The sequence below is a fragment of the Cnephaeus nilssonii genome (assembly GCF_951640355.1).
Source record: "Cnephaeus nilssonii genome assembly, chromosome: 12".
In the NCBI taxonomy this organism is placed as follows: Eukaryota; Metazoa; Chordata; class Mammalia; order Chiroptera; family Vespertilionidae; genus Cnephaeus; species Cnephaeus nilssonii.
The window spans coordinates 62379172-62496714 of record NC_137083.1 but is presented as its reverse complement, the minus strand read 5'-3'; the positions used below and the strand labels follow the sequence as shown (position 1 = coordinate 62496714).

The following is a 117543-nucleotide window of genomic DNA, read 5'->3' as shown; positions in this document are numbered from 1 at the left end:
TGAGAGAGAAACATCGATCAGCTGCCTCCTGCACACCCCCCACAGGGGATGTGCCCGCAACCAAGGTACATGCCCCTGACCTGAATCGAACCTGGGACCTTTCATTCTGCAAGCCGACGCTCTATCCACTGAGCCAAACCCGTTATGGCTGGAGCTGCATTTTAATGCTTCTGCTTATAGGATACGTGGCTTCAGCCCACCAGAGATAAGGCACTGGGGCTGGACCCCCTGCATAAAGTGCAGAACATCAAAGATCTACCTTCTCCATGGAAAGAAAACTAAAAACTACACACACCAGTCCAAAGAAGCCGAGAAAAGGAAAAGAAACCCTGAGAAATTGAAGTCCCAAGTCTGAGCAAATGCTTGTATTGCATCTGGATTTACATTATCTGCATGATGCTGATTCTCAAGCAGAGAAGTTAAACAGGAATCTGGTTTTGGACCCTTGAAATCCCTAGGAATATCACACAGCCCCACAGAAGCAAGAAAGAGCTCTGTAAGAATGTTTTCAGAGGCCAGAACATATGGGGGACTCTCTCTCTCTCTCTCTCTCTCTCTCTCTCTCTCTCTCTCACACACACACACACACACACACACACACCCCTACCTGCTGTAGAAGAGCTCACAATAAAATATTATAAACTAGACAAGAAAGTAATCAACCATAAGAAAGGGAAAGATAAAACATTAAGAAATGAAAGGCATATCATTGAAATTAAAGACTCAATGATGTATTAAACAGTAGACTAGACCCCATTGTAAAGAGAATTAATGAATTGGAAGATAGAGCTGATGAAATCATTCACAATTTGGAGGGAAGGTGATGAGATAGGAAATATGAAAGAATAGTTAAAAGACATGAGGGAAAAATGAGATATATATTTATATACATGACATATCACAACCCTATCTATCTATATAAAAGCCTAATATGCACAAAGTGTCTCCTCAGGAGTTTGATTGCTCTCTATGACGTGCACTGACCACCAGGGGGTGGAGCGGAACAAAGGGAGGCCCTGGCTGACAGCCAGCAGCCGCTAGGGACCCTACCTGTGCACAAATTTCGTGCACTGGGCCTCTAGCATAAAATAGGGGCTCCTGAAAGGGACAGAAAGAATGGGGGGAATGTAATATCCCAAAAGATAATGGTTAAGAATTTTCCAGCTCTGGCTGGCTTGGCTCAGTGGATAGAGCATCGGCCTGCAGACGGAGGGGTCCCAGGTTCGATTCCGGTCAAGGGCATGTACCTTGGTTGCGGGCACATCCCTAGCAGGGAGTGTGCAGGAGGCAGCTGATCGATGTTTCTCTCTCATCAATGTTTCTGGCTCTCTATCCCTGTCCCTTCCCCTCTGTAAAAAAAATCAATAAAAAAATATATTAAAAAAATTTTTTCCAAATGGAAGAAAAACATAGGTCTCAGGTTGAAGAGTCCTGAGCTTATAAACACATTGTGGCAAAAGTGCAGAACACTGAGAAAAAGAAAAAAATCTTAAAAGTAACAAGAAAAAAAAGGCCTGTTTGCCTAGAAAGATAATAGTTATATTGGCTGACTTCTTATTCGCAACAAAGTATTATAGAAAAAAATAAAATATCTTCAAAAGATCAAGAAAAACCTGACAACCTCAAAGTCTATGTCCACTAAGTTTCCACTTACATGGTGTGAAGTACGGAAGTTTGAAGACAGTGGCTGAGAATGTTTACCACTTGAAAACTTTCACTGAAATGCCACCAAAGGATATACTTTACAAGAAGGAAGGAGTGGAGTGTAAGAAAGAATGGTGAGCAGAGAAATTTATGTTAGTGAATCTAATCAAGCACTGGAAGCCACTGTTAAGAGTATAAATTGGTCAAACAGCTTTTTAGACTTTAGCAATAACCAGTAACGTTTAACTCGTGAAGTTAAGCACATATTCTATGACCTAGAAATTCTACCTCTAGGTACCTACCTTAGAGAAGTGCTTACATATATGCCAAGGAGGCATGCATAACACTGTTCATGGCATCATTGTTTATAACCCAGAAAACTGGAAACATTCTAAATGCCCCTGAGCAGAAAGATGAATAAATAAATTGTAGTATCAGTATATTCAAACAATGAAATAGTATTCAGAAGTTAAAATTCATGAATAAATGTAAAACATTTTTGAGGAAAAAGGAAGTTTGCAGAATAGTGTATGCAGTATAATACCATTTAGATAGATTTTAAACGCAAGTCAATATTCTGTAGTGTTTGTGAATACATACATAGAGAATAAAACTGTAAAACTATAACTAGAAGGGCTATCTCTAAATGAACAGAAATTGGATTTCAGTGGATATTTATTGTTATTCTCTGTATTTTTCTGCATGTTTAAAAGATTTACATTTTTCCCCCTTATAATGAAGGGATCTAGGCATTTAGAAATAAGGGTAAAGGGGGATAAATGGCCGCATCAATCCTGAGAGGATGAGCTTTGGGATGGATTAGGAGGAAGGCTGAGTCCTGAGTCCAGGGATTACAAGGATTAATTTAGATCATCTCCCTCAGCTGATCACCTGACACCCCCACCTCTGCTGGCACTTGGGAGCTGCATCCTTGGGCCCTGGTCCACTCCCCCCCCCTCCCCCATAGCTGCTGAGCCCTTCCCTCCTGCCCCCTAATCTCCACCCCCTGCCCCACCCCAGTGCTGGTCTGGCCAGGATTTGCCCATATTTGGGTCCTGAGAATAGATTGGTTCAGATCTCCCTGAATGCCCTCCTAATCGAGGGTGAAAGCTGACCTGCCGCCCAAGAGCCAGGGAGAAACTAGTCTTAATACCCAGGGTCAGAGCTCCCTGAGGAGCGCTTGGACCCCTGGGTGTCCTAGTTGACACTGTCCTCCCTTGACCTTCCCTCCATCGGCCACAAGCTCAGCAGTGAACATCAGCTGCTCACTGACCCCACTGGCTGAGCCAGAAGGAGGAGCTGCACTAAGGCAGACCTCATAGCCACTGGGCTTCCAGCATTAGGCTGTCAGTCACTAGAGCTCTATGCCGCCCACCCTCCCCATGGCAGCCCCTTCCTCCATCCCTGACGATTGTCCTGCTCCCCAAGTCTGGGCAGGTCTGATCTGCAGCAGACCCTCCGGAAGGGTCTGGGTGGGCTTGTTCAACAGCCTTTCCCCAACGGGATCACTTTGACCACAGGAGATAGAGTGGAATCCTGATCTCTGGGGAGCAAATGAAACCTCCATCATCTCTCAGAGCACTCGGCTAGGGGGATGAGAGAGAGAGGGGAGGGAAGGAAAGAAGAGGGAGGGGAGGAGAAAAAGAGGGGAGGGGAGGTGAGGGGAAGAAGAGGGGAGGGGAGGGGGACTCTTATAGGGCAACATTATCATTACTGAGCAACATTTAACTCCCTGCCCTAACCGGTTTGGCTCAGTGAATAGAGTGTCAGCCTGCGGACTCAAGGATCCCAGGTTCGATTCCGGTCAGGGGCATGTACCTTGGTTGCGGGCACATCCCCAGTAGGGGGTGTGCAGGAGGCAGCTGAATCAATGTTTCTCTCTCATCGATGTTTCTAACTCTCTATTCCTCTCCCTTCCTCTCTGTAAAAAATCAATACAATATCCTATACAATAAAACCCTAATATGCAAATCAACTGAACGGTGGAACAACCAGTCGCTTTGATGCACACTGACCACCAGGGTGCAGACGCTCTATGCAGGAGCTGCCCCCTGGTGGTCAGTGCGCTCCCACAGGGGGAGTGCCCCTCAGCCAGAAGCAGGGCTCACAGCTGGCGAGCACAGTGGCGGTGGCGGAAGCCTCTCCTGCCTCTGGTGCAGGTGAGTGGTAAGGAGCGAGGGGTCCCGGACTGTGAGAGGGATCCCGGCAGGCGGACATCCTCTGAGGGTCCCGGACTGCAAGAGGGTGCAGGCCCAGCTGAGGCCCGCCCCCCCCCACCAGTGCAGGAATTTCATGCACCAAGCCTCTAGTATTTAAATAAAATATTTAAAAACAAACAAACAGCCGAAACCGGTTTGGCTCAGTGGATGGAGCATCGGTCTGCGGACTGAGGGGTCCCAGGTTCGATTCCGGTCAAGGGCACATCCCCGGTGGGGGGTGTGCAGGGGGCAGCTGGTTGATGTTTCTCTCTCATTGATGTTTCTAGCTCTCTATCCCTCTCCCTTCCTCTCTGTAAAAAATCAATAAAATATATTAAAAAAAACAACAAACAAACAAAAAACATTTAACTCCCTAAGGGTGAAGTCATACTAGGAAGTCTTAGGAATCTCCAATACTTTTCTGGATGCGCTGGGACGCCCCTGTTCCTAAGTGTGTGCCGCTCTGTCCCTGCTGAGACCCGCAGAGATGCGAGCACTGCCTTGGGCGCCTGGGAGACAGACAGTCCTTGGACGAATAATTCAATCACTGAAACAAGCCCTTTGGGCTTCCACATCGCCTGCAAGAGGGAAAGTCAGCAGTTCCCACTCGAGACGGCTACAGGGGGTGGGGGGCGTGGGGATCGGGGCTCGTGGCCCACGGGGTTTGGGGCCAGGCGGGGAGGCCGGGCGGTGGAGAGAGGAGGTCTTCGGGCAGCGCGGGCTGGGGGGACGCGGAGCGGTCCCCGGTTGGACTGGCAGGGGCTCCGGGAAAGCAGAGACAGGGCCCGGCTTTTCGCGTTCGTGGGCCTTGGCTTCCTTCCTCCACGCACCTCTGGGGCGCGAGAAGCCACGGCGGGGGCTCGGGCGGCAGCCGGGGCTCCGCGGACAGCGGCGGCGGTGCCAGCCCTGCGTGCAGGAGTGAGTGTCTGCGCGCTCGGAGGGGCAGGCCGGGAGGTGGGTCCCCCTCGTCCTTTCCTCCCGGTCACTGAGCGCACCGAGAGGGCCGGGCCCCGACCGGGCGCAGAGGGGTCCCCGCGCGCAGCCGCCTCCGGGCCGGACCCGCGCCAGACCAAGGCGCCGTGGGGCTCCCTCGGGCGCAGCCTCACGCCCGATTAGCGGCGGTCCGCCCGCCCCTCCCCGGCGCGGCCACGGGCGTCTCGGGGACAAGCTCCCCCGCCCTCCCCGGGGCCCCGCGCCGCCCGGGGTCCCAAGCCGCGGTGCAGGGAGGGCTTCCCGGCGGCGGCGGCGGCGGGCGGGGCGGCGTCAGGTGCCCGCCCAGGCCCCGCCCCTCGCCCCGCCCCCGGCCCCGGCCCCGCCCCTGCGCCCGGCCGCCGGGTCCCGGCCGCGCTGCTGCAGCGTCTGCTCCCGGGGCCGGCGGCGGCGCGAGCGGCCATGGAGGCGGCTGCCGGGGCCGGCGCGGGCGCCGCGAGCTGGAGCTGCCCGGGCCCAGGTCAGAGCCGCCCCTTCCTCACTCTCCACCGCCTTCCTCCTCCTCTGCTCCCTGCGGACCCAGGGTCCTCCCCGCTCCGCTCCCTCCGAAGTCTTCCTCCTCCATCCCACCCCCACCTGGCGCGGTCTCCATCTTCCCTGGCTGGCTCTTCCGCCACCGCCACGCCTGCCCCGGCCCCCTCTCCCGCGCCCTCTCCGTCTCGTCAGGGCAGCCGCTGGGGTTTCCAGCCCTGGTGGCTCCCGACCCTGCACCCCTCCGGCCCGAAGGCTCGCGAGCGCGGAAGAAACGGGGGGGGGGGGGGGGAGCAGCTCTGGCCTCGACCCCTGCCCACAGCCCCGCCCCAGCACCTGCCTCCCTGCACGCACCACCTCACCCTTTCAGCCGCTCTTTTGCTGGTTCCTGTCCTCTCTCCCATCCCTGTCTCTCTCCTCCAGTCCCCTTTGGGCTAAAGAGACACACACCCTTTACGTCTGTGCAAGGGAGAGGAGGCTGGGACTGGGGGTGCTGAGGAGGGTGCAGGGCGGGGTCCCCGCTGGCGCAGCCGGAGGGGCGGCTGGGGCCGAGTAAACCGAGCACTTCCTCCAGAATTCAAAGCCCGGGGCTCCAAAGGGCTGAAGGCACGTCCCCTGCTCGGCCCTGCACCCCAGCCCCAGCCGCCCCTGGCATCAGACAGCCCCCCCTCTGTCCCTGCTGGCAGGTTCCACAGTGACCACTGTCGGCTCCTACGAGGTGTCTGAGGGATGTGAGAGGAAGAAAGGCCAACGCTGGGGCTCCCTGGAGCGGCGGGGGATGCAAGCTATGGAGGGTGAGTTTTCCCAGAAAGCTTTATGTCTCGTCCCCTCGCCCGAGTTCTCGCCCCTCTTCCTCCCTCCCTCCCTCTGACCCCAGAACTCTGAGCCAGGTCAGAGCTCTTTCCTCGGTTCCCCTTAGCCCCCTCCTGCCCTCCTCGGGGCTCCGGCTTGGAGGGAGGTTCCAGGTGCATCCCTGTGGGTCCCCACCTAACCAGGCTGTGCGTCCCGAGGGAGCTGCCAGGCAGGCGGGCAGGCCTCAGTTGGACAGAGCTTTTCAGCAGGGGTTTGTTCTTGCTGCCTCTCAACCCAGATCCCAAGCTGTCTCTCATTTTGAAAAGCTGGGAAGGGAGCATGTGAATTCTTTTTCTTGTGCCACCACCACGAACTTCATGTGCCATGATCTCCAGGATCGCTTACTGCCTGAAAGAGATCGCCTGGGAGGGGGCAGGTGGGAAGGCCAGCCTCCTGACACTCATGTGTTCCCACACACCCCAACCCCAGGCCCCGGGAGGGATGCTGGTCCCTTTTCCAGGACTTCTGTGCACACTCAGTGTGGGCAACCCTGCTTCCCCAGGGGGACCGGTGACTCAGGGGACCCCAGGGGAACCTTAGGCTGCTGTTATTGAAGAAAATAAGATCAGGGATTCAGGTTTTACAACGAAACAAACCATCACAATCCGGATAAGATTTTTGCTATTTAGAGGAACTGCATTGCAGCAAAGGAGAGGGTGCTCACCAACCGGAGGCTAGGGAGCAAGCACACCCCAGTTTCCAATGCGTGGAAGGCTCTCTCTTACGCACAAGCACACCCTGAAAACTGCGCTGTGGTCACGGGGGGTGGCGGGGGAGGGGCCCCCTTACCCTCAGGAAACGGAGAGGAAGGACCCCCCCACTTCCCCCCCCCCCCCCCCCGCAAACACTCTGCAGGGGAAAGGAAGGTGGACCTTGTAGACAATTTCAAAAAGAGCACATTTGAAAGGCCCCCATGTTTGTCCAGTAAAACATTCAGAATCACTTCATTTAAGTGGTTTCTTCCTCTGCTGCTGACAGGCAATGCCTTTTTATTATGGAAAGGCTAATTTCTCACAAGCCACCAGGATAATTTTTAACTTCCTACAAACCCCAAACTATAACTCTTGCCCTGTTTGGCCTGAGATATGCCCAGGGTCTGAATCCCTTCTTGACTACTTGTCCCACTACCCAGGGACCAGGACCGGAAGACGCAGGTATCCTTATGCAAGCTTCACGTGGCTGAGCCAGCACCGGCTGCTCAGTTGGCCCAAAGGCAGTAATGGGAGGCCCCCAGGTGCAATAGGGGTCCAGAAAGGGCCTGGAAGGGGGGTGGGCTACCTCCAAACTTGACGCTCACAACTGAAGACTCATGAGTGCAGGTCCTGCCCAGGGGGGTCCTTGGGGGACACCAGGTGGCACTATTATAACATCTCTGCCCTGAGCCAGTGAGTTTGAGCGCCCGCCCTAGAAGGACCCTTGAAAGGAAGTTGTCTCTGACTCCCAGGTGGGATGGGTGTCTTCCCTAGGGGAAGTGTTACTCCCAGCGCTCTATGAGGAGGAAGAGGAGGAGGAGGAAGAGGTGGAAGAAGAGGAAGAGCAAGTGCAGAAAGGTGGCGGTATGGGCTCCCTGTCGTTGGGCAAGCACCGGGGCCTGAGCCTCACGGAGACGGAGCTTGAGGAGTTGAGGGCTCAGGTGCTGCAGCTGGTGGCAGAGCTGGAAGAGACCCGGGAGCTGGCAGGGCAGCACGAGGACGACTCCCTGGAGCTGCAGGGTGAGTGTCTGACAGAGGGCCTGGCCCATAGGCTCTGTGCTCACTGGATCCCAGGCCCGATGCAGGATCCCAGGCCCGATGCTGGATCCCAGGCCCGATGCAGGATCCCAAGCCCAATGCAGGATCTCAGGCCTGATGCTGGATCCCAGGCCCGATGCTGGATCCCAGGCCTGATGCTGGATCCCAGGCCCGATGCTGGATCCCAGGCCCGATGCAGGATCCCAGGCCTGATGCAGGATCCCAGGCCCGATGCAGGATCCCAGGCCCGATGCAGGATCCCAGGCCTGATGCAGGATCCCAGGCCCGATGCAGGATCCCAGGCCCGATGCAGGATCCCAGGCCTGATGCAGGATCCCAGGCCTGATGCAGGATCCCAGGCCCGATGCAGGATCCCAGGCCTGATGCAGGATCCCAGGCCCGATGCAGGATCCCAGGCCTGATGCTGGCCCCTGTCTCATTGCAGGGCTCCTGGAGGATGAACGGCTGGCCAGTGCCCAGCAGGCAGAGGTGTTCACCAAGCAGATCCAGCAGCTCCAAGGTAATTCCCAGAACTCAGGCTGGAGAGGTGGAGGTCTTCCAGGGACTTGTGTCCAGAGGGTTTGAGTGAAGCATAGCAGACAAACATAACCTAATTCAGCACTTTCTCCTTTTTTTCTCTCTACTAATCTCATCCTTTCTTCTCATCTCTTCATTCCCCTCTTTACCCAATTTTCTTTGTGTTTTTTTTTTTTTTTTTAATTTTTAAAATTGATTTCAGAGAGGAAGGGAGAGGGAGAGATGGAAACATCAATGATGAGAGAGGATCATCGATTGGCTGGCTCCTGCACGCCCCCTACTGGAGACTGAGTCTGCAACTCAGGCATGTGCCGTGACAGGGAATTGAACCAGTGACCTCCTGGTTCCTGGTTTGATGCTCAACCACTGAGCCACACCCGGCTGGGCAATTTTCTTTCTTTTTGCATCTCTGCATGGCACTTCTGTCTTCCTTTTCTCGCCCTCCCATTTCACCCTTTCTCCCTGTGGTTAACTCTCTCCTTTTTCTCTCCTTCAGCCTCCTCCCTTCACACCTTCATCTCTTTTCCCTGGTTCTCCTGGTCAGTGCCAGGGGTAGGTGATCAGGACTGAATTCCGAACCAGATTGCTTTTTCCTGGCCCTCAAAGGGCACCCTGGGAAAAGCAGTGAGCCAATGAGATGTGACTGGAGGGGACTCTATACATCTCTTTCTTTTAAGTGAAGCGGATGAGAACACTTCTTTTGCTCCCTAGGACCAAGCTGTGACCCCAAAATCCCTTTCTTCTAACACCCACATTGCCTTTGTCTCTGGGAAGCAGCAAGGCAGGCGTCCCACATTCCACTGTACCACCAAATAAAGAGGCAGCTTTTGTTATTTCTGTGAGCTTCCGGAAGGTTTAGGGGAGCTGCCCTAGAAAACAGCAGGGACTCTCCCAGGAGAAGGGAGATCAAGCCAAAAGAAGAGTATAAATGGAGAAAAAAGGAAGTCCAGGAAGCAGGCCTGGAGAGGACAAAGACAAGGTGGAAGAGGGGGAGGAAAGAAGATGTAAGCAAAGGTAGATGCGGGAGAAGTGGACAGTTCATGGGGGAGGAGAGAAATGGAGATGTGTTGCACAGGGCAAAGAGTGTGAGCAATGGTCTCAGAGCACCTAGATTCTTGGGCTCAGCTCTGCCACAAAACAAGCTTGGTGCTCTTGGGCAAGTTATTTATTTATTTATTTAAATATATTTTATTGATTTTTTACAGAGAGGAAGGGAGAGGGATAGAGAGTTAGAAACATCGATGAGAGAGAAACATCGATCAGCTGCCTCCTGCACACCTCCTACTGGGGTTGTGCCTGCAACCAAGGTACATGCCCTTGATTGGAATCGAACCTGGGACCTTTCAGTCCACAGGCCGAGGCTCTATCCACTGAGCCAAACTGGTTAGGGTGGGGAAGTCATTTTATCTGACACTTGGTTCTTTATTTGTAAAATGGAGCTAATTTATTTGTTTATCAACCATTTATGGAGTGCCCATAGACTTGGAGGACCAGCTATGAACAAGACAGAGTAGATCCCTGCCCTAATGAAGAGTGCATTCTATAAGGAGAGGCAGAAAATAAACAACACATGTTCAAGTGGCAATATGCTGTGAATACAGTGTAACAATATGATAGAGATGGGGTGAAGAGGGAGTTTATTTTTGATAGGGTAGTTAGAAAAATCCTCTTTGAGAAGGTAACATTTGAACTAAGACCTGAATAATGAGAAGGATCTGAGGGAAAAGCAGTTGGGCAGAAGGAATAGCAACTGCAAAAGCTCAGAGGCAAGAATGAGCTTCATGTGTTTGGAGGACAGTACAAAGGCTATTGTGGCTGTAACAAAGTGCATGTGGAGGACCCTGGTAAGAGAGTTCTGAGAGGCAGGCAGAGGCCAGCTTACAAAGGGCCTTGTAGGCCAGCTGAGAGGTTTGGCTTTTATCCTAAGTATAACAGAAAGGTGTGGGAGGCTCTTAGCCAGGGCTGGGGTGATATACTGCTTTACATTAAAAAAAAAAAAAGAAAAAAAACACACTTTAGACTTTAGACCTGGCTGGTGTGGTTCAGTTGTTTGAGCATTGTCCCAGTGCACCTAAAGGTTGCAGGTTTGATGCCCAGTTAGGGCATATGCCCAGGTTGCCGTTTGAATCCTTTGTCAGGGTGTGTGGGAGAGGCAACCGATGGATGTTTCTCTCTCATATTGATGTTTTTCTCTCTCTCCCCCTCTCCTTTCCTCTCTCTCTAAAAATCAATAAAAGATTAAAAAAATGAACATTACCTTTAAAAAAAAGAACACTTTGGCCACTGTGTGGAAATTGGATGGAGGGAACAGAGTCAAAACAGTGAGTCTGGTCAGCAAGTTATTGCAATAGTCCAGTCAGGAAGTGGTGATTACTGCGATTAGAGTAATAGAAATGAAGATGATTCACAATAGATTTTGAAGGTCAAGCCCTCAGGATTTGTGATGAGTTGGAAGGGGGATAAGAGATGACTGTCTTAAACTGGTTGGTTGGTGGTGTTATTTATTGGGATGGGAAGACGTGGGGGTTAGGGGGAGCATTTAAGACATGTTTTCTACATGTTGAGTTTGAAATGGGTAATGACTGCGAGTGTACCCCTCCACGTCCCTCGTGGTTCAGGGTTCAGGTTCAGGGTTCGGGCTCTGGAGGAGGCCGCACGCAAATGAAAGAGACTAGACAAGAAAATATTAATTTGGAAATATTGGGGGCCAGGCGGGAGCCCAGCTCAAGAGGAAGGACTCCGCTTTGCTCTGGCCTTGCTATCCCTTTTATTCAGGTTTTGGGATACACCCATAGCCCTTAGGCAGGCAATTCCAATAATAGCTCGATGACAGCCCATCAGCAAGGATTTACATGAGACTAAAAGGTGGAAGTTGCTTCAGCTCCCTTTGTCTCAACTAAACAGTGGGAGTATGGCTCTGACCCTTTCCAGAGCCTCAAGGTTGACCAGCCTTCCGGGTTCCTTGTCCACCTCTTTCTGCTGGTGAAGGCAATGGGCAGCTTCCAACAAAGACATCCAAGTAAATATGTTGAATTGGATATGTGAATCTAGAGCCAGGAGAGAACTCAGAGATATACCTTTGGGAGTCATTAGCATATAGATGACATTCAAATCTATGGCAGAGCACCATGAAATCACAGGCGATACTGGAAGAGAAGAAAAGGGTCCAATCCCAGGGTTACTCCAGTATTTAAAGGTCCAGTATAGAAGGAGACATGAACAAGAAGAGATGGAGGTAGGAGGAGCTACTGGAACCTTTCATGCCCTGGAAGCCAAGAGCAGAAAGTGCTTCAAGGAGATGATAACGGTCAAAAAGTTGCTTAGTCAAGTAAGATGGCCATTTGATTTGGCCAGATGGAGGGCTCTGAGATATTTGAGCGAAGATAGAACCTGATTGGGTTGGGACTGAAGAGGGAAGGGGAGGTGAGTGCAGATAATTCCAGCAGTCATGTTTTGAAGAGAGGCAGAGAAATAAAGGAGAAATAAAATCAAAGGAGAGTGTTTGGGGATTTTTAAATTTTATTTCTTAGCTAGGACACACTAGGTCATGTTTTTATGAGGAAGGAAATGATCCAGTACAGCATGAAAAGGCCTTTGCTTAGGTAAGGGACATACATTCCTTTCAAATAAGGAAGTCAGAATCTCAGTAGAGGGGCAGGTAGGCAACAACGTGGGAAAATGAAGTTCTAGAGCAATTTTGCTCAGGAGGGCTGTTTCTAGTGTTAGATCTCATCCCAGCGGGGAAGCGGGTGGGAGGCCGAGGCTGTAGGTCTGGTGACGGCGCCCCCCGTCTCCGCCCGCGGGAACCAACAGACCGTCCTTGCGCACGCGCGTTGCCCGTTTCCGCCGAGAGGGGGCGCGCGCGGGCTCAGAGGTAGCTGGTGTTGGGAGGCCGTTCGGCCGCCACAGCCCCTCGGGGGCCGGGACCGGCCGGAGTCGGGAGGCCCCCCAGGGAGACCGCTTAAAGGGGGGCCGACGAGATGGAGGCCATAACCAGTAAGTGACAACCGACATCTCTGTCCCGCAGCCCGGACTCCCCGACCCTTGGCCTCGCCCCCAACAGCCCCAGCCCCCCTGCCAGCCGGCGCCAGCTCTTCCAACCGCTGTGGCCTTCCTTCTCCGGCCTGGGCCCGCCCCAGCCAGAGTCCGCCCCGCCCAGCTCCTGGATAAGTCCCTCCCTCGGGCCTGCAAGCCCCGCCCCTCGGGCTGCAGCGGGTCCTGCCCCTGGTGTCCCCAATGAAGAGCTTTTTTAGGCGTGGGGGGCCCTTCCTCGGTTCCTCCTGCACTTGAGCATGTCATTTTTGTGGGGCTAGACTCCAGAAGAGAACCCAAGGGGGGATTTGAACCCAAGCATCAAGGGCACAGTAGGGAAGTGGAGGTTGGTCAGCCCCCGCAGAAGTCCCCCCAGGCCGTAGGGCCTTTATCCTAATGGCCAGTTGACATGTATGTCTCCCCCACTAGATTCTAAGCTTCTGGATAAGCTCCTCCCTCTGGCCTGCAAGCCCCGCCCCTGTGCTGTTCAGCAGTGGACAGAGCAATTTGAAATTCCTTTCAAATTGGAAGGAAGTCAGAGAATCTCAGTGAAGAGGTGCTTGGGTGTGGCACAGAGGTGATAACCAATTAAGACTTGTGTAGACCAAGAAGAGGAGACGGCTAGGGAAGGAAAGACTGGCAAAAGATGTGCCTAGAGCTGCACATGTGCGCTTGGGAGAGTAAGAATAGGGCAGGAGACCGTCCCTCCTGCCCCTGAGACACCCTGCCCAGTCAGCATTTATATCTGCAGTATGTCTCCAGTTTTTCTTCTAGTACTCAATAAACGTTTGTTCAATAGATGACCCTCTGCCTCATTTATGCACAAATACAGCATATACTTATCAAGCTGCATTACGCCAGGTACTATGACAAATCCTGGAGCTATAATGATGAGCAAAACAGACATGTTCCCTGCCTTCACGAAGCTTATAGTCAAGGAAGTAGGAGAGCAAGGTTTTACACACACACACACACACACACACACACACACACACACACTGCAAAACTACAAGGTGCTTTGAGAGCATCTAATAGAGGACTTGCTTAGTATTTTTGAGGAGATGGGGGAGAGGCTAGGGAAAGTTGAAATCTGAATGGTGAATAGAATGAGCAGAGGACAGGGCAAGGGATAAATAAGGACAGTGTAACTTGCAGTGTTTGTGGAAAGGTCCTGACCCTCCCAACCTAATCTTCATTAATTCCGAAATCCTGGCTCCCAAATTTGAATTTTTTAGATGTCAGTGCTTTTTACTCTCTCTCCACATTTAGGTTCTCCTAATCCCAGATTGTCCACGTTCAAAAACCCTGAGATGTTCCACAGATACTGAGAGCTCTGACACATTTCTTTTGTAAATTAAAAGCTATTATAAAATAGAGGCCTGTTGTGAAAATTCAAACAGCACCAATTTATACAATGTGGAAAGTGAAAGTCCCCCCTATCTCGTACTTCAGAAGGAACTGCTCTTTTTAAAAAAATATATATTTTATTGATTTTTTACAGAGAGGAAGAGAGAGATAGAGAGTTAGAAACATCGATGAGAGAGAAACATCCATCAGCTGTCTCCTGCACACCCCCTACTGGGGATGTGCCCGCAACCAAGGTACATGCCCTTGACCGGAATCGAACCTGGGACCTTTCAGTCCGCAGGCTGACGCTCTATCCACTGAGCCAAACCGGTTTTGGCCAGGAACTGCTCTTTATGGCTGGCACGCAGATCCTTCCAGACCTCTTTCTATGTCTTTGTATATTTGTATTCTGTATTGTACATACAATTGTTTTTTGCAAAAATAAGATAGTACAATATATTTTATAGCTGATTTTTCTTTCTAGTTAGTATGTATGGAAACCTTTTCATGTCTTTTCTATAAATCTGCCATTTTCTTTTTAATGGCTGTGATATTCTATTTAACCATCACTAACTTAAACAATCTCTTATCAATCGACATGTAGGTTATTTTCCCCATGTTTGGTTACCATGTGATGAACCTACATTTGAATTTCAGCTGTGAACTCTAAATAGATATTATTTTAGGGCCAGTACTTACCACGGGAAGTTCATGGGCATTCTGAAGCTCTAATTTCTAAGCTCCCAGACTGAATTCATGAGAATAGTCTGTGTAAAAATTTTTTTTAGCCAGGGAATTTTTTTTAAATTTTCTTGTATTCTTTTTTTTAAATATATTTTATTGATTTTTTACAGAGAGGAAGAGAGAGGGATAGAGAGTTAGAAACATCGATGAGAGAGAAACATCGATCAGCTGCCTCTTGCACACCCCCTACTGGGGATGTGTCCGCAACCAAGGTACATGCCCTTGACCAGAATCGAACCTGGGACCCTTGAGTCCGCAGGCTGACGCTCTATCCACTGAGCCAAACCGGTTTTGGCTAGCCAGGGAATTTTTAATGTGTGTGTGTGTGTGTGTGTGTGTGTGTGTGTGTGTGTTTCAGAGAGGAAGGGAGAAGAGGGAGAGAGAGATAGAAACATCAGCATAGTGGAAATAAATGCCTCTGTGCATTTACTGAGCCCGTTTCCCCACTGGGGAATTGAGCCCGCATCCCAGGCATGTGCCCTGACTGGTAATGCAACTGTGACCTCCTGGTTCATAGGTCAGTGCTCAACCACTGAGCCACACTGGCTGGGCTAGCCAGGGAGTTTTTAAAAAGACTCGGGACATAAGAAAAATATTATAAGTTAGGTTTGGCCTTTAATTCTTAGGCAATTCCTTAGAAACACTAATAATACTTTCTTTTTTTTTCATCCTTACCCGAGGAGTGAGGATATTTTTTTCAATTGAGTTTTAGAGAGACTGGATGGGAGAGGGGAGGAGGAGGAGGAGGAGAGAGAGAGAAACATTGATATGAGAGACACACATCAATTAGTTTCTTCCCACACTCACCCCCAATGACCGGTGCAGGGATCGTACATGCCCTTGACTGGGAATCGAACCCTCGGCGCTCTGGTACACAGGCCGATGCTCTAACCACTCTCAGTGGGCACTAATAACACCTTTTGTTTTCAATAACCTAAGTTGTTGCTTTTGGTGCCAAGCCTCAAAAATCTACTTTTCTACTACCTTACTACATAGATTCACTCTCTGCTCCCTTCTTAGGTTTTCTCTTTCTTTCATACCAGATGAAACTATACTTCTCTGATGGGGTAGACACTAGGTTGTCAGGGATTTCCAGATAAGAAATTGCCTCCCTTTACCTTTGTGCCTCTAGAACATGGTAGATTAATTCACTTATCCTCTTGACCATCCTAACCTTTGGGCTTTGCAGGTGAGTTGCGGAATCTACGGGAGGAGATTTCCCTGTTAGAGCGTGAGAAAGAATGTGAACTTAAGGAAATAGAACGGGAGTTGCATTTGGCCCAGGCGGAGATCCGGAATCTGCGACAAGCCGCAGATGATTCTGCGACTGAACATGAGAGTGACATAGCATCCCTGCAGGGGGACCTCTGCCGGATGCAAACTGAACTTGATGACTTGGAGCGTATTCGGAATGAGTATGAGCTGGAGATCACCTCCCTCCGTGCAGAAATGGAAATGAAGAACTCTGACTCATCCAATAGTTATACTCTCTCAGATTTCTCTGAGCTGCAAGGTATGAGAGTGCAAGCCCTTCTCCTGGTCTGTCCGTAAAGTCAAGCAAAGGGAGATAGTGTGCCAGAAGATGGTGGAAGGTGGTCTTAGATAATGAATTGGGAACCTCTAGAAAAAACCTCCAGGTTGAATTCAAGACTATAAGGGAGAAAAACTCACCCAGAGTCACACAACCAGTCCATCGTGGTGAGAGAAATAGCACCATGGAGATGTGCCCGGAGAACTCTTTCTCAGAGAGCCATCTGGTGTTTGTCGATTTGACTCTGCTGAAGCCCTTCCTGGGGAAGACAGTTCTAGGTGAAAGTACCGGGGCCGCCACCCTGGGAAACGCTTCCTGCTGCTCTGGCATCGTGGCGCTTTGCCTGGACTGCTTTCTGGGGGGTCCTCCAGTCCTGCTCCCAGACCCTGAGATGCTAATTGTTAGGCTCCTTAGCCCTCCCCAAAGTAGAAGCTTTGGGGACAAAAAATCAGAGCACAAGACAGCTGGAGAGGAAGGGAGGTTATTTCTAAAAATACACGAGGTACTCAAAAGCTCAGAGTTTAAAAGGTTTCAGACAGTGAGTCTCCCAGCTAGTTGCTAGGATGCATGACATCAGAGAGTTTGCCTTTATTCTGAGGCTAGATTGATGATCTGGGTATAAGGGAGGCCTTATATTAGGCCAGGTCAAGCAGAGGCAAATCAACAAGGAATCAAAGAAGTACTAGGTTTCCCAGCTGTAACAAGCCTCTCAGAAGAGCCTTTGGATTGGTGATGCTAGGAGAGGCCGACAGCCCAGCGGGAAGGCTGGGGCTGGACTTACACAGACTTCAGTTCAGCATCTCAGCTCCACTGAGTAACAGAGTGAATTTAGTCTCACAGTTATCTCTCTGAACCTCTGTTTCCATTTATATAAAAATTGGTAAATAAAAAGAGGAGCTATTCAGTCATCAGCTAGGTGAAATGTTGAAACAGGAAAAGGACTTGAGGGAAAATGTAGATAAATATGAATAAAGTATAGGGTTTAGTTAATATACCAACCTTGATTTCATAGTCATGACAAATGGACCCATTGTCAGATATGAACAGTAGGGAAACTAGATGAGAACTCTTCCAGAGAATTCTGCATTCTTTGCAACTTTTCTATAAATCTAAAACTATTCTAAAATGACAGGTTTATTTAGAAAAGAAAATTTACAGGGCTATTCTGGGGACTAAATGAAATGCCTAGCATGTTGGAAGCACTCACACACTAACTAAAACCAAGGCTGAAACCATCAAGTCTATTGTTTAACACACGGTTGATTTTCATTAAAGATTAGTTTCCTTCCTCCTTCCTTCTGTGGTAATCTGCAGTATTTCGAGGACTTTGCTACATAGATCAGGACTTCTGATTGGAATAAACATTAGAAGTAAATTTCAGGGTGTTGGAGCTGATGATAGTTAAGACACTTCTTTAAATATCAGTAGAATTAATATTCTAAGAGAAGTAATTCTTTTTTTTTTTTTTTTTAATCCTCACCTAAGGATATTTTCCCACTGATTTTTAGAGAGAGAGGGAAAGAGAGAAATGTCGATGTGAGAGAAACATCAGTTGGTTGCCTCCTGCAAATCTGGGAAGATGAGAAGAAAGGCAGCTCAGAGAGCCTTTGCAGGGTGGGATTTTCTGGGCCCTGTCTTCGAAGCCTCCGCACGTGGTATCTCCTCTGTCTCTAGAAAAAGAGGAGCTAATCAGCCCTCTGCTACCAGGTTTCCAGGCAGGAAAATGGGCTGGTCATCAGGGCTTCCTCCCTAGGACCTCACCTCTCTCTCATCTTGTCCTCTGCAGAGGAGTTGCAGCAATTGCGGGAACGCTACCGCTTCCTGAATGAGGAGTACCGGGTCCTGCAGGAGAGCAACAGCAGCCTCACAGGGCAGCTTGCAGATCTGGAGAGTGAGAGGTACAGCCAGGAGGCTAGTGGGACCCCGTAGGGCTGGGCTTTTCCCTGAGTAGAACTGTTGTTGAAGGCAGATGCCAGGCTCACGCACGTCCCTCTCCTCCGGGAGATCTGGTCTTTCCCGTGGTGTCCAAAGGACATGGACACCGCCTAGAAGAGGCATGGGGACCAGACTCAGTGTCTAGGACTAGAGTTGATTGACTTCACAAGTTTAGTTTTCTTCTATTCTGGGCATTAGGGGCTGGTTTGCTGTGCCCTAGAGTAGCTCAGAAGTGATTCCTTTGTTGTCCACATGGACTAGATTCAGTCTGATGTCCTCTATCTTGGAGCTGACTTGACATCAGAGCCAGCCTCAAGCCCAGCTGGACTGGGACGCTTAGGGTCTCCCAGAGCCAAACAGCGCTTTGCAGATTGAGGTGCTGGGGGCATTGTGCCCTTCTGAGTGTGTTTTTTTTTTTGAGAGATAAATCACAATAAGAGGCTCCTTACCATTTTTTGCCTAAAACGAAGACATCAGGACCAAGCACAATTGGCAGGTGATTCTAGGCAGAATTCTCTCCCAAACATGGCTCTGGGGTTCTGGATTGCAGGACACGAAGAGCAACAGAAAAGTGGCTGGAGTCCCAAACGCTAAGGAGTTTGATGTCAACAGAGTGTCAGACTGTAGAAATGGATTTCCTAGAACCTCATCCGGAAACCCATTCGTTGCGACAGAAGCTGCTGGGAGCTGAGGAACAGATATGTGACATGCAGAGCAAGGTAGGGGAATGCAGGCCCTTTTTGTTGTCCCTCTTGTACCTTCTCCTGGCCTGTGTGAGAAACATCTCCTTAGACACAGGTCAGAGCTGACGAAGGAGGCGTGCACTATGGCAGTAGAGAGTACTCTGGGGTCTTGCTTGTTTGCCTGATGTGCCCTTGGAGTGCACTTGTAGTAAGCCACCTTCCTGTTTTGTTTCTCACAGTGTAAGGAATTGTGCTGTGAGTTGCAAGAGCTACATCATCATCGCCAGACCAGCGAGGAGGAGCAGAGGCGGCTGCAGAGGGAGCTCAAGTGCGCACAGAATGAGGTGCTTCGGTTTCAGACTTCCCAACACGCCGCTCAGGTAAACACTGCCAGGAAGGGAGTTTGGGGAGGGCAGAAGGGCCTCCATGGAGTCGCCGCTTCCTTCCAGGGAGGATGAATGCAGAGTAAGGCTGTGCTCTGCTGACTCTTGCCCTGCCAGCAGGGGTAGAGTCTATCCGAGACCGATTGGAGAAGTCAGCTAGCCTTGCATTCTAGAAATGGTAGCCATCACTGAGTGTCTGCCTCAGAGAAGAAACCAGACCAGAGACCTGCGGGAGCTCCTCAAGATGACTGCATCGGGAAAAGCGCCAGGCTGGTCTGGAGAGGGGCCTGCTGTTTCTTGAGAATAACAGTTCCACCCGCATCCTTCCCACCACAGAACGAGGAGCTGAAGACCAGACTCTGTGCCCTGCAGCACAAGTACGATGCTAGCCAGGATGAGCAGACTGAGCTCTTGAAGGTGCAACTCCAACTTCAGGCTGAGCTCCGGCAGCTCAAAGTCATGAAACCCACAGCCATAGAAAGCCAAAGTGAGAAGGTAACAGCAACCAGAGGTGAGGGGCAACTTAGGTGCTAAGAGGTTTTGGGGAAGGTGGATATGAGTAGAGAGTTAAAATAACTTCAGCTGCCACCTGTGCAGCACCACAGGTGAACTCAGCCGCCCTCAGTACTGCGTTAGATGAGAGGACAACCAGTGAGTGGAGGGTAGGGAGGAGTCTGAGAGTGACTCGGGCAGAAGAGTGAGTGGGTTGAGGGTCCCGGAGGTACTGCCCAAAGGCCCCTCCACCGTAGGAGTTACTGTGCCGGCTGCATAAGCTGCAGCTCCAGTACGAGAACCTCTCGAGTGAGAAGGATAACCTGATGGACATGCAGCAACAGCTGCGGGAGGACCTGCGGTACCAGGAGGCCGAGGTGCAGCGCCTCAGAGACATCGAGGGCTATTTCCAAGAGAGCAATGAGAAGGTAAAGGAAGCTCCAGGTGAGGGAGAAGGTGGCCAGGCCGGGCTGCTATGCGAGGATAGTGCAGAGGAGGAGCGGGATGGCAGGAGGTCTATGGAGGAGCTGTTGGTGAGGGAGGTAAAGCGTTGCTTAGTAGAAAAGTGCTCTCAGAGCGCCATGGTGCTCTCAGCTTCCTTTGATTTTGAATCAGGAAATCAGCCTATAAAAATGAACCCCTTTACTTTCACCATGCCCCCAATGGAAGCCCAGAGGTCTCTGTGTAGGGCCTGTTAGGGGCTTGTCCATCTCAGGAGCCTCAGTGGGATGAAACTGGGACTGGAGAGGACAGGTAGCACTCCCTCCGTCACTGCCTGAGAGGAGAGAGGGCAGCAGCTGCTCCGGGTGATGGCGGGCTGCCTCCCTGCCTCAGAACGCAGAGATGCAGTCCCAGCTTGAGGCGATGAAGCAGCTGTACCAGAACAGCCAGGAGGAGCTGGAGCGGCAGAAGCACATGTACGATCGGCTGGAGCAGGACTTCCTGCTCTGCCAGCAGGAGCTGATCCAGCTCAGGACCACCCAGGCCATCTCAGAGGACAAGAGAGAATGTGCTAATAAGGTAATGATGAAGGAGGTGGAAGCTCCTGGGCACTGCCTCTGGAGAAGGGAGGTTAGGGCAAAAGAGGAAGTCATCCTGCCACCCAAGGGCGTGGGCTCTTGTGCCTTCACAGCTGAGCACAGCGAGGCAGGGAATAGAGGCAGAGCCCCAGGCTGTTAACTTTTAAAACAGTTTTCCTTGACCTGAGCCAGAGCTTAGTACGATCAGTATATCTGGATCCAGTCTGAACACTGGAATGCTGGCACATAATTCCATGTGTAGTGATATCTTGTTATTTGTGGAGAACATACACATAGGCCCGTATCTGTCACTTTTATTGTTAGAACTAGAAAGAGAGGGTCTGATTTTCTGAGGCAGATTGCAAATGCTCTTGTCAGATGGCATGGTCTTGTGCCCAGAACACTGATTGGGCATTAAAAGGGCCGAGGCTTCAGAGTAGTTAAGTCCTCTAAACTCGACTCTTCCTCGCTTTAAATTGAACAGAATACTACTCTTACCCACTTCCTTTCAGTAACAAATCCTGGAGTGATAAATAAAGCCTTCCTTACTCATTCTCTCTTTTTATCATAGTGTGTAAAATGCAAGTCATTACCAGTTGAGCACTTTCAGGATCACTGATGGGAAATGGAAGGGTGTTGAAGCATGATAGAGAACAGGCCCAAGATTCTCAAAAAGTAGTGGAACAAGTCACATTCAGCCAAAATACTCGTTAGCTTCTGCCATCGCCAGCAGCAGGCTGTGTCCCCAGGGAAAGGCCTTCAGGGGACACAGAATTGGGCAGGTTATTTGAGTTGGCCCAACAGTCCACCGGCCTTTCTACTCCCAGGCTCACAGCCCCCCTTACCCCATTCCCACTACACTTAGGAGTAAGGGCATCTGTGCCTCCCCCCTAATGACAGAGGAACAGTGACTGGCACACCAGGCCAGCTTTTTCTCTGGTTATAGAACAGCATTGAGATTAGTCCCATATTAGAAGATTTAGATTTCTGGAATCATAGGATGATTTAGTTTTCTTAACCCAAATTCAGCAATAGCACATACTTTTCTAAAGATTTTAAAAGATGATTACAAAAACAATAATGGGGGGGGGACTAGGGAGAAATTAATTCTTTATTGGTAAGAAGCATACTTAGGAATAAAAACAGATTTAGGATAAAGAGAGTCATAGGGAGTAGAGTTCCCAGCAGGGTGGGAAAATGGCATATACCAGAGGAAAGGGCCAGAGGAAAGGAAGGCAGCGGGGAAAGAAAAGGGAGGGGTGTTGATAACACTCCCACTCAGAATGTTCTCAGAAGAGACTAATAGAAAAACTTAAAGCACAGCCAAACAGCCATCCCTAGCAGCCTGCTGGCGTTCCCCACTCGGCATCTAAAACTTGGCGCAGTGCGGCTTGGGATGATCAGTTCAGGGAGGGCGACCCTGGTGAATCACAGGAGGCGGGAGGACACAGAAATGCTCTGCTGGCCACACAGGCAGAGAACTACCTTACAGAGGAACCCCCTCCCCGCCCGCCCGCCCACAGTGTGACGCACTGCTGTCCAGACTGACAGAATTGCAGGAAAAGTACAAGGCCAGCCAGAAGGAGATGGGGCAGCTGCAAATGGAGCAGTGCGAGCTCCTGGAGGACCAGCGGAGGTTGCAGGAGGAGCAGGGCCAGCTGCAAGAAGATCTGCACAGGCTCACGTTCCCGGTACCCAAAGCTGGCCTCCTCCAGAAGGTAAAGGCAGCCGGCGAATGGCTGCTAACTACGGAGAAGTGGCTTTGAGACGCTTCCCAGGTGTGACTATACTTGAGAAAAAGAAAACGTGGGGATTAAGACTTTTCTTTCCTTAACCAACCCCTCCTTACTTTCTCACCAATTTCAACCAAAAAATTCAATATAGCTGATTAGGGTTTTACTTTTTTTTAATCCTCACCTGAGGATATGTTGTTTTTTTATTGATTGAAAAGAGAGAGAGAGAAGAAAAAGCCATTGGCTGCCTCCTATATGCACCCAAACTGAGGATTGAACCCGCAAGCTGGGTATGTGTCCTGACCGAGAATCAAACCTGCCACTTTCCAGTGTCAGGGATGATGCACCAACCAACTGAGTCACACCGGCCAGGGCTTGGGTTTTATATCTTAAAATACATCTTATGCTCTGGGATCTGTCCTGCATTTTATATTTAGATATTTAATCTAGCTGGAGAAAATATACTTGAAAGTACTTGGTAAGCTACAAAATACATCCAAACACAAGAGATCAGTGCTACTCAACTGGCAGATCACAGGACTGCCCGTCCCAGATGGACTGCAGAGCCAATCCAGGGATTCCTGAGGGGAGGGAGGGTCTCCAGCAGGGAGGAGGCAGAGGGCTTTCCCTGGGACCACCACAGTCCCTGCCCCTTCCTTCCACTCTACCTCGCAGAGTTACGAGCTACTTACAAAGTTACAAGACCTGTATGAGCTACAGCTGCTCTACCAAGGCATGCAGGAAGAGCAGAAACAACTGATACACAATCAAGAAAGCGTATTAAAAGAACAATTAGAGCTGCACAAAGAGCTGCATCTTTTCAAAGAGTCTCATTTCCAGGAAGTGTTGGAGAATCCAGAAGGTTCCAAATCACTTAAGTCCTCAAAATATGTCCACGACAAGGTAACCATAGCAAGAGGCAGGGAGGCGGTTCTGGGGACAGCAGGGGAAGGGGCCGCACAGCAGGGTCAGTGTTAGGAAGGCCTGTTGGGCCAGGAGTCAGGATGAGACTGGAGCCCTGACCTGCCCCAGCCATGACTGCCCATGGGCTGGCTCCTGGAGATGGGGCTTCAGATCCGGCCTGAGGACCCACCACGTGCATGCCCAGCCGCAGTCCTGGGAGCACTTAGGACCGGGACGACCCGGAAGTCTGTAATTGCCTGATAATTTGACTCGACCCATTTAGCGTCTCGTTTTCCAGATGTATAATACCATTGTAGTGTTTGGATTGCTTGGGACTGACTGAAGGTGTCATCCTTTTCTCATGAGATGGTTGATAATTGAGAAGTACACTTTTCAGTGATAAGATCTATAACCTTTTGGTGTTCTACATAAGGCCAGTATGGGGCCATTCCTTTCCAAAGGAAGCGTCCCAGCATGAAGAGTTCTTGATACTGACCATACTGCTTTCATCGCAACATTGGCAAGAATAGCAGCCAGGTCAGGGGGGTTAGACACCAGCAAGGGGCCATGCCTCTGAGGGCTCACCGGTGGACATCTCCATTTAAGTCTTTCAGGTTTGGGGGGTGAATTTGGCCTGAGGGCTCAGTGAGAGCAAGGAAGAGCAGGTAGACTGTTTCAGTTTGGGCGAAATGAATTAATTCGGATATTAGCCAGGACAGGGAGACCCAGGGAATAGCAGGAGTCCAAACTGAGATTTGATCAGATTCCGGGGGCATCGGATTTCAGCCTAGATAACACAGGGACCAGGGACCAGGTATGAAATGTTTCCTTGATCGATCAGATCTTGTCTTGGGCATCTGTAGCCAAGAAGCCAGACTCAGAGGGTCTGGGGAACATTCCCAGAGTCCAGATTCAGAATTGGGGCAGGAGGTCAGGGACTCGTAGTGAGACCTTGATTCCCTCTTCTGAGGAATGCTCATATTCCAGGCCAAGGCTGGGTTTAGAGCTAGAGGCAGGGTACTGCGTCTAAAGGCCGGGCTAATGGCACACCTGACTGGGAAGAGGGCACGTGTTCTCGAGACCCACTCAGCACTGCTCCAAGGAGAGGGATGAGTGCAGAAACAACAGAATTGGGAACCCGGAAACATTGGAGTATCTTCCCTGGGGAGATTTTCCCATGAGCAAGAAACTGACCCACGCCAGTACCCGTAGGCTAAGTTGATGGCCTAGGCTGTCCTGGGGCTGGAGTGAAGGTGTGCAGTTCTCTAAAGTGTGCTCAGACCTCTGCGCCAGGAGGGGTGCAGCTCGGACTGCAGTGTCCGAGTAACGATGCTGTCTCCCACCCACTCCCGGCAGTCCAAGATGATCGCCTCCCACATGCAGACTCTGCAGGACCTGTACGAGGCCAGCCAGACCGAGCAGGAGCTACAGCAGCAGGAGCATGGCCGGCTCCTAGAGGAGCGGAAGAGGCTGCAGGCTGACTTGCAGCTCTGCCTGGAAGAAATGCAGTTGCTCCAAGCCCGGTCCCCTTCCATAAAAACTAGCCTTGAGTCCTACAGGAAGAGTTACGGTAGCAGCATTGACTGCAGCGAGAGCTTCGGGAGCAACCAGCCCAGTGAGGAGAACTTCCTCAAGAGCTATGACAGCGGCACCAGCACCACCGAGACCTGCCTGAAGAGTTACCGCACCAGCAGCAGCAGCAGCGTCGTCACCATTAAGAACGGCGGCGGTAGCTCGGACACCTGCTACAAGAGCTATGCCAGCAGCACTGACGGTGAACCTGCTGAGCCTGAAGATGTAGAGGTAAAAGGAGCCAGCTCACGCACAGACAGGAGAGAAGGTTCTGACCTTGTTAAGGAAGGGCCTAGCAGAGTGGGCGGAGGGCAGGTGCTCCCCAGGGTGCCGTCATTCCTCCCCGCCCTCCACAGAGCTTCGATGACATGGTTGCTGAGGTGCTGGTCAAGCTGCAGGGAGTGCAGGCCATGTACCAGCTCAGCCAGGAGGAGCACATCCGGCTGCAGGAGCGGATGGGGACGCTCCTGGACCAGCAGAAGGAGCTGAAGGAAGAGCTGGACGCCTGTGAAAAGGAGTTCAAGGAGTGCTGCGAGTGCCTTGGGAAGCCTGCTGCCGCCCCCTGTGACAAGAATGAGGTAACGGCTCTCAGGGAGGCAGGGGTTCTTGGAGGAGTCCCTAGAGCCGAGGCGGTCGGAGCCATTTCAGAGAGGCTGAGGAGAGAGGGACGTATAGTTAGCGCCTTCCTGGTCAGACGGACACAGCGGGCACTGAGGCCCAGGAGGCCGGCAGTCTGGACATTTCTCAGGTGCCCACCGTGCTGGACTTTCCGATCTTCAAGACTGAGTTTTTTCCCCTCTGCCACTTCTGTTCTCTTGTTTGCACTATTCCCCAGAGCACTTCTGTCCAGTTGTATTTTTCACCTGCCAATTTTCTTTAGTTAGTTTGCATGGGTTTGACTTGTCTCTTCAACTAGATTGTAAGCACCTCAAGGACAGGGCCCTGCCTCCTCCTGGATCTGTCATAATGCCAAGAAGAGTGCTCTGCATCCCCTGGCAACGGGACAGAAAGCGTCGTCTCTGAGCAAGAGCAGCCCACAGTCCAGCAGGGTCCCTGTGTGTGCAGGGGAGAGGGTCAGAGAGCAGACCCGTGGGCCTAGGTTGGCTAGTGTAGATGCCTACCAAGGAGACCCTGATGTGCTGCCGGAAGTCAGGGAAGAGAGACCAGAGGTTAGGGAGCAGGATTGGGAATTGCCGCTCTTTCCATGGCGAAGTGCAGGTGCCCAGGTGCACTCTCAGGTGTCCAACACGGTTCCTTCGGTGATTGTACCAGTAGAGATACAGTTTGGGTGAAGTAGGAGTTCCCATCAAAAGACATGATGGAATGAAGTCCAAGGTTCAGAAGGGGTAGCCCTATAGTTATTCTTCAGACAGGTCACAGTAAAAATACCATTTAAGTCATCTTTTGGTCATATTAGATGTAAACCACCAGGTGCCTCAAGTGAGGGAAGAGTTCTTTGTAAAACTGCTTGAGAGGCTCATTTCCCACAGTTTGAGGTTTTCTCTCGGTTTTAATAACTTGTCCAGTGTCATTAAGTGGGACTGAGATGTGAACCCAGGCAGCCTGGTTCCAGAGTCCACACTCTCAGTCATTATGTTCTGTTGCTAACTCCCCACGTGCTCTAGCAGGGACATTTCTGAGGCAGTGACCCCAGGCAGGGCCCAGGTGGACTGCGTAGGCCAGGCTGTGGGTAACGGGCTCCACTACCCGCAGATCAGAGAGCTGCAGGCCAAGCTGCGGGAGCTGCAGCTGCAGTACCAGGCCAGCATGGACGAGCAGGGCCGGCTTTTGGCCGAGCAGGAGCAGTTGGAGGGGCAGCTGCAGTGCTGCCAGGAAGAGCTTCGCCAGCTCAAAGAGAAGAGGTCCTCTGTCACCAACGGGAAGAATGCCAACAAGAATGTGAATAAGAATGCCAATGGGGTTAAAAATAAAAAGGTGTCCAAGGCGAGCCTGGGGAGTTCTGAGAGCAGGCAGGTGAGTAGTAACCCATGTGGCCAGAAGCAGAAAGGTAGATAAGGTCCTGGGAAGAAAAATCATCTCCCACCATTCTGACCAAGTGAAGTGTTTGTAGAGAAGTTTCTGGGGTCTCTAAGGTGTTTAGAGCAGATCCATCTCGGTTCCAGTTTGGTGTACTCCCTTTTCCTGTGAAGTTAAGGGGAGAGCAGAGTGCAGACCACTCATGCGGAGTTACAGCCGGCCCCAAAGGACCACAGCTGCTTCCGTGAACCCAGCCCAACTTCCTGGGGCCCCTGTGCTTCCTGGGTCACATGCCCAAGGGAAGGACCAAATGGATGAGAAGAGAGGAATTTATTCAAAGTAGTTACAACCACAAGTGGAAGAGGAGTGGGTAACATAGGAGTCACTGTGCAGGGGCAGGAAGAGCAGGCGAGGTGAGAGCTCAAGAAGCTTTAGCTCTCGCTGCTGTCCAATGGCCGATGGCCAGGTAGACGGACCGGTCTAGAGAGGCTGGGGGTGACTGCCCTCCACGCTCTGATCAGTCCCCGATCACCGTGCTGCCCACGCACCGTGAGGACATGGGGCGATGTGTTCTGAAGATAGTTCAGCATTGTGCTGAGGGTAGGGATCTTGGCAGGTAACAGCATCCCCCATCCTGCCCCACCTCCACCCGCAGAATGTGGACGTAGTGCTGTACTACAAGGCCAGCAACCCCGATCCAGACGACCTACCCAATCTACCCGATCTACCGAAAGAGGAGAAGAAGATGGAGGAAAACAGGGAGGAAACTGAGGAGGAACCAAAGGAGGAGGCCCGGGATGAGCTAGTTTCTGAGCCCCCTGCTCCCGTAGAAATGAAGGCCACAGAAGATGTGGAGGAGGGATTTGAAGAGTCTCAAGACCAGGAGGGTAAGGAAGAAGACAACCGAGATGAGGAGGACAACAACCCTCGCCCTGAAACATCCGAGGAAAACCCCCTCAAAATTTCTGAGAGCAGAAAGGTAACCACAGCCAAAGGCTGGATCGTGTGGGAAATGGGTCCTTGGGCTCAGATGCCCGTGTTCAGGGTGATCCAGCCTAGGATGGAATTGTACAGGAGTAGAGGCCAGTGAGCTCTGTCTGAGGCAGGGCACTCCGGGAAAGCGGAGATGGAGACGGGATTGGAGAGAGTGGTCTCTCTGTGGGAAATGGCAGCTTAAACTAATTTGCTGTGGAACTGTATTGCAAAGACCACCTTTGCTGGGAACCAGGGTGGGGTTACTGGAATTCCATCTCTTCATTTATGTGGTAGCATGTTACTTATGTCAGGAGGGTGCTCCCCCTGCCTTAGTGCATTAGTGCACTAGGGACGCTGACAGTACAAGGCCTTCTGTCAGCAGGACCAGGCATTCAGTCCCCATTTCCCATGGTGCCCTTTAAGTTTGACCTTTGCTGTTGCCGTTAGGAGAGGGTGGAGGGCTGGTGTCACCCACTGGGCTCTGTATATTACAAGGCATGAGCGTGGGCGCCTGGAGTGATCAGAAGTGACAGAATATTTCACTCTGGAGACCAAACAGTTCCCTAACCCTTTAGTTGCTGGATTTTAAGAGGTTGGAGTGGGAGTATCCTGAGTCCTTTACCAACAAAATATAAAAGTATTTCTGTATGTTAATAACCAGTTCATCTGTACAGGTATGTACCAGCTGAACTCCTGCCCTGGTTGAGGTTAACTGGGGGCTCTGGCTCCCTGAAGAGATTGAGTACTTCCTGAATAAGTCCAGGTTCTTTCTGTCGCTCTAAACAGAGGGGAAGAAAATAAGTCTCTTGTGGTGGGGTGCCATAAGGCTCTCTGGGATTTTCTGGCAGGCCAGCCTGCAGCACGGCTGAGGACCCAGCATGCAGTCCTTGTTACCGGGTCAGCCCATTACTTAGGATGGGAAGTGGGAGAACCGCAGCCTCTATCCCGGTGTTGGGGCCTAATTTCTTTGAATTCATGGCATTCCACCAGGTGCTGGTTTAGAGCCTCAGAGACTTCCTGGCCTTGGGTGCCATATTTCTCAATGCCAGACCTGATATTTTCTAAGTCAAGCACTTCCTGTGGAGGTGGCCCTTTGGCCCAGGGGCTCCTGTCTCCTTTGCAGGCAGCTCTGTTGGCATGTGTGTTATCGCCTGCAAACACAGTTTGTCTCTGGAAGATTGTTGCAGGCAAAGAACTGACCCTTCTCCATGGTTGACTGTTTTAATGCATTTTGTCTCACAACCACAGCATTACACTCCTAGGGGATCCTAGGGACCAGAGCCCAGAACACTTAGAGAGTTGGTGGCAAACAGCCAGAACAGGGGCTGACAAAGGGACAGGTGGCCTGGCAAGAGACGGGCTCTTCCTAGGGTGGCAAAGTATACATCCTTCTCATCTGGAGAGCCCAGCTTCCTCCTTGGAGCTTCACTTTTCCACAGTTAACCGACCCACAGGCAAGGTCTGGGCGCAGAGCACCCACTTGACTGGTTTGAGAGGGAAATGAAGCCGGAAAGCTGGACTCACCACCTGGTTGACACCTATCCGTGTTGAACCTTCTGGAGGCTGCCAGTGGGAAGAACCAGGCCGGATAGCAGAGAAGAAACCTGCTGCTCTCGCTGACCAGTTATTTAATCTCTTGATCTCTCTCTCTTTTCCCTTTGTTTTCTCATCTTCGTTATCTGTTGAATTCATGTGTTTATGTCTTTTTACGCCACCTTTCTTTCACCTCCTGTCTCTCCTCGCGCTTCTTTCTCATTTGATATGTTGCAGCCATCCCCTGCCCCCAACCCCCCCATCTTCTCCTTGCCTCTTGTAGGCCTGGTGATCATATCGGCTTTGCTCTGGTGCTGGTGGGCCGAGACGTCGTCCTAACGCAGGTACTGGTATTGTGTCTTCTTCCGAGGGATCGAGGGAGGGTGCCCTGGCCTCCCCTCTTTTCCTTTTCTCTCAGCTGCTTGCTTCTTGCTTTTGGAAATCTGTGACTTCTTGGAGCATGTCTTTATAACACATAGGGAGTTGGAATGCCCACTCTGGACATGGTTTGAGCTTCTGTCTTCTGGCTGGGAAAAGTTTTGATGATCCCAGCACTGTTGCTGCTTCCAAAGCTGCCCAACTACTTGTGATGAGCTGATGTCTGTCTGTAAGGCTGGCCTGGTGCTCTTTGTTTAGCCCCAGAGCCAAGCACTCACTGTTGTAAGTGCCCAGGCTGGCAAAATAAGGACTCACCACCGCCCCTGTTGGGTGAGAGAGGAGGTCTAAAGAGCTGTGACTCCCGTAGGGTCATGTGTATTTGGGGAGCCTCAATTCATCCTTCAACCTTGGTAAAAATGGAACTGAAACCCCTACCATATTATATACTTTCTACTGAGAAGTTCTCTGGTTTGGGGCTTTTGGTCTTCAGAAAAGTGAGAATAGGAATGCCAGGGATTTTTTCTAGTTCTCTCTTCGGGGGCCAATTCTCAGCTGGGCTTCCTGGAGAGAATGTGGTACTATATTGGTGAAAAGTTTCCACCAACCAGAGATGCCAGTGTCTCAGGAACCAAGGCTGGTATATTCTGGGCACCTCCCAGTTGGCCAGTCCATGTAATCTGGTACCAACAGGGTACCAAATTCAGGAGGCAGGATGTGGCCTTATGGCCCAAGGTAAAACCCTAGGGTTCCCCCTGCCTTCGAGAACCATAAACTCTTCTCAGCCTGTTTTAGCTCCTTTCTTATGCTCCCCCTGCCCTCTCTCACCCTCCTTCTCACTTCCCAGTTAGTGGAGTATAGTTGGCTTAATGCACAGGTTCAGAGTGGCAGCTGAAGCATTTGCTGATAGCTTTTATCACCATTTCCTTTTTTCTCTTTCCTCCCCACCCCCTCACTTTTCCCCCTCTTCAGCTCTTCTCCTTTTAGGCATTACACTTACACCCCATAGACAGTCTTCAACTTCTTTAGTGACAGGTCTCTCCCTGTACCCGTTCCGTCCCTGTCTGCCCCTTTTTCTAAGTCCCTATGGGATGAGGCCCAGATTATTCAGCTACAACCTTTCTCCAGCTCAAACTCAGCCGGGCCCAAGCAGAGTGAGAGGAAGGAACTCCTGGTTTAGGGTCCTCTCAGGGGAGCTGGTCATGCCCAGAGCCTGCTGCACCAAATACGCAGCTCCCCAACCAGGAATCGAGGTAGCATAGGTAGAAACTGCCTGACAAGGTGGTCAGAGAACTTGGCTGCGTCTGTCTCTGCTTCTTACAGCTTGGTCCCTGGGGGCAAAATGCATAATCTGAATGTCTATTTCTTCAAATATAAGCAAAAGATAAAACCTCTGCCTTCCCCACTGAGGATCAGATGAGTTCATATATGTAAAAGTACTTTACAAATGATAAAACACCACATAAATAAAAAGAACAGACACTTATATAAGGCATACTCTGTGCTACGGCTGTCCTAATCACTTTATCTATAGTTACTCATTTAAATCTTACAACAACCCTATTATTAATTTGGTATGTGATAAAACTAAGGCACAGAGAGGCTTAGTAATAGAGCCAGGAAATTGTGAATCAGATTCTAAGGACTTAACATATAAAATTAACAGATAAAATTCCAATCCTGATTTCCCTTATCTCATTTTCAGCCATTTTCCTTGGTTGCTTCCAGGTAATTAGGAAGATACCATACTTCTCTTTATGCAGCCTCCCATCACAATGTTAATCTCATTCATGTATTATAAAACCCTTTGCATGTTGCATATGCTAAGTGACCCCTCCCCATTCTCTACCTGTAGTTGCTTTTGTGGATTCAAGACAGAAATTTTCATTTATCCCCATTAGAGATAATCCACTGATCTATCCTTTGAGGTGTTTTCTTTTTAATCTCAACTCTGGTTTCAAAATATTTCCTTTCCCTACCAGCTTGTCATCCTCAGGGGTGACAAGCCCTCCCTCATAGTCTCATCCACGTCACAGGTGAGGGCCGAGCATCTCGAATGTCATCTCACCAGGCTTTTATCCAGCTCATTGGTCACATAACAAATGGTCACACAACAAACCGTGCTGTCATCCTACTCACTCCCTCATGTTCTCTCCAAAGATATCATGGAAAACCTTGTCAAGCACCTTAAGTCCAAAACATGATTTTCTTGATCTGTGAATTTTTTTTATTTTTTAAATTGAATTTATTGGGGTGACATTGGTTAATAAAATTACACAGGCTTCAGGGGTACGATTCATCTGTGGGTCTGTGAATTTAGTGACCCAGTCTGAAAGGAAAGCCTGACATGACTTACCCCTTTGTGATACTCGAGCCAGCCCTTTACTCAGCCAGCCTGGACTCTTGCCTGTGCCTGGTATAAAGGATGCCAGTTCACATGCATGGGTTCAGCACTTTCCACCCTTAAGAACCCCAGACTGGCATTTGTAGCAATGCACATTAGGATATAAGCATCTGAGCATGTCAGTATTTTTCCTAGCTCCCTTTTCAGTTATTTTCTTACATGAATTATTCTGTATACCCAACTCCAACATTGTTTTGCTTCTCACTTCATATCTTATGTTCTTTTTAGTAACTGTTTTTACAAGTATAGGAGGTTTTCTTTGCTCTTTATAGCAGGCTTAAAATCCTCCTTTTAGGTTCATTATTCTCTGAGCAAATGCATTCTTAGCATTGATGGGCTATATTCGCCTTTCCCTAAAACTGTATTTCTGTTATGCCATAGCTTACGACTTAAAACTCAAATTCTGTCTTTCAAGTAATACAGTAAAAAGGTAATAAAATTAGGAACTACTTCCTCAAGTATGTATTTTCTTGTTCAGGATGTCATGTTCCCTGAATGAATCAGCAGGATTTGCTGTAGTCAGCAGGGCCTGGCAGCCTCCCAGAGCCAGTGACCGGCTTCCTTGAATTTCCTTGAGCCACCATCATTCTCCGCAAAGGTTTTTGGCTGCCCAGGGCCTCATATTGGCCTGAACTCCGTGGTGTACTTTCTTTATTTCCTCTCAGTCTTAGTATCCTCTTGACTCTGGGTTCATTCTCCAGGAATTAATGAGGTGCAGCTGCTTTTCTTAAAGGCCCACATTTACCCTCAGATTTTTGCCATGGTAGCCAACCTTCCCCATTACAACCATTTGGATACTCTGAAGTCTGGCTCCTGAACTTGCTTCTACACACAGGAACTGGTATTCTCATCCCATGGGGCATGCAAACAGGCAGTCACCTTAGGTGGGGCACATAGGGTCACTCCAGGTACTAGTGGTGCCAGGACTCAGACCACATTGTCTCCAGCAGTTATCCAGGAGGTAAGAAGGAGTGGGCCATGATGGTCCTGAGGTGTCTCCAGCACCGGTAGGCAGGGGATGTCTGGCTTAGGGGAGGGTTCAGAAGGCTGGGCACTCATCATTTGCCTTTGGTCCCCACAGAACATGTTTGGGATGTGGAAGCCTATGGTGTTCTTGGCTCTTGCAGCTGTGGCTCTGTATGTGTTACCCAACATGCGACACCAGGAGGCAGAGTTCTGCCTCATGGAGTGATGGCAGACCTGACCTGGGCCAGCCGCGGGGGCAGATCCCCAATGGCTACTACCCTCAGCTTTGGGCAGGACACACTGTGCCGGAGCCCCACCCATCCACATGTCCCAGTGTCCCCATCTTCTTAGCCTCAGTCACCCAGGCTGGAAAGGCTTCTGGGGAGCTGCTGGCGCCTATCTCCTGCCTCGTGTAAGATCCTGAGTTCCTTGTAATTAAATATCAACCTAACTACGTGAGATTGTGTGGCTTCTGATTTGTTCAATACCTCACAACACAACCAGAACAGAGCCGTTTCCTTAAACCAGGCACCTCACATAAGGGTCTGACTCCTAAATATGATTTCTCACCCCAGAAATGACCCCAGAAATGAAGCTGTCTCCTGTGCTGCCAGCCAAATCACAGATGGATTGGTCTGTACATATTAACACACTCTCAGGGAGCTCATCTGAGCACAGAGAAATGGAATGAACTGGGTACTTTGTGTGAGGGGGGCCCAATGACCCGCCCTTAGGTGCTGTGTCCACACCTAGCTATTCGAGAAGAATGCCCTGAGAAGATCTGCGAGTGAGCCTTCGTGGCTTAGTCCTATGACTTCTCAAGGGGTTTGCTCTTAGAGGAAACTTGATTAACCACTCGGGGGCCTGGCGATAAACAGGCCACACACACAAAAGCTTTACTGAAAAGTTTAATGAAGGGACAATGTACAGAAGGCAAAGTTGAAAACCAACTTTGGAGCAGTAAAGTCCCCAGACACCAGCAACAGTGGAAACTGGCTACCATCCCAGGCCTGAAAAGGGGCCCCAGACACGTGGAGGCCAGAGGGAGATGTGGTCCTTGTCAGAGCCACAGATAAAGGGGCAGTTTATGTGTCCCCACCTTCTTCCCACCCCAGGTTCCTGTTGGTACCTCTCATTGGCTGAGCCCTACTGGGAGCCAGAGGCAGAGGTGCCCATGTGATGTCATCTTTCTAGGTCAGCCTCCTGGAGTTCAAAGCAGGGCAAAGGATGGAGAATGGGTCTGAGTGGGGACAAGCAGAATGTGAGGGTAATTTATGAGTGTCCTTGTTTAACATTCATCCCGGTGGAATGCTTTGTGATTGGTTGTTCTCATCATGAAGTTTCCATATGAAAACCCTCAAGTATATTCATAAGACCCCCATGACTACTGGTTTCCTGAGACCCCTCTCTCTACTTCCTTTCCACCTGATGCCAGAAGAGTCATTCACTGAACTATCCAAAGCAACCTATAAAGCAAGTCTGGTGGTGGACACTGCTAAGCACTAAGTGAATTCAGCAGCAAGGCCACTTAGAATAGATTTTTAGATTGTGTGCAGCCCAGAGGAGTGACAAGGCTGAACTGGGTGGGAGTCCATCCCAGCAGCCCTGGGGCCAGTGCTGAAAACAAGACCAGCCCTTCGAACAGGGCTGCACCTAGGCAGATTGACGGCAGTGCCACACGTCCCTTTTGCCCCCCTCTGAATGACTTTAAAGATAGCGCTGATTTAGGGTGGCCTAGCTTCTAGCTACTCCAAGTGTGGCCCGCAGATCACCATTGTAAGCTTGTTGGAAAGGCAGCATCTCAGGCCCCCTTCAGACGTGCAACATAGAACCTGCATTTAAACAAGATCCCCAGTTGGTCAGCAGGCCCAATAAACTGTCAGAAGCACTGCCTCCGTTATATTGGACGGTGTGTGCTCCGTTGGAACCTAATTGAAGTTCCCTCACAACTCACTGGTGCCATGGTCCCTGGCTCCTGGTTGTTTAGTGTAGTGAAACCCTGCTATTTATCGACTTTAGTCACCAGTTGGCTAGAGAACTTATATGGTGGAAAGGACTAGAAGGTTACCTACCACCGTGGATCACTGATTTAACTTGGAATTAATCAGAAGTCAAGATGGAGGTCATGGTCTGGTAGGCAATCGGCCTCAGTCAGGACTTTATTGGTCCTTCCCAGGCCGAATCTAGAGCCTGGGCAATGACAGGAAAATGATCCTGCTTTTCCCCAGCCTTTTTGCTTAGAGCTCTTCCTTTAGGACACTTGCCCCGTTAGCTCATTTTATTTTAAAATATATTTTTATTGATTTCAGAGAGGAAGGAAGAGGGAGAGAGGGATAGAAACATCAATGATGACAGAGAATAATTGACTAACTGCCTCCTGCATGCCCCCCACGGGGGATCGAGCATGTGCCCTGACCAGAAATCAAACCGTGACATCCTGGTTCATAGGTCAATGCTCAACCATTGAGCCACAACGGTCGGGCCCATTGGCTCATTTTAGAAAGCCATTCTCTTCATCTTTTTGAGCTCTGACTCCTGGTCTTGTTGATATACTTCACCAGAGTAAAGAGGCCTCTCTGTGTTGAATGTATTAGTCACTTGAACTAGCTTTACGTCTACAGGGTGTCTCTTAGAAGCCAGGGCAACAGGCACCCAGGCTGAGGTACAGATAGAACCAAGGACTCAAACCACCTTCAAGGACCTCCAGTTCCCCCCTCTACAGCCCTCTGCATAACTGCTTCCTTTCTGCTCTCTCCCTGCACAACAGCCCCCTCTGCTTTCCCGTCCTGGGTCACGTGGTACAGTATACCATCTACTACTCCTGTCAAGGATCAGCTGCTATTGGGGGTCAGGGTGGGTGGTTCCAAAGATCAGAAGTACTCTGGTTCTGATGCTGGCAGGTGGAGTGTTAGGATGTAGAGAAGGGAAGAAGGAAGCATGGTGGAGATCCTGGCTGTGGACTCTACCGGGGATAGAGACAGAGCTGGGAAGAAGACCTAGCTCCCCAGAACCCATAGGCTTTCCAAGATCCCAGCACAGGAAGCAAACTAACTTATTTTCTGATCACCTACTAGCTGCCAGGCACCATGCTCATCATTTTACATTACCTCCTTTCATCTTCACACATAAAAAATCCCTATGAGACCACTATTAACTCTATTTTATTTTTTAAAAATATTTTTATTGATTTCATAAAGGAAGGAAGAGGAAGAGAGAAAGAAGCATCAGTGATGAGAGAGAATCATGGATCGGTTGCCTCCTATACAAGCCCACACGGGATCGAGTCTGCAACCCAGGCATGTGCCCTGACAGGGAATCGGATCATGACCTCCTGCCTCATAGGTCAACGTTCAACCCCTGAGCCATGCCAGCTGGGCTATTAACTCCATTTTAGAGATGAGAAAACTGAGGCCCAAAAGAGTGACATCACCTGCCCAAGGTTACAGAGCCTATAGCTCTTTCCATATTACCACATTGTCCCTGGCACCTGGGTCAGGGCCACAATCAGTATCACTGACTGATCAAAGGGCCTGCTGTGAGCCTGGCCAGCCTGCTGTTTCACAGGTGACTGTGAAAATGTCCCTGGCTCCAGAAAAACATGGCCCCTTGGGCCTGCTCATTCAGACTCTGCGCAGACCTAGTTAAATATGGCCACTGTCAGTGGCGGAGGAGCCGCGTCCCTTGATGGGAGAACTAGGGCCAGGTGGAAAGCCAGGCAACCTGTTCCCCAGAGACAGGTCAGCAGGTGGTGAGTCAGGGGGCTATAAACGGCCTGTGGCCCCAGCCACCACTGCCCCAAATACTCAGCTGATGAAACCCCCTGTAAGCCCCTCTATGAGCCCCCACCTGGCTCAGGGAGGGACACATTGGCCCTCAGGGAGGCCACTCCACTTGGCAGGCCCCAGGACCAGCATTGTGCACGGTCTGTTCCAGCCTCATGGCCGGGCCTGGGGCCTGGGCTCATGGGCTATATTGAGGGCTGAGTCACCAGCCTGCCCCTGGGTCAGGCTGCTGTGACTTGACTGGCTGGCTGGGGCCTGAGTCAGGCCCCGATTTATCCTGGAGAGCAACAGGCTCAGGTTTCAGGGGGGTAAGGAGGGTTCCGGGAACCATCCTTGGCACTAGGCACCTTGCTCTGTTGGACCACTCACTCTGGGGTCTCACAAGGACCTCTCTAGGAGGGAGGGAGTGAGCAGCAGGAGAGAGACTTCCTTCTCCACTCGGCGGCTTCCCTCTGAACATGCCACCCCAACAGAGGCCCTCACCTGACTGAGGGACCTCAGGTGACACCCACAAAACAGGTCCACGAGCCACGAGGATGTGTACAGGGGCTGTTGGCTCCAAGCAAACCCACTTTACCCTGTTCCCTCCTCCCAGCAGCTCAGAGAGAGGCACCCATCCTTTCTCAGATCCGTTCCCGTTTCTTCATCAAGGCTTCAGAGACGACATCACTGAGCCCTCCGCCGGCACCTCGGTGGGGTGTCAGAAGTGCCCTTACACACACACACACACACACACACACACACACACACACACTCAGTCCCTTGTGAGACCTAGCTATGTGTCATGTGTCCCCAGAGCTGGGCATCTCTCCACGGGAGAACTCAGCCTCTCAAGTAGACAGACAGACAGCTCTGATGCTTGGTGGCTGGTTTGGCCATGGGACAAAGGTGGTATGGGGTAGGGACAGTGCTGGGGATAGGGAGGGGGTGCCAATAGGAGAGCGGAATTCCTGAGCACCTCGTCACAGGCAGCCGACAGAACATGAGCCTGAGCCTCGGGCCCAAGCTATTTATACCTCGCCTGTCACTATCAGGGCCCCCACAGCTCCCCCCTCCCAAGCCCCACACAGCAGGCCCCTTCTCTCCTCCTCCCCCTCCCTACCTAATGAGAAGGGAAAGAAATCATTCATGGACCCCTTTCTCAATAAGCACTGCCCCCAACCCCCTGCACTTCTTCTGAGCTCCATAACTAACGGGGATTGCCCTCATTCTGTCCTTCAGAGGGAAGACAGCCTTCAAAGCTTCCCATATCCCCTTCCTTTTCACGAGTCTGGGGGGAGAAGAGGAATAAAGTAGACTGATTCACCTATAAGGTCCCAGAACCTTCCCAAATTTCAGTCATCACATAGCTTGAGCTGGAGGCTGTCTGGCCCAAACTTATTTGGTCTTGAAGAATAAGAAAGCTGAGGAAGTCTGGCCCAAAGGGGGTACCAGGGGTACATGTATGTTACAGCATTATGGAATATATGTTCTCTTCAAAATTTTTATTTATTGATTAATTTTTAGAGAGAGAGAGGAAGGGAGAGAGAAACATTGATTTTTGTTGTTCCACTTGGAATAATAAATTGGTTGATTCTTGTATGTTCCCTGACCACGATCAAACCACAACCTTGGTGTATCAGGGTGCTCTCTGCCAACTGAGCTACCTGGCCAGGGCCACATGTGCTGTTTTATGTAAGTCCACTCTACAGCTCTGTCGTCCAGGCCAGCTCCTCTGTTTCAGTGCCTCGATTTCCTTGCGGTCACCATTCCCTAGCCTCCAGCCGCCCTCTGCTTGCTCTGGGCCCAGTCCTGCCTAGGCTTCCTGGCTGGCTTCCCCGGGCTCTCCCTGCCCACCAGCCTCTGTCACGTTTCCCCTGGCTGCTCTGGGCAGTGCTCTCCCTGTTTCTGTCTGGCGAGCCCGCCCTTCACTGGAAGGATCTGCCCTGTAGCCCAAATGGGCACATTGCCCAGGGGGCTCCCTGCTACTGTGGGGCAGAGTCTCTCCCTTCCCTCTCATCACCTTGGTTGAGTCAGGCTTGAAGGTGGGGGGGGGGGAGGGGGGGGCGGGAGAAGCACATTGTGACTCACTGGGTTCTCTTTTCCTGAGCTCAGCTTCATTCTGAGGGGATGAGGCCAAATGGGCTGGTGACAGGGACACTGAGTCAGGGGCAGCCTCCCTCTTTCTCCTGGGACCCCGGATTTGGACTTCAAACGAGGCTTTTCTACCTGTAAAGTGGAGCACCCCCAAAGCCTTCTCCCTAAGTGCCCCGCAGTGTCCCTACTTCCTCTCAGTTTCTCTCTACCCAGCACCCACATTTCCCTTCCCCGTCCCTGTCCGCAGGTGGACAACACCCTGGCCTAGGAGCCAGGCTCCCTGTCAACGGCCCTGCCGCCAACTCATCCAGAAAAGTCGGTCCACCCCACATGAGTGTGTTCTGCACCAACCACTGGCCTCAGTTTCCCCATTTTTGTCTTCAGTCCCGCGGGACGTGGAGGGGGCATATTTCATCTCTGATTGGCAATCCTTAGTTTTGGGGTGTTGGGTGCCCACCCCCCTACATTCGGGCGCAGCGCCCCGGGACCAGCCCCGCCGCCCCTCCTTGGCAGGGGGCGGGAGGCCCCCTCGGGCTGCGCGGGCCGCGTGGGGGCGGGGAGGAGGAGGCGGGGCGGGCGGCCCGTGCAGCCCCCACCCGCGGGCCGGGCGGCATTCCTGGGAGGCCGGCGCTCTGACGTGGACCCGGGGGCCGCGAGCGCGGCGGGGGGAGCGCGGCCCGGGGGCTTCTTAAACCCCCCGCCCCGGCCCGGCCGGCACTTCCCGAGCAGCACCGCTCCGCCCCCGGAGGGAGAGAGAGCGAGAGGAGCGCGGCCCAGGAGCCCCGAGTCCCGCCGAGTCCGCCAGCCAGGGCGCGAGAGAAGTTGAGAGCCGCGCGGCGCCGACCTGCGAGTCCCGCGGTGCCCCGACAGCGCCCCGACAGCGCCCCGACAGCGCCCGGACAGCGCCCCAGCCCCAGCCCCAGCCCCAGCCGCAGCCCGGCCCGTGCCCCGCAGCCAGCGCAGCCCCAGCCAGCCCCGCCGGCATGATGAACAACAGTGGCTACTCCGAGGCCGCGGGCCTCGGCCTGGGCGACGAGGCGGACGACATGCCGTCCACGGAGAAGGACCTGGCGGAGGACGCGCCGTGGAAGAAAATCCAGCAGAACACGTTCACCCGCTGGTGCAACGAGCACCTCAAGTGCGTGGGCAAGCGCGTGACCGACCTGCAGCGCGACCTCAGCGACGGGCTGCGCCTCATCGCGCTGCTCGAGGTGCTCAGCCAGAAGCGCATGTACCGCAAGTTCCACCCGCGCCCCAACTTCCGCCAGATGAAGCTGGAGAACGTGTCCGTGGCCCTCGAGTTCCTCGAGCGAGAGCACATTAAGCTCGTGTCCATCGGTCAGTGTGGGTGGGGAGCGGGGAGGGCCCGGGACCGGGGCCGCAGGTGCCGGTGGGCACAGGGAGCTGAGGGGCGGAGGGCGGCCCCCTGGCACCTGGAGGGGACCCGGCTCTCCCCCACCGACCCGCCACTCGGGCGCTGCCTTCGCGCCCCTCTCTGCACAGCGGCCTGGGGAGGGCGATGCTGGGGTGATGGGGGTCCACTACAGGCTCCCAGGACCCGCCGCCACTCATCGTCCCCCTTTCTGCGATCGGGCAGCTCAGCCATGCCTTAGAGGACAGGGCCAGAACCCGTTATGATTACTGGGGGCGCCTCCCCCCAAACAAAGCGGCGGCTTCCCGGCCTTCTGGCAGCTCTCCGGGAGGAGCGGGCCAAGGCAGGTCCTGAGCTCTGCGGATCCTCCGTTCCGAGGCGGAGGGAGGACCGGTGGCCCGCGTGTGCTCGGCAGCTGGGTTCAGGCCCAGGAGCCGGGCAGGCAGGGCCCAGCCTCAGAAACCTAAAAAGGCACTGAGCGAGCGCGGGAGCTTAACCCCCGCCCGGCCCCCGGCTCAGCCAGCTGGGGAGGGGGCTCGCAGGTCCGGCCGCCCCGGCCCCTGCCCACCGCCCAAGCCGGGATTGGCTGCAGCTAACGGTCTGCGCCCAGGGAGGGAGGGGAAGGCCTCTAGAAGGAAGTCATTGAGTGTAACCAGATTTGGAAGGTGTGTCTGCGCCGGGTGGGGGTGGGGAGACACTCTCAGCTCGGGAGCCCGGAGGCCAAGGTTGGGTCCTGCCGGACCGGAGGTTGCCCCTCCCCTCGCAGCCCTGCACTTTTCCTGCCGCCGGGGCCTGGGGGAGACCGCCACCCTGTGGTGTCTCCTAAGAGTCCTGCTGTGATTTACAGGAACGCGTCCCTGGGGCTTCCACTCCGGGGCCCCAGGAGCGGAGTTTCACTGGGGGTCAGGTGCCTGCCCGGCCAGGCTGCCCGCAGACTGCTCAGATAATTGAGTGTCTGTCTACCCCCACGCCCCTCGGGGCCTCTATAGGCCTCCTGAATTAGCAGCTGAGGTCAATCCGGGGCCCTTTGCCCTGTCCAGTCCCCTCTCTGGGCCTTACCTCCTCCTGCCCCAACACTGCCCCCCTACCCCACCCGCTCTGGCCTGGAAATAGCCCTGCCTCCGTGACACAGCAGATGTCTCTGAGCTTTCCAGAAGGACAAGCCTGAGGACAGGGGTGGGGGAGGGGCCCGGTGTGTGTGAGAGTGGTGGGGGTGGAGGGTCAGAGAGGAGTCAGCCTGGGGCCGGCATCCCCCTGCGCTCTGGGATTCGACAGACGAGCTGCCCCAGGTGGGGTCTCCAGGGAAGAGCCTGGAGCCTTACCACGACTTTATAGGAAACTGCAGTCCTCCCCTCCCCTCCCCTCCCCTCCCTGCTGCGGGCCGCCCGCCCCACTCCAGGCCTCATCCTTCCGGAGAGCACCTCTCCCCTCCCCCATGGCGGTGCCTGGCTCAGCCCCTCGGCCCCACCGTGGAGGGGCCGGCTCGGAGTGGAGGGGAAAGAAGCAAAAACTGGTTTGGGGGCGGGAGGGAAGCGCCTGGGTTCCCACTGAGAGGAAGGGAACCGTTCCCCGTTTGGGCCAAGAGGTTCACTCGCGCTGATGAGATAAGCTGTCAGCAATTCAGCTGCTGGGGCTGAGGCTGAGGGTGGAGGGGAGGGGGCCCAGGCGGCAGGGGCTGCCCAAACCTGAATGTAAAGAGGTTCCCCGCCAGGGGCCAGGGGCGGCATCCTGCTTCCTCTGTTCCCTCTGTTCCCTCTCATGGTGGTCAGGAGCTGTCCTGGGGGCCTCCTCTGGGCATTGTCTCAAGACTGAAATTGATCAGCCTCTGGGCACCTGGGAGGAGGGTCAAAGAGACTCCCCACTTCCCTTTCTGACAGTGGGGTGGGAGCTGAAAAGTCCACCTGAAGGAGGGGTTATTCAGCAAGGACTGAAAGAGATGTGTGCCCATCTTACCCACTCCCTCTCCCCCTCCCCCTATCTCTGCCCCCCCCCCCCCCCCAGCCCCTCGGAACAAAGAGACCTGGGAGGCAGCTCTGTCCTGCAGCTGTTCCCCAGTTGCTATTCCTTCTCCCTCAGCCAACAGCCAAGGGAGGGGCTGGAGGGGGCAGCAGCTGCCCCGGCACCTCCCTCGGCCGGCCCTCTCTCCTCCCCCTCTGTTTGGGGCCTGGGGTGGTTTCAGGGACTGGCTGTGGGGCTCCTCCTCCCCCTTTGGGGGTGTCCGTAGGCAGGCATACAAGTGGTGGCTCCGTGGGGTGCAAGGGAGGAAGCCTGGCTTGAGCTGAGCTCCCCTCCTCTGCCTGGCCTCTGAGGAGGAGCGGGAAAGGAGGGTCATTTTTCCCAGAGTGGGACCCACCCCTCTCCTGCCTCACGGCTCAGTGGACCACTTGCTGTCTGGCCCACCGCCAGTTGCTGGGGAGAAACCTCTTCCTGCAGCAAATATGAATGATCTTCCCCCAACATACCCCCCTCCAACCCCTCCCCCGCCCCCCGCAGCCTCCAGGCCTCCCTCCCAGGGATCTGGCTCCAGTCTGCCAGAAGCACTTCTGTAAGCACCGACTTGGGAGGCTGTCGGCCAGTGGGAGGCTGTGGGGCACTGGGTGTCAAGACCGAGAGAGTGCCATGGCCTGTGTGTTGGGGAAGGGAGTGCACTGAAGCACCAGGAGGCCGGGAGGGAGTGTGTCATGGAATCTGAAAGCTGCCAGGCCATTGTGCTGCAGTGGAGCCAGGGGGAGAGGGAGCGGGCGGGCTGCTGCTGGGGAAGGAAGGATGAATCAGTGAAAGGGTGGGGGAGCCCAGGGGCCCAGAGCCCTTGCCAGAAGGACAGAGAGGCTGAGATTCTTCCACTGGGGGCAGGTGGGGGTGGGGTGGGTTGGGGATGCTGGGGTTCCCCAGGCCCTTGATCTCTTAATTAAAGCTGTCCCCCCAAATCTAGAGAGGGGCAGGAAAAGATGTGTAAGGGACGCCTCCAGCCCCACCCTTTCCCACCTCTCAGGGCAGGGCCAGTAAACAAGGCTGAGTCTCCCGCCCCCTCCCAACCTCCTAAAGCAGTGCTCAGGGAAACCGACGGATTTCAGGCTGGGATCATCTTTTACAGTTAAGCTTCCAAAGACCTATACTCCAGTCCAAACCCTCCTCACCCCTCCCCCCCACCCCCCTGCTCCTGGATATCTCTTCTGGCTGGTAAAGAGGAACTAGGCCTCCCAAATCTTGGGGAACCAGTTCTGATCCATCTTCCTCCTCAAAGGAGGGGATGGGTGGAGAGTGTCAGCTTCTCATACCTGCTTCCACGTGTGTGTGTGTGGGGGGGGGGGGGGGGGCATTTCCCCGGGCTCCTGTGAAGTCCTACTGGCCCCAGCATTTGATAACACGATTTCAAGCCTTAACAGAGTATGCACTGTACCCCTTCCCTCCTCCCAGAACTTGGTTCCAGAAGCCGTTTATGGTCTTCAGAGGACAGCTTGGTTGGAACCAAGTGGATCCTACTTTCCAACTTCAGTTTTTTCAATATTCATCCATTCATCCAGCATTTATTGAGACCCTACTATGTTTGAGACTCTGAGTATAGAGAGACAAAATACAGTGTCCAGAGTGAAAGACGCCAGACAGACAAAGAGTGCATACTGTGTGATTCCATTTGTATAATACTCTAGGAAATGCAAACTAGTCTGTAGCCACCAAGGGCAGATCAGTTGTTGCCTGGGAAGGGGGAACAAGGAAGGGCAGGGGGAGGGATCACAAAGGAAACTGGGGAGGTGTGTCTATTACCTTACAGCGATGGCTTTCCGGGTATATACCTATTGTCAAAGCTTATCCAGTTGTACTCTCTAATGTGTGCAATTTGTGGTATGTCAAGCATACCTCTAAAAACGGTCTAAAAAATGAAACAAAACAGTGTCTGCCCCACAAAGACTTACATGCCAGATCATTGCATGGATGTCTGCAGCCTGATATGAGACCCACTCAAGTGATAGAGGCGAGATTACCTGCTGTGGGGACACATTGGGGAGCAGCCTCATTTTGAAGGGAAAAGGGGAGGGGCAATAAAGGATAAAGGGGTGGGCTTCTGGAGGGTGAGAATTTGGTAGGAGGCAGGGCACTGTGGGGGCAGAGGGGTCTGGGCAGTGGAGGGTAGAGCCCTCCTGAGCCAAACTTGTCCCCTCCGCTCTGCAGATAGCAAGGCCATCGTGGATGGGAACCTGAAGCTGATCCTGGGGCTGATCTGGACGCTGATCCTGCACTACTCCATCTCCATGCCCATGTGGGAGGATGAGGATGATGAAGATGCCCGAAAGCAGACACCCAAACAGCGTTTGCTCGGCTGGATCCAGAACAAGGTGCCTCAGCTGCCCATCACCAACTTCAATCGCGACTGGCAGGACGGCAAAGCTCTGGGCGCCCTGGTGGACAACTGTGCTCCTGGTGAGTGGGCCCCAGGACACACATGGATCCTTTAGCCTGGAAGGAGAGCTGGGACGCGCTGGTGGTACTGAGGCCTGGGGTGCTCAGCATGCATATCTCAGGGCTGGGGATCAGGACCACTGTGGGGCTTGCCCCTTCTCTGGCTGAGAATCTGCTGGAGTCAGGCCTTTCCTGATGGCTATGCCAGATTCTGCAGTGGCAGGAAAAGGTTTCAACCCCTCCTTTTATAGACACGGACACTGAGGTCCAGAGAGGGCAAGTGACTTGTCCAGGATCACACAGCTTGTCTGTGGCAGAACTGATCTAGAGCCTAGAGCCTCGGCGTCCTACTTGCCACATGGCACCATTTCTGCCGAGCTGGGACTTGTAGCAAGAAGCCCAGGAGTTCATCCCAGAGAAGGCTCTTCTTTGTGAGATCCTGGGACAGCTTGGAGAAGGGGCTGAGGCTCGAGTGGCACTGCCCAGTGGCAGGTGACCCAGCCCTGGCCTGGTCAGGTGGGGGCAGCCAGGGCCCGTGAGAAGACTGAGGCACCACAGCTGGAGCCCTGCCCCACGTGCAGCTCCCTTTCTGAGCTTCATCTCCTGAGAAGATAGGTCTTCTCCCCGAGGAAGCCATGGTCCCTTGGGGGAAGCCCCCCCCCCCCCCAGCTTGGGGTCAGCTGGGGAGCAGGGGGTGGAGGCTGGGGCACCGGCAGCCTGGGAGGCATTCCCAGCTGCTGAGCCATTGCCCACAGTTGGTGCGGCTGCCAGCAGTGAGCTCAACTGTTCCGGGCAGGCACGGATTCCAGCCTCTGAGTTGGCCCCTCCCCGCCAGTGAGCATCACCTCCCCTCCTCTAGGTCTAGCCTAGACCAGCACCCCCTAACCCCTGTGCCCCTTCACAGGACTGGCAGGGCTGGCAGGACGGCAAAGGAATGATCTGGGCATTGCTTTTGTTAGAAAAGCTGGGTTCTGGGTGAACATAGAGGAGAACTCATCCTCTCCCAGCAGGCTCTTCCATGCCTCAATTTCCCCAAGTGAGCAGTTAGGAAGGAGTGGAGGGAGTCTTATGCCTTAAGGCTGATGTGGGAAGTGCATGGAGACCTAGGACTTCAGGGCAGCTGTGAGGGGACCTTTTAGGGCATGGGTCAGAGGCGTATGTGGGACAGTGACTCTGACCACCTCTGTCCACCCCTGAGGCAGAATGAGGTGGAGGGGCCTGGGAAAGGTGCCCTTACAGGGGTTTGGTGTTCAGGGTCTGCACTGGAGCCTGGGCAGGCAGGAGGCTGGCTGGCAGGGCTGGTGCCAGGCTGCATCAGCCAGGATAGAAAGGCCTCATTGTTGGTGCTGGGAGAGACTGCCTGCCTCTAAACAGCGATGGGCATCCCAGCCGATGGGCCATAACGTGGGGGGTCAGCAGGAACCTGCCTGGTGGGAGGGGGTGTGAATCTACAGCCCGTGAGGGTGTTGATGAGCACATGTTGTGCCTCTGGCTGACCACTTCCCCTTCATCATTGTCGCTCTCCACCATCTCTGCAGGCCTCTGCCCTGACTGGGCGGCCTGGGACCCCAACCAGCCTGTGGAGAACGCCCGGGAGGCCATGCAGCAGGCGGACGACTGGCTCGGGGTGCCCCAGGTACACTCGCAGTTTGGGTCTGGGAAGAGGAGGGGGACAGGAGGACCAAGGGTGCAGGTTGGGTGTGCAAGGATAGCTGGCCAGGATGTGGGTGAGAACCAGGTTGCCAGGTAAGGAGGGCACCCTGTAACCCATTCCTTCCTGTGGCAGGTGATTGCCCCTGAGGAGATTGTGGACCCCAACGTGGATGAGCATTCTGTCATGACCTACCTGTCCCAGTTCCCCAAGGCCAAGCTCAAACCTGGCGCCCCCGTTCGCTCCAAGCAGCCGAACCCCAAGAAGGCCATCGCCTACGGGCCTGGTATGTGTTGAGCCCCCAGCAGCCCTCCCTGGTCAGCTGGGTGCCTGCTAGGGTGGCTCTCCCTAAGCAATCTGCCTCTGCCTTCCCCCCTCAGGCATCGAGCCCCAGGGCAACACGGTGCTGCAGCCCGCCCACTTCACGGTGCAGACGGTGGATGCCGGCCTGGGCGAGGTGCTGGTCTACATTGAGGATCCCGAGGGCCACACTGAGGAGGTATGGAGAGGCCACCGGGAGAAAGGGACTAGTGTGACATTGGAACCAGAGTCCACAGGCCAGCGACAGGAATGGCCTGGAGGTGGCTGCCAGAGCCACCCGCTGTGCTGGAGAGGGGCAGCTCCACCATGGGGGCCACCAGGCACTAGGGGGCCAGGGGGGGCTACAGCCACTGTGACTTCCAACCTGCTCCCTTCCCAATAGGCCAAGGTGCTTCCCAACAATGACAAGGACCGCACCTACGCTGTCTCCTATGTGCCCAAGGTCGCTGGGTTGCACAAGGTATCTCCCCCGCCCACCCCTCCCGGCCCTCCCCTCGCTCCGCATTCCATTCCTATCCTGGGCCCCCCCTCTCAGCTCACAGCCCACCCAAAGGCACCAGCTGCCCTCCTCCCACCCTCCTTGGCTCTGCTTTTCCCCTTCACCCCCTCTCAGATCTGCTCTTCCCTAGAAGCTAACCTTTGACCCCTGACCCCTAGGTGACCGTGCTCTTTGCTGGCCAGAATATTGAACGCAGCCCCTTTGAGGTGAATGTGGGCATGGCCTTGGGGGATGCCAATAAGGTGTCAGCCCGTGGCCCTGGCCTGGAGCCTGTGGGCAATGTAGCCAACAAGCCCACCTACTTTGACATCTACACTGCGGGTAAGGACTGGCCTTGGGCGGGGGGGTCAGGAGGGCCCCTGCCTGTGGGTGTGGATGAGGGACTGGGGCAGGGTGCCAGCCAGGAGGTAGATGGTCTCAGGGTGAGGGGCCTCAGGCAGCTATGCGTGTTCAGTGTGGGGCTGACAGCCTTTGTCCGTGGCAGGGGCTGGCACCGGTGATGTTGCCGTGGTGATCGTGGACCCGCAGGGCCGGCGAGACACAGTGGAGGTGGCCCTGGAGGACAAGGGCGACAGCACGTTCCGCTGCACATACAGGCCTGTGATGGAGGGGCCTCACATGGTGCATGTGGCCTTCGCTGGGGCCCCCATCACCCGCAGTCCTTTCCCCGTCCACGTGGCAGAAGGTAAAGGCCCTCACCTGCCCCCACAATCACCTCACTGAGGCCGGGACATAGAATTGTCACCAAGTTCTCGGTCTGAGGATTTATGGGAAATGGAGCGCTAAATGCAGGGCTGGGTGGGGAGCTGGCTGAAGGCTTCAGAAGGGCAGGAGGAGCAGCCAGGGTTGGGGCCTCGGAGAGATCGCACCCTGATCACCTCCCCGGTCCCTCTCCCCGAGGAGGGTCAGGAGACCGCAGTGAAAGATTAAGGGTGAAGCAACAGGGCCACATGGTAGGGGCAAATGTACACCAGGCCCTCAGGTGGCGACTCCCCCTCTTGGTTCTCTCCCTGCCACTCAGAGCCCTTGCCACTGCTCACCCCCGCCGTGCCCATCATCTACCAGGCCCTGAGAGTGGCGTGGGTTAGTACTCCAGCGGAGGCGGGGCCAGGCCTGGCCATGCTGACTGGCCTTGCCTGTGCTATGTGGCATGGCCAGGTGATATGGAACCCCCCTTCCGTGGCATTCTGGACAGGCCCAGGTTCCACGCTATTGCCTGTGTTCTGTGGCAGATCTCTTTGCCACTTGCCTGATGATTCCTGTGATAGGACCTATCTTGGCACAGGTTCCATGCCATTTTATGTGTTCCGTGGCGGGCTGAGATCACCATTCTTGAGCTTCTGTGTTCAGTAGCAAGGCCTGGTTCATTGCCACGGCGAGTTCTGTGGCAGGCCGATTCCCATGCCTTGCTGTGATCTGTGGCAGGCTTCCCGTTATGTGGAATGAATTATCTCTGGTTCCGTGGAGTTGCTGAGTGTTTTGTGGAATGACTTTGTTTCTAAAGCTGCTCTGGTGGCTCCAGGCGGATGGCCTTGGAGTAGGTGAAGGGTCCTTCCCTACCTCTCTCTGCCCCACTCTCTGCCCAGGCTCTGCCATGCCTTTGTCCCGAGCAGCACTGACTGCGAGCCAGCAGGAACGGTTTCTTATAATGGGCCTGGTGGGGGCCTGTGGCTGCTCCTTGCCCAGCGTGGCTCCTAGCAGCCCCAATTGTGTTGGGGACACCAGGGAGCACTGGGGAAGGCTTGCATGGGGCACAGGGGAAGGCTTGTGAGGGCGTCAGGAGGACTGTAAAGTGAGGGGTGAGTGGTGAGGGGCTGAGTCTCTGTCCAGGACCCCTCAGCACCCCAACCTCCCCACTCCTTCTCCCTAGCTTGTAACCCCAATGCCTGCCGTGCCTCTGGGCGGGGTCTGCAGCCCAAGGGCGTGCGTGTGAAAGAGGTGGCTGACTTCAAGGTGTTCACCAAGGGCGCCGGCAGTGGAGAGCTCAAAGTCACAGTCAAGGGGCCAAGTGAGTGCCAGGGCCCAGGGCTGGAGGCGTGGGGGCGACAGGGATGGAGGTGGTGGGCTTGGGGGAGCAGGGAGGAATGTGGCCAGTGGCTCTTACTCCCTGAGAGCTTTGAGAGTCAGTACCACACGCCCCTGGAGAGACTTCAAAGAGAACCTGACCTGAGACACTGGGAGACCTTAAGCACACGGGCTCCTCTCTGCCTCAGTTTCCCAGTCTGCCAGCTGGGAATGGTCCTCTCCGCTGTAGATGCCACTGTGGGCTGTGATGCACAGGGATGACATGTGGTTCCTGGCCGACACGGGGCTTTGCCCACGTAGCAATGCCTTCAAGCTGGGCCTGGTCCCAAGGGCTCCTCAAGGGGGTGAGGAACTGGAACTCACACACCCCTGATTCCCGCTTTCCTCCTGACCTCAGAGGGCACAGAGGAGCCCGTGAAGGTGCGGGAGGCTGGAGATGGTGTGTTCGAGTGCGAGTACTACCCTGTGGTGCCTGGGAAGTATGTGGTGACCATTACATGGGGCGGCTATGCCATCCCCCGCAGGTAAGCACCATGCACCCCTGCCTTCCTGTCTGGGTCCTCACAGATGGAGGAGGGAGCCGGCTGCCTGGGGCTCTGAGCGGGCAGAGGAGGGCACGTTGATACTTCCCAGTATTGACACCAGCTCCCCCTTCACCCAGCCCCTTTGAGGTCCAGGTGAGCCCAGAGGCAGGAGCGCAGAAGGTACGGGCCTGGGGTCCCGGTTTGGAAACTGGCCAAGTGGGCAAGTCAGCTGACTTTGTGGTGGAAGCCATTGGCACGGAGGTGGGGACATTGGGTAAGTGACTGTGTGGCGGCAGATGGAATGCTGGGGAGTGGTGTGATAGAGGGAGACTTGGGAATGACTGGGGACCAGAGGCAGGAACGCTGGGGCGTGTTGGGATGAGATAAGGAGATGGACATGGGGACAACTGGCGAGGGGTTGCTGGGGGAATGACAGGGTGTCCAAGCTGCCTCTAGTGCCCTCTGACCCTCCCCACCTCGCACCCAGGCTTCTCCATTGAGGGACCCTCGCAGGCCAAAATCGAATGCGATGACAAGGGCGATGGCTCCTGTGACGTGCGGTACTGGCCCACGGAGCCTGGGGAGTACGCTGTGCATGTCATCTGTGATGACGAGGACATCCGAGACTCGCCCTTCATTGCCCACATCCAGCCAGCCCCACCTGACTGCTTCCCAGACAAGGTGTGGTCCCATCTTCTGTTCACCGGCCCGGGAAGGGATGATCTGCACCCCCCCCCGGCCCCCCACTCCCCAACCAACCCTCTTCTCCTCCCCGGCTTAGGTGAAGGCCTTTGGACCCGGCCTAGAGCCCACTGGCTGCATCGTGGACAAGCCCGCAGAGTTCACCATCGATGCCCGTGCAGCTGGCAAGGGCGACCTGAAACTCTATGCCCAGGTGGGACACTGCCCCTCACTGCTCTGGGCAGGGACCCTGGGAGGGTGGGGGCAGGTGAGAGGCAGGGGCCGCCAGGCATCACAAGACTGATTCTTCCTGGTGCATTAGAACGATGAAAAACTTAAAATGGTGTGTTTTCTTACTGATAATCTTTAAAATCATACTTTATAAAAAACATACATTTATACCAATAATTTGCAATTGAAAGGTGATTTAATAGAGCAAGACATTACTTTCCCAAGTACATTGACCCCCTACAGGTTAAGGAACATATTCTTGGGTCCAGGAGGATGATTCTTCTTTAAAAGGTTCATTATTCAATTTTTGGAACGTTGATTTAGCCCAGGCTCTCCCCTGCCAATACATTTCAGAGACGTAGTCTGGGAGACCAGGCCACACTGATGGCCAAAAGCCTGTCTCCTGCGCGCACTCTGGCCTCCAGAGCCTGTGGTGCTAAGTCATGTGGCCTGAGGACTGGGCAGGGGAAGGAGCCTGTGAGTGTGTGAACCGTGGGCAAGGAGGACCGCCTGCAGCCAGCAGAGGGCGGCGGTGCTCTGAGGAGGCCCCAGCCCTCTCAACCTTGCTTGGTGATGCCCACAGGACGCGGACGGCTGCGCCATTGACATCAAGGTCATCCCCAATGGCGATGGCACCTTCCGCTGCTCCTATGTGCCCACCAAGCCCATTAAGCACACTATCATCGTTTCCTGGGGAGGCGTCAATGTGCCCAAGAGCCCCTTCCGGGTATGTCATCATCCTGCCCGGCCCACTGCCGGGGGACCCAGAGGGAGTGGAGCTGCGAAGATGTTTTCTGTCCCTGGGCCCTTGTCCCTGCCCCCCACCTCCAGTCCCCCTCAAAGACGCTAAGAGGCTGGGGAGGGTGGTGCTGGGGAAAGGGATGGGCCTTGGGGAAGGGCACCGTGCTGAGCTCTAACCCCTCCCCACAGGTAAATGTGGGAGAGGGCAGTCACCCTGAGCGGGTGAAGGTGTATGGCCCCGGCGTGGAGAAGACGGGTCTCAAGGCCAACGAGCCCACCTACTTCACTGTGGACTGCAGCGAGGCAGGGCAAGGTTCGCCCAGACTGGGAGTGGGAGGCGGGTGGGGCCCGGGCAGGGTCTGGGCTGACAAGGCTAGTGCTCTGGCTGGAGCCCTGGGGGACCTGTCATGTGGGGAAGATTGGTGAGTGCCCCTCTCATGGCCTTGTGCCTGCCTTCCCTCAGGCGACGTGAGCATTGGCATCAAGTGCGCCCCCGGCGTGGTGGGCCCCGCAGAGGCTGACATCGACTTTGACATCATCAAGAATGATAACGACACCTTCACAGTCAAGTACACACCCCCAGGGGCTGGCCGATACACCATCATGGTGCTATTTGCCAACCAGGTACACCACCCTCAGGTTTTGGCTGTCATCCTCGGCCTGTACCCTGCCCCCAAGTCTAAGCTGGCAGCTTGAGATGCTGTTGTTGGGGATGGTGGGGGCCAACTCCACAGCCACTGACTGAGCTTTACCTGTATGGGCAGTGTGCCTCGGAGGAGACACAGGCGCTGTTTCAGAGGCTGCTTTTGTCCGCCCTGACCAAGCCTTTTCTTCATCCAGGAGATCCCTGCCAGCCCCTTCCACATCAAGGTGGATCCGTCCCATGATGCCAGCAAGGTCAAGGCGGAGGGCCCTGGGCTGAACCGCACAGGTGGGTGTCTGGGCAGGGACTGGGGAAGGCTGGCTGGGGTTGGGTCAGGTGTCCTCCAGGCCCTCACCACCGTCTTGGGGTGGGCTCTCCAGGTGTGGAAGTTGGGAAGCCCACTCACTTCACGGTGCTGACCAAGGGAGCTGGCAAGGCCAAGCTGGACGTGCACTTTGCTGGGGCTGCCAAGGGTGAGGCTGTGCGGGACTTTGAAATCATTGACAACCATGACTACTCCTACACCGTCAAGTACACGGCCATCCAGCAGGTATGCCCCACCCTCTCCCATGCCCTGCCCCTCCTGGCTGATGAGAACCTGGGTTCCTGCCTCTAAACGAATGGGGCCGGTTCTGGATCTTGGCCCCTTTCCTGCCTCCCGTCCTTTGTCGCTGTGGATCTCCGCACCTCAGGTCCACATCTGCCAAAGGCATGTTGCCAGGCTGTGTCTGAGTTCTGACCCCCTGTGGTACCCAACAGGGCAACATGGCAGTGACAGTGACCTATGGAGGGGACCCTGTTCCCAAGAGCCCCTTTGTGGTGAACGTGGCGCCCCCACTGGACCTAAGCAAAGTCAAAGTTCAAGGCCTTAACAGCAGTAAGTGGGGCAAGAGATGTCCTGGGAGTGAGGGGTGTTGGGAGGATGGGCTGGAGTTTCTGCTCACGGTGACCCTTGCCCTCTATGCAGAGGTGGCTGTTGGGCAAGAACAGGCGTTCTCCGTGAACACACGAGGGGCTGGCGGTCAGGGCCAGCTGGATGTAAAGATGACCTCACCCTCCCGACGACCCATCCCCTGCAAGCTGGAGCCCGGGGGTGGAGCTGAAGCCCAGGCTGTGCGCTACATGCCCCCCGAGGAGGGGCCCTACAAGGTGGACATCACCTATGACGGTCACCCCGTGCCCGGCAGCCCCTTCGCTGTGGAGGGTGTCTTGCCCCCTGACCCCTCCAAGGTAAGGAGATAAAGGCCGATTGGAACCGGGAGTTGGGAGCTTGTAGGGAAGACAGATGAGTCATAGGTGCCGAAGCTGGAGGGTCTTATGTCCTGGAGTGGGCACGGGCAAGGACCCAAGTCAAGGTCGTCTCCCACCCCAGGACCTGTCTTTGAGAGAACTTAGTTATTAAGAGCCTGGCCTTGGGTCAGACCTGGGCTTGAGTCCCAGATCCACTAACTGGGACAAATGATTTCATCTCTCTGCCTGTTTCCTTGCCTGCAAGTCTTATAAGGACTCGGTCTGTAGTGGCTGCTATAGTTGAAGGTGGGTGGGAGCTGTGAATGGTAGGGAACCCACATACTTGCTCCTCTCCCTAGGTTTGTGCTTATGGCCCTGGTCTCAAGGGCGGGCTGGTGGGCACCCCAGCGCCATTCTCCATCGACACCAAGGGGGCTGGCACGGGTGGCCTGGGGCTGACCGTGGAGGGCCCCTGCGAGGCCAAGATTGAGTGCCAGGACAATGGTGATGGCTCATGTGCTGTCAGCTACCTGCCCACGGAGCCGGGCGAGTATACCATCAACATCCTGTTTGCCGAAGCCCACATCCCTGGGTCGCCCTTCAAGGCCACCATCCAGCCGGTGTTTGACCCAAGCAAGGTGCGGGCCAGCGGGCCCGGCCTGGAGCGTGGCAAGGCTGGCGAGGCAGCCACCTTCACTGTGGACTGCTCCGAGGCGGGCGAGGCTGAGCTGACCATCGAGATCCTGTCGGACGCTGGCGTCAAGGCCGAGGTGCTGATCCACAACAATGCCGATGGCACCTACCACATCACCTACAGCCCCGCCTTCCCCGGCACCTACACTATCACCATCAAGTATGGCGGGCACCCTGTCCCCAAATTCCCCACCCGCGTCCACGTGCAGCCCGCTGTTGACACCAGTGGAATCAAGGTCTCGGGGCCTGGAGTGGAGCCGCATGGTGAGTGAGACAGAGGAGCCAGGAGCTGGTTAAGTCCCTAGTCAGAGAGCCGGGGGAGTCAGGGAAGCAGGGCCGAGGGCTTCAGGGGCCGATGCGGGCTGAAGGGAGGGTTTGGGTAGGGCCGGAGTCCTTAGGGCTCAGACACCCCAGAGAAGGAGCCAAGGGCAAGGGCAGGGCAGGGAGCGTTGCCTCTGCTCTTGTGACAAAATTGCATCTTCCTGTGGGCATTTTTCTGGGGAGATCCTCAACTTTCACCAGCTTACGGGGACCCTGATCTGAGAAGGCTAAGCACCCTGCTCTAGAGGGCACAAAAGGATGCTTTGGGGCAGAGATGACCAGAGTCAGGAGATGGTTCAGTGAATGTGTTACCACCTGCTGGGGGCTAACCCTTGGGCTAGGTGTGAGGGTCAGGGTGCAGAGGGATGTAGGACTGAGACCTGTTCTCGAGGGGCCCACAGCCTGGGGGTGGGGGGTGGGGCGGGGACACTGATGTGAACAGAATGTCACTGCATGGGGATAGGAGTGAAGGCAGGGCCTATGGGAGGCAGGGCCTATGGGAGACAGGGCCTGGAGCTCACAGGGCCAGAGGGTGGCTGAGCTCCAGCTGGGAAGGAGCAGCCTCGGAGTTGAGGAGGGGTAGGGATTAGCTGCTATGTGAAGGCTGCCCCCAACTCACCCTGGGCTCTTCTCTCCTGGGGCCAGGTGTACTGCGTGAGGTGACCACTGAGTTCACTGTGGACGCAAGGTCCCTAACAGCTACGGGTGGGAACCACGTGACGGCTCGAGTGCTCAACCCCTCGGGTGCTAAGACGGACACCTATGTGACGGACAACGGGGATGGCACCTACCGAGTGCAGTACACAGCCTATGAAGAGGGTGAGGGGCCAGGCGGAGTGGGGATGGCGGGGAGCTGACCCAGCGTTCTCTGGGCGGTGGGGTGTGGGCCTGCACACGCTGACCCACTCCGTGTGGCCGCTTCCAGGTGTGCACTTGGTGGAGGTGCTGTACGATGAGGTAGCTGTGCCCAAGAGCCCCTTCCGAGTGGGCGTGACCGAGGGCTGTGACCCAACCCGAGTCCGGGCTTTTGGACCAGGCTTGGAGGGTGGCTTGGTCAACAAAGCCAATCACTTCACTGTGGAAACCAGGTATCCTCCCCACTTCCTAACTGTGACCCTGATGCTGTGGCTGCCCTGATCCTAGCCACTTGTCCGCCCCCTTTGTCCTCCACCCCCCATCAAGGGTGACCCAGGAACAAACCTCCCCCAGTGTCCAGGCCAGCTGGGCCCCGTGGCCTGCTCTCCTGCCCCCCGCCCCCGCCCACCCTGCTCCTCCATCCCCACTCGCTGGTTCTAGTGGAGCTGACGGGGGTGTCATCTCGCAGGGGAGCCGGCACTGGTGGCCTAGGCCTAGCCATCGAGGGCCCCTCAGAGGCCAAGATGTCCTGCAAGGACAACAAGGACGGTAGCTGCACAGTGGAGTACATCCCCTTCACGCCCGGAGACTACGATGTCAACATCACCTTCGGGGGACGGCCCATCCCAGGCGAGCGGCGAGGGCGAGGGCGGGCGGTGCTCTGGAGGGAGGGAGATGCCCGCGCACTGGGTGGGAAACTGGAAGGAAGTCGTGCACAAATTCATCCCTAGAGCAGGATGGCCGCGAGCCCAGCTCACGCGGACTGGGCAGGCATGGCGCTGAGGCCATTACCCGGAGGCAGGGCGGTGGGTGCCGTTGATGAAACCACCCCTTCAGTTCATTCCCAGGCGCCACTGGCATCCTGGCCCTTTGCCTGGAGCACCAGGCTTCATGGGTTCGGTCACTTAGACACAGTCCGGGCCACCCTCACTGGCTTAGTGAGGACAGCCTTGTGCCCTCTCCCTCTGTCTGTCTGTGAAGCCAAGAGCCCTGCTCTCCTGTGGGCGAGCTGCTCGAGTGGGTCATGGCTTCAGTTATTGCAGAACTTGGGTCTGCTGAAATTGGACACATTTTTCCTCTTATCTAATTTCACAGTAAAAAATGGAATGTCTTTTTAAAACATTCCATTTTTAACATTTTATTGATTTAGGAAGGTCTTCTTTCAGGCCTGTGGCCCAAGAGAGAGGTTTGTCCATCCTCAGTCTGCAGTTCAGTTTATTTATCCTGTTTACATTTTCTTAGCAAGTTCCAAAGTGTTGAAGCTTTGGCACACGTGGCTCTGGCCTCCCCCGGCGTTTCAAAGGCCGGGAAGGCCTCCCCCCACCCCCACCCTCCGGTTCTTCAGTGTAAGAGACCCTCCCGGCAGGTGGGCAGGGGCTGATGGCCTTCTCCTTGCAGGAAGCCCATTCCGGGTGCCGGTGAAGGATGTGGTAGACCCTGGGAAGGTGAAGTGCTCGGGACCAGGGCTGGGGGCTGGTGTCAGGGCCCGGGTACCCCAGACCTTCACGGTGGACTGCAGCCAAGCTGGCCGAGCCCCCCTGCAGGTGGCCGTGCTGGGCCCCACAGGTACGGAATGTCTAGGGCAGGGTGGAGGGAGGGGGGGACAGGGTGCCAGAGGCTCTGCTGACCCTGCTTCCCTTGCCCAGGTGTGGCTGAGCCTGTGGAGGTGCGTGACAATGGAGATGGTACCCATACCGTCCACTACACCCCTGCCACCGATGGGCCATACACAGTAGCCGTCAAGTATGCTGACCAGGAGGTTCCACGCAGGTAAGGACCAATTTCCGGCTCCCATGCTGCACTGAGCTCTGGGTAGCTCCTGCCAAGGCCACACCTGCAGGCCACTGCTGGGCCCTGGGAGTGTCCCTTCCACTTGCCCCCGCCCCATCCCGCTCTTCCTCAGGGCTCCCTCCCTGTCTTCCCCACCCTGGGGCAGCACAGCCTCAGGGGCCTCTCCTTGGGCTCTTTCCCACCACGCAGCCACAACATGAGCGCCTTGGGGAAAGGCGGGAGGCAGGAGAGGGCGGCCTCTGCACCTTCCTCTTTAAACAAACCACAGCGTCTTCCCTGGATGGAGAGGTGCTCAGCCTCTGTCAAGGGCATCCCCAAGCGACCCTCCCACAAGACTCAGGATGCATTCTGGCTCCTGGGAACTGGCCCATCCTCCCTGCCTCAAGAAGTCATCCCCCCTCCTGCTCATGTCTGTGGGGAGGACTCCTGCCCCCTGCCCCCCAGCCAACTGTGCATCTCTTCTGCCCCTCAAGCCCCTTCAAGATCAAGGTGCTCCCAGCCCATGATGCCAGCAAGGTGCGGGCCAGCGGCCCTGGCCTCAACGCCTCCGGCATCCCTGCCAGCCTGCCTGTGGAGTTCACCATCGATGCCAGGGACGCTGGGGAGGGCTTGCTCACTGTCCAGATTCTGGTGAGTGCACGCCTTGCCCACCTCTCAGGTCAGGCTCCGGCACAGGCGGGCCTTAACCTCTGCTTCTCCCCAGGACCCTGAGGGTAAGCCCAAGAAGGCCAACATCCGAGACAACGGAGATGGCACGTACACCGTGTCCTACCTGCCCGACATGAGTGGCCGGTACACCATCACCATCAAGTACGGTGGCGACGAGATCCCCTACTCGCCCTTCCGCATCCACGCCCTCCCCACTGGGGATGCCAGCAAGTGCCTCGTCACAGGTGAGCACGCACCTGCTTCCTCTGCCTCTGCTCACCATACAGCACCCCTCACAGCTCTTCCAAGTCCTGGCCCAGCGCCCTGGGGACTGTTGGTCCAAGAACCCGCCCCTTCCACACCCTTGCCCCCACCCACCCCCCTCCTGAGCGCTGCACGGCCTCACACTCTTCTCTCTTTCCAGTGTCCATCGGAGGCCATGGCCTGGGTGAGTTGGTGGGGTTGGTGGGCTCTTCTCCTCCGGCTGTGGGCTGAGGTGGTGGGGGCAGCTGGGAATGGAGGGGGGCTGGACACATTCCCCACGGACCCCTGACAGGGCTCTTCTGTGTGGCAGGTGCCTGCCTGGGTCCCCGCATTCAGATTGGAGAGGAGACGGTCATCACCGTGGACGCCAAGGCAGCAGGCAAGGGGAAGGTGACCTGCACAGTGTCCACGCCGGATGGGGCGGAGCTTGACGTGGACGTGGTTGAGAACCACGACGGTACTTTCGATATCTACTACACGGCACCTGAGCCAGGCAAATACGTCATCACCATCCGCTTTGGAGGCGAGCACATCCCCAACAGCCCCTTCCACGTGCTGGTAAGGCCCCCGCTGCAGCCGGGCAGGTGCTGGGCGGCGGGCTGGGCCCTCGAGCAATAGCAAGGAATCTCAGAACCTGTCCCCACGTCTGAAGGATTCTGGGCCCGGGGTGCTCCAGAGTCAAGCCTTTGGTGTCCCTGCAGCCCCCAACCCAGGAGGTGAACTCAGCCCTCCTTGGGCCCCTCTGGCATTGGTCAGTTCTCTCTGGAGGAACTCACCATGTTCCTCTCTGACCCTTGGGCGCACTGTCCCCGTACACCTCCCCACGGTGGCCCTACAGGATGAGGAAGCCCTCCAGAGGGTAAAGCAGCCTACATATCCATCCTGACCCACGGGCAGCCCAGGGTTGCAGGTCCCAGGGCCATTCTCTGAGTCAGCTCCTGGTCACTCAAGCTGGTGGGCTGGCCCGCCACATCCTGAGCTCTCTGTACCTTGCCTCCCAGGCCTGTGACCCTATGCCCCATGTGGAGGAGCCCTCCGACGTGCTGCAGCTGCACCAGCCTAGCGCCTACCCCACACGCTGGGTACTGCTGCCTCCCACTCCTCTGCCTTCATTTCTTCCTTCTGTTCCTCAGTAGCAAGGGCTGGGCATGGTTTGGGGCCATTTGGGGAGCAGGTGGGGGTCAGGCTGGGCAGAGGGTTCCCTGAGCTGGGCACGGCACCTCTTCTCTTGCAGCTGATGCACCTCTCCTGCCACTCTGGTTTCACCATTAACCATCTTGTTCTTGCCTCACTTTCTCTGACGTCAGTCATGGCTCAGGCCAAGCTCCCTAGGCCGCCCTGGCCAATGACTGCTCCCTCTCACCTGCCATAGGCCACAGAGGAGCCGGTGGTGCCCGTGGAGCCAATGGAGTCCATGCTGAGGCCCTTCAACCTGGTCATCCCCTTCACCGTGCAGAAAGGGGAGCTCACAGGTACTGTCCTGGGGTCTGGAGGCACAACAGCTCAGGGGGTGGACACCTTGGTCCAGACCCAGACCCTTCCTTGTCTTAAGAGATGAAAACTGGGGCCCGGGGGCGGGGGGGGGAGTGAGCTCCCAAGGTCATGTAGCAAGTTGGGCAGAGCTGAAACTCAAACTGAGGGCTTCTGCCTCCCAGTTCAGGGTCCATCCCGCTGCTCCAGGCTGGTGCCTAACCTCTAGGGCAGAAGCACAACCACACAGGAATAGGGACAGCAGGGGGTTGTGGTCGGAGAACCTGAGGGCCCCTACATAACTGGGTCTGCTTGGCAGGGGAGGTGCGGATGCCCTCTGGGAAGACTGCCCGGCCCAACATCACCGACAACAAGGACGGTACCATCACGGTGAGATACGCGCCCACAGAGAAAGGCCTGCACCAGATGGGGATCAAGTATGACGGCAACCACATCCCCGGTGAGTCAGGCTGGGCCAGGCTGGACAGAGAGCACACAGTAACGTCATTCTTGCGGGCCTTCTTTCAACAAACATTTATTAAGTGCCTACTGTATGCAGATACCCTGGGAGGCCCTGGGGAGGCTGATAGCCTGGTGGGAGGCAGACTTGCATCAGTGGCAAAGATGCTCAGTAGGGAGGCTGCTGGATGGTGCTGGGGCCTGAGGCGGGCTCAGGCAGCCACTGTCCTCGCTACTAACCCAGCCCCCTTCTCTGTCCATCCAGGGAGCCCCCTGCAGTTCTACGTGGATGCCATCAATAGCCGCCATGTCAGTGCCTATGGGCCTGGCCTAAGCCATGGCATGGTCAACAAGCCGGCCACCTTCACCATTGTCACCAAAGATGCTGGGGAAGGTGAGGGGAGCTGCGGGCAGGGGGCTGGGGGGGAGCCAGCCAGGTGCAGGGGTGAGAACAGGACCTCTGATCTCAGCCCTGCCTTCGCCTACAGGGGGTCTGTCCCTGGCCGTGGAGGGCCCATCCAAGGCGGAGATCACCTGCAAGGACAACAAGGATGGCACCTGCACCGTGTCCTACCTCCCCACAGCACCAGGAGACTACAGCATCATTGTGCGCTTCGATGACAAGCACATCCCAGGGAGCCCCTTCACAGCCAAGATCACAGGTGGGGGCGTGTGGGCACAGATGCCTGACACACAGCAGACACACAGCAGACATGCAAGCTCAGCATGTTCAAGTCACTGGGGCTTTAGGGTAGGGCCCTTCAAGGTGGAAGGGGTCATTTTTGGACAAATACAAGGAACTCTATTCTCTACAGCAAGTAAGAAACAGCCAACCACCCCCACGCTTTAAAACACATCATCACATTTAGTCTTTGCAGTAATTGTTTTGAGGTTAGGGTATTGATCATCCCTTCTGATAGATGAGGAAACCAGGAAGCCCAGAGAGGCTAAGCAACTTGATCAGAGCCACATAGACAGTAAAGGGTTGGTGTTGTCTGGTCCAGTGTAGGAAACCACGTGACTCAGGATAAAAATGCACAAATTAGGGATTTAACCCATTCAGGGCTGTTGGGGTGCAGGCCCTGTCCGTACTCTTTGGCTGCTAATGTCTGAATGAAGACTGAGCTCGTCCAGGCCTTGGGCGTCCCCGCATGTGAGGAGTCCCCAGTCTGTTGAAATCAGTGGGATGTGCTAGGAGGTCTCCTGAGCCCCATGAGGGCAGGGCCTGTCTGGAGTCACAACTGCCTGACACCCCAACTCCACCACCAGGCGATGACTCCATGAGGACGTCACAGCTAAACGTGGGCACCTCCACGGACGTGTCGCTGAAGATCACCGAGAGTGACCTGAGCCAGCTGACTGCCAGCATCCGTGCCCCCTCAGGCAACGAGGAGCCCTGCCTGCTGAAGCGCCTGCCCAACCGGCACATTGGTGAGTGTGCGGCCATGGCAGGGGCTCCAGGAGGAGGAAGGCCTGCGTGGGGCCAGGCCCAGGGCTCCATGTCTGAACCCCACCTCTCCACAGGCATCTCCTTCACCCCCAAGGAGGTCGGGGAGCACGTGGTGAGTGTGCGCAAGAGTGGCAAGCACGTCACCAACAGCCCCTTCAAGATCCTGGTGGGGCCGTCTGAGATCGGGGACGCTAGCAAGGTGCGGGTCTGGGGCAAGGGCCTCTCCGAGGGACACACCTTCCAGGTGGCAGAGTTCATCGTGGACACGCGTAATGCAGGTGCTTCTTGCCCTAGAGACTTGTCCTTCTTTCCTGCCCAGCGCCCCCTTGGCCACCCCCTCCTCCCTGAACTTCCTGGCCCAGTCGCTGTTGGGATTCATGTTCTGGGACCTAATTAAGGGAGAGTGAATGTCCTCATGTCGGTCCTCTCATGTTTGAGAGGCAGCTCAGCTGTCAGGAGTTTGTCTCCCCCTTGCTTACCGGAACCCAAGCGGCCTCCCTTAGGGAATTTTCCAGACTCTGGGTCAGTGCCTGGCTCCCCCTCCCCCACTGGACCCATCTTTCCTTAGTGGTTACTACACACCCTGGGTGCCCATTCCAGATGGAGCCTGCAGTTTGGAGAGGGGAGAGCAGGGTAGCCGTGCGTGGCAGGGACTGAGGGAGGCATGTCTCGTTTCCCACCAGGCTATGGGGGCCTGGGGCTGAGCATTGAAGGCCCTAGCAAGGTGGACATCAACTGTGAAGACATGGAGGATGGCACATGCAAAGTCACCTACTGCCCCACTGAACCTGGCACCTACATCATCAACATCAAGTTTGCAGACAAGCACGTGCCTGGTAAGGCTCTGGGCTGCAGCTGGGGCGAGAGGCCAGCAGGCCCATGGCAGCTGGTCTGAGCTGCCTGACCATCTCTCCCCCACAGGAAGCCCCTTCACAGTGAAGGTCACCGGTGAGGGTCGCATGAAGGAAAGCATCACCCGGCGCAGGCAGGCGCCTTCCATCGCCAGCATCGGCAGCACCTGTGACCTCAACCTCAAGATCCCAGGTGAGGTGTGAGCCAGGAAGAGCCTGGCAGGGCAGGGTGGGGCAGAGTGGTGGGGAGGGCCTTTGGGCCTAGAGCCTGCCCCGAGGGCTCTTTGTCCCGCTTGCTCATTTTCACACCCCGCCGCCCCCACATATGTCCCACAGGGAACTGGTTCCAGATGGTGTCTGCCCAGGAGCGCCTGACACGCACCTTCACACGCAGCAGCCACACGTACACCCGCACAGAGCGCACGGAAATCAGCAAGACGCGGGGTGGGGAGACCAAGCGTGAGGTGCGGGTGGAGGAGTCCACCCAAGTCGGTGGAGACCCCTTCCCTGCTGTCTTCGGGGACTTCCTGGGCCGGGAGCGCCTGGGCTCCTTCGGCAGCATCACCAGGCAGCAGGAGGGTGAGCAGGCCTGGGAGGCTGGGCCTTTTGTCCCTTGGGACCAGAGGGGTGTGGCCAGCCAGCCAGGGCTGGTCTGCGGGGAGGAGGGGGTTTTACTGAGGAGGGAGGGCAGCCCCTGTATCACTCTGACAATCCCCACCCTCTGCAGGTGAGGCCAGCTCTCAGGACATGACTGCACAGGTGACCAGCCCGTCGGGGAAGATCGAAGCCGCAGAGATCGTCGAGGGGGAGGACAGCGCATACAGCGTGCGCTTTGTGCCCCAGGAGATGGGGCCCCACACGGTCACTGTCAAGTACCGCGGCCAGCACGTGCCCGGCAGCCCCTTTCAGTTCACTGTGGGGCCACTGGGTGAAGGTGGTGCCCATAAGGTGCGAGCCGGAGGCACTGGGCTGGAGCGAGGAGTGGCCAGCGTGCCAGGTGAGGGGCCGGTGGCCAGGAGGGGAGATGGGGGCGGGGCAGCCAGCAGGATGGGTGATGGCGCTAAAGGGCCACTCCTGCCCTGCTTCCATCCCCAGCGGAGTTCAGCATCTGGACCCGAGAAGCAGGCGCCGGGGGCCTGTCCATCGCCGTGGAAGGTCCTAGCAAGGCCGAGATTGCATTTGAGGACCGCAAAGATGGCTCCTGCGGAGTCTCCTATGTTGTCCAAGAACCAGGTGGGTGCCCACGATGGTTGGGGGCTGGGCCTGCCTGACCTCTCAGACTGAACTGCTCACTGATCAGGCAGATGGTTGGGGCTACAGAACTGACTCTTTCCCTGCACCCCTGGCTCTCCCTGCGCCCCCCCCCCCGCCTCCCCCCGCCGCCACCTCCCTCCACCCTACATCACTGGGAATGCGTGTCTGTCTCCAGAGCTGAGCCCTGACCCAAAAGCCTGTCCTGGGATTTGGGGTGGCTCCTCCCCTGTTGCCGATTCTGGGGCCTGTGCTGACTAGCTTCCCCTCCCTAGGTGACTATGAGGTCTCCATCAAGTTCAACGATGAGCACATCCCAGATAGCCCCTTTGTGGTGCCCGTGGCCTCCCTGTCCGATGACGCTCGACGCCTCACTGTCACCAGCCTGCAGGTGTGTGTCCGGGGGTAGGGCCCCTCTGCCAAGTATGGCAGGCCACATGGCCAGGGCTTAAGCAGCATAGCACTGACCTGGGATGAGCCAGTCAGACAGACATGCCCTCTCCCAGGGTCTGTACAGTAGGGGGTCCAGGCCCTCTTCTAGTTGCCGCTAAGGGTACTCTTTTTGGCTTCAGGAGCCCCTGTGCCTGTCCTCAGGGCTCCCTCTAGAACTGGACTCCATGTCCCACCCCACGGCTCATCTTCACCTCCCGATTGGCCCACCTCCTCGGGGAGGGACCTCAGGCTAGTCCAGGCCACTCTGTTTTATCATCTGAGCTGCTGAGTGCTCGCAGTCCACACAGCACTGGCTTCCGTGCCATCAGGCCCACTTTAGAGGTCTGGGTCTCACCCCGTCAGCCAGGACAGGGCACATCACCTCTCATCCTCCACTGCGCCCAGCTCAGCCAGGTGGCCCCAGCTCCTAGCAGGTGGGTCTGAGGACAGAGACGCCCCTGCCTCCCATCTCAGCCTTGTGGAGAGCCTCCCTGAGCTGGGCCAGCAGCAGGGGCCTGGCTGGGATGGGAGGTGGGAGCCTCCGGACTAGGGCATAGTGAGAGCAGTGCCAGGCTGAGGAGGAGCACTCCAGGCCCTCCCAGGAGTCTGAGCATCCTCTGTGGTCTCTGCAGGAGACGGGGCTCAAGGTGAACCAGCCGGCGTCCTTTGCGGTGCAGCTGAATGGTGCGCGGGGTGTGATCGATGCCAAGGTGCACACGCCCTCGGGGGCCGTGGAGGAGTGCTACGTCTCTGAGCTGGACAGTGGTGAGCTGGCCCTGCCCTTGCCACTCCTGCCAGGCTAGGACCTTCTGGGAAGGAGAAGGGAAGGACAAAACCTCACCCACTAATCCTCTGCCCCACAGACAAGCACACCATCCGCTTCATCCCCCATGAGAATGGTGTCCACTCCATTGATGTCAAGTTCAACGGTGCACACATCCCTGGTAGTCCCTTCAAGATCCGTGTTGGGGAGCAGAGCCAGGCAGGGGACCCAGGCTTGGTGTCAGCCTATGGGCCTGGGCTCGAAGGAGGCACTACAGGTGAGTCCCTGGGGCTGGGGCGGAAGGGTGAATATTGGGGTGCTCAGCCTCTAGTCCCATATTGTCCTGCCCTGACACAGGGGCAGTGCTAATGAGGCCTGCTCTGGGGAGCCTGGGGTGGGGCCCATCCCAGCTCTGGGCCTCAAGGCCTCCTGCTTACAGCCTTGCTATCCCTGGCCCCCAGGCGTTTCATCAGAGTTCATCGTCAACACCATGAATGCGGGCTCGGGTGCTTTGTCCGTCACCATTGACGGCCCCTCCAAGGTGCAGCTGGACTGTCGGGAGTGTCCTGAGGGTCACGTGGTCACTTACACTCCCATGGCTCCTGGCAACTACCTCATTGCCATCAAATATGGTGGTCCCCAGCACATCGTGGGCAGCCCTTTCAAGGCCAAAGTCACAGGTGAGTGCTCTGGGTAGGATAGGGGAAGTCCCTCCAGCCCAAACTGCAGCCCAGCCCACCCTGGATGGCCATTCATCAGGGTCATCATCTGCCCCAAACAGCGTGATAAGGAATAAGAGGGGCCTGGCTTTACACAGCACACCGTTCTCCATATTCTCCATGTGGAGTCCTATAGGATCATTCTTAAAAATCAAATCTTTCCTCTTCATTGTTGCCCATCACTAGTTTAATCTCTTTCCTGGGTGGCTTCCCCACACATTAACTTTCTTCCCTCCTGGCTTCAAAAAACGTAAGAGCCCAGCCAGTGTGGCTCAGTTGTTGAGTGCCGACCTATGAACCAGGAGCTCATGGTTCGATTCGCTTCCCGGTCAGGGCACATGTCTGGGTTGCAGACTAGATCCCCAGTAGGGGGCGTGCAGGAGGCAGCCGATCAGTGATTCTCATCATTGATGTTTCTGTCTCTCTCTGAAATCAATAAAAACACATATTAAAAAATAAAAAAACATAGAGCTCAGCAAATATTTAGCAAGCTCTCCTTTTGGAAGCTATGCGTTCCTTTTTAGAGCAAGACTCTTCCCTGTGACTTGAGTCCCCAGACAAAGCCTAGAAGCCCAGACCTCGGGGTACACCGGCCATGGCCACCATAACCCAGCTCCCCGGTAATGGGTTGTGGCTCCCAGGGTGCGACAGCTGGGGAAAGGAGTGTGGCCCGTGACCCTGAGTCCCCCGGGCGGTCCGTGCCGGCCGCGGGCCCGCTGCCTGGGGAAGAGCAGGCTCCGACCCTCTCACGGCCGTCCCGCTCTGCCCGCAGGTCCCCGGCTGTCTGGAGGCCACAGCCTTCACGAAACATCCACGGTTCTGGTGGAAACGGTGACCAAGTCGTCCTCCAGCCGGGGCTCCAGCTACAGCTCCATCCCCAAGTTCTCCTCGGATGCCAGCAAGGTGGTGACACGGGGCCCCGGGCTGTCCCAGGCCTTTGTGGGCCAGAAGAACTCCTTCACCGTGGACTGCAGCAAAGCAGGCATGCTGAGGGGAAAGGGGGTCTCCCGGCGTGGGCGACGGGGCAGGAATGGGGGAGCGGGGCTGCTGTGGACAAGGGTCCCCGGTGTGAACCCACCCTTCCTGCCCCCCTTCTCCAGGCACCAACATGATGATGGTGGGCGTGCATGGGCCCAAGACCCCCTGTGAGGAGGTGTACGTGAAGCACATGGGCAACCGGGTGTACAACGTCACCTACACCGTCAAGGAGAAGGGGGACTACATCCTCATCGTCAAGTGGGGCGACGAAAGTGTCCCCGGAAGCCCCTTCAAAGTCAACGTGCCCTGAATCGCAGAAGTGCCTCCCCAGCCTCAGCCCTCACCTCTGGCCAAACACACACTCACACACACACACACACACACACACACATGGGTCACACCCAACGCACATGCGCACCGTCAGACACCACAAACACCTGCCTTGAGGTGTGAAATGAACGGCACTGCCTCTCCAGCCCGCTGAGCCCCCAGGGCCTGGAGGCCTTGTCTGTCTCAGGACAGTATCCCTCCCCTTGAATGTGACATGAGGGCGGACTGGGGGTTCAGAGAAGCCCCGAGTTTTCTGGTGGGGCTGAGGCCAGTGGGGAAGTACATGTTTGGGGGTGTCTGCATGTGTGAGAGAGGGCACCCTCAGACCTCACTGCTGGCCAGGCCTCCTTGCACGGAGGAGTGCATCTGGCCCCTGGTGTTAAGGACTCGGAAAAGAAGCACAATCGTTGGAGAAAAAGGACCCAGAACCAGCGGCAGCGCTGGCACAGGGCCTGGCTTAGGGCGATGTCTATCCCAGCCAGGCTTCCTGGGGGACACTTTCTCTCTCTCTCTTTTTTTATGATTGCACAGCTCTGCCCCATGCGGGGCCTTTTTTACACACTGCGAGGCCCAGCTTTCTGGGGGACCTTTGCACATGTCATGTGGCTCAGCTGGGAGCCGCTTCGGTGGAAAACTCCAAATAAAGTGCGGCCTGTCGCAGAGTCTCGGCTGTTTGTTCCTGTGCGAGTGCTCTCCATGCTGGCCACCTTCTGGCCCGCTCACACTAAGTCAGGCCCCAGGGAGGCAGAGACCAGCTGGCTGTCCCCTGGAGGCCTGACCCAGGCCAAGGGGGAGGGCCTGGGGCAGGGGCCACACTCCTGGGCCATCAATCTGGTGAAGTCCGGGATGTTGGCACAATGTTCGCAGGAAGAACCAGGGGCGGGGCAGGGGGTAGTTAAGGATATGGGGTCGGTCCTCAGATTCCTGGAGAGCTGGTGGGTGGGAGAGGGAGGTGGACACTGTTCTAGAAGACTGTCCTGGGACCACTGGGAGGCCAACTTCTATTCACCCTGATCTCCAGGATGATCTCCAAATTAGGGCCTTAAACATGAGCACTGACTCAAGCAGGAATGCTCCTCATCCAGCAGGCAGGCAGAACCGTATGCAAAGCCCAGAACCTTTACTCCAGCCCGGTCCTCCCCCCTGAACCAGCCTCGTAACTTAGCTCCCCTGACCCACCAGCCTCTCCCTGGCCTCCCTGACCCACCAGCCTCTCCCTGGCCTCCCTGACCCACCAGCCTCTCCCTGGCCTCCCTGACCCACCAGCCTCTCACTGGCCTCCCTGACCCACCAGCCTCTCCCTGGCCTCCCTGGCCCACCAGCCTCTCACTGACCTCCCTAGGGCCACAGCCTCTCACTAGCCTCCATGGCCCACCAGCCTCTTCAGTAGTCTCCCTGATGCATCAGCCTCCCTGGCCCCTACCAGCTGCCTCCAACCGGCTCTCCACATTGCAGCCAGAGGGGGTCACTTAAAGGGATTATGCCCCTCTCCAATTCAGGGCCCTTCTGTGACTCCCTCCTGCTCCAAGCTAATGTCTATTCTTCCTAACAAGGCTTCCAGGTTCAGGTCCAGATTCCCTACCCATTCTATCCAGAAGCCCCCTGAGTCAGGCATTGTGCTCATTCCCCACCGCACCCTCCAGCTTCAACCCCTCTTCACAGCCTCTGGTTCCCCAGGCCCCGTGCTGTAGTTTGGGCCTCTGCCAGGAAACACCCTTGCCTCCCCACCCTCCTCATTTTCCTATCCAACAGGGAGCTTTTCTGGACCAGCTCCCAGCTCCCATACTCCCTGGGACATGTCTCTAGCTGCATTACTGTCTGATCTGTGACCACGTATCCACCTTCCCCACCACACTGAGCTCCCTGACCCTGGCAGGTCTGACACAGACAGATGTGATGAATGAATAAATGAACAAGCAACTGAGTAGCCAGGGGGCAAAGAAGCATTTCACTCAATAGACTCCCCAATTCTTAGACCCATTCCTGGACATTTCAGCACATGCTGGTGGGTCAACTCCAAAGCCCCCTCCTCACCTTGCCACTCAGTAGCCTGCCTCCTTGCTCCTCTTTAAGTTTCTTCTTTTCCTTCACTCTCCCTCATTCACTCTGACCTCTTTCTGTGTATCTGCCCCCCTGCCTGGGACATTTCCCCCTCTCCTCTCAATCCTGAGGGAGCTCCTTGAAGACAGAAATCGTATTTTATCAATCTTGTGTCCTCAGCCTCTTCGTGGCCACATTTGATAAATGCCAGTTGAATGAAGGAGTGTGAGATGAATGTGACCAGCCCAGCTCCATACTTTATGTGATAGACCCACTGAGGTGGGATCTGTTCTCTTAAGGATACACACACTCCTGGCCATTGAGGGCCAGTTCTGTGCCAGGCACTGAGTCAGATTTTTCCACACACACCACGTCTCACCCTTTGCTCTCCCTCTGCCTCACCCCCAGATGTGAGAGTTTTCCTGCATGAGCTGCTGTCCTCCTCTTGCGTACTGATGGGTTTGCAGACATCCAGCCCAGCTGCTTTCTCTGAGCCACAGTATGGCCCTGGGTGCTGAGCACTTAAGGGCTCCATCTCAATCCTAACAGCCTATGAGGTGGGCATACTGTTATCTGAAGAAACCAAGGCCCTGAGAATGGTGGTTATGAACCCAAAATCATACCTCCAGATAGCAGGGCAGAGATTCAAACCAGGTGTGCCCAAATCCCGAGCCTCTTACACAAATAACCAGTAGACCAGACCATCTGGATGTTAAGTGCTCTAAACTTCCAAACACCATGCCAGGCTCCATGCCAGACACTAGGGTGCCTGTTTGTTAAAAGAGTGGAAGAAAGACCTGGCCGGGTGGCTCAGTTGGTTGGAGCATCGTCCCGTACACCAAAAAGTTGTGGGTTCGAATCCTGGTTAGGGTGCATTTAGAAGGCAACCAATTGAAGTTTTTCTCTCACATCAATGCTTCTCTCTCTGTCCCCCTTCTTCTCTCTAAAAATCAATAAAAAACATATCCCCAGGTGAGAATTACAAAAAAAAAAAAAAAAAGAGGAGGAAAGAGAAGACCTCTCCAGCATGTTCATCTCACAAAGTTCACTCGGGAATATTATTCCTATCCACCTAGCTGCGCAGGCCAGAAGCCTGGAAATCCCCTGGGTTTCTCACTCCCCAAACACATCCGATCCAAAACCCAGTTTTGTCCATTCTAACTTGAAATATCTCAAATCCATCTGCTTCTCCTCATTCCCTATGATCACTACCTGAGTTCTGTCCACCATCAGCTCTTACCACAATGGTTTCTGCTCCTTCAATCTTGTCTCCACACAGCACCGTCACAAAGGCTATCTCTAAAACATAAATCTGGTAATATCATTTTCTCACTTGAAATCCTTCTGAGGTTTCAGGATAACTTTGTCCAGATTCTTTTCTTTTTTTTAAATATATTTTTATTGATTTCAGAGAGGAAGGGAGAGGAAGAGAGGGATAGAAACATCAATGATGAGAGGGTATCATTGATTGGCTGCCTACTGTACGCCCCATACTGGGGACCGAGCCCGCAACCTGGGCATGTGCCCTTGACCAAAATTGAACCCGGGACCCTTGAGTCCGCAGGCCGAAGCTCTATCCACTGAGCCAATCCGGCTAGGGCTTGTCCAGATTTTTTATCTTTTATTGGAGGCACTAAGCCTTTGCACAAGCTGTTCCTCTTTCCTAGAACACCTTCTTGTAATAATTTCTATCCCTTTCATCCTAATGGCAACCTTTTGAGCGCCCCCCCCCCCTCCCATGGGTTAGTCACCTCTGATATTTCCAGGTACTTCTCACATGTTAGCAATTAACACACTGCTTTGCAATTGCCTGTTCACTAGACTGCACCTCACTAGACAGTAACATCATTAACTTGTTCACCCTTTTATTAATTCAACAATCTGTACTCCTTGTTAACTATGTGCCCTATATACACGATGGAGACCCAGACCTTGTCTTCGAGAACAGGAACTGCTTCTTTGGAGATCTCTCGGCGTCTTAAAAGCAACAGGCTCCACACTTTTGCCGAACGAACAATCGAACGTCCTTTGCCAATCCCTGATGCCGCGCGGACTTCTGGGAATCGTAGTCTCGGGATTCGAGCCCCTCTGTGGCGCAGCCGTGAGACTTCAGGCCGTTTGCTGTAGATGCGCATGTCCCGGGAGGCGGGGTGGTGGAACTGCGCATGCCTACAGGGTGCGACGGAGAGGGCGGCGCGCTGTGGAGGCGGGGGGTCGGGGACGTCGGGCTTTCGCGGTGAACGGTCTGTCTGCTAGGATGGCTGGCAGGGGGAAGCTGATTGCGGTGATCGGAGATGAGGACACGGTGACTGGCTTCCTGCTGGGCGGCATAGGGGAGCTGAACAAGAACCGCCACCCTAATTTCCTGGTGGTGGAGAAGGATACCACCGTCAATGAGATCGAAGACACTTTCCGGTACGGTAGCCAGCGAGGCCTGAAAGGGACCCTCTGCTGCCCGGGGAGAGGGCGGGGGCGGCCGGGGCCCGGCGGCGCGGGGCTTCCAGACCCTGGCCCAAGTTTAGGCCTCGAGGGTCAGCGAGATCGGTCCGCCGACCCTTCCGGAGTGGAGGCCTCCGCTCCCCAAATTCCCTTTTTTTTGGGGGGGGGGGGGGGCGGGAGGGCTGTGTCGGGTTCACGAGTTGCCACCTCACATGACCGTGTGTCAGCAAAGGAGGGGAACAGAGCTCGTGACGGACGCCGCCCCTCGGTCCCACCTACCCCGCCAAGGTGGTGCTTCCCGGGCGCCGGGCCCAGCCCCGCTGCAGGCTTTGCGGGTTCACCCGAAGAGCAGGCTCTGGGCATTGCCAGCACTCGGCTCTTTGGCGAGCTGACCCCTAAAGGAACCACACCCCGGTGAACACCTGGGCAGCCTTGGGCTCGGGCTTTCTGGTATTTTCATGTCCCTGCAAGGTCGAGGGTATTATTCCCACTTACGGGCGAGAAAACGGAGGCTCAGAGATGACAAGGCACATGCGAAAGTCACATACATGATTTGGAAGAGACAGAGTAGACCTTTGAACCCAGCCCAAACCTTTCTGCCTCTTAAGCCAGGTCCACAGTCTGGTTGTGCAGTCCTCCCCGGTCTGTCTTGGAATTTCCCATTGTCTTGAGCGCAGTGGGCAAAATATCAAGTACTGTGACCTCCCCTCTGCAGGTGTGTCCCTAAATTCAGGCAGTGTCCTGGGGACTAGAATTGAGGAGTCCCCTGTTGTTTTCTTCACCCCTTCTCTGGCCCCTGTCTTGGTTCCCAAGTCCCAGGAGCAAAACACTCTCACTGTTTTGCCCTAAACACCCCAGTCCTGAGCTGCCAGTTGAGACCAGTTCCTGTTGCCTGGGGTATGACAGGCCCTGACCTGGGAGGCTGATCTCTCAGCTGGTAAAGTGACCCAGTTGTCCTGGGAGGACAAATTTACCTCAAGAACTTGCCATTTTTTCAACCAAAAGGGACCTCAGAGATCAAGTCTAACTTACCCTAGGGTCTGGCACATAGTAGGTACTTAGTCAGTAGTTTTTAAATTTTCTTTATTATATATATATATATATATATATATATACATACACACACACACACACACACACACACATACACACACACACACACACTTATATTTATTGGTATCAGAGAGGGAGAAGGAGAGAGACATAGAAACATCAATGATGAGAGAGAATAATCGATCAGCTGCCTCCTGCACCCGCCCCCACTGGGGACCAAGCCTGCAACCCTGGGCATGTGCCCAGACTGGGAATCAGTGACGTTCAACCACTGAGCCACGCCGGCCAGGCTATTTTATTTTTATTTTAAATATTTTTATTGCTTTAGAGAGACAGGAAGAGAATTGGAGAGAGAGAAACATCCATGAAAGAGAAACGTCCATTGGCTGCCTACTGCACACCCTACTGGAGATCAAGCCTGCAATCCAGGCATGTGCCCAACTGGGAACATGTGTGACCTCTTGGTGCATGGAACAACACTCAATCCACTGAGCCACACCACTTGGTGTAAATCGTTTTTTTTAATTATCAATGTTAAATTTATTGGGGTAACATTGATTAATAACATCATAAAAATTTCAGGTGTACAACTTTATAATACAAGTAAAAAGCTTTAATAGAGAAATTAATGAATGAATAGGTGGGTGATCACAAGAAAGGAAGGTCCCAGTGTCAGGTTCCCTCTGTGTGGAAAGTGTGATTCCTTCATTACTCATTTTCCTCTTTCTATGTTGTGTTCTTGGCTCATGCCAAACTTCCCCAATGATCCATCCCCGCCCTCATCAGCATAGACCTTGAGGCCTTGAGTGGTCTTATCAACCCCCTTTATAAAAGTTTAATTTGTTTTTTTTTAAAGTTAATTGTCCATGAGGTTTGCAAATTGATACTTAAAAGGTATACACATTAAGAAATCTCATTCTCATCCCTGTCCTTTTCTACCTCATTACCTCTTTCCTCCACCCCTGTGCATACCCACTGAGCTTCTTTCCACTTTTTCTTTATGCAAGCGCAAAGGGACAGACATGTCTATTATCCCGGCTGAACTGTCTTACACAAAGGCGGCATATGGAGTACACTGCACCGGATCTGCATGGCCAGTGCACTTGGGAGCCTTCTAAGCAGGGGAGGTAGAAGCCAGCCCGGACCCCTTGACCCTCAGTTTCTGAATGAAATTGATTCTGGAGAGGATGGAGAGTTTAGTGTAGCAACTTTTACCCTTGTCTTCTGTGCTCTCTGGAAGAAACCCATGCCCCCTTGCAGCCTAGCCCACCAGCTCGGAGTGGGCTGCCCTGGACTCCCTTCTCATCTCTCCCAACAGGCAGTTTCTAAACCGGGATGACATCGGCATCATCCTCATCAACCAGTACATCGCAGAGATGGTGCGGCATGCGCTTGACGCCCACCAGCGCTCCATTCCGGCCGTTCTTGAGATTCCATCCAAGGAGCACCCCTATGATGCCGCCAAGGACTCCATCCTACGCAGGGCCAGGGGCATGTTCACAGCTGAAGACCTGCGCTAAGGGACTCCCCACACCCCTGCTACCTCTCCCAGGCTTGCCATCAGCCCCTCTCTAAGTTTTGAGCCTCTAACTTCCAATACCCTGCCCCTTCCCACTCCATTGAGAGGCTAGATGAGGTGCTTCCACGTTGTTGGGGCTCTGTCAGTAAAATTAAGGCTGGTTAGGGAACAGGAAACCTGATTGTCTTCTCTCCATTACCTCTCCCCTGTGCTGTTACAGAGTGTCATTGTTGATGTTAAATTAAAATAATGTTCTTCTCTCCAAACCAAGTCTGGATGCCAGAAAGGATACACGTGGGATGATGCTGTTGGAGGGATTAGATGGGCAGGGCTGGAAAAGGTTCTGCCAGAGATCAAGACAGAGAGAAGTTGGATGAGGAAGACTGTACCAGGCGGCCATAACTCAAGGACTGGTCCTCTGAATCAAAGACGACCAGCTCTGGCAGGGAGGATGGGAGGAGACGAGCCCAGACCCCTGGCTCCCCAACTGTAGTCTGTATTGGCTGGGGGGACCTGACCCAAGGGATGGAAGCAGAAAGCACAGGAAACTGGAAGCCTGTGATGCTAGCCCGGCCCTGGGTCCTGCAAAAGGTTTGGGGATCAAGGCTCTTAGCCAGTGGGCCTGGCCCGAGGCTGCCCCAGGGAGCAAGGCACGTGAGGTCTGCTGAGGGCACGGCAAGTAGAACCCTGGCCCTGTGTGAGGTGAGGCTTGGTTGCCTGGTGACTGCCCCTGGGCAGCCACCTGCTGTCAAAAGGACTCTGTTTGCTGTGCTCTCCCCTCAGCTGCACTCACCCTGGTACCTGTCCTCTTGCCACCATGTCGCGGGAGCTCAACATAGATTCTGTGCGGCAGAACTTCTGGAAGGAGGAACATCTGAGGGAGCAGAAGTTGCGATGTGAATGGCACCTCAAGTATGGGTCGATGGTGAAGGCCAAGCAGAAGGCTATGGCTGCAAACCGTCTACCTCTCAAACTGCCCACCCTGTACCCCAAAACCCCACTCTCACCCCCACCTGCCCCCAAAGCAGTCCCTTCCAGGGTCCCCAGCCCTGCCGTGGAGGCTCCGAAGCAATCAGAAATGTACCCAGTACTGCCTGCCATCCGGGCCCTGCTGTATGAAGGTATCTCCCACGACTCCCAGGGCCGCTACTGCTATCTCAACACCCGAAAACTGGACGTGCCAGAGAAGCGCTACCTCTTCCCCATCACCACCAACTTCACATATGGCTGGCAGCTGGGTGAGCCCCAACCTTCTGGAAATTACCTCACAAACACAGGCACCTATCTGGAGCCAGGCAGTGTGCTGGGCACTAGGCACATGGACACTCCTTTCTGGGGCATCCGTAAGAGCAAGAAAAGGAGCAGGAGATGGTCCTGGGTGGGATTAGGAAGGGATGGGGTGTGTGCTGCTTTAGATGGGATTGTGAGAAAATGCCTGACTGGGCACCTAAATGACAAAGAGGAGGAGTTTGGGATTTATCCAAGTGTGAGGGGAAGTCAGTGGAGGGTTTTAAGCAGGTAAGTGCACTGATTTATTTAAAAATCACTCTTAACTGTATGTAATGGCTTTTCCAGGGGAAAGCGTAGATTGGCAGATGAGTTAGGCAGCTACTTTAAACTTGCCTGGCAAGAGATGATGATAGCTTGGGCCAGGGCAATTAGCAGAACTGAAATATATTCAGTTTTGGAGGAAGAATACATGAAATTTCCTGATGGACTCAATGAGAGAGAAGAATGCACTGATGACACCCAGGTGTGTGGCTGAAGCCGCTGTGACAGGGAAGACTAGGAGAGGAGCAGCACTGGAGGGTGTGAAGACAGTCCGCACTGGCCATGTGCTGAGGTCAGTGAGGCTGTGTGTGGAGCTGTCCTCTGGAGCGAGGTGAGAGCTGAAGATGCGAATTTGGGGTCATCAGAAAATAGGTGCTCTTTAGAACCCTGAGATTGGGTGAGCTCGCCCAGGGAACTCCAGATTCTGGGGTCTGACAGGAGGAGAGGCAGGAGGCACAGAGGGGGAGGGAGATGGTGTTGGTGTCTCTCTCCACTGAGTCCACTTTATCTTGGAGGCTGAGTCAGGGTCATCAGTGGGGGGAGAGGAGCGGAGGTAGTGAGGTGGTTTGAGATGAAGAGTGAAGGTGTGGGAAGGGAACGTGCCAGGGGGTGGTGCAGGATTGCTGGGTGATGCTGTGTCCCTTTGCTCTCTGCGGTCATGAGTTTCAAATGAACTACTCAGTTATGTGTCTCCAGCTACTCCAGTGCCTGTGCAGAACAGGGGACGGTTGGTTGGGGATACACACCGCTTAAAGTTTGCCTAAAAAGTCTCCCCTCTTTCCCCAGGGCCCTTAAAGGGAAGTAAAGGGAGCAGTTTCCAACTAAAGCAGGAGGAAGAAAAAAGCCCCAGCTGTCCTAGAAAAGTCTAGCTTTGTCCCTTTGTGAGCAGGGCAGGGTCCTGCCACCCTTTCCTGGAGGATCCTGAGGCTGGGGGCAGTGAGAGTACACAGCGGAATGGCATTCTGGCATCACTGCTGCTCCGGGCACCAGCCCACTCCCCATAGCCCCCATTCCTCAGAAGAACTATTTATTTATATATTTTTATTGATTTCAGAGAGGAAGGGAGAGGGGGAGAGAGATAGAAACATCAATGATGAGAGAGAATCATTGATTGGCTGCCTCCTGCACACCTCCCACAGGCATCGAGCATGCAACCCAGGCATGTGCCCTTGACTGGTATTGAACCTGGGATCCTTCAGTCCATAGGCGGACACTTTATCCACTGAGCCAAACAGGCTAGGGCAGAAGCACTTTTTATGTATTCACGCTTACAAAGTGGATACAATAAAGTCAGATTCCTAAGGCTGGGTAGGCAGAGCTGCCATGTTCTGCGAGTTCCTTTCCAGGAACCCATTCCTGGCCTCTGACATCTTTTCCCAGGCCCCACAGTGAAGAAAGAACTGGCCTCCACCAAAATGTGCCGCATTGACTCCTTCTTCCGCAAGAACGGGGCCTTCGCACCGCTTGACCCCCGAGACCTGGTCCTCTGACCTGCGCCAGGCAGTGTGCTTAGGGGTTGGAAGAAGAAATGCGCCACCTGGTGGTGTGTGTGTCTGGCTCTCCCAGGCTCTGAGGCTGCATTCTGGGCCTTTCTGAACTACCTCTGATGTGCAGGTTGCCCTCTTGTTTTTCTTTAACCTCCACCTCTTTCATCGACCCTTTGAAGATTCAGCAGTGGTTAGAGGGGCTGAGCGCTACTGTCCGGGCGCAGGCTCCTCAGCGCCAGGGGGCAGGGGAGCTGCTGGAAGTTCTGGGTGTTCCTGGGGAGAGAGTGGCCTGTTATCCCAGATGCCAGGGAAAGGGGACCGCCACCACCTCACCCCACAAGCCTCTCCCCTGCCCCCCCCCCCCCTCACCTGGCTCCGAGGGCCCGCAGGCGCCGGGTCCTCTTCTGGTGCACCTGTTCCAGCTGCTCCCACAGGGCACGCCGCTGCCCCGCCTTGTCCTGTGTGGTGCCAAGCGCTGAGCGCCCTTGCATCCCAGCCCACAGCTCAATGGAGCCAGCAGGGCGCTGCACCAGGACACACCCCCAACCCCATCACCATCCCCTAGCTGTGTGGGTGTCAGCTCCAGTGCACGTCGAAGGGACCCATGTGGGCCCCCACCCCCTATCCCTGTCTTCTCCCCAGGGTCTTGCCTGTGGTGGGAGCTGAGCTGGACTGGGTGGGAACCCCCAGCGGGGGGGGGGGGGGGGTTGCACCCGGCAGTGGCGGTTCCTGGCGTGCGGAGGCGTTCCAGGACCTGGGGGGGGGGGGGGGGGGGGGAGCCGTCAGCGGCGGTGGCTGCCTTCTATGTCCAGGATGTGCCTGGAGCCGCAGCTGCTCACGGTCCTGCTGCAGCTGGTGCCAGGCCGCTCTGTGCAGCGCCCGCAGCCGCTGCAGGGCCGTCTCCAGCTGCACCGCGCTCACGCCCGCCCAAGCCTTTTCCCTGCACTGGGGTTCGGGCCACGCGGCCTTAGAGGCCGCAGCAGCGCTTCTCCGCCCCTCGAGGTTGCCCGGGCACCTCTCTTCGCCCATTGGTTGTTCTGCTGGGCAGGGACCCCCCTGCCGGATCCTGCAGCCCATGCCGATTGCGCACTAGCCCTGGGTACCCCGGGAGGGCTGTGGGGCGCTCCTGGGCCCGGGGACTGCGGCCAGGCCAAGGGCCGAAGGGGAGCCAGCGCCCCCTCCCGGCCGGCCCCCCGGCTCTCCCACGGCCACAGCGGACTCTAGCATCCGGCCGTTGGTCTGGTCCTGCGTCAGCTTGGTGCTCCTTCCCCGGGGGCCCGGGCTCTCCCTTCCCCCAGGCTGCGGCATGTGTCCTTCCAGAGACCTGCCCACGTCCCTCGGAATTCCTCGGAATTCTTCCTCCTGGGGCAGTGCGGGCGCCTCGCCCTGAGCCACCTCCCAGGCTGCTGAGATGGGGCCTGGGCCTCCGCCTCCAGCAGAGGGAAGGCTCTTCTCTTCCCGACGCTGAGGGACCTCCTTTCCCAGGCACTCTGGCCTGTGTCCTTTCTGATCTTAAGAGCATCTTCGTTCTCACCCTGAGGGGTCTCCCATCCCAGACCCACAGAGATCTCTTGTTTCGGAGCCTGAGTGGCCTCCCCACTCTGACCCCGGTTTGCCGTCTCTCTCTGACTCCGAGGAACTCCCTTGTGCTCCTCGTGGGGAGCTTCCCTCCCCTGATCCTGAGGAATCTCAATCCCCAGCAGTTTCTGAAGTTCTGCTCTGTCCTGGTCCAAGCCCCAGCCCAGCCCCTCGGGGGATCCTGGGATTGCGGCAGGCACTGGGAGGGCAGGCCTGGGGCCTGGAGGCGTCCTGAGCCATCTTTCTCCCCGCAGGCTTCCCGATGATGGTGGAAGGGGCCTGGGTCGTGGGCTCTGGCCCCTCTCCTCCTCTGGACCAGATTCTGGGAAGGGAGCGCACTTGGTCCCAGGCTGTGAGGGAGTCCCTGTGCCAGAGCCACTCCCCCCAGGGGGGCCTGGAGCCCCCAGTGGCCACTCTGGTGGCCTCCCTCCCACGTGGCCCTTGCCTGGTCCCTGCGTTTGCTGACCCCAGGTTACGTAGTGTAAAAGGGCTGCAGCTATAGGAGGGGCCCCGCCTCACCCCAGCAGCCTCTTCCAAGGCAGAACCCACTCCTGCTGTCCCCAGTCTGAGAGGGCCCTTGCCCAGAACCCTTTGACCCCTTCACCTTGAATCCTGAGCTTCCTGGTTCCCCAAAGCTACTGCTGGTGGTGGGGTCCAGCTCTTGTAAGCAGCCTGAGAGAGAAAGATTGATGTAGGAGCCCTCTGCACACGTCCTAGCCCCTCACACACATCCCACCTGGAACCAAGAAGCCTAGGGAATCCCCGGCCGATAGAGGGAGGGGTGCCCAGATGGCTGGTGCTGGACCTTCAGAGCTGTCACATTCGCTGTTCCACCTGTATTCACACAGCCTAATACAGGCCTGCTTGTCAGGTTTGCCCGCCTACAGCCGACCCATCTTCCTTCTCTTCCCCTCCAAGCCAGACTGGAAGCTGCACACCCTCTTCAGCCACCACGGGATGCCTTGGAACAGGAAGGCCTCGCTAGGACACCCCTACTTTGCCCTGATGGGCCCATCCAGGCCCATAAAAAAAACACACTGCATGTACCCTTTTTAGCTCTTTCTTGGTTTCTGACAGCAAAATCAAACAAAATTCAAGAACTGAAATCTTAGGCCAGAGCCGAGCCTCAAAACTGCAAGTCTTCATAATTAACAAAAGGAATCTAAAAAGGGAGATGAGACGTCGCTGCTCCCTTGCAGCTGTGGAGGGAGGCAAGTCGCTCAGCATCCTTAAAACTAGTTAAAAGAACTTGATTTCCTAAGGTCTTACAGTGAGAACCTTCTCAAGAACATCCCATCTTCATGCAATACGGATGTGGGGATACTCATAACAGTAACCGGAAGAGAATGTTCTCAATCTGTGAAAATAAGTCTGTCTTTTGAAGAGTTTCTGAGCAAAGGGGTCCGATAAGACTCCCAAGCCTTCAGAAATTATTGCATAAACTGTGAAAATAACCTCCAGCCCCCTTCTCTGTGATATACTTGTAAAAATTTCTCTGTCAATTAGAAAATAGTCATTGGCACTTTCTTCCTCTCTCACACGTATGAAGGGACAATTAAAAGCTGCCCTGGCTGGTTTAGTTTAGCTGATTGATCATTGTTCCATGTACCGAGAGGTCACTAGTTCGAATCCCAGTCAGGGCACATGCCCAGGTTGCGGGCTTGATCTACAGTAGGGGGCATGCAGGAGGCAGCCGATCAATATTTCTCTCTCTCTCTCTCTCTCTCTCTCTCTCTCTCTCTCTCTCTCTCTCCCCCCACCCCCCGTCTGTCTCTCTCTCCCACTCCTTCTCCCTCTCCCTCTCTCTAAAATCAATAAAAGCATATTTAAAACGCTTATGGCTTTGCTGGGCTTATTATTTAACAAATCCTTTGAGAGTCTGTTTTGTTTAAATTAACAGATCCAGGGCTCACAGCAGCTATCTCACTGGATTCTAATGCCCTGTTCATGGTCACTCTCTCACTAGGCTTTGCTCCCCTCAGAGACAAGGACCAAGTGATGGGGCAAGACTTTCTTGTACTTGGCATATCCCCAGTGTCTGGCATAAGGGTGGCCGACCCCCATTCCCTCCTCCCCGAGCAGCCATGGACAGACATTCCCCACCTCTCTCCCCTGAGCTCCAATTTAGTTTCAGAATCCACCCGGACACAGTGCCTGAGACAGCGGCTACAAATCAAGGGGAATCGGCACATAAAATAACACCTACCTGTCGTTCTTGGATGTCCCAACACCCAACTAAGCTATGAGATGAGGAATGAGTGAGGAGTGGACTGCCGCCCCCCCCGGTGTAGTCCGGCCACCCCAGCCCAGGGCCCCGCTGTCTGGATGCCGACCCCTCCTGTCAACATACAGGTGTGGGCTCTGAGGCACGCCAGGGCTCTCCCACCTTGGGTCTGCGGCACTCTGGCTCCCCCAGGTCTGGGTCTGCAGCCGGCCCCCTGTAGGTGTGCAAACGCTGCCTGCGCTGCACCTCTTGCATCTGGGCTCTGGAAGGGGAGGGGCAGCCTGCCTGCCAGTCTCCCCACCCCCAGCAGCTGCTGAGCCTTCCCGCCCCAACCTTCAGACACAATGCAGGCGACCTGCCCCAGCCCCTGCACCCACCACTGGATCCTGGGAGCTGGACCTGGGGGTGATTCTTTCCAGGGGCTGTGGGCAACCATATGGGTGCAGCGGAGTGAGAGCCCCCGGAGGACCATGTGCGTGAGGACGGTGCCGGGCAGGGCTGTGGAAGGGGGCCAGGGAAAGGGCCAGTGTCGGTCTCTTCATGGGGCAGCACACAGTGTACAGATTCCCTGGGAGCAAGACCCCCCCCTCCAGGAACTGATGGTTCTGGCTCAGGGTGTCCCCAGCCTTGTGTGAGGAGCACAGCCTGGAACTCTGGAAGGATTTGGGGGCAGCCTACTCCCCAGGACACCGGATGGTAGGCAGCCTCTACAACACCCCGAGCCCTGACCGGTTTGGCTCAGTGGATGGAGCGTCGGCCTGCAACTGAAAGGTCCCAGGTTCGATTCCGGTCAAGGTCATGTACCTTCGTTGTGGGCACATCCCCAGTGGAGGGTGTGCAGGAGGCTGCTGATCGATGTTTCTCTCTCATCGATGTTTCTAACTCTCTATCCCTCTCCCTTCCTCTCTGTGAAAAATCAATAAAATATATTTAAAAAAATAAAACGCCCCCGAGATGCCTCCTCCCGGCGTCCATGCCCTTGGATGAGGCCCTCCGCTGCCCCTCCAGGTGAAGGAGCTTGGAAAGGGTCCCTCCTGCCCAGGGAGCCCTCAGATGAGCCTGCAGTCCTGGCGGCAGGTCGTCTGGACAGGTCATGTGACACACCCTCCTGGAGGCCTTGGCCCAGAGCCGGCTGCCAGCCTGCCCAGAGTGCCTGGGCAGTTGGTGGCTGCGCTGGCCTGGAGACAGCCATCCTTCTGTCACCACAGCGCCCTTCTTCCCGAGGGAGGGCCCGCGGGGGGGCTGCTCAGTGTGCCTCTCTGGGCCTCGCCAGCCTGCTCTCCTCCCACGCTGCAGCCATGTCTAAAGGCTTCCCCACGCAGTGGATTGACCGAGATGGATGTTAGCTGTGGGGTGGTAACAGCCGGCACAGACGAGCAGGCCCTGTGCTCCAGGCACAGCGCTGCACCCTCTTCCTGGATGAGCTACCGGTCCTCCCAGCGGCCTCTGAGAAAGATCTTCCTCGTCGCGTAGCTGAGAGAATAGAGGCCGCAGTCCACACCGTGTCAGAACAGAGATCTGAACCGGATCCAAAGCCCACGCTCCTCCCACTCCCCTCACCACTACGATTGCCCCAATGTCACAGTGACCCCCCTGCCTCAGCCAAGCCCTGCTCACCCCACTCATCAGCTGCTCTGAGTCCCACCCACCCTACCACGGGACTCGCTGCGCTGGCTCCACGCACACTGGGCCTGGTCCCTCATACCGCAGAACTGGGCCCGGGGAGGCCAGAAGAGGCCCAGCCCTGCCCCAATCAGCAGCTCCAAGTCCCACAGGAGCTGCAAAAAGATGGGGTGCCAGAATGTGAGAGGGTACCCACCCTGCCCTCTGCCACACCCCCAGTCAGCCCCTACCTGCTCCTGGGCCCGCCGGCTCCATTCCATCGCAGCAGCACAGTGGGCAGCTGAGGGACAGGCCCGGCCCTCTTGCACCTGGGGAGGCAAGGTTGGTCAGGCCCCACAGAGGCCCTGTCCCCTCACCTGCCTCAGTGCAGCCCAGAGCTGGCCCAGGCCTGCAGGGCATCGGAACAGGTGCTGCTACAGAGCCAAGACCTGCTTGAGGCTGCAAGGGAGCCCTAGGCCCCCAAGTGTAGCTGCCTGCGCCATGGAGTAGGGGTCTGAGCAGATGTCCCCTCCCCCTCTCCCAGTGCCACTGGGGACTGGAGATGGACGAACAGGAGCTGCACACAGGAGCCAGGAGACAAAGCCCCTGAGCTCAATAATGCAGGAGCCTGATCTCTGAGCCGCGGCCTGGGCCCCACCACGTCTCCTGGAGCTCTGGCCTGACTCGGAGAAGGGTTTCTTGGTCATGGAGGTGGCGGTGTTGGGTAAGGAGTGTGATCCTTCCAGAGACAGGTGTGTGCATGTGCTTGTTTGCATCCCACATGAGTACCTGTTTTACATCCACATACTTACGTGTACATACGAAGGTGCATTACATAGGCACCTAACATGTTCAACATGGGCAGCAGCTACCAACAGCCAGCACACAAATGTCCCATACTGTGACCCTTCCTCGCAGCAACTTGCTGACGTAGGTGCTATCATTCTCATCCCCATTTCACAGGTCAGAACTCTGGGCCCCAGAAGTGAGCTGCCCTAACCAACAGGTGGCGCTGTCTCCCGCATCCGGAGATGATGGCGGAGATACACAGGCTCCGGAAAACATGGCCCCTGAGTGTGAGCCAGCACAGGCAGGACAACGGGACAGGCAGGACAACGGGACAGGCAGGACAACGGGACAGGCAGGACAATGGCGGCTGCTTCCCTAGCGCTGGCTCCAAGCTGCCCCCATGCAGAGCGCTGTTGATGGGTCTTTCTGCTTGTTCCTGCAATACGTCAGATGAGGACACAGCCTGCATAAGCTATAACTAGGGGAGGGAATGAAGACAGAGATGCTATAATCTTTGCCATCTCTGCTGCTGCTCTAACCACTCCACGAGGGGAGGGAGCCCACGGAGCAGCCTCGGCAGAAGCAGCTGAGCAAGCAGACAGGTGATCTCAATCCAGCCCAACACTCGCCCCTCCTCCTGTCGAAATATTAGAGACCCAGCAATGAGAGCAGGGTCCCCTTGATATTTTAGCCAAGGTCCTGAACACACCAAGGTCCCAAACACACCAAGGTCATATAGCCAGTAGGAGGTAAAGAGGATTCAAGATAGAGTTCACTTTAAAAAGGTATTTTTCTTTTCAAAGAAATCGAGTTTTTCTATTTCAAAGCCCATGTTCTTTCCCCTACAAGGATGTCTTCAGAAATTGCACGTGTGTCCCCTGCCCACAGGTCCGTCAGGGTGGGTGTGGCTGTGGATGCACACAGGTATGCACGCTTGTGGGGGTTCTGTGCACTTGTATCTGTGTCTGTGTTTCATCACGGTCCTGGTCCCCACTCCAGGCACAGGGTCCCTCTATCACCAGCTCTCAGAGTGGCCCAGGAGGCCCCTGAGCACTTGGTGTCCCCAAACCAAGAGAAAGCAGGATGCCATGTGGGGACTGAGCATCTTTTCTGTGCACTTCAGAGGGTGCCCCATGGGGGCCACAGGCCATGCCTGCTACAGAGGGTGCCCCATCCACAGAGGGTGCCCCACGGGGCCACAGGCCATGCCTGCTACCTGTAAACTCAGGCTGGGACCAGGAGTCCTGGCTCCGCCTGCCCACTGCAGGGCAGCACCAGGGTGTGGCTGGCGGGGGCGGCCCAGGGATGCAGTCACAGGAGTGAGCAAGGTCCAGAGCTGAATCCCCACAGCTGCCACCCCTCTGACTCTGGGGACACTGACTTCTGGCCCCCATGTCCCAAGCAGCCCATGTTGCCACCCCAGCGCCGGGAGGAAGCGCACACACACATACACAAGGCAGCCTTAGGGCAGGCCCCGAGTTTACTGCTTCTGACTCAACACGGCTGGGTTTTGTGGGACGGGCCCAGGCCCCCAGTGCCAGGGCAGGGCATTCTCGCTGAAGCTCGGGCCAGGGCGGGCGCTGCTCTCCAAGGAGAGACTTCTGGTCTGATGAGTCCCGGTCGGTGTCATCCTGGGTCAAGTGTCCCCCGGGCCTCCTGGCTGGGGCTGAGTAGATCTCGGGGTGGCTGGTCCCCCGTGAGCAGGACTGGGGGGCAGGCCTCGGGTGGGATACAGTGGGCTTCGTGCTCCACCAGGCCTGCGGGGCACTGGCAGCCAGGAACGCAGGGCCTCACACAGTCGGCAGAAAGCGCCCCCAGGGGGACGTGCAGGTTGAAGCAGGTGCGGGGACAGGGCGGGCCGCACTCATCGAATACGAAGCCACGGTCCAGGGGACAGCCCACCACTGCAGGCAGAGGGGAAGGCAGGGCTCCAGTCACCCTGCTCACCCCGTGCAGCCCCCCCTGTACCTCCCCCATCCGGATCTGGCCCTCTGCACCCCCCCTCCCCATGCCACACTGGGCGATGCTGGCTCACCACAGAGCGTCGGGCCCCGCCAGGCAGGCGTCGCCCCCGCCTGGCGACAGTGGCTGGCATAGGCTTCCAGGGCATCACAGAGGCAGGTGTCAGCCGCGGAGCCAGGGCCACAGGCACACAGGTCGTAAACACAGGCGGCAAAGAAGGGCTCCGGCGGCACCACGGCGTGGCAGCGACTGAACGGGGCGGACTTCAGCACCCCGCACCGGGCATGGGCCTCACGCCTGGCTCGATAGCCTGCTGCTCGGCACGGGTGCCCCTCTCGGCCCTTGGAACAGGGCCGCCCGGGGCCCGGCCCCTCTGGGACCTACGCGGGGAAAGTGGCCCTGGCGTGACAGCGTCCTTGGGCAGCTGGCCTTTGCCTGCCGTTCTTCAGAGCATTTTCCACCCAATGTTTTGTTTTAGCTTCGAAAACCTCCTTACAAGAACAGCAAAGGCAGCGTGAGCTACTTTCCTTTTGTCCCCATTTTGGGGACACACCAAGGCCCAGAGCAGGCAAGTAACTTGTTCAAGGTCACACAGCCCGGGAGTAGCAAAGCAGGGCTTGGGGAGTCAGATGATGCGGCCTCTTTCAACAGGCCTTCCTGCCTCCTCCAGCTCCGTGACAGGCAAGACGCTCCCAGCCAGCCTCAAAGTCCCAAAGCCCGTCTTGTGTCCACCCTGCTCCCCGTTTCCACACCAGAGGGCCGCTCTGAGACTCATGCTCCACTGTGCCGTCTCCAGCCCGCGGCCCGACCCCCCAGGCCCCGGGCTCCTGGACCACTCACCTGCCAGCTATTCCCAAAGGCAGCCTCAGTGGGCAGGAGCAGCCCCTCGGGGCCCTGCAGATCATCCTGGGCAAAACCATTGAAGTTCCCACAGAGCCCACAGGTCTGGCCCCGGTAGGAGCCAGGCACGCGCACCTCCGCCTGGGACTGCCCATCCCACAGCACCTGTGTGGAGAGGCGGGGACTGGAGGGGGGGAACACAAGCCCAAGATCCGCCCTGGCGCACACGCTGTGTCAGCGCGCCCCCTGCTGTAGGAGGAAGGCTCTCCGCCGGGGACACTGCCCTGGCCCTGGCCCAGGCCCCCGGGCACAGACTGCGGGACTATGACCGCCAGCACCGCTCCCAGGAAGGCGCGGCGGCGGCATCCCTGAACGGGGCCCCAGGTGAAATGCAGCCACTTCCGAGGTACACCCCCTCGTGGGTGCCCAGGCCTTACGGAGGACAAGACGCAGTTAGTGTTTGGATCGCAAGTGCAGACAAGTCCTATTCTAGGAGTTTACAATTGTGCTTCTTGCTGGATGCGGGGGAGTGCCCTACTCTTCGGCATGGGAGTTGGAAGGAATCCCGAAACCACCGGGGTCCTAGGAATCCTTGCCCGGTTTTACCGATGAGGAAACCGGCCCACAGGGGACGGGTACAGGCCCAGGGCCCAGGGTGTGGATGGCTGAGCCAAGATTAGAAACCAGGCTCAGAGCTCCTGTCGCTGCACCCGGAGGTCTCTGACCCTGCTCCCTCTTCTCCCCTCAGAATCCAGGACTCTCTCACCTCCGTGAGGCCCGGAAAGTAGTGGGCAACCCCCACGCCCTCCACACACAGACACCGAAGCCTGAGCAGCCCCGGCCCCTCCGCCCCCCCATGGCCCGGCCGCACCTGGAGCCCCGGCCGGGTGTGCAGGATCACGGTGCCTCCCCGCAGCTCGGCGTACAGCAGCGGCTCCTGCAGGAAGGGCAGGGCCACGGGGCGCCCGTCCACCTGGAGGAGAAGGAGGGCGGGAGGAGGGGCGACGTCGGGACGGAGGAGTGGACGGCGCGGGGCTGCCCTTCCCGGCCCTCTGCTCGCCTCACCGTGACCGCCCCGCCCGGCAGCAACCGCACGGCCACCTCTCCCAGCAGCACCGCCACCTCCTGGGTCCAGGCCACACCGCTCCGGCCCCGGTCACTGTTGGTCACGTGCACACTGGGTGCGAGAGGCCGGGTGCAGGGGTCAGCAGGAGAGGGTGGGGGGCAGGGGGCAGGCAGAGGGGGCTGCGCACCTGAAGTCGCCTCCGCGGCAGTGCTGGGCCAGCACGTAGCGGCAGCTGCCCTGAAAGTGCAGCAGGCGGCCGTCGAAGGTGCGGTAGTGGGGGTCTCCGAAGGCCATGCAGGAAGCCGGCCGCGGCAGGCAGCGGGGGCAGCAGCTGCCGGGGTTCAGGGCGGGAGCCTCGTCCTGGCCTCCGCCCGGGACAGAGTTAGACACGCGGTCCCGGCGGAGCCCCACGCGGAGCCTCTGAGGACCGGAGCGGGCTCAGGGCACCGCCTCGTGGTCGCTCCGGGAACTGCAGGGCCCTGCGCCGCGCCTCCCCCACCCCCACCCCCCACCCCAGCTCCGGACCGTGGCCCAGCCAGGTTCCCCCTTCCCTGCCCGTTGCACCAGGGAGGCGCTGCCACATGCACTCACCCCCCCGCCCTAGGCCGGGCACTCACAGGGCCACAGGAGAGCGGCGGGCAGCGCTGACTCTGGCAGCGCACGGTGCCGGCCACGCAGGAGCACCTGGTGCAGGGGTCCACGGCCCAGCTTTCCCCGGAGGCCACCTCTCGGCCCTGGTGCTCACATGACTGGGCGGGAGCTGAGGGAACTGGGGGGTGGGGGTGGGGTCAGGGGTCAGCTGCCCCTCCCTCACACTGGGTCTCGGTGCTGCTCCCTCCATCACCCTGGCCCGCACCTTGGCATCGTTCACAGCACCTGCCAGTGTCTCGAACCTTCACCCAGCCATGTGGGCAGGAGAGGGCCTGGCACTCCTCACGGTGGCACTCCACGCGGCCCCGCTGAGGACAGAGGCCACTGCTCTAGGACTTTCGGTAGGCCCTGAGGTCCCTGGTCACACTTCTGGGGGCCATCTGGCTCCGTTCTGAGGCAGCAGCCCCTTCTCCCGGGAGCTGCTCCAGAACAACCACTTCCTGTTCACGTGGGGCCTGAAGTCCAGCGCTCAGCTCCGTGCCCAGCACAGGGATGCCTCTGCCCGCTCTCACCCAGAGGGGCGCCCTTTCCTAATTACCTCAAAGACACCCGCCTCCCGCCCCCCCATATGCATTGGCCCAGCGTCCTGAGGCTCCCCTCTTCTATAAGGCCCTCCACCTCCACTCCTCAGCCCCAGCTCACATGGCAGGTACAAGCAATGCAGGCGTTGCTGGGGTCCCGCCAGCTCTCTCCATCTGCCACTCTCCGGCCCTCGGCCTCCACCACACATTCTGATGAGAAAGGAGGCTGGGGAGCACTGTCCTTCCAGCTGCACCCCTCCTCCCTGGAGCTCACCCTGAAGGCCCGCAGCAGGGGTGCCCACCGCCCACTCAGCACCCTGCTGGTGCTGGTTTCTTCAACCACATGCAGGGCGCCTACTAAGGGCAGGCCCTGCACAGGGCTTGAGAGGTGGAAAGGGTTCTGGAAGCCTAAAGAGCCACAGGCCGGAGCCCTCCTCGGGGCTGGCTGCCCGCTGGGCAGTGCCCAGGGGCCTGTGGTACTGAGCCCACTGACAGGCCTCAGGCCAGGCCTTGAGAATCCAGGCTTCATTCTCTGCCTCCCTCTGCCTCATGGGTCTCTCCTCCACCCCAATGATAAGCCCTGCATTTCTACAAAAGAACGAAGCCAGCATTTACCCCGGCACACAGGGCAGCAGCCCCCAGCGGGGGTATGGCGCTCTGATGGGGGACAGCTGAGCTCAGGACAGGCCTGGTGAATGCAGAGCCAGGTCCGGTCCTATGAAAGGGCATGAGAACACCATGGGTAGAGAATGGCAGGGAGGGAGCAGGCTCTTAGTGGAATGTGACATTCAGGACAAGTGGGCGAATGCCGGGTGAGTGGGAATCCCCGAGCTCCTGCGGGAGATTCAGCCACAGCCCACAGGGGAGGCTCTTGGAGCTCTGGGAATCCCCAAGGCCGGAGGGCTCACCTGGCACTGGCAGGTGTAGCAGGGGTCCAGCGGGGCCAGCTCAGACCCCAGCAGGCCCTCCGTGCAGTTACTCAAGGCCTCTGTGTAGACAAGAACGCAAAGTGAGGGTAAAAAGGGGGGTGGGAGCAAGGGATGTAAGCCCAGATGATCGCACTTACCCACTCTGTCCTCAGACCCATATCCCCAGCACCTTGACTCCAGGAAGGATAAATCCTTTCCCGCTGGTTCGGCAGAGAAAAGTTTGGACTTTTCAAGAGGCACTTTGCTAGGCTACGGGGACGGGGGTGGGGTGGGGCTGGAAACTGACCAAGTGTGGCTTCCTTAGCCTGAGGTCCCTCAGGACCACACGCCATGCTGCCTGCTCCCCGTCCCCCTCCCTTCACACTGCCTGGCTAAAACGGCATAAGAAAGCACAGAGAGCCAGGTACCCCCGGTTCCAACCCTCAGTGCCTGTGCCATTGTAGGCAGATCAATCAACCTCTCGGAACCTCCGTTTCTTCATCTGTAAAAAGGGAATAATAATAATACCTACTTCACTGGTAACTGTGAAAATTAAACGAGATACTGCTTATTAAAATCACCAAGCAGTGCATGGCATGCAGTGGGTGCTTAATAAGTGTTAGTCTTTTTTCTCTTTTCCTGAAGCACAAGGGCTGACAGGAATGGCTGTCCCCATCTCCGTAGCTGGGCCACTCACTGCCCCTCTTGACCTGACATCATTGCCCTCAAAAGCCAGCAGCTGGCACAACTGCCACCCACAGCACCACCTGCTGGGAAAAATGAGTCACTGCCAACTTCCCCGGTTCCCCTTGGGGTGGTGCAAGCCTCCCCCCTCCCCGCCGGGGCAAGGGCTTCTAGCACAGTCCTCTGGACTCAGGAAAGGTGTGGGGCTGGGACTGTGGCAGAGAGCTGGCTGGCACTTCCAGGGTCCGTCAGGGGGTGGCAGCCCTGCCCTCTTATCTACCCTCTATCTGTGACTCACGGGCACAGGTGGGGCAGCAGTGCTGAGGCCCCGGGGGCAGGAGCTGGCTGGCCGGGCAGCCCACCAGGCTGGGACACTGCCGTCGGTGACAGCGAAGGCTGGGAGGCCCCTCAGGCTGCAGCTGCAACAGGAATGAGTGAGCAAGGGCTGGGCCCCAGACCAGGGAGCAGAGCCACCCTCTTCCCCTGGAGCCCAGACCCCTCCGTGTGCCTGCAGCACCTCCTCAACAGCCCCCAGCCTGGCTCCTCAGCCCTCATCCCCAGCGATGATTTCCCTCTCCCTTTCCAGTCATTGGGCCTGAACCTTCTGTGACCTTTGCCCCTCCTGCACTCTCATGCCACCCTCTTCCCAACCCCACTGCCTGATCTCTGCACCTATGATGTCACTGCCTGCTCCCCATTAATGGAGAGTCTCAGTGGCCCCAACCACTTCCCAGGTGTCTCTTCGCTCATCCTATTCACACCCACTCTACACTCTTGCCGGGAGGGCCTGCCCACTGCCTCCCCACACTCGGCACCGGGGCCATGGAGCCTCGGCTAACCGCAGACCTCTGGGCCCTGCTGGCTCTTCGCCCCAAGCCCTGCCTCACCTCCTGTCTCTGACCCTCGTAGTGCCTGCTGCCCGCAGTGTCCAGGCTGCGCCCATGGTGCCCCACCCCTCAGCACGGCCCTCACCCACCTCACAGATGCACACTTCACAGGGGTCTGCCCCAGGCTGGAAGCTGTCCCCTGGCTCATACTTCCGGCCCTCGTGCTCACAGCCTTGGGGGTGGGGTAAGAGCAGAATGGGACCAGGGAGCCTTCAGGCTGGCAGCAATGCCAGGAGTGGCGTTCTCTGTCCCCCAGGGACCCCAGCCCCCAGGATTTGGGTGTGTACAAAAATGGGAGCCACTTCTGGAAAGGCTTGTCTTTGCCGCCCCACCCTGTGCCAAGGCAGGGAGATGCTGGCCAGGCACTACCTCCCTGCCACCCACCCCACCCCGGGCTCCCAGTACCAGAGCATCGAGGGCAGCAGTCCCTGGGCCCCTGGTGGGGATGGGCACAGGAGCTGACGCACTGGACTCGGGCACAGGTGACAACGCCCTCGTGGCACATGCAGGAGGAGCAGGGGCTGTCCGGAGGCTCCCAGCTACTGCCTTCAGGGTGCTCCTCCCCGTGGGCCAGGCAGCCTGTGCCAGGTGGGCAGGGGTGACTCTGAGTCTGGGATCTGTATGCCCCCGATAGCTCACCTTGGGTGGTCAGCAGGGCCTGGGGTCTGGCACGGGAGGGGATCTGCAGGGAGGAGGTGGGGAGGTGGCCTGGCAGAACTGCTGTCTGCGGCGGAGGGAAGACACTGGTCTGGGCTCAGAACTCCTGGGCTCTCATCCCTGGCACATCTGCTTGCTTGCTAGACCAAAGGCCAGGCAGCAGGCACTGCCTGTTGTAGCCCAGCATCAGCACCAGCACCTGGCATGCAGCAGGCATCTAATACATGCATGCAGCATGAGTGAAAGGCTCCATCACTAACCATGTTACCAAGGTAACTCAGTCTCTCCAAGCCTTAGACTCCATAGCTGCTAATTAGGATTTCCTCTGTGCTGCCCACCTCCCAGGGAGATGCTGTCATGGTTCTGGAATCTATGCCATGCCGGGCACAGGGCAGGGCAGAAAGGCTCCTATTCAGACAGCCTGGAAGCAAAGGTGGTCTCTGCCACCTACCAGTTCTATGACCTCTCTGCACCTCAGCTCTCCCATGTGTGAAATAGGAATAATAACAATAGTGCCTCCCTGCTAAGATCTTGGTGTGGATTAAAGTGCTGAGCTCATGGTGTCTGCTCAGTAAATGTGATCATGATGACGAAGGGGGGGTGGTTAGGAAGGGGGCAGCTTTGAGGGGGCGCCAATAAGCCTCTGGAGGGGGAGATGGTCTGGGCAGGCCAGGGGCAGGGCCAGGTAAGAAGAGCTGAAGGAGGACAGGGGTGAAGTCTCAAGGACAGGCGTGGGTGGGCAGGGAGGTGGGAAGGCAGGAGGGGAGCTTGAGGGAAAGGAGGTGGGCAGATGGAGGCGCAGTGGGCCCGGGGCAGAAGCAAGGGCAGCCCCCCGGCGGGCACACCTTGGCAGCGAGGGCAGCAGCTCCCCTGCTCTGTGAGCTGGAGTGGGCAGGACAGGGGTGGGCACCGCAGCCGCGCACAGCTGACGTGGCCGGCCTGCAGGAGATGCCGGGTCAGTGACTTCTCCCTGGGCTGGGTGCCCCAGAGGCAGTGTGCCCAGCCAGCGCCCCAGCCCCCTCGGCGCCTCCCTGCCATACCTGACAGCGACACCGCTCGCAGCTGCCTGCGGGCCCCTCAAACTCCTCCCCATCCTGGTGCTCCCGGCCCTGAGAGAAGCACCCTGTGGGCGACACGCTTCCTGGTGGGACGCGGTGCCACCTCGCCCGGTCCCACCTCAGGCCTGGCGGGGGGCAAGGAGGAGGGCAGGGCGGGCCCGGGGCCTGGGTGTGGGGAGGAGCTCACTGTGGCACACGGGGCAGAAGCAGGGGCCTGGGGAGGGGTGAGGGCAGAGGGCTGGTGGGCATGGCTTCTTCCGGCAGCGCATGGAGCCTTCCTGGGGAGAGAGATCGATCACTCTGCCACTTCCTGATCCCCATGTCATCTCACCCTCAACCCAGGCTACACTGCCCCACGAGGGCCCCCATGAGCCTGCCAGGCCCAACCCCCTGCGTGGCCCGGAGGCCGGAATCCAGTCCTGTCCCACTTGTCACAGGCAGAGGTGCCCCGTGAGACTGGGGTGGAAGAAACAACCCGGGCCAGAAAGGAGCGTCAGCGATGACGGTTCCCGAGTTCCCGAGGGGCCACCTCACCTCGCAGGTGCAGAGGGAGCAGGTGGGGTCCAGTGGGTCGGGAAGGGTCTCTCCGAGGGCAGCAGGGACCCCATGATAGAGGCATCCTGGCAGAGCAGGGAAGGCAATGGGAGAGCTGCTGTCAACAGACCCGTCTCCTGCCTCACACTCACACTCACACTCACACTCACACTCACACACACATGCTCTCACACACACGTACTCATACAGATACGTACTCACATACGTACACTTACACATGTATTCACATACCCGCTCACACTCATATACTCACACTCACATATACACTCGCAATACACATACACTCACACTCATACTTTCACACACACTTACTCTCTCACATATACACTCACACACATACTCTCACACATGTACACACACACTCTCACACAATACACTTACACACATACTCACTCATATACTCTCACACACTCACATACATGCTTACACACACACACATACACTCACACTCATACTTTCACGCACACACTCTCTCTCACATACACTCACACACGTACACACTTTCACACACACATACACACACACGCACACACAGCCGGCCTGGGGACCTCTCAAAGCTTGGGGGTGTGAGCGGGAGAGCGGGTGGCTGGGAGTGGTGAGCTTGGCGTGCGGGGAGGCAGTGGAGCGTGGAGGTGGGGCCGCAGGCGGCTGAGAGTGTTCTGTCGTTGCGGGCAGCGCGGGGGAAAAGGACGGGAGGGACGGCACACCTGGAGAGGAAGGTGAGCGATGGGCTGGGCTCCCGAGGCACCCGGGGGCAGGGGGAGCCGTTGAATAGTTTTGAGTCTCGTGATGTGCTGTTCTAGGAAGGCAGCGAGACAATGTAAGAGCAGAAAGGCCGGGAAGCACGGGACCAGTTATGTGGTGAGCCCAGCATCAGTGAGCGGTGACAGCAGGGCCAGGGAGGATGCGGACAGTGGGAGGCGGGTGACGGAAACGCAGGCGGTGGGTCTGCGGGGGGCTGTCTCAGGACTCTGGGTGCTGGAAGACCAGAGGGGGGCGGAAGGGCAGGCGTTGCCCTACCCTGGCAGGTGGGGCAGCAGTGCCCAGATGGGATGAGAGGGTGGCTGCAGCCCGGAGGCTCGCAGGGTCTGCGGCCGCAGGTCACAAAGCCGTCCAGGCAGGTACACAGGTTGCAGGGCTGTCGGGGATCTGGGAACTCCTGGCCGCTCAGGTAGGACTCCCCGAGATACTCACAGCCTTGAAGAGGGGACAGGGAGCGGCAGGGTGGGGTCAGGAAGGGGTGAGAGGACAGGGTCACCAGCTATGAGCTTGCCCCTGGCCTGAGTCCAAGGCCTGAGACGTGGCCATGGTGGGGAGGAGGCCTCCACCCAGGCTGATGGACAAAGAAGTGGAGAGCTGGGGGGAGAGTCGGACTGGCCAAAGGGCAAACTTTCTCCCGTTCACCTGCAGAAAGATGTCCCTGTCCGATCTATAGGGCAAACCCACACAGAATCTGCCCCTGGGGTTGGATACCCAGCAGGCCACTGCCCGGCCAGAGGCACCATTTTTTCCAGCCTGACCTTAGAGCTGGGAGATGCTTGAGATGCCTTAGGTGGCTGGACCCAAGGCATCCCCTTCCCAATGCTCTTTCAAGCCCTCTGATCAAGCAAGGAGGGACCCGGGGCCCAGGGGGGAGGGGCAGCTTGCCCCAAGCGGCTGACACGTTCTGACCTTTTTGAAAAAGAAGGCACTTTGGGCGATAATGACCTGTCCCTGTGAGCTCATCAACTGTAACCAACGTGCCACCCTGGTGCGGGCCCTGATAGTGAGGGGGGCTGTGCCTGGGCGGGGCGGGCAGGGAATATATGGGAAGAATCTGCACCTTCCTCTTAATTTTGCTGTGAACCTAAAAATTTTCTTTCAAAGAAAAAGTCAGTAAAAATGAGGAAAAGGAGGTGAGTCTCAGGCTCAAAGCCTTAGAAGGCAAAAGTATCTGACTTGAATTTAATATTTGATTTTTAATGGTATTCATTTTAATGGTAATATTCTACTCCTTGCAAATCTAGTTTTCCATTTACAGTATGATATAAAGGTTCCTTTCTAAATAAATTTCAATTTAAAATTTCAATTTGAAGAAAAATACTAAATAAATAAAGTTACAGGTGGTAGAGGGTATGTAGAAACAACTGCGAAGATAATAAACAATAGTGACCGAAGACTGGGGAGCGGGTCTTGTTCAACTCTCTTTTTTCACAGGAGTTAAGATTAGGCCCAGAGTCACACTTAAAAATGGTTAAGATGGCCCTGACTGGTTTGGCTCAGTGGATAGAGCATCGGCCTGCGGACTGAGGGGTCCCAGGTTCGATCCTGGTCAGGGGCGTGTACCTTGGTTGCGGGCACGTCCCCTGTGGGGAGTGTGCAGGAGGCAGCTGATCGATGTTTCTCTCTCATCGATGCTTCTGACTCTCTGTCCCTCTCCCTTCCTCTCTGTAAAAAAATCAATAAAATATATATTTTAAAAAATGGTTAAGATGGTAAATTTTATGTTATGTGTTTTTTTAAACATTGAAAAATATTAGGCTCAGAGAGGTTATGTAACTTGTCCAAGGTCACACAGCCAAATAGCATCAGAGGCAGGAGAAAATCCAGGCTTTAGTCCAGTGCTTTTTTTTTTTCTTTCTTTTTCTTAGCGTAATAAGAATCGGGGCCCTCTCTCATGTACCTTGGTTGCAGGCACATCCCCAGTGGGGGGTGTGCAGGAGGCAGCTGATCGGTGTTTCTCTCTCATTGATGTTTCTAGCTCTCTATCCCTCTCTCTTCCTCTCTGTAAAAAATCAATAAAATATATTTTTTTAAAAAAAAAAAGAATCGGGGCCCTCTCTAGGGCAGTAAGGATGACTCTGACGCAGCCCTCCCGCCTCCCCCACCCCCACGTCCCCTGCCCCTCACCATCGCAGGCCGGGCAGCAGTCACCCCTGGCAGGGAACGGACACTGGGCAGGGGCACAGGCCCTGGGCTCGCAGCTGACGCTGCCCTCCAGGCAGAGGCAGACGTGGCACGGGACTGTGGGCGAAGGGAAGCGCTCCCCACTGGCAGACTCCTTCCCCTCATACAGGCAGCCTAGGGGCGGGGACAGGGCAGGGCTGGGGGGCTTGGTGGCTGTCCGCCGGGCCCAGCACCCCCAGGCACTGCCTCCCCACATTCTGAGAGGGGAGGGCCAGGCCGGGAGGAGGGGGATACGGGGTGGCACCAAGTCTGGGGCTGGAGAAAGGCGGACGGACGAGCAGTCAGAGGGTGACCAGGAGTTGGAGGAAGCGGGGGGCCGGGGCGCTGGGGGCCAGGGCGTTACCGTCACAGGAGGGGCAGCAGGGCCCCTGGCGGGGGTGGGCGCAGGGTGCGGGCGGGCAGGGCAGCCGCTGGCAGGACGCGGAGCCGTCCAGGCAGAGGCAGCGGCGGCAGGGCTCCCCCGGCAGGAAGAAGTGCTCTCGGTGGCGCGCGGGGTCCAAGCCCCCAGGCCTCGGACAGCCGGAGGGGGCGGCTGAGGCCAGACAGGGTGCATCACCGGGCGCCCAGGGAGAGGCTGCAGCGCACCCCCAGCCCCGGGGGGCGGGGGGCGCCCCGGGGTGCAGCTCTTACCTGGGCACTGCGGGCAGCACGCCCCGGGCAGCAGGACCGGCTCTGCACAGGGCGGCGGCGGGCAACGGCGGGCCAGGCACTGCACGCTGCCGCTCTGCACGGACAGAGGGACACGGCGGCAGGGTCAGTGCTGCAGGCAGAGCTGACCTCCAGCCCTTCCCAGCCCACGGCGCTGGACAGCCCCTGGCCTCCCCACGTCCCACCCCTGCTCCCCTGACTCCTCCCACCAGGGGGCGGACTCACCAGACACTGACACAGGCGGCAGGGGTCAGAGGGGTGGGGGAAGTCGGCTCCGTGGGGGTACTCTTTCCCACCAAAGGCACAGCCTGGGGGAGGGGGCAGCTATAGGCCTGGGAGAGGCCCTACTTGCCCAGGTCATGCCCTCCCAGCGCCAAATGCCCACAGGAGGGGCCAAACCATCCCAGGAGACCCCCCTTCCTGTCCGCTCACCATTGCAGTTACTCCGGCAGCAGGGACCCGGCAGCGGGTGGGAACAGGCGGGCTTGGGGCAGGCCCGGGGCTGGCAGCGGGCGTGGCCTTCCTGACACCAGCACTCCTGGCAGGGGTCTCGGGGGTGGGAGAAGCGCTGGCCGTGCACAAACACTTGATTCTCCAGGATACAGTCTGGGCAGGGGCGGGAGGAATGGGGGCGAAGACTGAAGGTGCAGGAGCAGGCAGACAGCTCCTCTCCCCTTGGGGCTCAGAGCTGCGGTGCAAGTGGCACTTGGGAGCTGTCCCCATCGAGGGAGAGGAGGGGGCTGTGATGCAGGCAAGGGTGTCTCTCTGAGCGCACACGTGTGTGTACTAGTATGTGTGCGTGTGTGCACGCACGCGTGTGTGCAGTCCTGACAAATACGTCTGAGTGGTGCGCTGCTGGAAGAGGAAACGTAGGATGGGAAGAAGGGTGATATGGTGACATGAAGGAGAAACAAGTCTCCCACCCACCCACGCCCTGTGCATTCCAAGTTTCGCCAGACGGAACATTGAGAAGGCCGTGGCTTTCCAAGGGAACTGCTGTGCCCGGGGGCGGGGGGGGCAGGCCTAGGTCCCCCGAGCCAGACAGGTACAGTGAGCACGTACCTGGGCACCTGGGGCAGCACTGGCCCGGTCCACTCTGGGGCCTGGCGCATGTTGTGGGTGGACAGTCGACCAAGGAGCACCTCACGGTCCCGTCCTGGGAGGAGGGGAGAGGGCAGTGGGGGTCAGCCCTGGGAGGGGCTCAGAGGGCAGCAGCAAGCCTGGGGGGTACCTCGCATCGGCAGGCGTGGCAGGGGCTGTCTGCGTCCGTGAAGTTCTGCCCGTTGGCATACACTTGGCCGTGGTAGGTGCAGCTGTCACAGCTGGGGCAGCAGGCACCTGGGCGGGCAGATGGGTCAGAGCCCAGCTGATCAGGGCGGGCGGGCAAAGCAGGGGGTGGAAGGCAGATCAGCGCGGGGCACTCACCAGGTGTCTGGGTGGGGTGCTGGCAGGGGGCCGGGGAGCAGAGCACAGCTCCGCACACGGGCACCCCATCTTGACAGGAGCAGGCTGTGCAGGGCTCACCGTCGGGCTCCCACTGGACGCCCTCAGCAAACTCCTCTCCACCAAGCACACAGGCTACAGCAAGGGGGCTGTCACCATGGCAACCCAGACCCCTCCACCCACCCCTCCCCTTCCCAGGACCCCAGCTTTACCGCCCCCACAGCCTCCTCTGAATATACGCTGGAAGGGTTGGTGGCCTTAGCAATGCCCCCCTTACTTGAAGGAACACCCCTCCACCTCCAGCCACTGAAGCAGCGCCCCTTTGCAACTGTTTCTCCCCCCCCCCCCCCACACACACACCTGAGCACAGCTGGGGAACAGAGTCTGGCAGGGTGCAAGGGGCGACCGGGCACTCCTGCTCCTCACAAGAGACCTCGCCGGCCTAGGAGGGGGGGACACTGGGTGAGAGGCCCTCAGGAGGAGGCAGATGGGGGGGGGGGGCGGGAGGCAGATGTGGGGGGGGGCGGGAGGCAGGGGACGGCCTACCTGGCAGGAGCAGCGCAGGCAGCGGCCGCCCTCTTGGAGCCGGAAGGTCTCCTGGCTCCGATAGTGGTGTCCCTGGTACTCACAGCCTGGACAGGAGGGTGGGGACGGGGGACGGGGCTGGAGGCTGACGGGGAAGCCTCCCTCCCCCTGACATCTACCTCCCACCCTGATGAGGACGGCCACCTTCAGGGGTCCCTGCCAGCCCCCACCCCCAGGAGCCAGGGCCCCACCTCAGTGCCCGCGTGCCACGAGAAGGTGAGAACTAGACCCTCTGGGTGGGGACAGGAGCTTCGTTTCATACAGGATTTCCTCTGGCCTTGAACTCCAGGGGGCTTCCTGTAGCCCTAGGCCGCATCCGCACCCACGCGCCAAGGACTCCCTCTGGCCAGTGCCCGCCCCTCCCCCAGTGACGGCCCCACTCACCGGCACAGACGGGGCAGCACTGCCCGGGCAGCCTGCCTGGGTACCTGCAGGGCGCAGCTGGGCAGGGCAGAGGCTCGCACTGGACACTCCCGTTCTGACAACAGGGCCCGGTCAGCATCGGGGAGGCAGGCCCGGGAGCCAGGCCCTCCCTGCGGGGCGGCCACACTCACGGCGCAACGGCAGTGCGCGCAGGGGTCCCCGGAGCCCACCGGCTCCCCGCTGCGGTACTCCCGCCCGTTCAGGAAACAGCCTGTTGGGGAGAGGGGGCCTTAGACCCTCCTCAGGGGTCCCCCGCTGCCCCAAGTCCTGGCCTTCGTGGGAGACGGAGCCTGGCCGTCAATCAGCTTTGGAGCCCCTCCAGGCTTCACCCACGGACTCACCATCGCACACGGGGCAGCAGGTGCCCGGGAGGGGCCGGGCAGGGTACGGGCACAGGCTGGAGCATTCTCGCTGGCGGCACTGGATGTGGCCCTCCTGGTGGGGGCAGGGGATGAGGCCATCGGAGCTCAGCCACGAGGCAGAAACAGCATTTGCGCCCCAGCTATCCACTCACTAGACGTCGTGATGAGTGGAATTGTGTCCCGCACAGACACAAATTCTCCTATTGAAGTCCTACCCTCCATCGCCCTGCACCTCAGAAGGTGACCTTCTTTGGAAACAGGCTGTTGTAGAGGTAAAGAGTTAGGTGAGGTCATGCTAGAGGGGGGTGGCTCCTAATCCAGTGCCTGGTGTCCTTGTAGAAAGGGGAAATTTGGACACACACACACACACACACACACACGGAAAGCAGCATGTGAAGATGAAGGCAGAAGCCTGGGAACACCAAGCTTCCAGCCAGCCACCGGGAGCCGGGGGAGAGGCCGGAGCACACTCTCCCTCACGGCCCTCAGAAGGGACCCGCCTGACAACACCGTGATCTCAAACCTCCCGCCTCCGGAATCACGAGAAAACACATTTCTGTTGGCTAAGCCACTCCGTTTGCGGAACTTTGTAATGACAGCCCTAGGACACTAACATCCATGTATAACCCATCTTGCTACTTAAGTCCTCTGTGACTCAGTTTATTCATCTGGAAAAAAAAAGAGACACTCTGGCCGGTTGCTCAATGGTTAGAGCATCGGCCCTCAGACTGAAGGGCCCAGGGTTTGACTCCTGGTCAAGGTACATACCTTGGTAGCAGATCGATACCCGGGGCACGTGTGGGAGGTGACCAATCAATGTCTTTCTCTCACATTGATGTTTCTCTCTCTCTCTCCCCCCCTCCGCCCTTCCCTCCACTCTTTCTAAAAAATAATCAATTGAAAAAATATCCTTGGGTGAGAATATAAAATAAAAAAAGAGAGACAATAATATTCCTCTCCTCATAGCCCTGTTATGGGCATGAGGTGAGGTGTCTGGTGTGGCATCAAACCTCTGGAAGGGGGCAGTTACCAAACAGCAGCTGCTGCTACTCCCCCTGGACCATTCCTGGAGTTCATGCTCACATAGACCATCCCTGGAGTTCACGCCCACATAGACCATCTCTGGAGTTCACGCCCACATAGACCATCCCTGGAGTTCACGCCCACATAGACCATCCCTGGAGTTCACGCCCACATAGACCATCCCTGGAGTTCACGCTCACATAGACCATCCCTGGAGTTCACGCCCACATAGACCATCCCTGGAGTTCACGCTCACATAGACCATCCCTGGAGTTCACGCCCACATAGACCATCCCTGGAGTTCACGCTCACATAGACCATCCCTGGAGTTCACGCCCACATAGACCATCCCTGGAGTTCACGCCCACATAGACCATCCCTGGAGTTCACGCCCACATAGACCATCCCTGGAGTTCACGCCCACATAGACCACTCCTGGAGTTCACGCCCACATAGACCATTCCTGGAGTTCACGCCCACATAGACCATTCCTGGAGTTCATGCTCACATAGACCATTCCTGGAGTTCACGCCCACATAGACCATCCCTGGAGTTCACGCCCACATAGACCATCCCTGGAGTTCACGCCCACACCTGGACTCACTGCCTCTAGCACCATTAGTGTCTGGGCAGCTAGTGACTCTTCTCACGGGTGTGTGCGGGGCCAGCGTGAACAGGGAGGGGAGGCACATGGTCGTAGAGGGGTCCATGGCCTTCACAATGGATCCCTTAGTCCTCGGCAGGCTGTTGCTCTGTGGCTGGCTACAGGCCCCATGCAACAGCCTTCCTCAGCAGGCACCTGCCTGAACAGTAGGTCTCGGGTCCCCACCTTCCTCCCCCAGGTTCTGCCCGGATGTTCCCTGCACCTGGTGTCTCATCCGGTTGGGCTGCTGGAAGTCCAAGATCAAGGTTCCAGCAGTTGGCGAGAACCTGCTTTCTGAATCATAGATGGCTGTTTTCTTATTTTATTTCTTTTTCTTTTTAAAAAAATTTCTTTATTGATTAAGGTATTACATATGTGTCCTCATCCCCCCCATTAATCCCCCTTGTCCTCACCTTGCAGCAGGGGGTGCTGAAGCTCTAAGGGCCTGATCCCTTTCCCTTAGGACCTAAGCACCTCCCAGAGGCCCCACCTCCTAATACCATCACCTTGGAGGTTAGGATTTCAGCATAAAATGGGGGGGGGGGGTCTCAAACATTCAGCCCATACCCCCTGGAGTGTCTTTCCCCATTTCTCCTTGCTTAAATCCTACTCACCCTTTAAGACCCAGGTGAACACCACCCCTCCATGAAGATTTTCTAGAGCTGTGCTGCCCAATGAAATATAACACAAGCCACATGTGTCACTTTAAACTCTCTGGTTGTCACATTTCAAAAAAATAGAAACAGGTGGAACTAAATTTTAATGTTCCACTCAACCCAATATATCCCAAATGTTATTTCAACATGTAATCAGCGCAGCGTATAACGACATAGCTTACATTCCTTTCTCTCAGACTACGTCTTTAAGCTGGTGTGTGTTTTATACTGAAAGCCCATCTCAGATCTGATGGCCACATTTCAAGGGCTCAGTGGCCACATGCAGTTGTGGCCACTGATGAGACCTCGAAGTTCTAGACACCTCAGATCCATCTGCGTCTCTCCCTCCCTGGCTTGTAGCACCTGCCACACCCTGCCCTGCCTCACTCCTGTAGCTGCGAGCTCCTTGAGTTCAGTTCACAAACCCATGCTGTACGCCCGCTCTGCTCAGAGCTGGGCATGCAGACGGGCACGACCGCGCCCAAGATCAGGCCCTCTCCACCCCTGGCCCTGCACAGTGCCTTTGGGATGTGCTCAGTGGAATGAGGGAATGAATATGGTGGGCCTGGGGGAGCGGAGGGGTGGGGAAAGCCGGGGAGCAGCGTCGGGGCTCACCAGGCACTGGCAGATGCGGCAGGGGTCCCCAGGTGCAGTCCATTCTTGGCCATGCTCCCAGCGAGAGCCACCTTCTGTGCAGCCGGGGGCTGGGGGGAGGTGGGCAGAGAGGAGGCCCGATGGGAGCCAGCCTGGACCCCAGTTTCAGTCTGCCACCCCCCTCCTCTGAGCCCAGACTAGACCAGGCCATGCCTCTGCCTACACCTCTTGGTGGCTGCCAGCGTCCCAGCTGGGTAAGGCCACGCTCCTTGCCTGCCTTCCATGCTTTCCAGGACCCAGCGTGGCCACGCCCACCTCCCCCACCTCTCCCTGGAAGGTTTGTCTGCTTGCACCTTCCCACTTAACATCCACCAAACTCACTCTTGAGTGTCTGCCCCAAGCCTCTGCTCTAGCTGCCCTCTCTTCCTGGGATGACCTCTGCTTATCCCACCCTTCACCTAGCCAACTGCTCTTCATCCTGAAGGTTCACTCAGGACGCTTGCCCTCCTGTGCCCACGCTGGGCTAGGTCTCCTCCCTCTGAGCTTCCATGGTCCTGGTGCCTGCTTTGGGGACGGTATTGGTGTGTGACTCAGTGTCACCCTCCAGTGGTCTGCCTCAAGGGCCCACCCCGGTCTTAGGTGCACACAGTAGATAATAGTCAACATTATTAAGGCAGCATATCAGTACCCACACCTCACAGATGAGGAACTGAGGCACAGAGCAACTCACTCAGAGGCCACAACCACAACGGGGCAAGGACAGAGTCTGAGCTCAGGACCCGCTCCAGAGCGGGCGTGGCCAGGCGTCACTCTCCCACTGACCGGACCCCCAGGTCCGAGCCAGCAGGGTGGGCTCTGAGTGAAGAAATGAGGTGACAGCCCTGCCTGCAGCCGCCTAGGGAAGAGCCAGGGCTCACCTTGGCAGGCCGGGCAGCAGTGGCCAGGCCTCAGGACTGGCTCAGGGCAGGGGCTGGCCGGGCACTTCATGGGCACACAGCGAACCAGGCTCCTCTGTAATGTACCAACAGCTGTAAAGCCTCTGGGTCTGGCTCCCAGAGAGAGCATGGCAGGCAGGTGTGGGCACCCTTGGGAGGTGGGCACAGGTCAGGCAGAGAGTGAAGGGCCCCGGAATACATGTGAGGCTGAGAGCAGGGGGCCTCCCAGGAGGAGCAGGGGCCCTCCCAGGAGGAGCAGGGGGCCTCCCAGGAGGAGCAGAGGGCCTCCCAGGAGGAGCAGGGGGCCTCCCAGGAGGAGCAGGGCCTGGGCAGAGGGTGCAGGGACTCACCAGGCAGGAGCACTGGAGACAAGGGTTGGAGCTAGACAGGAAGCTGGCCCCCTCCTCGTAAAGCTGCCCCTCGTACTCACAGCCTGGGGGGGTGGTGTCAGGATGACAGGCTGGTCAGGTGAGAGCGGGGTGGGTGGGAAGGCATGACCCCAATAGATACCGGACCCTCGGGGGCTGGGGGTGGAGGGGCAGGCAGGGTGGGCGGTCACCTGGCCGGCAGACGGGGCAGCACTCTCCAGGCGGGGTGTAGCTCTCCAGGCAGTTGAGCTCTGGGCACGAGGGCCCCTGGCACCGCACGGTCCCTGCCTGCGGGGCAGACACTGAGCCCTCCCGCCCTCTCCACTGCAGGTTACTGAGAGTTACTCCGCTGCCTGGCAGGCCTAGCGGGCTCCCGGCCTCGATGCCTGGGTGGCAGCAGCAGCCCTGTCAGGCCCCAGGTTGGGCGTGGCGCTGCCAGGCCTGGGGGTTACCAGCAGAGCAGCAGGGACCTGGGTGGTGGGTGGTGGGTGGGGCCAGGCTCTGATTCCCTTACCTGGCAGGTGCAGGTGACACAAGGCTCAGGTTGCCACGTTTCCCCAGCCCTGGGACCGTCAGGGCAGCCTACAAAACCAAGGCAGGTCCCCAAGTAAGAGACCCAGAGACTGGCAAAAGCACCCGGGAGGGCCCCACGACAAGGCAGCACCATTCAGGTGGTAGATGGCAGAGATGTTGGTATTTACTACCACTGTCCAGGAGATGGCAGTAAAGTGTCTGACTCTGACATAATCAGTAGATTTCCATGACTTACAGCAGATGGAAGTGTTGAGGAAGGGGTGCCTTTAAAAAAAAATGGTTTTTTAAATTTCTTTTTTTTTCTTAGAGAGAGAGAAGAAGGGAGAGGGAGAGGGAGAGAACATCGATCGGTTGCCTCCTGTATGCACCACAACTAGGAATCAAACCCAAAATCTGGCATGTGCCCTGACCGGGAATCGAACTGACGAGCTTTTGGTGCATGAGCCACACTGGCCAGGACAGGGTGCCTTTAAATAAATAAATATATATATATTCATTTCAGAGAGGAAGGGAGAGAGAGAAAGAAACACCAATGATGGGATAGAATCATTGATTTGCTACCTCTTGCACGCCTCTGCTGGGGATTGAGCCCACAACCTGGGCACGTGCCCTTGACTGGAATCGAACCTGCGACCCTTCAGTCCACAATCTGATGCTCTACTCACTGAGCCACACCGGCCAGGGCAGGGCGCCTTTTTAAAAACAATTTCCACCAGAGACATAACATGGGCTAGCAGTGGCTGAGGCGCCACTTCTCCAGGCTGTGTGTGCACGTGTCTGGTTTTATTTGAGATCCATCAACTCCAACGTCACTCCTCATCTCCCACCAAGACTCCCGGGCTACATTTCCAGACCTCACTGCTTCCTGAGCCCCTGTCTCCCCTTTCCCACTGCCAGCTGAGATTCTTCCCTGGCAGAGTAGAGATGCTCCATTAAATTTGAATTCCAGATTGTGGATTTTAAAAAGGGGGAGGGGGCTTCTATGGAAAGTAACCTCACAGGGTGATCTGATCAGGAATTCCTAACTGGGCAGAGCATGGTTGGTAGTAGTGCCCAGGCATATAACTTCTTAGTAAAAAACTTATATATTTTTTCTTTTTTTTTTGGGGGGGGGGGGCAGGGGATATCTTTGCTTTTATTGTGCAACTAGGTTAACACATCTTTGAAATAAGCCAAAACCACCCTCAAGTGAGCACATAATTTTAACTGTCTTGTAATCCAATTCCTGCCTTGCTTTCTCCAACCTTCCTTATCTTCCCTCCTTCACTTCAAATGCACTGAAGAAGCTGCAAATCTGTTATGCTCCAGAACATTTGAGATCTTGCTCCTCGGCTTATGTCATCAGTTTGGCTCAAATAAACTCTTACAAAAACTATTTATGTGTTTGGATGTTTCTTGTGTTGACAAGATAAACAACTCATACTTGTTTAGTGTAAGTATGCTCCACATTGCATACTTCCACTCAAAAAGTATGGCTTGCTTATCTGAAATGCGAATCTAACAGGGCATCCTGTCTTTTTATTTGCTAAATCCGACAGCCCGGTCTCCCTGACCACGAGCTGGCAACAAGCCCAGCAGCATTGCTTCCGCTTCCTCCCAGCTCTCTTCCTCTCGCTGGCACCACTGCCCTCCTACTCCACTACTTCCTCCTTTTCCACTGGCCCATGGGATCCAACCCGTCACCAGCTCCTGCCCGTCCTTTAGAAACACCCCTCCTTCTGCAGCCCACAGCCACCCCTGACGCCGCTTGAATAGTCCCCTAACTGGTCACTCTGCACCTAGCATAATACCAGATGAATACTCCTAAAACACCTCTTTGAACATGCCACACTCTGGCTCTTCAACTCTCCGTGGCTCCCTATTGCCACAGAAGAAAGTTCAAACTGCATGGCTTACAGCAGTCCGTTCCCACTGGCCTTTCCAAACTGATTTCCTGAATTCCCCGCCCCCCCCCCCCCCCATCTTGTGTCCAGAGGACCCTGCAGCACTGTCTCTTTCTGGTGACATCCCACTTTCCCTTGAAGATCTAGCTCAGACAACCCATTGGCACCTGGTCTGGGTAGGATTCCCCTGCCAATTACTGCCTTTCTACACCTCCTTTTAATCTGTTCATTGGATTTTTTTTTTAACCTTTATTGATGTTAGAGAGAGAGGGAGAGGGAGGGAGAGGTGGAGAGAGAGAGAGAGAGAGAGAGAGAGAGAGAGAGAGAGAGAGAGAGAGACATTGATTTGTAGTTCCACTTATTTATGTATTCATTTGTTGATTCTTGTATGTGCCCTGACTGGGGATCAAACCCACAACCTTGGCATATGGGGACCACCGGTGGTCCGTGAGGTCCAAAAGGTTGGCGACCGCTGCTCTAACCAACTGAGCTACCCAGCCAGGGCGTGTTCATTGGATCTTGTATCTTCGCAATGAGACCAGAAGCTCCCAGAGGGCAGTTTTAGACCCAGGCCGCAGTCAGTATTTTGCTGACTTGCTTCAGTTCTGAACTCCTCTAGCCACTGCCAGCATGCGTGGGCAGGCACCCTCTGGGCACGTAGCAGGTGGCAGATGGCAGACCATGGCCCCGGGGACCCAGAATAAGTTTGGGAAGTGAGGCTGGGGCTGGCAGAGGCTGACCTGGCTCACAGTGTGGGCAGCATGCTCCTGGCTCCGGACAGGGTCCCCTGGGGCATGGCTTCTGGGTGCAGGTGATGGCTCCTTCCTGTGGGGAGGCAGACTGGTGGTGCACCGGCATCAGAAGCCTGGAGGGTAGGGCCTCCAGAACCGACCCCTCCCCCCCCCCCCCCCCAGGCTGGGACATGCCAGAGGAGCAAGAGGCTGAGTCTGCTCAAGGGTCATGGGCGACTCCTGGTCCAAGGGCAGAAAAGAGACATCCTACCCACAACCCCATCATTTCCCTGATCCCAGAAATCATCTCTCCCAGGTGCCACCAAATTCCCAGGGTGGAGAGATCCTAGGAAGGGGAGCAAGGCCTTCCTCAATGAAAGAGTGAGGGACAACGGGCCAGAAGAAGGTGGCTCTGGAGGCAGGTGAGGGAGAACAGGAGGGTAGGTGACAAGGGCAGATGGATGAGCCGGGACAGTGAGAGTCCACAGGAGAGGGGTGATGTAGGAAGCCAGGCACCATCATTCTCTTTGCCCTCCATGCCCCTGTTTGCCACAGTGGCCTGGGGGCCCCCTCCATGTGCATGGGGGTTGAGCCCCAGGAAGCAAAACTGCTCAGAATCAGCTGAGGGCCACCAGTGGCAAGGCTTGGGGGTAGGGACAGGCAGCGAAGGGAGGCAGACAGGTAAAGGGGGCAGGTAGGGACATTCAGGTGGGCCCTGGAACTCACCAGGCAGTGGCAGGTGGTGCAGGCGTCGGGGGAGAAGGTCTCCCCATTGCCATAGGCCTGACCATCGTGGCTGCAGCCTGAGAAGGAGACAGTGCTGTCACTCAGGCCCCGCGGTGGTGCTGCAGGCAGATGGGATGGCACTCACCGTGGCACGGGGGCAGGCCAGGCTTGGGGTCACAGAGCGCGGCCCCACCCCGGCAGACGCAGGCCGTGCAGGCGTCAGGCTCCCAGCGAGCCCCCTCCGGCCAGGCCCGCCCCAGCGCCCAGCACTGGGGAGAAGCCGGGCGGCATTCACACGACTCCAGCTGCCTCACCCTCTCCTGCAGGTCCTTGTTCTGGAGCAAAGAGTTGGGGGGGTTGGAGGTGCTGGCTCAGCTTCCCCCACAGATTTGTGGGTTGTGGAAACTGAGGCAGCATGAGAAGGAAACTTGACAGTTCCCGGGTAGACGTGGGACCCCCTCCCGTCAGTCGGCATCCAGCTCAAACCGTCACAGTTCTCACGACCGGGGGTCTGGATAGGACCCCAGGGGAGCATGGGGCCCCCAGGCTTCTCCTTTGGACAGAGGCGAGCCAATCCTCCCGCTCCAGCAAATAAAGTCCTTTATTCATTCAAAAATCTTCCCTGATGATGGCTTATAGGTGCTCTATAATGTTTGCAAATACATGGAAGAATATGAAAGTCTGGGTTGACAAAACAGACACCCTGGAGGTTCTTCATTTTCATGAAAGAAATGATATTAAGAACTGTTCAGATAAGAATCTCTCCATGTGCATTTAAAACAAAACTATTTTAGGGTCCCTTCGTGCCGCCTCCCCCCAAGCCCAACTCTTCTCTCCTTCCCTCCCACTGCACAGGCCTGCCCTACCCCACGCACAGAGCACACAGGCCCCGCCTCAATGGTACCTGCTCTCTGAGCTGTGCCACCTCAGCCTCCAGCCTTTTCAGTGACTCCTGCAGAGGGCGCCACTGCTCCTGGGAGGCCCCCGCGGGGTCCGAGGAGCGGGCTGGGGCCTGCTGCTGGGAGTCATGGATGTCAGCAAGCCCCAGGGACTCCCTGGAGACAGCGCCACCTGAAGGCAGAGAATCCAGGTGGGCCTATGGGTGAGGGACTAGCAAGGTCCTGGGTTCTATCTTCCCAATGATGTGCCCCTCCCCTGTCCACCCGCCCACCCGTCATCCATGGAAGCAGACAGGGTCTGTGAGGCTGCCAGAGTGAAAATGTGGAGGGAGGAGCGGGAGGGAGTCCTGCGTGGACAAAGGTGGCCCAGACCGGCTTTCCCCAGGGACCAGCCCCAGGGATGCTGGGCCTCTGGGGGCACAGGGAGCATCTCTACCAGAGCCTCCCTGCACGTCAGGGTCATTCATCCTCACTTGGGCCAGGGACGTGGCCAGGGGAGCCCGGAGCTGAATGCCATGCTGGGAGGCCCAGAAGCTGGCACAGCTGAAGTGCAGGAGGGGAAGACAGACGTCTGAGAGGCGGCTGCTTGAAGGTGCCCGGGCTCTGGTGTGAGCGAACCCTGCCAGCCGCCTGCTGTCAGAAAGGCGCCGCTCCTGGAGACTGTGTGTGTGTGTGTGTGTGTGTGTGTGTGTGTGTGTGTGTGTGTATGGGGGGGGGGGGTAGCTGCAACTCCGCTCTCTGTTCCCACCTCGAAGACTGGCCACAGTGTCAGGCTGTGACCGAGGGGCCTGGGGACCCCACATGGGGCAGGGTGGGTCCCAGAGAGTGAGACTAGGTTGCATTCCCTGAAGGGTTTGGGGAAGCTACTGGCAGGGCCCCCACTAGCTTGCGAGGCGCCGGGTCAAATGAAGACAGCTGTCCCTGGTTCTAGGGGACATTATGTTGAGGGAAAGGGGGACCTCTGAGTTCAGACCTAGGCTTGGATCCCTCTCCTGCAGGCAGGAAAAGAAAAGCCGGGGCAGGGGGCAAGCCAACTCCACAAACATCCCACAGACCTCCAGGTGGGGTGGGCAGGGCTCAGAGGGGCCGGAGGAGGAGGGGGAGGGTCTTTCCCACAGAAGCAGCTCATCAGTGGCTAGAAGGGTTTCTCTCACGGACACTAGTGAGGCAGGGGACCAATGTCACCCACTCTCCCCGCCACCCCACTGCCGTCACCAAGGGGGGTTGGAGATTCTCCTCCAAAACCCAGGTTGTCCTCTTTCTTCCAAACCTGCATGGCCTGGGTTCCTGGCTTGGTTAATGCCACCCCACCTACTCGGAAATCTGGGGCTCAGCTCCCCACTGCTGCCCCTCCCCCACACCCTCTCGTCTCTGGTCCCACCCAGTCGTCCCCCAGCCCACCCCCCCCCCCTCTGCTCTCCCTCTGTCTCTACCAAGAAGACAGAAGGCAGAGTCCTCCGGCCTCCAGCCGCTCCCCTTCCCTGGCACAGCCTTTCTAAACCACACGCCGGGAGGTTCCCAGCAGCAGGTCTGAATGTGACCTTTCACAAGTGCCACCCCCCTTTTCAGCCGCCCTGCTACCCCTCACACCCAGGGTTCTAACAGCCCAACAAAGGTGGGCACCCAAACCTCTTGTGCGTGCTGCCCCCTCCCTGCGCAGGTCACCTGGAGTGGTCCTCTGCCCTGGCTCCTGTACCAGCTGCCTTCCTGGCCAGCCCATGAAGGACGTCCAAGGTCCAAGGACGGGGTCTCAGCATCTTCCACCCTCCACCCCAGCTTGACTCCCATCCCGCATGATCCTCCTCCAGACCTGCTTAAGCAGGAACAATTAGAGGGTCAGGGAGCGGCTGGGGGTCCCCTGGGACCAGGGAAGATAGGGCAGTCCCGTGCCTGGAGAGACCACAGAAAGGGCGCCTGAGGGCTGCACAAAGCCCAGCTGCTCCCCACGGAGCCGTCCTCAGTTCCCCTCTCTGATCCCTCTTTTCCCGCCTGTCCCGCTGGGGGAGAGCCAGACTCAGCGATTCAAAGTCAGCTCCCATAGCGGGCCTCTTCTTTCCTCTTTCTCAAGACAAATAATTAACTTCAGACTCCCAGATTCCAGGGCAGCCTCTCCCCCACTGCTGCCTGCAGGAATTCCTCCCGAGGCCATAGCAGGAAGCCCCCTCCCTCTCCGGGACCCCACATCCCGGCCTCCCAGCTCCCCGGTCTCGGTCTCCTAGCTCCCCACCACGCCGGCTCCTCCAGCCCCAGGCGGCTGCCGCCCCAGCTCCTTCCCTTCGACTAGTCTGAGCGAGGACGGGTCCAGCCTGGCGGACCCCAAGCCCTTGCCTCCCCGACTTACCTCTGCCCACCCCCTGGGCCCGCGCCAGGCTCAAGAGCTGGAGGAGGAGGAGCTGCAGAGCGGCCCCCAGCCCAGCCATGCTCCCTCTGTCTGGCTGCCGTCTGTGGTCTCGGCTCAGCAGGCACTGGGGGAGGCGGGGTGGGGACACACCAGGCCGCCTCCCACCCAGGCTTTGTTCAGGGAGGGCTTCTGGAGTCTGTCATCCTGCAGGCTGCGCCTACCCCCTGCTGGGCACCTCGACCCGGGGTCCCATTCCGGTCCTGACCCAGTCCTGCTCCGAGCTGTAGCAGCCCCAGACGCGGAGGGAGAGGAGAGGGACTGGGAGCGACTTCTGCATATGATGCCAGAGAAGACCCTGAAAATAAACACAAATTCGTCCCTCTGGGGCTCTGAGACAGCTGGCCTCCCTGCCCCCTTGGGTTACTCTAACCCCCTGGGGTTCCCAGTCCAGCTTTTACCCTTTCTCGCCTGTGTACAGGAAAAGTGGACTGAGCTGGGTTCAAATCCCAGTTCGGCCAATTCCATGTGCCCTTAGGCAGTCCCCCTAACTTCCCTGTCCCTTAGTTTCCCTGTTTGTAGACTGAAGGTGATAATATCTACTTTATAGACTTGCAGTGCGGATTCAGTGCGATTATGCCGGTAAAGAATTTCGGGTAGAGGTTGGCACATGCCAAGGGCTCAGTAAATAAATAACCATAGGTGCTACCCCTCTCTGAAATCGGGGCTTCCAGTCACCTCCTCCTTCCTCCACCCATTCATTCTCCCCTAGACTCTACTCACACCCTGTCCACCCCAGCAGACCCAGGCTTGGTCCCCAATGCCAAGGCCTCTGTTTGCTGTCTGGTCCCGGCCCGTTTTCCAGCTCCTGAGCTCAGGCCTGGCCTGGGGGCTAGCAGTGAGCAAGGCAGGGTGCAGGGCCGGGCCGTGGACTCGGCAGGCGGATGGGGCTCAGGGCGGAAGTGAGGGGAGCTGGCCACGTGGGCCCACAAGTCTGGGAAACTCCTTAGTGCAGCTGGGAAGCAGAGGGAAGTAGGGATGGGCCCCAAACTCACAGGCAAAGGGACACTGAGGGCAGAGCCATGAATCCTGCCAAAGCCGGCTGCCTTCTGCCATAAATCAGAGGCCACCCCTGCCCCTGCCCAGGCAGGGACAAAGGCCCCCCAGCCCACTCGCCATGCACCTTAAGAGAAGGCAGCTTCTCTCCCAGGAGTGTGGGCCCCTTACAGGGCCTGAGCAGTTGGCAGCAGGGGGAGGGGAGGCTGTGAGGCCGCGCTGAGGCCCACAGGAGCAGCGGAAAGCCGGGAACAGCTGGCGGAAAGGAACAAGGAAGTGGCAGCTCTGTCTCCTCTGTGTTGAGGAAAATGACGCCTGTTGTACGGCGGGTCCCTCGGGAGGCTGGGTGGAGGAGAGGCAAAGAGCTGCCAAGTCAAATCCTGGAGCAGATGCTTCCTGCTGGTGACCTCGGGCAAGTCGTTTAACTTCAGCAGTTACATGTTCTTCGCTGTGCCATGTCGCTCTAATAGCACCCGCCTCAGAGAGTCTGTGAAGGTTAAACCAATGAATGGCTGGAAAGAGCGCTCAGCACGGTACCTGGCACGTTGGCAATAACTCTTTTTTTTTCTCTCTCTCTAAAACTGTGGTTTCATTGATTTTTAGAGAGAGAGGAAGGGAGAGAGATAGAAAAATCGATGAGAGAGAAACTTCATCCATCGGCTGCCTCCTGCATGCACCCCTCCTGGGGATGGAGCCCCAAAACCAAGCATGTGCCCTGACCGGGAATTGAACCCGTGACCTTTTGGTTCCTGGGTCGACACTCAACTGCTGAGCTGCACCAGCCAGGCGACTATAACTCTTTTTTTTGTTAAAGGTATTATACACGTAGTCTTTTTTTTTTTTTAAATAGATTTTCATTGATTTCACAGAGGAAGGGAGAGGGAAAGAGAGATAGAAACATCAATGATGAGAGAGAATCATTGATGGGCTGCCTCCTGCACATCCCCTACTGGGAATAAAGCCTGCAACCCAGGCATGTGCCCTTGGCTGGAATCAAACCTGGGACCTTTCAGTCCACAGGCTGACTCTATCCACTGAGCCAAACCAGCTAGGGCGTGACTATAACTCTTATTACTTCTCTTATGTGATCTCTACTTGTCACCCCAACCATGCAGATGGGGGTTCGGGGGAAGCAGAGTTTGCCACTCCAAAATACATCTATTGGGATTTGCTTATTTTAAGCTTTTTTAAAAAAACAAACAAACAAAAAACTCAGAAAGAACCCTTGAACCTCCCCCTTTACCTGTCGAAAGGGAATTCCGATAAAGACCTGCTTTAAGGAAGGGGACTGTTTATTACATTAGCATCATAATATGATCTGAGTGTTGCAGGCAAGGAGGAACCTAGCTAATTCTGTTTCTTAGACTCCCCTCAGTGTCCCATTGTTCCCGGGAGGCCCTGCAATAATTTGTTTACTAAGTATTGAGCCTTCTAATCTACCTGTGAATTGCTGCTTTCCCTTTGAAGTCACAGACCCCTGCCTCCCTCTCCTTAGTCAGAATCCTATATAATAAAAGCCTAATATGCAAATCAACCAAACAGCAGATGATTGGTGGAGTGACTGGTCGCTATGATATGCACTGACCACCGGAGGCAGACTCTCAATGCAGGAGCTGCCCCCAGCCCGCAGGCCCCAGGCCAGCCAAGGTGGGTGCCAGCGGGGACCCCCCCGATCGCCCCACCAGTCATCCCACAGATTGGCCCTGATCGCCGGTCAGGCCTAGGGACCCTACCCGTGCATGAATTTCATGCACCAGGCCTCTAGTAGTACATAAGCCTCAACTGCCCTGTTTGTCCTGTTCCATATTCTTAGGGAACACTCCGTGTGTACATATGTGATAAATGTGGTTATTGTCTCCTGTTAATCGATCTCATGCCAATTTGATTATTGGACCAGTCAGAAGCACTCAGAAGGTAGAAGGAAGATTATTTCCCAACCCCACAGGCCTTTCTTCCCATTGTACAGGTGCAGAATTTAAGCCAGGGAAGCAGCTCAAAGTCACGCTGGGAATACACCACAGAGCCTGGATCCACCGTCAGGTTCTTTACCTCAGGGCCTGGCCAGGCCTGTCTACACTGATCCCTGGCCAGCCAGGCTGGCCCCATCTTGGCATGACCTACCCGGCCTCCGAGAGGGGGTGGAGGCTCCCACTTCCAGCATCTTTTGGGGTCATTCTTTCCGAGAGTCCAAGATGGAGCACTGGCCCAGGTGGCTCAGTTGGTTGGAGCATCGTCCTGTACACCAAAAGGTTGTGGGTTCGATTCCCAGTCAGGGCACATACCTAGGTTTCGGGTTTGATCCCCAGTTTTGGCATGTACGAAAGGCAACCAATCGATGTTTCTCTTTCCTCTCCCCTCTCCCTTCCTCTCTCTCTCAAATCAATGGGCATATCTTCCAGTGAGGATAAAACAATTAAAAAGATGGAGTGCTTGTGTCCTCCTCCTACTCCTTGTAAACTTTGTTATCACCAGGAGCTCGAGCCCCCCCAGTCATCCCTGGTCACTCTGACTCCCCACTACTTACTTCTCTGTGTGTCCCCCACTCTGCCCAGCCCCTCCTCCTGCCCTCCCACAGTGCCTACTTCAGCCCCCCCCCCCCGCCCCCCCAGCCTTCTCCCTGCCTTGTCAGCACCTCAGGGTGGCTGGAGAGCATGCCGCCACTTGGCTGACCAGTTTCACGTCAAATTCATGGCCACAAACCTCAGCAGACACACAATCCCCAGTGTGGGGCGTGCAGAAGGCAGTCGATCAATGATTTTCTCATCATTGATGTTTCTATCTCTCTTGCCCTCTCCCTTCTTCTCTGAAATCAATAAAAATATATTTAAAAAATAAAAGAAAACATACAGCTGAATAGTATATTCAGAGTGGTGTAACCATCACCACAATCGATTTTAGAATATCTCATTCACTCCCCAAAGAACCCCTGTACCCTTAACATTCACCCCTATTTCCTACCACCACTCATTCCCCAGCTCTAGACTACCATTCATCCATACCTTTTCTCTATGGATTTGCCTATTCTGGACATTTCATGTAAGTGAATCATACAATAGGTGGTCCTTTGTATCTGACTTCTTTCCCTTAGCATGTTTTCAAGGGTTATCTATATTGTACCATTTATTAGTACTTCATTCCTCTTTATTGCCAAATAATGCTCCATTGTACACATATACTGTATTTTATTCATCCATTCATCCATTGATGGACACTTGGGTTGTTTCCACTTTTTGGCTGTTACAAACATTCATGTGTAAGTTTTTTGTGTATATATGCTTTAATGTTTCTTGGGTATATTACCAGGAGTGGAGTTGCTGGGTCATGTGGAAACTCTGTCTTTAACCTTTGAAGAACTGCCAAATTGTTTTCCAAAGTGGCTGCAACATTTTATATTCCCACCAGCAATATGGGAAGGTTCCCATTTCTCCACATCCTCAACGACACTTACTATCTGACTTTTTCATTACAGCCATCCTAGTGGATGTGAAGTGGTATCTCCGTGTGTGTGTGTGTGTGTGTGTGTGTGTGTGTGTGTGTGTTTAAGATCATGGTTTACTTTATTTTATTTTTAAAATATATTTTTATTGATTTTTCAGAGAGGGAGAGGGAGAGAGAGATAGAAACATCAATGATGAGAGATAATCATTCATCTACTGCTTCCTGCACACCCCCTACTGGGGATTGAGCCCCCAACCCGGGCATGTGCCCTGGCCTCCTGCTTCATAGATCAGCACTCAATCACTGAGCCACAACAGCTGGGCACCTTTTCACTTTTTTGATGGTGTCCTTTGTAGCTCAAAAGTTAAAATTTTGATGAAGTCCATTTTACCTTTTGTTGCTTATAGTTTTGGTATCATATTTAAGGAACCATTGCCTAACCTAAGATTAGGAATATTTATCTCTATGTTTTCTTATAAGAGTTTTGTAATATTAGCTCTTACATCCAGGTCTTTAAGGATCCATTTTGAGCCAATTTTTGAATATGGTGTGAAGTATGGCTCTGTTGTTAGATGCATCCGTTTATAATTGTCACCTTTCTGATGGATTACCCTTTAATTATTATAAAACTAGGGACCCGTTGCAGGAATATTTCCTGCAAGACTTCTGGCGGGCTTCCCCCCGTACCCCCACCTCTCCCGCTGAGGCAGGCAGGGCGGGGCGGGCCGAACGGGTGGGACGCCTCCCGCCCGTCCCGCCCACCCAACCCAGCCCGCCTCGCCCCGCACTCCCGACCCTCTGAGTCTGCTGACTCAGCTGCCTCTGTGGCCCTGCGCTGCTGCTGCCTCTGATCACCCTAACCCGCCACGCACGCTGCCGCCTCCTCAGCCCCGCGTGCTGCTTCTGCGCGCCCCACCCGCCTTGCCACGCCCCGCCCACAGCCACCACCGCCTCCAAGGCCACCTCGGCCTCGCACACCGCCCGCCACGTCCCGCCTGCCGCCTCCACTGCGCCCCCCCGCCCACCGCCGCCGCCGCCACCGCTGTGGCCAGGTCGCCGCCGCTCACACTGCCCACTGCCGCCTCAGAGGCCACCATGGCCGCGTGCTCCACAGCTGCGCCGCCGCCCACCCACGCAGCCGCCATGCTTTCTGCTTTCTTCACTCCTCCCTCCCTCAGCATATGCAAATTAACCGCCATCTTGTTCGCTCTGATTGGCTGTGGGTACGGTCAATTTGCATATTACTGTTTTATTAGATAAGATGTCCCTTTTTGTCTGATAATAATCTAGCCCCTCCAGTTTTCTTATGGTTGCTGTTTGCATGATATATCCTTTTCTGTCCTTTTACTTTAAATCTACTTGTATTTTTATAGTACTTTATTTTTTTTATATATATATATTTTTATTGATTTCAGAGAGAGGAAGGGAGAGGGTGAGGGAGAGGTAGATAGAAACATCAATGATGAGAGAGAATCATTGATTAGCTGCCTCCTGCACGCCCCCTACTGGGGATCGAGCCTGCAACCTGGCATGTGCCCTTGGCTGGAATCGAACCCGGGACCCTTCAGTCCTCAGGCCGACGCTCTATCCACTGAACCACACCAGCCAGGGCTATAGTACTTTATTTTTTAAAAATTGACTCTAGACAGAGAGAACATCGATATGAGAGAGAAACATCAGTTGGTTGCCTCCCATATGCACCCCAACCAGGGATTGAACTTGAGTATGTGCCCTGACCAGGAATCGAACCTGTGGCCTTTTGGTTTACAGGGTGATGCTCCAACCAACGTAGCCACACTGGCCATGGCTATTTGTATCTTTAAATCTTAAGTGTGTCCCCTATGGATAGTACATTGTTGGATCTTTTTTTTTTTTTATCCTCACCTGAGGATATATAATATTTTTCATTGAGTTTTAGAGATAGTGGAAGGGAGGGAGGAGTGGGGGAGAAAGAGAAGCATCGACATGAGAGAGACACATTGATTGGTTGCATGCACCTCGACCAGGGCTGGGCATCAAACCTGCAACTGAGGTACATGCCCTTAACTGGGAATCGAACCAACGACCCTTGGGTTCCAGGACGGATGCTCTAATCACTGAGCCACACCTACCAGGCTGGATCTTGTTTTGGATTTTTGTTTTTTTTTAAATATTTTTGTATTGATTTCAGAGAGGGAGAGAGAGAGATAGAAACATCAATGATGAGAGAGAATGATTGATCAGCTGCCTCCTGCATGCAACCCAGGCATGCGCCCCTGACTGGAATCGAACCCAGGACCTTTCAGTCCGCAGGCTGACGCTCTATCCACTGAGCCAAATCAGCTAGGGCTGTGTGTGTTTTTGCATTAAGTAAATATTTTCTAGTATAACACTTATTTATTTATTTTTATTTATTAGTATACCATTTAAATTACCCATTAATGACATATTTTTTACTATGTTTTTTGTTATTTTCTTAGTGGCTGCTCTAGGGTTTACCGTGGACGGCTTACCGTAATGCCTTCCTGTTCCATTCAGGTAAGCTGTCCCGGAAAAGGGCCCCAGTAGAGTGCGGGGGCAGGAAAGTTGCCTGAGGAAGGGCGGCCTCGGGCCAGGGGGGCTGAGCTGGCCACGCGGTGGCCCCAGTGGGCGATACAGAGGCCGCGCTCCATTGGAGCCTGTGGGGTTGCACAGCCCTCAGGGTCACTTCAGATCACATGTCAGGACAGACATCCAGGTCCACGAAAATGCATGTCCTAAGGCCTGCGCACAACTTCTTGGGAGACC

The 117543-nt window shown here is 56.1% G+C and overlaps 5 protein-coding genes across 22 annotated transcripts; 4 read left to right on the top strand and 1 right to left on the bottom strand.

The window, feature by feature from the left end:
• Nucleotides 1–5183: 5183 nt before the first annotated feature.
• CCDC136 (coiled-coil domain containing 136) lies at nt 5184–33468 on the top strand. 8 transcript variants are annotated; one of them, XR_013814288.1, is made up of 19 exons: nt 5184–5292; nt 5990–6097; nt 7622–7867; nt 8331–8405; nt 15735–16058; nt 17863–17974; nt 18562–18730; nt 18934–19074; nt 19414–19572; nt 19827–19997; nt 20404–20589; nt 22112–22306; nt 22997–23224; nt 24581–25027; nt 25153–25374; nt 26510–26770; nt 27429–27752; nt 29565–29625; nt 33142–33217. XR_013814288.1 is itself a non-coding variant. In XM_079785924.1 (19 exons), the coding sequence occupies exons 1-18, from the start codon at nt 5235–5237 to the stop codon at nt 29618–29620; spliced, it is 3528 nt and encodes a 1175-aa protein (XP_079642050.1). In that variant the 5' UTR covers nt 5184–5234; the 3' UTR covers nt 29621–29625; nt 33142–33246. The 8 variants fall into 8 exon arrangements, 7 of the variants coding, with proteins under 7 accessions (XP_079642050.1, XP_079642048.1, XP_079642049.1 ...); XM_079785924.1 differs by having other exon boundaries at nt 29519–29625; nt 33142–33246; XM_079785922.1 differs by lacking the exon at nt 29565–29625 and having other exon boundaries at nt 33142–33468.
• A 6047-nt stretch (nt 33469–39515) lies between these two features.
• Nucleotides 39516–67109, top strand: FLNC (filamin C). 2 transcript variants are annotated; one of them, XM_079785557.1, is made up of 48 exons: nt 39516–40222; nt 44427–44675; nt 46193–46290; nt 46441–46591; nt 46686–46804; nt 47009–47086; nt 47284–47446; nt 47610–47810; nt 48996–49133; nt 49548–49674; nt 49812–49948; nt 50162–50355; nt 50456–50569; nt 51170–51313; nt 51517–51640; nt 51791–51951; nt 52168–52258; nt 52351–52520; nt 52730–52847; nt 52938–53200; nt 53560–54157; nt 54860–55033; nt 55140–55302; nt 55539–55699; nt 56468–56635; nt 56716–56839; nt 57334–57490; nt 57564–57753; nt 57933–57956; nt 58083–58330; nt 58774–58854; nt 59145–59244; nt 59562–59702; nt 59967–60095; nt 60190–60363; nt 60971–61132; nt 61226–61429; nt 61835–61987; nt 62073–62195; nt 62339–62581; nt 62730–62999; nt 63098–63235; nt 63529–63644; nt 64318–64450; nt 64549–64725; nt 64910–65128; nt 65940–66149; nt 66268–67109. In XM_079785557.1, exons 1-48 carry the CDS (start codon nt 39868–39870, stop codon nt 66453–66455), a joined length of 8163 nt encoding a protein of 2720 aa, XP_079641683.1. In that variant the 5' UTR covers nt 39516–39867; the 3' UTR covers nt 66456–67109. The 2 variants fall into 2 exon arrangements, with proteins under 2 accessions (XP_079641683.1, XP_079641684.1); XM_079785558.1 differs by lacking the exon at nt 58774–58854.
• A 3587-nt stretch (nt 67110–70696) lies between these two features.
• ATP6V1F (ATPase H+ transporting V1 subunit F) lies at nt 70697–73746 on the top strand. Its single transcript, XM_079785996.1, has 2 exons — nt 70697–70930; nt 73326–73746. The coding sequence occupies exons 1-2, from the start codon at nt 70773–70775 to the stop codon at nt 73525–73527; spliced, it is 360 nt and encodes a 119-aa protein (XP_079642122.1). The 5' UTR covers nt 70697–70772; the 3' UTR covers nt 73528–73746.
• A 194-nt stretch (nt 73747–73940) lies between these two features.
• SPMIP1 (sperm microtubule inner protein 1) lies at nt 73941–77344 on the top strand. Of its 2 annotated transcripts, none has more exons than XM_079785994.1 (2): nt 73941–74869; nt 76458–77344. In XM_079785994.1, exons 1-2 carry the CDS (start codon nt 74344–74346, stop codon nt 76565–76567), a joined length of 636 nt encoding a protein of 211 aa, XP_079642120.1. In that variant the 5' UTR covers nt 73941–74343; the 3' UTR covers nt 76568–77344. The 2 variants fall into 2 exon arrangements, with proteins under 2 accessions (XP_079642120.1, XP_079642121.1); XM_079785995.1 differs by having other exon boundaries at nt 73941–74764; nt 76458–77343.
• Nucleotides 77345–83619: 6275 nt separating this feature from the next.
• KCP (kielin cysteine rich BMP regulator) lies at nt 83620–111379 on the bottom strand. 9 transcript variants are annotated; one of them, XM_079785867.1, is made up of 43 exons: nt 111339–111379; nt 110287–110641; nt 107951–108117; nt 107192–107381; nt 107047–107123; nt 106330–106414; nt 103687–103754; nt 103364–103460; nt 103155–103237; nt 102787–102880; nt 101891–101979; nt 98933–99026; nt 98723–98802; nt 98553–98646; nt 98130–98215; nt 97944–98025; nt 97566–97718; nt 97372–97478; nt 97203–97296; nt 96573–96746; nt 96366–96448; nt 96123–96216; nt 95836–96024; nt 95436–95606; nt 93567–93743; nt 92526–92611; nt 92179–92269; nt 91974–92056; nt 91779–91872; nt 90682–90855; nt 90366–90448; nt 89688–89808; nt 88706–88785; nt 88413–88512; nt 87919–88007; nt 87482–87584; nt 87243–87394; nt 86813–86985; nt 86625–86736; nt 86431–86532; nt 85560–85724; nt 84793–85099; nt 83620–84661 (listed from the first exon to the last, which is right to left on the bottom strand). In XM_079785867.1, the coding sequence occupies exons 2-43, from the start codon at nt 110363–110365 to the stop codon at nt 84384–84386; spliced, it is 5100 nt and encodes a 1699-aa protein (XP_079641993.1). In that variant the 5' UTR covers nt 110366–110641; nt 111339–111379; the 3' UTR covers nt 83620–84383. The 9 variants fall into 9 exon arrangements, 8 of the variants coding, with proteins under 8 accessions (XP_079641993.1, XP_079641992.1, XP_079641994.1 ...); XM_079785866.1 differs by lacking the exon at nt 111339–111379 and adding an exon at nt 111067–111133; XM_079785868.1 differs by lacking the exon at nt 111339–111379 and adding an exon at nt 111067–111133 and having other exon boundaries at nt 91974–92042; nt 92179–92265.
• Between the last annotated feature and the right edge of the window lie 6164 nt (nt 111380–117543).

What these genes read in the sequence shown, in the direction of transcription:
- KCP (XM_079785867.1), bottom strand. Translation starts at nt 110,365, where the DNA reads ATGGCTGGGCTGGGGGCCGCTCTGCAGCTCCTCCTCCTCCAGCTCTTG. An exon ending in GTGCTGCCCGCAGTGCCCAG is followed by an intron (nt 96,025 to 96,122) that starts GTAAGAGCTGCA and finishes GTCTGGCCTCAG; the next exon opens with CCGCCCCCTCCGGCTGTCCG. An exon ending in GTGCTGTGAACGATGCCAAG is followed by an intron (nt 87,395 to 87,481) that starts GTGCGGGCCAGG and finishes CCCACCCCCCAG; the next exon opens with TTCCCTCAGCTCCCGCCCAG.
- CCDC136 (XM_079785922.1), top strand. Translation starts at nt 5,235, where the DNA reads ATGGAGGCGGCTGCCGGGGCCGGCGCGGGCGCCGCGAGCTGGAGCTGC. An exon ending in GCAGATCCAGCAGCTCCAAG is followed by an intron (nt 8,406 to 15,734) that starts GTAATTCCCAGA and finishes TGGGCTTTGCAG; the next exon opens with GTGAGTTGCGGAATCTACGG. An exon ending in TATGTGACATGCAGAGCAAG is followed by an intron (nt 18,731 to 18,933) that starts GTAGGGGAATGC and finishes TGTTTCTCACAG; the next exon opens with TGTAAGGAATTGTGCTGTGA.
- SPMIP1 (XM_079785994.1), top strand. Translation starts at nt 74,344, where the DNA reads ATGTCGCGGGAGCTCAACATAGATTCTGTGCGGCAGAACTTCTGGAAG. An exon ending in CACTCCTTTCTGGGGCATCC is followed by an intron (nt 74,870 to 76,457) that starts GTAAGAGCAAGA and finishes ATCTTTTCCCAG; the next exon opens with GCCCCACAGTGAAGAAAGAA.
- ATP6V1F (XM_079785996.1), top strand. Translation starts at nt 70,773, where the DNA reads ATGGCTGGCAGGGGGAAGCTGATTGCGGTGATCGGAGATGAGGACACG. An exon ending in GAGATCGAAGACACTTTCCG is followed by an intron (nt 70,931 to 73,325) that starts GTACGGTAGCCA and finishes CTCTCCCAACAG; the next exon opens with GCAGTTTCTAAACCGGGATG.
- FLNC (XM_079785557.1), top strand. Translation starts at nt 39,868, where the DNA reads ATGATGAACAACAGTGGCTACTCCGAGGCCGCGGGCCTCGGCCTGGGC. An exon ending in ACCTGAAACTCTATGCCCAG is followed by an intron (nt 50,570 to 51,169) that starts GTGGGACACTGC and finishes TGATGCCCACAG; the next exon opens with GACGCGGACGGCTGCGCCAT. An exon ending in GCGCCTACCCCACACGCTGG is followed by an intron (nt 58,855 to 59,144) that starts GTACTGCTGCCT and finishes CACCTGCCATAG; the next exon opens with GCCACAGAGGAGCCGGTGGT.